The 144,179-nt window shown below is 36.2% G+C and overlaps 2 protein-coding genes and 1 pseudogene across 7 annotated transcripts; 1 reads left to right on the forward strand and 2 right to left on the reverse strand.

Annotated features, from left to right (window-relative positions):
- Positions 1–11,014: 11,014 nt before the first annotated feature.
- LOC146148579 (guanine nucleotide-binding protein-like 3 homolog) lies at positions 11,015–40,386 on the reverse strand. 3 transcript variants are annotated; one of them, XM_083387110.1, is made up of 18 exons: positions 40,147–40,386; positions 38,622–38,714; positions 37,895–37,953; positions 30,919–31,068; positions 26,210–26,326; positions 19,968–20,060; positions 17,098–17,233; positions 15,321–15,424; positions 14,992–15,139; positions 14,456–14,543; positions 13,968–14,079; positions 13,809–13,874; positions 12,920–13,062; positions 12,604–12,700; positions 12,389–12,476; positions 12,133–12,245; positions 11,606–11,804; positions 11,015–11,502 (listed from the first exon to the last, which is right to left on the reverse strand). In XM_083387110.1, exons 2-18 carry the CDS (start codon positions 38,632–38,634, stop codon positions 11,384–11,386), a joined length of 1,845 nt encoding a protein of 614 aa, XP_083243236.1. In that variant the 5' UTR covers positions 38,635–38,714; positions 40,147–40,386; the 3' UTR covers positions 11,015–11,383. The 3 variants fall into 3 exon arrangements, with proteins under 3 accessions (XP_083243236.1, XP_083243235.1, XP_083243237.1); XM_083387109.1 differs by having other exon boundaries at positions 38,622–38,717; XM_083387111.1 differs by lacking the exon at positions 30,919–31,068 and having other exon boundaries at positions 38,622–38,717; positions 40,147–40,385.
- Positions 40,387–59,467: 19,081 nt separating this feature from the next.
- Positions 59,468–87,992, reverse strand: LOC146148580 (thrombospondin type-1 domain-containing protein 7A-like). Of its 4 annotated transcripts, none has more exons than XM_083388553.1 (31): positions 86,753–87,992; positions 86,528–86,676; positions 86,178–86,365; positions 85,985–86,108; positions 85,342–85,509; positions 84,052–84,185; positions 82,290–82,508; positions 78,111–78,219; positions 77,951–78,037; positions 76,248–76,504; positions 75,908–76,186; positions 75,687–75,849; positions 74,960–75,127; positions 74,218–74,386; positions 73,875–74,004; positions 73,122–73,281; positions 72,803–73,054; positions 70,671–70,886; positions 69,671–69,886; positions 69,288–69,402; positions 68,874–69,158; positions 66,155–66,248; positions 65,906–66,025; positions 65,516–65,666; positions 65,168–65,345; positions 64,696–64,943; positions 64,077–64,163; positions 63,796–63,897; positions 63,498–63,665; positions 63,039–63,200; positions 59,468–61,258 (listed from the first exon to the last, which is right to left on the reverse strand). In XM_083388553.1, exons 1-31 carry the CDS (start codon positions 86,859–86,861, stop codon positions 60,896–60,898), a joined length of 5,370 nt encoding a protein of 1,789 aa, XP_083244679.1. In that variant the 5' UTR covers positions 86,862–87,992; the 3' UTR covers positions 59,468–60,895. The 4 variants fall into 4 exon arrangements, with proteins under 4 accessions (XP_083244679.1, XP_083244678.1, XP_083244680.1 ...); XM_083388552.1 differs by having other exon boundaries at positions 65,516–65,735; XM_083388554.1 differs by lacking the exons at positions 84,052–84,185; positions 85,342–85,509; positions 85,985–86,108; ... (1 more) ...; positions 86,528–86,676; positions 86,753–87,992 and having other exon boundaries at positions 65,516–65,735; positions 77,951–78,032; positions 82,290–82,430.
- Positions 87,993–100,276: 12,284 nt separating this feature from the next.
- Positions 100,277–101,654, forward strand: LOC146148581 (uncharacterized; annotated as a pseudogene).
- Positions 101,655–144,179: the final 42,525 nt, after the last annotated feature.

The following is a 144,179-nucleotide window of genomic DNA, read 5'->3' on the forward strand; positions in this document are numbered from 1 at the left end:
ACCGGATCGCGATCCGCCATTTGAACATGACCGTGTTAAACTATTAAAATTGGGAAACTCGTCCGATTATTAGCAACAATTTAACTAAAAAAATAAATCAAACGCAATATACAGCACTAAAATGGTTTAATGTGAAAAACTTGAGGTAAATTTTAATGAAAAGCACCTAATGTAATCCCAAGTTATTTGACAAAATGACTTAATTCCAAGTCAAGTCATTTGTTCAAAAGACTTAAGTTAAGTCAAGTCATTTTGCTCAAAAGACTTTCGTAGAAGCGTGCTTATTTTTTGGTCTTAGCAGATGATACCCTGGCTATATATCCCTAAACAATTATGAGGCTAAAAAATACTGCCGTAACGATTTACATTACAGGTTGACAACACATCAACACTAAAAGGTGGCTGAATTGCAGGTTTGATCGCAGTGAAAAAAAGGTATTGATTAAAATCCGCCACGTCACAATCAGACGAAATTCAGACGTATCCTGCGCGAACTATGCGAGCGGTCGCAATCGGTTTTAACAAAAATCAAGCCCTGGCTGGAACGTCTTAGGACAGGGGCGGACAACTTCTCCAGTCGGCGGGCCTGATATGGGAAAATGAAGTACTTGGCGGGCCGGAAGCCTGATTCATATATTAATTGTACTGCCATAGCCTGCATGTTTTGTCTCATAATGTTGTATTCTTTAAACACGGCAACACTTTCATTGCACAGCAAACATACTGCTTTCTTTCCAACTTAAGTGAAAAAATACTTGGGCATCCAATCCTTGGTAAATAACTCCTTGTCAACTTTACGTTTCTTGACAAAATCCAAAGGAAAAAATTTATTGTAAATTCTAAATCTAATTTGGAAACAGAACAAGACCTAAAAAGCCACAAAACCTAAAGCAGAAAAAACAATAATACCATGGTATTAACACCAACGACATAATAAAACGAAATACGCAGTAATACCCACGACAGAATAAGAACTTAATTGTCTGTATAAGACAGTGGCGGGCAACATACGGGCCGCGGGCCGGGTCCGGCCCGCCATTGGATTTTTAGCGGCCCGCAGACATGTGTTACATGATAAATGTCCGGTGTTACATAATAATGTGGCCCGCGGCAACAGTCTGCCGTAATCCCCCACTACTTGCTTATTACAATTAGAGGACTCCAGCCATAAGATCGAAATAAGAACAACATCAACGTCGAAATAAGACCAACCTATAGGACTAGTAGCCTACCTAATAGTCGTACCGTCTAAATCGGAATAAGGTATAAACCGGTCGGAATAAGTCCTAAATGACCAGAAACAGGCCTATAAAACATTTTACTTAACCCGAAACCCCACCCCTAAGTACATCACAAACTCCCCTAATAATTTAAACCCTAACCTATTTTCTAACCCCACCTATTACCCACCAATAAACCCCAAACAGGGCCAGAAAATCAAGGCGAAAAACAGCGGCACCATAATGGCGCCCTTCAAACTAGGGCGCCCAAAATTAGACACCAAAACAAGGTGTTATTGATTTTCTGCTTTAGGTATTGTTGCTTTTTAGGTCTTATTGTGTGTTCCCAAATTAGATTAAGAATTTACAATCAATATTTTCCCTTGGATTTTGTTAAGAAAAGTAATTGCAAATTTAACAAGGATTGGATGCCCAAGTAGCCTACTTTTTCACTTAAGTCGGCAAGAAAGCAGTATGTTTGCTGTGCAATGAAAGTGTTGCCGTGTTTAAAGAGTACAACATTAGCCATTATGCGACAAAACATATAGGCTATGGCAGTAGGCCTACAATTAATATATCGATCAGTGATCCGGCCCGCCTAGTACTTCATCAGGCCCGCCGACTGGAGAAGTTGCCCGCCCCTGGTATAAGACATAAATCGAAATAAGTCCTAAATTCATCGGAATAATGCCCAAATGGCCAAAATAACGACTGAAGCTATATGGCGAGGGTATGGGCAATTCGGGGGCCACGGGTTTGGCATCGAAAGTTTTGTTGTCGACGTTTTGGCACTAGTTTGAAGGGTGCCGCTTTTTTGTAATCTGATTTTTTTGGCGCTTTTTGGGAGTTTTTGGTGGGTAATGGGTGGGTTTAGAATTTGGTTAGGGTTCAAATTTTTAGGAGACTTAATGATGTGTGAGGGATGGCGTTAAAGGTTCGGTAAAGTGTTGTTTAGGCCTGATTCTGGTCATTTAGGTCTTATTCCGAACTAGGTTTTATTCTAATGTTGATGTTGTTCTTATTTCGATCGTTTTTTTTTTTTTTTTTTGATGGCTGTAGTCTTCTAATTTTACCCAAAACAAAGAAATAAAGAAAGCTAACAATCACTATTATTTGACGTAGTAAGTAATAACTAACAATCACTATTATTTGACGTTGTAAAAGTAAGTAGTTAATTATGGCAGAATGTGGCCGCGGGCCACATTAATATGTAAGACCGGAAACTGTCTGCGGGCCGCTCAAAATCCCGTCGCGGGCCGGGTATGTTGCCAGCCCCTGTCTTAGGACATACAGCTTTTTTCTTAGTGGGCCTATCGTCTAGCCAAGAGTCTACTAAACTTTTAACAAATAGTTCGTTCATCACTCGACTATACTTTTGCGTGGTTGCGGGCTGAAAGTTCTTTGATAAGCCGAATTTCTTGAAACTGGTCTGACCGAGCAGGGCGGCCAAAAAAAAACACACCGCGTGTATAGGAAATTAGGCTGTGCTCTATTATGGGAACCGGTAGGGTTTATACGCTTGCGATTACACAAAAAAGTCTCCTTTTGCTAAAAGTCGAATCATTTGTATTTCGCTCGTAAATCAAGAGATTATAATCTTCCGTAATGCGTAATTATACTGTACGTAGGCCTATACTTGACACTATTCAATAGTTAATCTTACAAGCTAATTTTTATTTTAAAACGAAGCCCTGGATTAATTGTAGCAATTATAGGGCGTTGGGGTAACGTTGCGGTATTTTAAGCCTCTGCAAAGTGTATACATTTCCGGCTTCCCATGACCCAAGTCGCGTTTCCACCTTTAGGGCAATGTTTTACGTTATTTTGCTGGCATTGTGAATTTAACAAACTTTTAACTTGTCTTGCTAAAAGCCGTTCGTATTCTGCAATCTGTTCGCTACAACGATTCGGTTAATTTACGCGAGGTATGTTTTTTCGGCCGCCCTGCACTGCCAGGTCAGTCTCAAGAAATTACAGCAAACTAAAAAACACTCAGCCCGCAACTCCAAAATTACGGTGATACAAACCCATGAGACATTATCATTAGTGGCATTAAGTATTTCCCAAACTCTTTCCTTTCGCGTCTTATCAAAACTATTAATCAAGGCTAAGCACTAATAAATAGCAAATTGTTTTAAATTAGCCTATTGGGTGGTGGTTTAAAATTGTTCTTAATAAACTGTTTACGTTTGTTTGGCACTAGGATAGCTTGAGGTCAGCAGCTGAAGTCATGCGGCTCAGATTTAATTATGTAAATGCAAAACGTTAACTTTGTAACGTGTTTTAATCAATTTAGTGAATAAGTTATTAAATTATTGTTTTGTAGGAAGAAGGGCTGCGGGACGCGAGTAAGACCGCGTAAAACTACCCGAGTCCGACATGAGCAGTCCCAAATTTTAAAATTGATATGGCCGCCAACCGGAAATTGTAAAGTGGAATAGCATATGGTGAAATATTTTCCAACCATGTATTGTGAGTGAATGAATTATATGACACCCCAATAAGTGGATTGTTAAATATCCACGTTATTTAAGTTACGTAAATTGGCGGAATACCGGCTGTAGAGTAGAGGCCAGACTCGGGACTCGACGAAATCGCACATTTGACCGGGGTCGGACTCGGGTTATTTTCAACCGACTCCCCAGCCCTAGTAGGAAGTGTGTCGGGGATATTTTTTAATATTCTAGTGCAGTGTTTTCAACCTGGGGGTCGATCGCGACCCCCGGGTGGGTCGTTTGCCTTTTCTCTGGGGGTCGCGAAGACGACAATCAAAAATACAAATCACTATTGCTAGAATGCGAATTAATTTGCTTAAAAAATTAACTTGTAATGATAGTGAATTTTCAAACAGTGAGCTGCCAGGAAGAAAGATGCGAGATAGAATATAATTTTAACAATGTAGGCTTGCTATTGAGTTCCCGGTATCAATCATAGGTAGCCAAGGGCAGTGCTTGTCAACCTTTTTTGGAACAGTACTCACTTAAGTTTACTGAAGAACTTTGAGTGAAAACTTAAACCGATAATTCAAGTTGCAATTGTTTATATTGCACGATGTTTATCTTCAGACTCATTAAAGATAGAAATCAAGCAAAAAACTATTAACCGTTGTGACAAGAACCATATTTATTACATCACAATAACGATTATTACATCACATTAACGATTAAACTAAAGTTTAGTCAAATAGTGTTATCGAATAAAAATCGTAATGCGGCGATTAGAGGCTTAAACCGTAACTTTATAAGCTAGTACATACAAAATAGTTTAACCAAAATTACAACAATCGGTCGAGAAATGTGATCGTTTTACCAATTAAAAAGGTGACTCTAATTTACTTAGGTCAATGTATCATCAATTAAAAATTGAGGGGTCGCGTAAGTTTCGAAAATTGGAAAAGGGGTCGCGACAACAAAAAGGTTGGGAACCACTGTTCTAGTGTGACAATTTGAGAACCAATGGTTTAGATCAGGGGTGTGCAACCTTTTCCGGGCCAAATATGTGTATTCGGATTAGACCACGGGCCACTTGCTTATATCTCGTCGACTACCTGTCAGTGACTACCACGAAAAGAAAACAGTTTCGTTTATTGAGATTCAACGGAAAAGCTTTAAAATGTAGCGTTATAAGTAATAATTAGTGGATAATTTGGAATTTATTTTATTGTGTATTTATAAAATATGTTACGATTTATGATTTGTCACTTTTTCACGCCTTTTACCAAACACTCGCTGTCATTCTGAGAACAGAGCATTCGGCTGTTTCACACATGATAAATGTTATATCGTGACACATATTTCCGTAATAGATAAAAGTATTTCACCTGTGTGAACGCGTTATTGTTAAAGTTCCCGGCTGCCAAAAGGGCTCCGGGTTATAAATCATTTCCGCTTTTTGGTGTTGCCTTTCCTCTTTTATGCAAACTTTCAACTTATATATGCGAAAGCTTTTATCAATATATCCAGTCTTGTCTAGTTAATACAGTAAGCGGTTGTGTTGCTTGCCGGCTTCTGGCTGGCCAGCTCAACACCAGCCAACAAAAACTGTGTGGATTTGTAATCAGACTACAACAATACCTTGAAGTAATAGTGAGGTTGATTGGTCGAGGCAAATTAGTTTAATGAGACTTGCAATTAACACACCGCTTCAAATTGTTGCCACGCGAGTGAGGAAGAAAGAACTATTTCTTATGGCCAAGAAAAGTCGTCGAACGTTAATCTGTACGGACCACCTACAAGCGACCGCCTAAAAACTATTATGTTTGAAACCTGCAAGAAGCTAGCTGTTGGAAGAATTGATCTCGTCGAAAGACGCTCCATATCGTCAGCAAAGCATTTGCTTGGATTACGGAACACTAAAGAAAACCGCAATTGCACATGGATTTCACAATAACTGATTCTGCCTAGTTTATCAGGTGAAAAATCTATTAAACTTTTAAAATATTAAAAAAAAGTATATATATAATAAGTAAAATACCGGCTGAAAGGTCTGTAAATTATTTATGCGCCATTTTTCTTAAGCCATTTAAATGTGTCGAATTTTGCAAATCATGCATATATCAAAAAGATTTATTTTGTTGTGCGTGAAACAATTTTGTGTAATGTCCAAATTGTTTCAACAATTCGCGCGTTTGAGTTTCAGCTCAGGAAACTGTGAGTCACATACGCGGCACGGCAGCCGGAAATACTTCGAAAAGTATAGTGATTCATTCACGCGCAAACTATATGCTTCTATTCGAGTAAGTCTTTAAACACGACTTTAGGAATAAACTCTTCCCACGTTTTTAACGTGTTAAATATTATATGTAAATAATTTCAATGCATCGCTCACAAGTGCTCCCCGAATGCAACCCCAAACAAAAGTCGTAAGTCGTAAATGAAACGATTTCCTTAACGGCACTCTACATGGAAACTTAACTCGTTTCCAACCGCATTTTCCCTTCCTAAAACTAACAGCGTTTCTATAAACGGATCCGCAGATACTTATAAAACGCAAGCCAGTCAAAATGACTAATTTCAAGTGTACACTTCTATACGTCTGATATATTAGATCTCATGAACCATTTTGTGAAACTCACTCGCAAAAGCTTACTATTTTAACAAGGATAAAACGTACGCGTAAGACCAGGGGTCGGCAACCTACGGCCCGCGGGCCGGATCCGGCCCGCCGATGAAATTCATCCGGTCCGCCGATGAAATTCATCCGGCCCGCCACCTCTTTGATAAATTAGAAACGAGTCTATTTCACATACTTTTTGACTATTTTAACTACGTAAAAGCGAAAAATTTTATTACCTCTTTATTACCGTTGCGCCGTGGAAGGTTGCCAAGTGCGTCGCGGAAAAACGGAAAACATACTTATTCTAAAATACTGGACATATATTTTTTAATATTTTATTTATTTTTCATCTTCGGCAATGTATGAAAACTTGCAAGAAATTTAAAAGAAATGCCCGTATGCAACAAAAAAAATCGCAAAATCGCGCTCGCTTCGCTCGCCAGGTCTACTCTGAAAGTGCAAAAACGATCCGAGGCCAGCCTGATTAACATTTCTAACATGTTAATAAAACAATTATCAGTTAACATTCTGTGCGGCCCGCAGAACCTTTCTGAGTTTGGTTTTGGCCCGCGACTAGAAAAAGGTTGCCGACCCCTGCGTAAGACACTTGACCCTACCTAAAAAATAGCTTGTTCGTCTGTAAACTTACGCCCAAGGCGTGCCTGGCTTACAAGGCTCATTCGCCACTCGATCGTTTTTGACAAAGTCGGAAAGTCGACATCCGGCCAACCCCATTAGCGGTGTTTCAGTAAACCAGTGCTTTTCGACGCCAGTACAAAATCCCACCCGCGAAACGTAAAGCAGAATTCTACGTTTCAAGATAAATTTTACTTATCTTTTCAAAAGAATGCATAGCACACGCATTAGTTCTCACCGAGTGCTATTAATGTATTCCGCAAGTTACCAATGATTTTCGATAACGTCAAATATCCTATCGCTTGCAGGTCAGGAGTTTTCATCGCTAACGTGTTGTTGCTACGTTGACCCTAAATATATCATGGTGGTTAATTCTACCATTTCCACGATAAGAAAATCCTATTATCCGCCTACACCTATATGCGGTTGAAATTACGAAATAGTTGGATAAACTCTTCCAACGACGCCTGCCCTCTTAACAGAAACCAAAAACCGTAGAGTTGCCACGCCAAAATCAAGTCATGATAAACCTCACGAGCCAGTCGAATGAAAATAAACATTGCTCGAGCACTGTCCCACAAATGTTCACTTGCTGTTAATTGTTATAACATTGAATCATTGTATGTATCGTCAATACAGTAAAATGTGTAACCGCTATGAATATATCGCTATATATGTAATTGTATTGAATCGCAAAAGATATGTAACGTGAGTAAATATATATTGCAATAATTAATTGTCTCAAACTTTAAATATAACCTAAATTGCCTATATGTATAAATATATAAATATATGTATCTATAACCAAAATTAAATAACCTGAATTTGAAGTGCCGCACAGATTTCCTGAAAAGCTCAATCCATGGCAAAGCTATGGCGTGTCAAGCACACAACAATTTCAAGCAAATCGGCGAACGCTGACATAAAGATCCTCGGTTGCCAGTTCAGGCACCTAAGAGAAAATTTTCTCCAGGAATCAGGAATCGAATTAAAAAACAATTGCGCAAATGCGTTAAGTGATCAAACAATTTCGCGTCTTACGTGTCCACATGCATTTACACAACAACAAAAACATAACAACACAAACAATAAAACAAATCGCCAGCTTTTTATATGCAACCTGGCCCAAAAATTTAGCGGCGGAGTAATTTGTAGTAACACTTCGTCACATTGTTATTTATCACAGATAATTTTTGTTTTATCGCTGTAATGTTTCGTCATGGAAAGTTTTCTGTAAAAAAACATCAATTGCCGATCTAGCAAGATTTTGCAAAGACACCATTTTTCACTGAGTCAGGCTTCGCTGGCTCATACGTACATCCGTTTTAATGTTAACGCATGTTTTGAAATTCGCAATATTGTCAACAATTCGGTATTTTTAGAACCGAATATGTGTTTGGCGTCACGTGGCTTTGTCGATCGAAGGGCTTTTGTTTTAGCCATATTGGGACAAAAATATTATTTCCGTGTATAAGAGAGTCGAGAGAAGAAAGCTTAGCTGGAACCGCCCTTTGTCACCTTGAATTTAAGTGCTGGCAACCCGAGGTCTATTCTCCAGGTGTACTTTACTCAATTCTGAGCGATGAGGGGATTTCATGAACCCCAGTTTAGAAAAAAATTGTTCACACACGTACGTTGAAGCGAACAATGCAATCTTTGAAGTAACAAATTTTTTCAGCTGTGGAAACTTTTTTAGATCCAGATGATTGCTGGAAAAAAACTACTTTTTAGCTGTGCGCAGAGAGAAATTTGTTTCTTTTTTTTACAACTCACATGAACATTGGAATTGATTGAAAAACAATTACATTTCAAATGAGTGAAAACGATCAAGTTGCCATTCTTCATTATGCTTTATAATGCTATATGGACCACAATATTAAAATCATTTCAAGAACAAAAAAATTTGCAGCGCTCAGGGCAATCCATACATTCAACTTTCACACAACTCAACAGCATTCAAAACCCATTTTTGTAGTTTTATCTTGTTAACAGGCCACATTACTTTGGAATTACTTTCGTTTTTTGCTTCCGTCAACCAAGGAATTTTGCTATAAAGTTTGACTGAAAATTATAAACAAAATAACTGTTAACAGCTACTGCAGCGATAATTCCATGGTTGTTTTAAAACAATGGCACTACAAAAGGCCTGCCTAAAAAACAGTTGCCTAAATGTTTCGTGGTGCGGGCCAAAAATCAAAGCACTCCGCGGGCCACATATTTTTGGTTGCACGCCCCTGGTTTAGATCCTAAGTCTAAGTCAGACTATTTGCAAAAGAAGTCTGAGTAAAACGCAAAAAAAATTGTTTAACTAAAAAGTAAGCTTACAGTGATCCGTAAAGGTTTCTTGGCATTTTAAGTCAATGCAGGCGTTTCAGTCAGCGCTGCGGAGTCGAACTTTACACTTGACGGAGTCGGTTTGTTTTGCAGGAAGCTCGAGTAAGACTACGTAAACTACCGGGTCCCGAATCCGATGTGCGCATTATCAAATTTTGAAACTAGTAGGGCCGCAATCTGTAAAGATGGAATAGCAAACGGTGGCACATTTCCCGACCGTGTAATGCGTGTGAATAAACTGTATGGCGCCATCATGTGTGAATTGATTAATATCCACCTTACAAAAACCACAGGTATCAAACAAATTGCGCACAATTTGCAGGTTATCAAAAAAATTGGTGAATCGAACACACACGGAGTTCAATCCTTGAAAAACTCTCAGTGCATTATAATAAAAGATAGACCGATATATCGGTTTACCGATAATATCGGCTGATGTTTTGCTTCTACCGATATATCGGTATGGGTAAGTTGGGTGTCCGGACCATACCCCCCCCCCCTTTTTTTTTGTAAGTAAGAATATGTTTTTTTGTTCGTGTTTCTCAGGGTTTGAATCACTGTATGAAGCGGCAACGTTTTTAATGTAATTGGGTCACGCGTCTTAAGCTAATACGAAACTAAAATCAACGCAAAACGCCGTTGTTCGTATTTTGTTTGGTCGACCGTAAAACGCAAGATAGTTTTTCTCTTTGTCATTTCGTTATTCGTCCAGGTTGGTTGATTAACAAGTTTGTATTCGACATTTGACAACGCTAAGTCAAGTCTTCTTCCTTTCTTTCCATAAAAACTTAAGAGTTATTAGGCGCATTTAATGTTCCTCACTGTTCGCTGTCTACGCTAATATCTGATGTTCGTGTAACAACGGCATTTTTTACCGGAAGCAAATTATCTTAAAAGGTGGTCTACATGCGACTTTCGTGCGCGTTTAAAGGCGTCATTTTTATGTAATGATAGTTCATATTCTAAGACCATGTGTTTAGTGTGCAATTGACGCAACTTATTTTCTCTAAACCGGACTTGTATTTTAGCTGATTTGGCACACAGTCCGCGCAGATATTGCGCTAATCGTGGCATATTAACACCCGGGATGAACGATTTTCGTTCAGTATTGCAGCGCTATTAGTTCCGTATATGGAACTTGGATAACTACGCTGTTGATAGTAAAAACATGATTCTACCAAAATCAATCACACATATTTCACTTTAGCGGTTTCTAGACGACGCACGTGTTCGCTTTGCGTCTAAAGGTCGCTTTTTTAGACGTTTATTGGCGATTTCTATTGATGACGTCATTACAAATCACTATTTTATGACGTCATTAATAATTAACGTCAGACGAAAAATAGGGGAATTGCATAAGTTGAAAATTCGGAACTCCCCTTTATAGATTTCTGGTTACGTCCCTGACAATGAGTCTTTATTTCGAGCTTCGAACGTGACCTCGATTGACCTTATTATTTGTGTAATGTTGAATGTTTTTTGCGCTTCAGTGTTTAAGGAAATAACTGGCGCAAATAACTGGCGCTAAGTAATATTTTGCTTAAATGGTGCTTATCACAAGTTGTTTTACACTAACTAATCAATTTTCTCGAAAAAAGCCACTAGCCAATTTTAAAGAAAATAACTACTTGCCCGTATTGCTCAGTTTCACATACATCCATAAATTATTGTACATTGATTTTGGTTCAAGTTGTATTATTCAATTTAATTGCAAAAAAGTTATGCAAATTAAGTTTAAATTTAAAGCTTAAGATCGACCGATATATTGATACCGTATCAGTATCGGTCCAAAAAAAGGGTATCGGTCGATCTCTAATTACAATGATTACAAAACTGTTTTAAAAGAACCATTACAAAATAAAGATACTAAACACTCCCAACAAACAACAACAATATTTCCTTTAACATTTCGATTCTATTGTAAGGCAGAAATCAAATCGCAACAAACAACTACGACTTTTGTATTGGATTAAAATATAACACACGCACCAAGAAACTGGACAATATTTTTGTTCTTGCTACAATGTTAAATACAACAATTGCAGTTAAAGGGTTGCATTTTGAATGTTGTAAATCTAATTGTATATCTTGCGTGGGCTTTTTTTTCTGAGGATTAAGGCGTGGTTTTTTAATATAATTTATTGGATAACTGGTTTCATATCGCAGTCAAAGTTGTTATTTTGATTATAGTTTGTGCTTGCGGTGTTCCAATTCATAGCGTTTTCTAATGTTTTTCCGAGTTTTGCAGATATTTTATCTGAAAGTAAACAAACACATAAGATAAAAAAAAATAAATAATAAAAAAATCATAAGCTCTGTTTTTAATAAGATACATTGCAAATGAGGTTTAGGCCTTTTACCTGCGCGCTTTTGGCGACGTTTCTTCTGTTTCATTAACTCTTTTACTTTCTGGTTAGCTTGAATATTTCTGCCGGTGGCAATAACATCATCTAGCGTTTCATGCAGCCGTCGCTGAGTGGCGCCAGGATTCGAAAATTTATCCTTATTTGGGACTGACTTTTTCGTTTGGAATGAAGTGTTGATTTCAATATTTCCTAACTGCAAATAACGGGAACACACAATAAGACCTAAAAAGCAAAAATATCCTAAATATCTATAAAACCATATTGTTAAAACCGACGACATAATACAGCCAAATACGCAGTAATCTGCGGTACAGAATGAAAACTGCCTGAAACTGTAGGTAGAGGGTATGGGACGATCGGGGGCCGTCGGTCTGGCATCGGCCGTTTGGTGTCGACGTTTGGACCCCCTAGTTTGAACGGCGCCGTGAGGGCGCCGCTGTTTTGGCACCGGATTTTTGGTCCTGTTTGGGGTTATTGGTGGGTAATGGGTGGCATTAGAAAATTGGTTAGGTAAGGTTTACCTCAAAGTTATCTGGTTGGCTATCGTCAATGTGGCTGTATTCATCGCAAGTATATTCTTCAACATTTTTATCCAGATCCTCAAGCCCATTATCAATTAAAGCTTTTGTGGGACCTAAAGTTTAGTAAAACACAATTTAATATATAGTTTCACGCCTCTCCGTCGGTTATAGTAAACATAAAAAATGATGGAGATTCAAATATTTGAACACAATTTGTTTATCATTGCCCACAATATTTTTGGCAGAGTATTTTTACCAGCTGACTTAAAGACGACGGAATGAGAGGCGGAAGGAGCTCCGCAAACCGCATCCATTGCTTCCTGATTGTCCTTTTCCAAAGACTTCTAAAAAAGTAAACAGCCACTTCAGTATTAACCTAAAATTTCGAGGAATACTATTTAAAAAATGCTATCAAGTAAGAAAACTAGTATTAATTCCGCAACCACTTTTGGTCCTCATGTATTACCTTACCCAATCAAATTCTGAAGCCATATTGGTGACGATTTGTGCATCAATTGTTGTGTTAACGTTTTCATCTGGTGGGTGAGTGTAGTAAGACAAACGACCGCTGTCGAAATGACGCATTTTTAATGGTGCAAATATTTATGAATATACAATATATATGAAACCAGGAACTGAACATATCGCACCCTATTTTGGAAAGCACGGCCTTTCTAACACAACACAGTGATAGGTCTATTTAAAATAGCAACATGCCAGGTCAATCGTTTGCAAAGTGGGGCAAGGCAGTTAGCAATTTTTATCGTGGCAAAAATGTGTAGAAAACCTGTTCCAATCCTGCAAGACGCCTTTTGCCACACTATCCGTATTGAGCTGGCCTCCTTTAAGTAGCTTTCCTTTTCTTTTAGCGAGCAATTCTAGAAATTCAGTGACATCATCATAAGCAGTAATGTTGTACCACATCATCATCTTCACAAAATTTTGCATAACGGTTATTAACATATACAATACATGAATATTGCTAAGCAAGGTTGAAGTTATACTTGACCAATGACCATGGATTATTATCGATGTCCGATAACATTGGACGGGAGCAGATACCCGATACCAAGTGTTATTACGGGTGCATGTCCGATACTAGTTTGGTATCAGTGTCGATCCGATATCAAATTAATACACGTGTTTCCGCCATGATTTGCGATCCAACGAAGAAATTATTATCGGGAATGTAAATTTAATATTAAAATAGTAGGTGAACTACTTGAGGTAACTGTACTTCTTAACAAAAGGCGAATTTTGCGTAATAAACAAAAAAATCGTTTTAACGTTCCAATTTTATTTAATTTGCTTGTTCGAGTATATGAAGGACGTCTTTCGGTATCGGATCGCGCTACTTTTTGTCAAACATATCGGGTATCAGTAAAGGAATGAAATGTCATGTATCGGACATATCAAACCATATTTATTTTCCGAGCTCAAACACCAACCAGACACCAATTACCTTGTTTTGGAATTACATGTTGTTATTATTGAACAGTACAGATAAGTTTACGTTAATTAACTTGTTCTTAACCGTAAACAACAAGTTATATTATAACAGTTAAACGTTAAGGCATGTGCACATTTTAAACAATTTAAACTAAAAAAATAAACATAAAACGCAATTCATACGATTTTCGGTATGACCGCCGACAGTTAATACTTAAAGGTTATACCTGCTTTTTATTACAGCGGCTTAATATAGCTGCTACTGGTGTTATCGGATCATCTAATGTTTCAATCTAAAAAGGACAAGATATTATTAAACAACAAATAACATACAACTCTAACAAGTTAAATATATTGCATTTACAAAACAACAATTTATATGACACCTTAACACAATTTCGTAGGATGACAGCTGCAGGACTTAAACCAGAGGCCATGACAATTCCAGGACAATCAAGAATCTTTATGTTTTTGCTTAAAGTCACTTCCTGCATAGATCTAAAACATAGTACGTAGATTAGTAACATTTTATACGTAGATTAGTAACATTTTATGTACAAAGTTTAATGTTATGTAGTTTACAAAGCTTCTGCCAGTCAAAAAACCTAACAAATAATTTAAAACAAAGAATTGTCATAAAATAAAAGCATCCAGAAAGACAAACCTAAACTTTAAGATCACTTCAGGTAAATAGAACACTTACTTAAATTATTATGACATTTCTTAAACAAACATTTGACTGTCAGAAGTGCATCAGTCAGACAAAAACATAAAAACAATGTCAATACATAAAAAATGATTTTGTCTTAATTTTAACAAATTTTAAGTTTCTTTTAATTATAGTGAACAAACCAATTATTATCACTTAACATACTTTGTTATTCCTGGCATTGAACCAACATTGCAAGCTTTGGATCTTTTCAAACTGTTTATTACACTGCTTTTCCCCACATTAGGAAACCCTAAACAAAACATTGTGCAGACAGTTAAGTGAAATTCTGATAAAAAAATTCTTTCGATTATTCTAACAATGTAAAAAAGCACATTATATTTTAAAGCACAATGCAAAAGACAACTAAGTTATATGAGCAGGTGCATATTTTGTATGTGCTAAGATGTAGCTGGTATAAACAAAAACAAGAGTTGCACTTGTATAAAGGAAGCTTACTACTTTACTAACATGCAGCTTTAGCTAGTGAGAGAATATATTTTTTCCAGTTGCTTTTAGTTATGATGCTGACTGCAATAATGAGTCAATAAATTAATAAATTAAATTGTAATGCTGTAACCCAAGATAGTGATATATAAAACTGTTGGTTTAAGTGTTTAAATTTTAGATTGTTGTAATGTGTTGACTAAAATAATGCAAGATGATGTATGTATATTAAAGAGGATACAAAATTCCCTTACCCACAACACCAACAGTTATTGACGTTTTAAGGGTATTTTGTCGACAGTAGTTTGACAGAAGTTTCAGCAAACTAGATGAACCCACACATTGGCTAGTCGTTGACAGTAGTTCCGAGTTCAACTGTTTCAGTGGCACTTTAAATTCAGTCTAAGGAAACCTCATTGTTAAATTTAAGAAACAAATAATACTGAAAATTTCAACTATTTATCAGATTAGTAAAGTGAATGTATACATATCAACAAAATCTTAAGATTTTATTATTTTCAATATCAAATTTTATATAAAATCTTATAGTTTAAAATAATCTAATAGTATGAAATTCCTGTACCAAATTGCTTTTCTGTAGTTGGGTTGATGCTTTAAAAGCTACGGTCGGAAATTCATTTCTTAAATATTTTAACCACTCTTGTACATTTTTCTTTGGGACCAAATCTAAACATAATACAAGAAAGGTAGCACAAAATTTGTGTATTTAATGCAGGGACTTCAAATACTCAATAAACCATTATAAAATTAGTTTATTAACATTTTAAAATAAATAACCACAATCATTGATTTTGTTGACTTTATTATTATTACAAAGGTCCACATATGTTTTGACACAAAGTGTTAAGAGTTGTTTTAGGATATTTCAGGGTGCCGGAGCCTGAAATTTACTTCAGTTTTCTTTGAATTGGCTCTAGTTTTAAAAATATCTGACATAGCAAATATTTTAGATTTTGTTATCTAAAGGCTTTTTGACTCCATTTAACAAATGTTAAAATAATGCATTTTTTTTATCTTGAATGTCATGCATATGTGTAAGCAGGTTTGGGCTAAAATATTGTGAAATTGTCACATAGTCTTCCAGGGTAAATAAATTAAAAGACCTATCACTCAGATATATGTGAATTTTGTAAGTAGATTTTTTTATATCTAACATCACGCTGTGCCTATGCAATTTATAAGACATATTTTTATTTATTTATGTCTTCGGAGGCACGAAAATGCGAACAATGGGCATGTAAAGCCATTTAGTATGGAATTGTAATGCATAACTACATAAGAAAAAATGAAAAAATATAATACAAATACCAAGTTGTTGACCAAAATATATTTTTTATAGGTGTTTAGTGTGTAATTTACACAACTTATTTTTTATCAACCGCAGCTTGTATTTTAGCTAACCTGACAAACTGCACGGCGCAGATGTTAGGCTGATCGTCGCTGAATAACACCCGGGAAAAACGATCTTAGTTTAGTATTGCAGGTGGCGAAACATATGTTTGAAATTTACACATATTTCACGCTCTTATCGTTTAGTTTTTCTAGTGAAGTTAGAGATTGCACATTAAGCGGTTTGGACGCACATGTTCGCTTTGTGTCTTAAAGGTTTGCTTTTGCTGGACAATTGGCTGTGTCTGATTATTTTTATGACGTCATTACAATCACTATTTTATGACGTCATACACATTACTATTTTATGATGTCATTATTGATTAACGTCAGACGGAAAATAGGGAAATTCCCCAAGTCGAAAATTTTTACCCCCCCTTTTTTTTCATTTTTTAGATACGCCCCTGAATTATACTGTAAAAATATACCTATTCACCACAATATTAAGGACTTTAAGTAACCAGCCACTCACAATATTAGGGTAGTTAAAATTTTTTAAAGTTAAAAATTTTTTAAAAAGTTTTAGAGCTTTTTCAGGGCTTTATATGGACAAAATGAACACTTTCTGGCAAAAAAATCTTGCTCATGCACACTATCAGACAAAAACACATTAATTCAATATTCCCCACTGTAAAACACATAATCGCACACATTTTAAAATTTATAGATAAAAAAATGCCAATAACAAAGACTCAAAACAAATTGCATGAGCCTTTTTCACGCCCAATACAAGAAAATCATTCTAAATACTTCAGAGAAAGTCTTATGTTTTGTTTCTTTTTATTGCCCAATAAAGCGATTTATACACCTATTCTAAAACTGTATGTATGCAAAGGTTAGCGGAGTAGCTATTTACAAACCCAGTTAAGTTAAAACTAGAAATACATCAATTTCAGCTGGTGTGTATAACCATAAAAATCAGACGTAAAAAATAACAGGTGCTAGTATACCTATTTTGTTTAATAACAACACAATGCGCTTGTTTGATCCTGAATGTAAAACAGATCTTTCAACATCTATACATCGACATCCTAGAGGATCTCTTGAATCAAGGACTTCAATAATGACATCAGATGCTTCAACCACCTACAATCATGAAACATCTCTAAAAAATGGGTTCTGTAGAGGGAATATGTTTGTTGATAAATTATTCCAAAACCTATCCAGGGGGGGGATTACCTATTAGATGTCAAACCCATCACAATTTCATTAACCATTGACAGCAAACAGAAAATGGGGGAATTCTATGAGTTGAACTCCGGAACCACCGAACCTCTTGGATTTCTGAATACGCCCCTTAAAAGCAATGCCAGTTTAACTTCTTTAGGTGCCCTAAGTACTTATTGTAACCCTCTCTAACAAAGTCGATGTCCCCATAATCCAAATCTATTTCTTGTTATAAATGATGGTATATACATATATTACGAAACGATATAAATTATTCGTTTTCACGCGGATAGTTTGGATTCACACCGCATATCGCAGTGGCGTATCAATTACTGCGCTGCTTTAAATGTAGCCATATATGCGGTGTTAGCATTTTTCTGGTGGCCAATTACTTGCGAACAACCTTCATCGAATCATTAAGCGTACGTCAAATGCTGTTGGGTTAACAACTAACCTGTAATGCCGCCAGGTACAGAGATTTGCTTAAAGGGTGTTAAGTATGGGGTTATTTCCTACGGTGTTACTCAAGGTCACCTTTAGGCCAATATTCAGCGAGGATATACACAGCGTAATTGACAAGTAATAGTAATGCATCAATGGTAGTAATTACTCTGTATTCTTTGCAGCATGTTATTTAACTGCCTAATTAAAATACCGCATTTCTAATTAAGTATATCTAAAACACAACATTGTTTTCATTGCATTTACTATATGGGCAAAAAATAAGTTTTGGCAACAACCTGGTGTTTCTATTATGTTTTATGTTCTTGTTAAGTTAATTTAAAAACCTTTTCTAAGTGGTAGTTGTATAAAATGTTAATCATTTGTAATTATTTATAATTACAATAAACATGTGTGAGCAATTAGATTAGCAATTAATTGCGGTTTTGTCAATCTCCCAAAAATAAAAGTTAACTAATTATTTCAAAACTTAAAAAGGATTTGATGTTCTGGAATTATTACTGTAGATTCAAAACCTTATTGTAGAAATGCCTTTGGATTCTACTTTGCAGATCCCTACTAGCCAGTTAAATTTTGTAGAATTATTGCTAGTAGCATTATGGGTACCATTAGGCTACAAACCTTCAATCAGCGTGGTAACGTCAGCATTATAAAACCCAGGTTTTCATTTTTACAGCTGCAATCAAGCTGCCAAACAAAAAGTGATGGCTCCAGTTTTTTATGTCTATTCATGAGTTGTACTCACTACTAAACCAGAAGGCTGTCGAAATGTGTGTTTAATTCGCAACTATAACTATCTTTGCAAAGTTAGATTTTTTGATCTTGCGTGCACAAAAGGAATCCACAAATCGTCTTGACGTATGTAATGACATTCGGTTGAATCAATACAAAACAGAGCCGAAAAAAGTATCTTGGCGGAGTATAAGAATGAGCTTTGCAATGACTACTAACCAAGTTAATTCAAAGCAAAATAAAAGATTTGTTAATTTATTAGAAAGTAAGTAAGTACATTATGTTGTTGGACTTTGTACCATGGAGAAGTAAAACAAGCGAAAACACATAAATACAATGCTAGGTATTTTTTTAGAAGCAGGGCGGGTTGAGCCTATCAAAGGGGGCACGAAGCATAAAAGGTTGAGAACCACTGAACTAGGGAATGTTACTTTTGCAACTTAACCCAGTTAGGAAATTGTGAACTTTTTTAAGTTTACAAAGTCGATCTGTCGCATCGCTTCAGGTGTTGCGCTGATATAAACAGACTAAAAAAGTGAAAACCAAAAAAAATGTCTTCCGCGAAGCCTATATGGACACTTTTATGTATAATAATTTGGGCACTTTGCGCACTGATTATCGGCTCTAGCGCAAAACTTTGGGCAGCTGCGCACGTGGTAAAGAACTAGATGGAACACTGATTAAATCTAATATTAATCCAATAATACATTTTTGTGGTGCACCTTTCCCTTTATGCCTGTAGCATATTTTACAACACGTTTTAACGCTACATAGTACAATGAAAATCTGATAAAATATAGTCCATTCTTGTGCTAAATGTTTGCCATTTTAAAAGTTGTCAAACATCCTTAACATCTTTTCATCTTCGCCAGCCACGTTCCTATACATATCGCGCGACTCCGCGACTAGCGTGTCCCAAAGGCAAATCACGCTTTAGAAAAACCTATAAAATGTACTTTACTGTAATTACTTCGATGAATTGCACTGTATTCTACATCCAAGGCTTCATCTTAGTGTAGTTGCTTTATGCAAATGGAATTATGATTGAAGCCTGTTTTAGTCTACATGTTGTCTGCAAGTTCATTTGCTAGCCTGTTTTGTGCCCGTAAAATATACAAATTAATAGTACAGTTTATCATTATGTTATAGATTAGACAGAATATTAGCTGAGCAAAACATTAAACACCAGAAGTCATGTTCATCTAAATAAATATTGTTATCATAAAAGAAGCAATATTGAAATGTTATATCATAAGTTTTTCCCCTTACATGCTGCTTACATACATAGTTTAATCAAAATAAAACCATCCCAGTTTGTTTTGTTGTAACTAATTATGATATGCTTGTTAGCACATTGTTTTGAAATAATAAACAAACAATTGCACTTCTACAAAAGAAAGGGGCAAAATTATTTAACACACATTTAAATTACACAAAATAACATTTTAACAAACCTAACCTTTTTAAACTCTTTATAATATGATTTTCTTGAGGTTTCATTCAAATTCTTTCCAATCATGGCGTCCTTAACACATTTTTCCATGTTTTTTCTCTAAAACATAAAATATTATTAAAAAGCAATTGTAACATAAATTTAAATGAAATTAATCCTCATACTTTCGTAAAAAAAGGTTGTACAAATCTGTGAAAAAACATTCAAATATGAGAAAAATCTGACTTATAAGTGAATTTTTGTAGTTCATTCAATCCCCACATATACTGGTTTATTGCATCTTACGCATTTATCGCTTTACATATAAAAAACTGAATGATTTGCAGTTTTAGCATACAATTCAAGTGACTTCTTTCAATCAATCACATGTTAGTTCACAAGTCAAGATTAGTGGACTACAGAACTACATAACAAAATAGATAGCTGTGAGCATGTGCACTAGGCCAGTAGTCTCCAACCTGTGGGTCGCGACCCGAAGTGGGGTCGCCACAACTCTTTTTTTTCTGCTGTTTTAGTATGATATATTTGTATTTCGCAAAAATTAGGTTTCTGTAATTTAGCCCAGCAAATGCCAAACTTTCGCAAATAGTTTTATTGGGACAACGTTTTAATAAGTCATAAAGGGCTAGTTTTTTTTAAGTTTTTTTTTTTGCTTTATATTCCTAATTATGACAGCAAATGCAGCAAAACGTATTTTGTATAACTCGTTTAAAGTAAAATACTCAAAGGTTTCAGCAAATATTTAATTTTGGACTTCGAAGCAATCAACATACCCGACTTTGTCTAATTATGTTATTGAACCACTCATTCGAATTTCAACCACATGGCTTTGTGAAGCGGGATTCAGCGCAATGAGCATATTAAAAACAGAATATTGTAATCGATTAGAAGTAGGGCATGACAAGCGGTTATGCTTATGCAATGTGGAGCCGCGTTTGCAAAAACTAGTGGACATTATCAGTGTTTTTTTTAAGGTGTTTTGGGGGACTGAAACGGTCCCCCAAATTTCTCCATTGGTTTCCCAAAATTCGGACTTGCAACTACAGTAGAAAAGTAATGGTTGTTTTTCGCTATGTCATGTCGATAATACGAATATAGCCTACGATCAATAGTTCATGTCCGGAACCGCTAATCAGCTGAATCAAAGAGTTATTCACAAAAAAAATGCACCTCGTCAATGTTTATTTCTGATTTATGGCGCATAATGATCAGTTTTTACGTGTGGAAACATAACAAGCGAAAGCCAACAAGCACACTTTGTTTGATTGTGCAGCAAAGTTGTTTGGCGGCCATGTTGGGCAGGCCGTTTGGTCGCTGTCACAATCATTTAAGCCGTGCCTTGTCGAATAATTCATTTTATGTTGCGCTGATTGTATGTAGTTTAAATGCCTAGGTTTGTATCGCATCTTTAGAGATTAATGTTTGTCCTAAAGTAACCTTTGAAATCAGAAATAACGTAATAATTGCTTTTCTTGCGAAACCTAGATTCGAGTTAATTCCATTCCTTCTGGACTCTTCTCTGACTTAAACTGAATATTATGAAGCTTATGATGTCATAAACGTATTTACTCAACCTGGCGTTTAGTTTTAACAATTGTTTGTGACGTAACTTAACCGAAGCTTCTCGTAGGTGGGAGAATATTTTTGGCGTTATATAAGGCGGCATATTTTGAGTGTAAAAGAGAGGAAGGACAAAATTAAGAAATACGTTGAAGTGCTGACAGTTGCTATCAAGTTTTAATGCGTTATTTGCAAGTGCTATTGTAGATTACATCGCCCTTTTTGCCAGTTCTCTGAAGATTTTGATCAGCGATCTTAGAAGTAGAACTATTCAGTCGTTAATTGATCAGCGATCTCTTTCCTGGTAAAAGAAAAGGAAGACGTGACAGTCGCTATCTTGAGCATTTTTGAGATAGAAAGATTGTTTTTGCGATAAAATTTAGAATAGGCTATTTGTTAAATACTCTTTCTATTTTTTAACTTAAAAATTTTAAGTTTTCGTGAGTTATTTCAGGTGAAAATGTCGCAGCGTAAATGCTCTGATAAACCTAACAATCAAAGTATAAAGCAGTTCTTTTCTGGTAAACCGAAAACACGTACTGCTGCTCTAACCCCCGAAACCGCATCTGCCAACAGCACCACAAGTTCTGATTGTGTTTTACTGAATGACCGCAATTCTGCTGAAAATGTTTAAGAGCAGTCGACTCTTCCTGTTGCATCGTTGACGACTGTTCCAGCTGCACCATCCAACAAGATATTTCAATAGTGGATTAAACTGAAAGGTTTTGATGATGCTCTACGAATGAACGTGTTCACCCTCCATGCTGACGGAGGCATAATATGTTTGCTTTGCTCTAAGCATCCAGTAGCTATCACTGGCCGAGGCATGTTTGCTGATGTTTACACCAGCGTACCCGCTAGATCTCAGCGGCCCTCTCGTCTGAATATGCATCTGAGCTCGGAGCAACACCAGCAAGCAGTAAAACTGGAACAGAACCAACGTGTCTCGCTATTTCACACAAAGTATCAAGATCGTGTATTAAATAAAACCAAAACAGTGGCTGAGAGAGTACACCTAATTTACTGGGTTCTGAAAGAGGAAGTAGCGAATCGAAAAGTTGCTTCCTTGCAAACACTGGTTGACCGCATTGGTCACAATGACCGACTTCGTGACCTGCAACATACCAGTTCAACAGCAGTGACGGAGTTTATTTTGCTCATCTCCGACCATCTGACTGATCGCATCGTTGCTGATGTCAAGCGAAGCACATTTGTTCAGTACGTCAATAAAAAGGGACGCCAGGCAACTGCATTTTTGGATATCCGTCGGATAGACGCTCGCGGGGCAACTGCTGCCAACCTATTCCGACTCTGGAAAGAGGTCGCTGCTGACTACAGTCTTGATGTGGGTAAACATGTCGCTATTGCATGTGATGGAGCTGCTGCAATGATAGGCCGCCGAAATTCCCTCTCACAGAAATTGACTGCACAAAATCCGATTACCTACACAGTGCACTGCCATGCGCATCGCTTAGCCTTGGCATGTACGGACACGGTAAAGGAGCTACAACACATCCAGGATTGCGAACGTGGCTTAGTCCAGACGTGGACGTACTTTTCAATTTCGCCGCTCAAGATCGCAAAACTACAAGAAATGCAAACTATTGATGTTGATTCGTCTGCGCGAAAATTAGGTAAAGCCTGCCGTACTCGCTGGCTATCTCATGGTCAGGCTGTAATCGCAATGAAAGCACAACTGCGTGCTGTACACGCTAAGCTCCAATATTTTGCTACGAGAAGAAAGATTGCACAGCAGTTGGCATTCTTCATTAAATTTGCTCCAAACGCTTTCTTTTCTTCTTTTACTTGCTGAATGCTGCTTTGGTCCATCTCAACAAGTTGTCATTGTTGTTTCAAAAAGGTAGTTTTCACTTTTCTCACATGCAGTCGGCACTTTCAATATGCAAAAAAGAGATTAGGAGCATTGCCAATTCAAATCACGTTTTAAACAGCCTAAAACTTGACTGGGAGAAGATTTCAAAAATTTTACCAAGAACTCAAAATACACTTCTTGAAGATGATTTTAAACTGCTGCGATTCACCACAGAAACATACTGTGAGGCACTGCTCTGTAATCTCGAAGAACGTTTCCCTGAGCCTGAGGTACTCTCTGCTTTTCAAATCTTTGATGCTAATGAGATTCCTCTTGATACCCCTCAGCGCCAGCTTTATGGGAATGATGATCTCTTGCTGCTTATCAGAAGATTTGACATTGTTCCTGCTGAACAAATCTTGAAAGTACTAAATGACTATCAAATGTTGAAAGATAGAATAACAATGCCAGAATTTGAGTTCTGCCAAGATCCCGGTGATGTCTGCAGCAAAATTGCTCGAGACAACGTATTCCAGCAAATGTTTCCAGAGCTGCATCGACTTTGCTGCATTGCATTGTCAATTCCTCTAGCAACCGCCTGGCCAGAGCGAGGATTTTCGACTCTATGTCGTGTTAAAACCAAGCAACGAAATAGGCTACTAGAGATCACCCTGAATGCTCTAATCAACATTCGATGAACGGTCTGGAGCACCTCACTGACGAGGATGCACGAAAGATAGCTGAGAAGTGGCAAAAAACAAAAGACCGACAAACAGTGACAGCATTGAAGGCGTTGGAATCTGCAAACAACGAAAAAATGGAAGCTGGCGGATGGGAACGGGATTGCGAATCTGTTTTGTTGCATGAGATAGAACCTGAAAAATTTGTTCTGTGATGTGCACTGCCAGTAGCCTAATAAATAATTCGTTTAAGCAAATATGGCTATCTTTTGGTATTTAAATGAAACATTTGCGGTCTCTTAGAACTACTTACTGTCACCCAAACCAAACCTTAAAAAAAAAACCTGGACACTATACAGGTGCAAAGGTCCAACTGAATGTAATTTATTGTTGAAAAATGTTTATTTTTGAGTTCGTTTGTGTGATAAATTCAAATCCATGTGTTAACTAAAATGTCCTAAAGGCAATCATTTTGTTGCACATGTGTAGCCACAGTTTTCTTGAATTGTGTATAATTTATGCATATTCACTTGTGTTACTTTGTTTCAGTATTATTTAAATATTTTTATTCATATCTGAAAAAAATGGGGTCGCAATGTAAATTCTCATTCCATTTTATTTAAATTGGGGTCGTTTATTAAAAACGTTGGAGACCACAGCACTAGGCCATGTCCCCCCAAACTATATTTTTTACTAACTTTATTGAAATTAAAAAATTAACATACTCTATGCCAATATTTTACAATTAATGTTTTGTCTAAGCTTACAAAATCTTTGCAGCTTAAATGTGCCACATATGTTTTAGCATTTTTTTGTGTCCATAACTCCATAATCAAATCTCACTTACTTTTATTAAATTATTCAACTGATAACAGTACACTATAATCTAACTTGTGACAGCATAACTAACACTGTTTTATGTCCCCCCACCCCCCTTCAAATAAAAATCCTAGTCGATCCCTGGCTGTGACAAGTGTGACAAATGGTCACAAAAGTCAGACTTTGGTCGCACTTAAAAAAGTTTGTTAACCACTTTCTTAACTTAGTTGTCATAATAAACTAAGATAAAGGTGTAAAATTTAAACGGTTAGATAATTTTGGCTCTTCCAAACTGGTAAAATAATCTGTAATAAGTAGTATATATAGTATAGAAGGTTTTGACTGCATGTGGTTTCACAAGAGTTAGCAAAGCTTTCATTATAATTTTTACATGCTTCATAGGGATGTTCAAAGTAGAATCCCAAGGTATTCTAGAATAATAGGTTTCGAATCTAGAATAACAAATCCAGAATAGCGAATCCTAGTATATTTTTATCAAATTATTTAACCTCGAATTTGTTTGGGAAAGAGATCAATCTTAATCTACACTACAGGGCCCACAATCATAGCATTAAATCGCCCAAACAATTTGCTAACATGTGTACATTATAATAAAAAAAATCTCCCATATGTTTAACATTCTTAACAACTGTCATTTGAAGCAGTTGTGTAAACTGTAATATGTTAACTGTACAAGTTGTTGATAAAACTTATATTTTTGCCAATAGTAAGTACAATGCAACACTGCACATAGAACTAGCAATTCGGTCCTGTTATTTAAAGCATTGTTGGGTCTTATTTGCTTCTTTTTTGACTAACATGATCTGTTAAGCAGTCAAATAATGTACTGCAAAGAATACAAAGTTACTATTGACATAACGAATACTTGACAGTTACGCTGTGCATAACTGCATAACCTCGCTGAATATTGGCCTAAAGTTGACCTTAAGTAACACTATAGCGCCTTTTGTCGACGGCCAGCACGTTTTACAATGTAATGTTACTTTTGCAACTTAACGCATTTAGGGATATTGCGAACTCCGCAATTGACATTACACGTTAGTCCTCGCCCAATAACGCTTGATTGACACTTAATTATTAGACGACTGTTATCGCGAGATGCGAAGTAATCCCGGAAAAACGCTGACAATGCACTACCAGGTTACATTTAAATCAGGCAATATAAACCTGTCGCCATAGCGACAAACCTTATCTAAACTTGCCACTCGCGTTTGTACAATTAGGCACAACAATCGGCGGTAAAACATTAAATTATATCGGTTCCAATTACCCAGAACAAACGGCAGAATTGGATTTGGAATCCAAGGATTCAATATTCTACTTTGAACATCCCTAATGCTTCAACATATTCATACCTTATGTTCAAAAACATCTTGCCGCTGTAAAGCATCTTTTTGCAAAGCCTCAATACTTCTTTTCCGATTAATCTGCTTCTGTCGTTCTTCTTTTTGTCTTTGTTTAACTGCTTCAGCCTTTTGTACAAAACAAAACTTTATATGTCTGATCAAAACCATAAAAAATCATTAATTTAGAAACTACGGAAAACTCGTGTGTACTTTGCTTTTGTTAATACCAGAATGATTTTTTCAAAAATCAAATTTAGTGCAGAATGTGTAATCTACCTTACAAAATTTAATGTTGTTTCTTTATTTTGTTTTAGTATTAGAGATGTTTATGTATCTATTCTAGCATTTCAGTATCTTTTTAACAGCCATTAAAAACCTTTTATATTTAAGATATCAGCTTTAACTTAGAAATAATAAGCTATTTCAATGCATCTGAATTATTCTCTAATTATTTAGCAAGATGTTAGAGAAATCTTACTTTATATGCAACAGTGACAATAAATTTTGCTGGGGTAAACTATCAATTGACAAACCCCATTAAAAGTCTGTTTATCTTGGCGAAATTTGTCTATGAAAATATGCAGTAGTGTTCCGCTAAGCGCATTATTTGCACAAAATTTTGGACACAATGTTGTACCAACGAAGAGCGTGTTAATTCTGGCCAAGAGCTACGTATAACCAAAAGTGCCCGAATTAGCTTTAATGGAGCGAAGTACGAACAACAAAGTGTCCAAATTAGTTTTATTGGATCTACATATGGACAAAAAAGTGCCCAAATTAGTTTTATTGGAGCTACGTTCAGACAGAGAAGTGCCCACATTAGTTTTATTTGAGCAAAGTACAAAAAAAAAGTGCCCAAATTAGTTTTATTGGAGCTACTTACGGACAAAAAAATGCCCTAAATACTTTTATCCTAAATACGTAAGGGACAAAAAAGTGGCCAAATTAGTTTTATTTAAGCTACATACGACTAAAAAGTGCCAAACTTAGTTTTATCCGAGATATGCAAGTACAAAAAAAATTGGCAAACCCATACAGTATACAACCAAAAAATAGTTTAAGTGGCAAGATCCTATTTAGCTCTTATTTTTTACAATTTGACTCCTTAGCAGCAAAATACCTGTCTAGAAAATCAAATAGCAGTTTTATGTAATTCAGGTTATTTATTACCAAAGTTTCAGTCATATCATAAAAAATGTGACTTGTCAAATGAAACAGAATATTAGACCATAATGGGCATTTCCTCATATTTCACATTTTTCAGTTGGTAGAGTGACCTTTATTTTTCAACAAGAATTTTAACTCCAAATGCAGAATCTTCGCCTAACCCCAAAACCACCCCTAAGTCCCCTTGCTAATTTAAACCACAACCAAATTCAAACCTCAATCAAGACCAACTTCTGGTGAGGGACGCCCATTACTGGGCATTTATTCCAATGAAGATATACTATACTCAAAGAACAAAAATAGATTAAATGAAAATGTTTAAAGGTGTGTTTTTAGGTTATTAAGCAACAATATGCTTTTAGTTACGTCTAGTCATTAACTTAAATTTTTTTTGACAAATTCATCTTTTGTGGTAGAAATTGTTGAGCTGAATTGCAGAAAAATTCTGTCTAAAAAATCCTATATATTAAATTGGTATCAGATTGGCACATGGTCCACCCTTCGCCCAAAAACACCTACCGGCATTTTTTATGTATTTTTTTACAACATTGTTTGGGCCATAAAGTTTTAATTTCAAGGAATTTTAGACTTAAGACTATAAGATTAAGTCTGATTAAGTCTGATTAAGACTATTTTAGGTTTTATTCCATCGATAACACTGGTCAACAAATTTTCACTTTTTTATATAAACGAGTATGTGAGTATTTCATCTTAGATGTATTTTTCACGCTGATTCCAAATATACCTTTAGTTTTTCTCTAGCACATCACATTTTTAAGATATTCGCTTTATACAGATAACTCGATTCACCACAGTTGTACTTCTATGATAGAATTTTTAATTTTCCCCTTTATAAAATCTTTGCTGACGGGTTTTATAGCTTAAAATGTTGTTTTTGTTTGTCACTAACTGAAGCCAGGTTTTCTGGAAATAAGTTCAACTAAGTGTGCAAAAAATGCATTTGGAGTGGCATGCATAACCCATCTAAATGCTAAGCTAAGCAGATCATCTAACCGACCGGAAAATAATGCTATTTACATTTTCTAAAAAGTTAGCACACAGTCACTAAATGCCAGCCAAGCGCGTAATTCCACCTTTTAACATTGTACATCCTTTGGAAGAATTATAATAATATTTTGTTCCATTAAGATTCCTATCGTTTTGCTTAGCTTAGTAGTGAAAACGTTTTGTAGAGGAATGCTAAACATAGAACCCCATTTTTCTATTCCTATAGCAAAAAGATTTACTACGGGGTGTAACGTTTGTGATATTAGCCACTTACAGATCCTTCTAGGCTTATAGACTCTTAGTGATGCAGTTGGCAGCACGGCTGTTGTACCAAAAAGGACCATCTACTGTCGGTTGTCTAACTTTCATTTCCGTTGTCTTATTACTACATCCATCTCAAGCAAGTTGTGTTTTAATCCTAATACAAGCAGTTATGACTTTTATTTTGAAAAACATGCATCTATAGTAAGGCTGTTTAAATCTGTCTGGAAAACATTATTGGTTTTGAACTTATGTTTTGTTCACTTTATCAGGGACAATTCAAGACTTCCATGAGAAGGGAGTGAAACTCGCATTGGGGTGTTGTGTGGTACAGATCTTCTTGCTAAATGCTTGAGTACAAATGTTAAACTTATATCTGAAGTGATATATTGCTTGTCTTTGGTCACACAAATTTAAAAAGGATAAGTAACAACATTACTGATTAAAATCTGGCATTACCGACCATTTATTTTGTTTTTGTTCTGCTGTAGTGCTATGAGAACTTGTTTAAACAATATTTATACTCAGCTCAGGAAGTTATTTTATATCTGGAAATTAACTACTTAATTACAAAAAATGTTAATAAAAGATCTTTCCTATACTGTTTTTTAGAAATACCAGTAAATAAACAGATAGAATGGTGCGTGAGTCACATTACAGTTGGATAAGGTGGCAGTGCGCAATGTGCCTACACTAATAATACAGCAAAACATCGAAAAAAATAAAATGCGAATATTTCAAAAACCTAATGTACTAGAAAAAAAAGAAGGGCATTTTCAGAATCAGCGCCAAAAAAAAAATTAGGAATCAATCTATTACATATCCGTTTAAAATTTGCTGTTGATCAGTGTAATAATACCTCATATTTGGCTTAATTACGTCATTGGCCTCAATACTATCGTGTTACACACAAGGGCGAATCCAGAAAACCAAAAAGGGGGGTCCCGAATTTTTTCCTTAGGGAATTACCCTATTTATCGATCGTAATGACGCCATAAACTAGTGAAGACTATGACGTCATAAAATAGTGATTTGTAATGACGTCATAAAAAATAATCAGACACAACCAATTAACGTCCAGCAAAAGCAAACTTTTACAACACAAAGCGAACACGTGGGTCGAAAGCGCTTAGTGTGCAATCGTTAACTTTAGGCGTAAAACTAAACCAAGACGGTGAAGTATATGATTGATTTTGGTAGAATCATGTTTAGACTATCTGCAGCAAAGTTTTCTAAGTTCCATGTACAGGCCACCCTAAATTGCAAGCACGTCTCTTGCCATCTGCAATACTAAACGAAGATCGTTTTCCCCGGTTAGCTATTATGCCATGATTAGCGCTATATCGGCGCCGAGCAGTGTGCCTAGTCAGCTAAAATACAAGCTGCGGTTGAGGAAAAATAAGTTGTGTTGTCAATTACACTCCAAACACGTGTTTTCCTAATTATTAAAAACATTGCCGCTTAGGAAAGTGAGTAAAACCCTGACAAAAACAAACAAAATGGCGTGGGGGTAATGTAGGGACTACAGCCACAGAACAGAAATAAATCGCAAAACAACTTTGCTAACATATGTATATTGTAATAAAAAATATATCTCCTAAATGTTTAACATTCTTAAAACAATTGCTATTTGAAGCAGTTGTGTAAACTGTAATACATGTCCAGGTTGTTGCCCAAAACAATATTATGCCAATATAGTGAGTACAATGCAACACTAAACAATGGACTCTTCATAAATTCGGTCCTGTTTTTAATTAATTGCATTTTCATTTCAGTTATACTTTTGCACGTAACCTTTAATCCACCTTAATTGGTCTCCTAAACCAAATAATATTAAGTGTTTTTGGTTTATTTCTACTGTAATATATCTCTCCTCGAAAAATATAAAAATAATAAGCAAATCGTTCCATGTTTCCTAAATTATTGAGTGCATAGTGACTTTAAATATATATGATGTACAATAAGTCTGGGTTAATTAGAAAAATCCTTTAAAGAACTTTATATAATACTGCTTAAAAGGGCAATTTAATTTTTTTAATTTCTCTAAGCGAGTAGCGTTTTCAAATTATGTTATGATAGGTCGTAAGTCGTAAGCTGTCAAAGATCAATAAATCGAGTTTGCAAGTCGGTGGGATAACAACATGGAGCAAATCACAAACTCACAATGTCAAACAGTCGAGTCAAAAAACCTTAGTACCCTAATTTATTGTTTGTGTTAATAACTGCCTGTAATATAGGAAAAACTTTTATATAAAATCAAATCAAATTAGTTTATGAGTTACCCGGTGTTTTCTTAATTCGGCCTCCCTAAGAATACTTTCTTTAAATGGGGCTGAATTCGGAACACCAGGATCTTTTTGCTTTTGTTGTACTTTTCCCATAGCAGTGTGCTTTTTCAGATTCTTTTTCAGCTTTTTGTTGTGTGCCTTTACCTGAAGCATGACATATCATTAAGTATACCTTTTGCACCAATGAAAACTATTTCGACCAGAGCCAAGGAGCTTGACCTGGTTAACATAATAACAGAAATTAAATTTATTTATACATGGTGAACATAGAATTTTTTTTAAATTTACGTAATTATAATGTTGAATGCAAGTTACGCTATGTTTATTGTTTTTTTTTTGAATGATAAGTTATTGACCTAAAAACGAAAATTTGACTAAGTGAACCCTCATTTTTTGTGTTCAAGAAGGTTCTTTTGTTATCAATGAAAAATATTAGAATTCTTAACAGAACATATTAGGTTTATTTGAAGGCTCTGCAAGTGGACAACTTCACATAAATCATAATGTTCGCTTAAAAAGAGAAAAGTGTAGCATATTCTAAGAGAAAAGTGTAGCATATTGTATTGTTTCAATTTGTTGTCATTAAAGTTTCTTTACTTTGACATAAGTTTGCAAAACATAAAAAATTCTTCTCAGAAGCAAACATTGCTGAAAGTTTGAATGAACTGTACAGTGTACACAGACAATGAAATAGATATGTGGTCTTTCCATGGTATTAAAAAATGTCAATGTTTGTAGTATTTTTTGGAAATAGTGGTTAAGTAGCTCTTATGGTTCTTTTTTAGTGTAGTTTGGAACAGGCTGGCTGGGGTGGGTATCCAATATCAAAAATTTTGCCAGTCAATTTTTTTGCAACGCAAAAGCATGCGGTTTATTCTTATTATTGGGTCAATTTGGTGAGCAATATAAAGTGAAGCTCAAACTGGATGCAAAACAGTAAGTCCTCGCAGAGTTAATAATCTTATTAAGGATGTATTGGAAGATGAAATGCGGGAAATGCTCAAGACAAGATTTATTTCAAATCAAAGTTGTATGGGAAAAAAAAAACTGGAAATGTACATAAAAATTGGCTGACGCTGGCATATTTAATAAAGTGACTGCTAATTCTGGATTTTTGCCAATTCTCCTTTTCAAATGGTCTAGATTCGGGGTCTATAAAAAAAAAAGAGTGGTCAAAATTACTAGACCCAAAGTATCATGACACAAATACTCTGCGAGTTTGTCCTAACGGAATAGCTTTAAAACCACAGTAATTATTGTGTCTCCATTTATTCTAAAAATCTCCATTAAGCGTTTAAATTGTAAAATACACAATTACCTACCTCATCTGGATATAACTGAATACTCTTTAATTAGCTGGTATGTTTTGAAACTGGCCTGACCACACACGACATCCAGAACAACACACATAGCGCGAGTAAATCCGATCGTTTATTAAACAAATTGACATAAATACAGGAGCGCCTCTTAGCATGACAAGGACTTATCCAAATAGAATTCACAATGCCAGAAAATAGAGAAAACATATGAATTATATAGCTCGGAAGCCAGACTTTACCATTCAGTACTTTCCAGGATAAAACGCCAGTCCCCAAAAATGCAGGTACACCCTCTGCCAATTGTTTTTCACCAGCTTTCATTTCAGAGGGTTTACTTAGATCCCAAATAGCTGCAATTAATTACCTAACTTTCAAAGTCTAGTAGTATTGGCCATAAATAATGCAACTGTTAATTTGTTTTTGTATTGGCCCAAATTGTTAACCATTTACGCAATAATTTTGTCATGCTAAATCATGATAAGAAATGATAGCATAGACTTATCTGCAAACAAGATTCTTTCATTAAAAGAGCCATATGGCGTCACAAAAAGAGCCATAGGTTCCCGACCCCTAGCCTATTCACTTCTGAACAGTTGTAACAATAACGTTAGAAATTGCACCAGTCAGGTGTTAATGGAATTGGTCATAATGTTCAAATTGATTGTCGAGGTGTAGGCTAGCCTAGTATTGAATAAATTGCTATAGTTTAAAAAGCTAAATTACACATGTCTTCTGCTTCGAAAAAAATAAAAATCACAGATGAAAGGAGATTTTTCAAGATAAGTGGGAGGAGTTATATTTTGTAAGCATGGTCAGAGATACTAGTAATTGCCTTATTTTAACAGCAAAAGATAGCTGTTATGAAGGAGTATAACATGCGTCGGCACTTTGAAACAATGCACCACGATAAATATGATGTTTAACTGAAATCAGCATTTTGCAAACAAAGAAGTTTCCTTGTTCAAAGAAGTTTCTCTCAAATATTTATAAGTCCAACGAAGATACTGTAAAAGCGAGTTTTGTTAGCCCGTTAACGAGGGTTTGTTCATAAAAAAATACCTTGTGACATTTTATGTCCAGATAAAAAAAAAACTGTTTAAAGGCATAAGCTTATCCCCAAATACAGTTGCAAGTGGGTTCACAGATTTCAATGCAAATGTGGAGAAACAATTAGTTGCAACCACAAAGGAACTCAAAGCATTTTCGATTGCCCTGGATGAGAGCACAGATGTGTTAGACACCGCACAATGTACTGTGTATATCAGGGGTGTAGACTGCATTCTAAATCTGACAGAAGAGTTTCTGGAATTAATACCATTGAAGGGTATTACAAATGGAAAAAGTGCTTCGAGAAACATGGCTTGTATGTTTGGCCACAGACGGTGCACCGGCAATGCATTCTAGCAATGTGGATGTAGTTGGACTTGTAAAAAACAAACTCAACAGTCTTTAAACCGAAAGAATTACCTTCGCTAGTGTACACTGCATTTTACACCAAGAAGCCCTTTGTATTTGTACAACCAAAAAATCAGATTAGCATTTAAAAAATGTTTTTTGACATACATTGTATTTATACGAGCCATGTCATATTACACTCCATACTTTTTGCCAGAAACAATCTGCTCCAGCAAGTCCTTGTTATTAGCAATTGCTTCCTGGATTTCACGACAGCTCAGGTCTAGGTTTACTTTTACTTGTAGCTGGGATTTGACAGTGATTTCACTCAGTCTGTTCCATTACTTGGTCCACTGGGCCGAAACAAGAGAGAACACTCTTTCCAGAAACGCATTGCTGACCGGAAGGGAGAAAATGATGCTAACCAGCTTGTAGAGCAGCGGAAAAGAGTTGTTTCCGGTAAATAAATTCATCCACTTGCCCTCAGGGTCATCCTTGCGGAACACATCATCTGGAATCTTCTTGAGCAGAGCGTTCATTGCCATTAGTGGATGAACTTGCTTCGCCAAAGCCTTGACTTCCTCATACTTGACTGCTTGATCTTTCAGCAGGGTCCAGTTGATGAGCATTGGATGCTTATCAAATCGATACCACTTGTTGACATATTCCAAGGTAATGATGTAGAATTCCCAGAAGCTCGCTTTAAGAACCTTAGCACGCTCTTCCTCGACTGTTTTTAGTAGCTCGCCTGTTGTTGCTCCGAAAAACCCTGAACTCTGGCGTAGTAATATTTTGATCTTGAAAGATTCAATAATCTCTGCCAGTTCGGGAAACAATCCAGTTGACTTTTGCAAAAGTAACAGTGGTTTATTGAAAAGCAAGAGAGCGCTGTGGAGGAATGATATGATGATCAGTGACTCTTCTGATTGAAAGAAATCCTCCAATATTCTTGGTGGATATTTCAGCGAAAGAAAATGCGCTTTGAGTGCTTCCCAGAGATCAACCATTCGCTCAAGTATAGCATCAAGTGTGGTCCATCGAGTCAGTGTGTGAGTTGGTAGAGTCGAGTAGTTGCTATCAAGTTCCTCACAGAAATACTGGAGCCTCATCGCCCTATTGAAGTGGCTACCAATCTTCAGTACGATTATTTCACTGTCAAGTTTCTCTGCTTCCTTCTCTGCTGCGTTATGCAAAATATGAGCAGGGCATGCGATGTTGGCTCATTTAAGATGAGCGAAGGCGTTGTTTTTTCCACTATGCTGTGATCCTTCAAAATTCACTGGCGCATTATCGGCACAAAAGGATGACAGCTGTTTCATGTCTAGGCCATTCTCTTGGATAGAGCAGAGAATAAAATTTGTGATCTGTGCCGAGGTCTCGTCTGGCATCGATCGAAGGTCAAGAAGACGCACTCGTACTCTAACTTTGGCGTTGAAGAATCTGATGACTAGAGGAAATAGTTTCACTTTGTTTTGATTAGAGGCGTCAACCGAGATGGAGAAGGGCTGTACACCAAGTTCAGACAAAATCATTTTTTGAGCAAATGGAGCAAGCACTCCAGTAACGATGCTTGTAGTCTTGGTCCTGGCGGAAGCAAACTTTTTTGCGATGTTGGAATCGGGAAATATTGCTTTGAGCAATTGCGATGTGCAATCGTTGTTGAGGAATGATTGCTGGTGTTTGACGGTATGAAATGCCCAGGTACCCTCAGCAGAAGCTGCCCTGTAGTCTGTGGTCGTTGGCTAGGGTTGCAAAATTCCAGGGAATTTTCAGAGACGAAACTTTGCTTGGGAATTAACAGGAATTTTGGGGAATTTTAGGAAACTTTTAAAACAATCTTAGTTTGATATTGAAACAGGAAAATAATTGCCTTATACTGATTAAAAGTACTATGTATAACTACAATACTTAAGAACCTACAAACACATGGTTTAGTTTATATATTAACTCCAAAAATGAATCATCACTAGGGCCCGCAAAATTTTTTAAGGACCTCATCTGTCCGCGAATCAAAGAATAAAGTTGTTTTCAACACCTTGGACTGTTTACAATAAGTTTATAGGTCAAAATAAAGTCAAAATTTGTCACATTATGGCTTTTAAAAAAGATTTTGTGTTTCTTGAGAGTAATTTTTGTAAAAAATTTTGTGAAGGCATTGTAAATCAGGAACTGTGACACAATTAAACCATATTAACCCATAAAAGCAAGAAATATGTCACAATGCCCACTTGGAACAGCACTAACTTTTATCACAAATTGTCCATTTTTTTATTTATTGTTACATATTTATATGATTCTTACAAAACATTTCCTATTCATAAACGTGGTCTTTTCGAAGATCAACAGTTTGGATTTTACGAATAGCCTACTGATATTCTGTAATACAAAAATGCCTAAGCAAGCTAAATCTATCGCCAAAAACCCGACGCACTCTTATAATCCATAAAACGACGACTTTTTCGACAAAATATTACGTTTGGGTCTGAAATCGACAAAATATTATGTTTGGATAACTGGCATCAATTCAAGGAAGAACTGTAGCCTCTACCAATCAGCAATTTTGTTAAGTCAAAATAAAGTTGAAAAAAATTTTTTTAAGTCAAAATAAAAATGGCCCTAATCATCACCAACCTGTTTTTTTACAAACAAAAACAACACCGACCGGTCTGGGCCAAAATATCCCCAGCTTACGGTAGCAAAATCTTTAACATTTGTTGTTTTGTAAGTTACTAAGTCGTTGTACTAGTTGCTGCCGTTTAGCATCTCCACCTGCTCGTCTAGAAATGCTCAAGAGGTTTTTAATATTTTTTTTTGGTTGATGAAATATTAAACAAAGGTTTTAAACATAATAAATGCCAAATTTAAAAATTCCCAATATTCCCATTATTCCCGGGTCCCTTAAAATTCCCGGAAAGTTTCCAGGAAAGTTTCCAAAATTCCCGGAAACTTTCCACCCCTTTACAACCCTATCGTTGGCGCTGATTGACTTGTGAAAAAATTATTCATCGACTGGACACACTTCTTGTGTTTTGGGTATCAATGTGAAAAAGCGTTCTTTCCTATGGCCTCCAGATTATTGTCGCATTTGCAGATATTACAGTGTGCAAAACACTCTCCCTTCAAGCTTTGTTTGATACGTTTGAATTCCCTCTCATAATCGTCACGAAAAACGTTTTTACGCTTGCTCATTTTAACTTATCAGATTTACAGATTTAACCTTATCAGAAGCTAAAAAAACGAGCCACCGTAAAATAGCATTAGCTCCGGCTCCAGCTCCGGAGCCATCAGGCAATTATTCAATGGCTCCGGCTTCAGCTCCAGAGTCGTAAAACTCAATCCTTTGGCTACGGATCCAGCTCCGGAGTAGTAAAACTCATATCCTTTGGCTCAGGCTCCAGCTCCGGAACCATCAAACACACACCCAATGACTCCGGCTCCAGCTCCGGTGCCACCAGTCACTTATTCAATGGCAAGTTTTAAAAATTGCTTTTGGCTAACTAACGTTGGAGATGGAACAAAATATAATTTCTTAGCTTTAGCACCACAAATTGAAAAATGGCTCCAGCTCCACAAAAATAATAAACAGGGCTCCGGCTCCAGCTCCACAAAAATAATAACAATGGCTCCGGCTCTGGCTCCATAGAAAATGCTTAGCTCCAGCTTCCCAGCCCTGGGTATAAGTGGAAACCATTGCGGACGCCCTTGGAAAATTGAAACGACCCACTATACGGCATAGCGCAGCACATAACCTCTGGTGCATGTTTTTCGAATGAATGGTCTAGGTAAATACTAATTACTCAGAATACATCACTGATGATGCATAGCAGCGCGCTAGCAGCCTCCTGCAAGTTGTAGAAGAACATCGGCGATTGTATCTCAACTTTGCAATGCTTGAACTTTGTGTTGTATGTGCGAATATGTTGTTAATATAATATATACATATAACATTTTACAATACAATTTGCCATCGTTTCGTTGCAATTGAGCCAATTTAGCAAGTTTTACATATTTTTGGGAATTCCCATATTTTGATGAGTTAACTTTAAGCGTTGAGCGATACGAAATCATGACCCCATAATTTTTTTCTCAATCCTAATTTTAAGGGACCATGGGAAAAAAGTTCAATTAGCTAAAAAAGGGAAATTTTTTTAAATATGAACAATCCTACTACACTTACATGGCAGGCAAGTGCAAAATCCTAACCTTGTAAAAGATGTCTAATGTTTGTTTATTGATTAACTAAAATAAGATCTTACATTTTTCTCAATTCTGTATTTCTTGCTACATGACATCCGCTTGCTTGATTTGCGTAACTCTATAAAAAAACAAGTGAAAGTTAAAAAAATTGAAATTTATTAATTTTCACAATTTTCAGGTTAAAATACAAAACAGAGATTTATTGAAACAGTGACTTAATATTATGATCGCTTAATGTAAGTTGTGGTTGCGCGAAAAAGAATTGGTAAGAATTTTTATGGTAACTATCATTTCTTAAAATGATAAACTCAAATGCATACAACATCACAGTTTGACCACTTTTTGGAGAAACTCGTCGAGTTAGAGAAGCTGTTGCTACACAAACCAGGATATAAGCTCAGTCAAAAAACAGCTACCAACTGCACCTACTCAAAGTTGTTAGTGAGAAAAAGGAAAACCTTGGTTTAGTGTTGTGAATTGTGTACTGTCCTTATTTTTTTATCTGAGCACATTAACTCCTGTTTCATTAAAAAAAATTTTCTATGTATATATGGAATAAACTAGTCTATTCACTTATGTGTCAAATGCGCATTTGTCGATCAGCCATTAACGAATAGGGAAATGCGTTATAAGAAATAATGTCCAGCATTTTCGATTGGTCCAGGAGCAAACAAGGTGAAAGGTTGAGAACCACTTTGCTAGTGCACATAAAAATAAGTTTGAATAAACGCAGCACAGGTTTTATCTATGGTTTAAAGCAAAAATGGAATTAAAAATAAAACTCACTTGGTCTTTTCATAATTAAATGGTAGTATTCCAAATTTAGGTAAAAAGCTGACCAAAGTAGAAAAATGTATGTGCTGTGTTATGATTGAAACACTTCTACAAAATTTGAAACAATTAAAATTGACAAAAAGTATGTAGATTTTAAATAAGATACACAAAATGTATGCAGACAAAATAAAAGTTAACAACAAATTAATAAATAATATTTATACAAAAACTGCTTAAGTTTAACTTAGGCATGTGGTCTGATATATACATACACAATGGACAGAAAACTGCCTACACATTTTTAACTCAATTTTACATAGTTAAAATAATTTGTGCTTTTAACTTTACTACACAGCATACCAGTGTCTAGTACGTAGGAAAGCAATTATATATAGCTTAAAAATGGGTTTCAAAGCAAAAAAAAAAAGTTTTTTTTGGTATATCAGCTTTTTTTAAATTTCTTTTTTATTTCTAAAAAAATAAATAAAAAAATTTTAAAAACGACTCATGTCTAATTTGTCAAAGAGGCAGGATGCCAGATAAATTACACCGGCAGACCGGATCTGCACTAGCGCCAGGTTGGAAAGTTAGACCGATTTCCCACTGGACCGCGCGCTGGCCGCTGGTCTAGAATCCTACCACACCATATTTATTATTTGGGTTAGCGTTTGGGTAGGTCAAGTAATATTATTAAATTAAAATACTTGAGCCATCCTCGCTCACCCAAACACGACACCCTAACCCAGGCATGTCCAACTCAAACATGCCGGCGTGCCAGTTTTTATCTTATAACTTCTTCCCGTGCAAAAGTTTCGTAACCGAACCAATTTTTTTAAATCTTAAAAGCGCTTTTTTTACCAAAAAAAAATAAGAAACGTTTATTTAAACTTGTAAAAAATACTGTCTAGCAGAAATGCGAGCTGACTTCTTGTTTCCCAACACCAAGCAATATAATATTATATGAATGCTAGCCTCCACACAGTAAAATGTTACTATATCAAAAGTAATTGTTGGTTGTTGTGATTGCCGCGATTGTTTTATATTGTGAACAATCAATAGGGGTAATACTAATTTACGGAATACTCACTAATTTAAGTGTTACCCCGTTAAAACTACTATTAAACCCACGCACAATATTTGAGTTAGGGTGGGGGTTAGCGTCCGGGTGTGGGTGCGTCAAGTGTTATTATATTTAATAATAATACTGTGTTCGTTCCGACCATTCATCATTCCGTAAATTAGTGTTACCCAACAATGGCAATTGGATGTATAACAAACTTAGTATTTTCTGACAATTGGCTGAATAACAAATTGAGCTTTTTTGGCAATTGGCTAAATAACAATTTCAGTATTTTTTTGGGAGGGCTTGCGTGCCATTTTTTATTAGGTCGCGTGCCACATTTGGCACGCGTGCCGCTTGTTGGACACCCCTGCCCTAACCCAAATATTGTGCGTTGCTTTAAAAATTGTTTGGGATTCTAGAATAGCGCCGAATAAAATCCTACGAGAAAAGTATAACAACGCTAACTTCAAGTACCTGTTACTGTTAGCTTAAACTTCTGACAATAGCCATGGGTGTACTTTTTTGATGAAGAGACTTTCTAATGGAGGGCTAAAATAGTAAGGCATAACAATTTTGCAAAGTTATTTGACATCGTGGCCCACACGGAATCTACCCCTGGTCTTAAATAACCCAATTTTCTGAATAAATTTGTCTTCTAAAAACCAATAAATTGTTTGCAGTACACACATGGACACATTTGTTTTTATTTCTATTAAACACGTGCACATAGCAGAGATCTCTATGAAACCTGGATAAAGCGAAAAGTACTTTTGACCTAATGTTGAATCCAAAGCAGGATAAGATGGTGCACATGCCTAGTGCAGCTACTAACAACGATAAAAAATAATTTAAATAATATTATGTAGTTTTTATTCAAACATTGACCTGAATAAATATATCAATATTTGACCCAACCAAACCGAAACCAGCAGCCTAGTCCAAATAAATAGCTGCAGTAAGTATACGTCATACCTTATCCTGCGTTGGAGTCAACATTAGGTCAAATTATTTTCTGCTTTATCCAGGTCACAAAGTTACGTCGCGAAACAATGGGATGGTTTCCACCACTAGAGGCGTTGCGTAAGTCAGATGAACAGTTGCGAACGCCTTCTTTACAATGGTTATTCGTTGTTTTCAATCACGTGTTTTCGCGCTTTGTTTTTGTAAAATCTATTGTGAAGCTAATTATTCGTTTTAAGTGAACTTTAATTAATATCTATTTTCACTTTTTATTCGCAATTTCGTCAAATACTGGTAGCGAGAAGTCGTTAAACATGTACTGTTACAACTTTAATTTTGTACTTAAAATAGGGTTTCAGTTAAAACCAGGAAGCATTTGCGTCAACTTCAAATTATAAATAAAATGTAATTAGAATGTTTAAGGCCAGCTAGTTGCGAACAAAGCTAAAATAAGCATTTTTATGAGGGAATATTGTAGTTTTTTGTGGTACTGCTGTTTTTTAACCTATAACTTTGCATTTTTGCAAACTTTGCAAGTTGTTTCATTCACACTTTTTAACAGTCATATTTAATTCGAAAATATATCTTCTGTATAGTATTCTAAACGACATTGTATTGCTTGTGCATTAACTTAAAATTTTCACCAAATATTTCTTTTGTACTCAACATTAATTTAACATCTTTTGATACAAGATATCTCACATCTTAGGAAAATATTCGAGTTATACACTTATTTTAAAACAACTAACCATTTGTACTGTTATACTGTTTTGAAATAGGTGTAATTTTGTAAATGTTATCTTATTATAACCTTTCTTACAAGTGACCCCATGTGGTTTTACAAAAGTTGAATAAATATAGCCTGAAGCCCTAGTGCAGACACTATCATGCAAGCTTGTGCATTTGGCTGAAAAATCAGGCACTTGCAGAATTCCAAACAATATTTTAGCTACAGAACTGAAATCTTACATCTTGACGAAGAAACCGTATATTTGTGGAACAGCGCCAGGACAATGAAAGAAGTTTGTCAGTTTCCAGTGTTACAAACAAGTCACAACTACAATGAATCTTATCATTCTTCAAATATTAGTCAAATCTCTAGAATGATATTGTACTGATTTTAATATGAAATTTAGTTGAATGTTTTTTACTTGTGGTTTTGCGTACTTCAGGTTTGCAAAGCATCAATTCAATTCGCAGCGTTTAGATCAACTGTATAGTTTTGTTTCATTTTATATCATACAAAAAATAAATGCATATTATGAAGTTTAATAAAACAAGCAAAACTGTTGACTTTTTGTTAGGTGTGAACTGTAGTATGTGGCATCAAGAACATGATTAAAAGTGTTTATTTAATGCAGGCTTGTTTGAATCTTCCCTCGTATAAATTGTATTTCCAGATTTGTCTGTTTTGATTCCAAACCTATAAAAAAGGTATAAATAATTTTTATAAGATTGTAGGAGCCAGAGCAGTGCACACGTCAGCTTGTATTTTCGAATGACCGAGCGAGTGACCGCTCGGAAAGAGCACGATAGAAAAACGTGTCGCGTAACACATATAATAAAAGGATACGCTACAAAACCCCCCACCAGTGCGTTAGTCACGTTCGGTAACGAGCAGGCACAGTAATAACACGACCACGTCGAGTTAACCTCGGTCGAATGGGAAAAGAGGGTTGCGGTGGTATGCATGGAATATCGGGACGTTGCGGTAAACATTGGGTAAAAGTGGGGCGAGTATTTTCCATGTTCAATAAATCATTATCAGTGTAAGCCGGTTTAAGTCGGTCAATCGAAACAGTATCTACACGGCCATTAGCATTAATTTTGAAAAATTTACTGTTTCTTTCTATAACGTTAAACGGGCCGTCGTAAGGACACTGTAAGGGCGATCTATGACAGTCACGACGCACGAAAACAAATTTACACGTTTGAAGTATACGCGGTACACTGCTATGCGATTGTCTGTGTCGTGATGTCGCAATGGCGCGAACGTTCTCCATTGATTTCCGGAAGTTGGACAGTAATGTTGTTACCTCCGCTGTGGTTGTAGTGGTGCCGTGTGACGGTGGTGAGAAAAACTCCCCTGGTAACCGCAGTGTCGTGCCGTACACCAGCTCTGCGGCAGAACAACCGATGTCTTCCTTCGGGGCCGTGCGAATGCCGAGCATGACTGCAGGAAGTTGGTCCACCCAGTGGTTGTTGTCCAATCGGGCTTTGAGTGCTGCTTTCATTTGCCGGTGGAGTCTTTCCACTATTCCATTGGATTGCGGGTGGTAAGCGGTGGTTCTTTGGCGATGGGAACCTAAGAGGGAGTTTAGGTTTGCCCATAGGTTAGACTCGAATTGACGGCCTCTGTCGGAAGTTATGGACTGTGGTGTACCGAAACGAGATACCCACGACAGCAAAGCCCTGGCACACGACTCCGATCGCCTCCGGCCACCTAGTGAAACGATCTATAGAAGTAAATATGTAAGAGTAACCCTGCGACATCGGAAGCGGTCCGATGATGTCCACATGAAATTCTGCAAACCTTTTGTCGGGAAGCGTAAATGAACCAAGCTGTGACAATGTATGGCGGTGAATTTTCGCCCGCTGGCATTGTAAACACGTGCGAGCCCACAGCCCAACATCTTTGTTTAAGCTATGCCAAATGAAACGATCGGAAACTAGTTTACGAGACGCGCGAATACCTGGATGTGAAAGGTTGTGTAGTACATCAAAGACAATGCGCCTAAATGCTAGTGGCACAACGGGTCTGGGATAACCTTTGGAAACGTCGCATAAAATAGTATCGCTAGATCCAAGGAGCGGAAGGTCCTGAAATTTAAGTGACGTTACAGCTGTTCGGTATGCACGAATGTCACGATTACCTTTTTGTGCTGTAGCCAAAGCGGCAAAATCTATCGCAGGAGACATCGTTGAATTTATAGCAACGCGAGATAATGCATCTGCGGCAGAATTGTGAGTGCCCTTAATATGTCGAATATCCGTTGTAAACTCTGAAATGAAAGACAAGTGACGAACCTGGCGTGGAGAAAGTTCGTTGGAGTTTCTGTCGAACGCATGACTTAATGGCTTTTGGTCAGTGAGCACTGAAAATTGTCGTCCTTCTACAAAGTATCTAAAATGCCGAATGGCCAAATATACTGCGAGAAGTTCGCGGTCGAACGCACTGCACCTGGTTTCGGCGGGTTTTAGTTTTCTGGAAAATAATGCAATCGGTTGCCACTTGCCATCGAGGTATTGTTCGAGAGATGCGCCCACAGCAACTGCAGAAGCATCTGTTGTTATTCGTGTTGCCGCATCAGGTTTGGGATGTACCAGCATCGTTGCTTTGGCAAGTGAGTGTTTTGATGCTAGAAAAGAAGTTGTACAGTCGTTGTTCCATACGAAATCGTTGGTTTGCCCACCCAGGGCAAGGTGGAATGGGTGGAGAATTGTTGCTGCTCCTGGGATGAACCTATGGTAAAAGTTTAAGAGTCCCAAATACTCACGAAGGCCTTTCTTGGATGTCGGTTGCGGGAAATTCTTAACAGCTTCAACTCTTCCGGCAAGTGGCGCGATTCCTTCAGTTGAAATGCGGTGTCCTAGAAATTCAAGCTCTGTAGTACCGAACTCGCACTTGTCTGGATTCACGACAATGCCGAATTTCGCAAGCCTTTGAAACAATTGACGCAAGTGCCGTCGGTGTGCACTTTTGGTCGGACTGAATACAAGAATGTCATCTAGATATACAAAGATAAAATCCAGCCCTCTACATACCTCATCCATGAAACGTTGAAATGTCTGGGCTGCATTGCACAACCCGAATGGCATACGTGTGTACTCAAAAAGGCCGAACGGCGTAATAATGGCGGTCTTTGGTACATCTTCTCCTGCTACTGGAATGTGGTGATAGGCACGGATGGGGTCTATTTTGCTAAAGATTTTCGCTTCGTTTAAGTTAGCAGATGAGTCCTGTATAAGAGGAATCGGATATCGATCAGGAATAGTTCGACTGTTTAGATTCCTATAATCGCCACATGGCCTCCATTTGCCGGACTTTTTGCAAACCATGTGCAAAGGCGAAGCCCATGTACTAGACGAACGGCGCACGATTCCTAAGTCTAGAAGGTTTTGGAATTCCGCTTTAGCGATTTTCATCTTTTCAGGAGAGAGTCGACGTGCCTTTGTATGTACTGGGGGACCATTAGTTACGATGTGATGCTTAATATTGTGTTTCAAAGAAACGTCATTGTAAACCGCGCTTTGAATAGAAGGAAACTCTTTAAACAGTGTTCCAAATTCATTTGTGGCATGGGTTAATGCTACCAAACCAAAAGAAGATGAGCGGGAAACACCAGCGGAAACACAGTTAAATGTTTTAGCATCAATAAGTCGATTTTTACCAAGGTCGATTAGTATTCCGTTATGTCGAAAAAAATCTGCGCCGAGAATCGGTTGCGTGACTTCGGCTATAATAAAAGACCATACATACTTTTTGCTGAGCCGGATGTACAGGTTGATCGACCGCGTACCAAATGTTGCGATGGTGCTTCCGTTTGCTGCAACGAGTTCCAGCTTTCTTTTACAACTGTTGCGATCCATTCTTGTGGCAGGAACAACACTAATCGCAGCACCGGAGTCCACGAGGTACCTTTGTCCAGTGGTGCGGTCATTAACGTGAAGAAGGCGGCGAGAACAACCAGCGGCACTAGCCGCCATTAGTGGCTGGTTGAGGCGTTTCCCTTGTACTCGCAGGGAGAAACGCACTTTTGTGCTTTAGGACCGAATCGCCTGTGGTACCAGCACTGTCGAGCGTCGTGCAGGTTTCTTGTTTGCGGCGTATTGCGCTTCAGAATTGCAATTTCTTTTTGCAGTTGATTGACTTGGGCCAAAATGGGTGACGTGTCCATCAGGTCAATCATGTTGTCAGCTTTCTGCGCCAAAGCTGATAATTCCAGATCAAGTGTGGCCAAAACTACTCGCAAATTGCCTGGTAATCGATGAAGAAAAAGTTCGCGAAGCAAATTTTTCGAATCTTCTTCGCCCATAAGATGTTGCATTTCTCGCAACATTTCTGAAGGCTTGCGATCGCCCAGGTCTTCATGTCGAAGAAGTTTCTGTAAGCGTTGGTGCACTAACTTCAGAAATTTATAAACAACATTATTAGTAAAAATTGACCAATATATCTAACTTGATTATGGTAAACCCTTTCACTTGGTAAATGCATGTTAGTTTAATGCACTTTCTGGATCAATAACTAGAAGCTTACCCCAAAACATACCACAGCCACCTTGCCAACCAAACTTCTCGTGAAAGATTTTCTGAGTGAGAAAACAAGCTAAAATTGTAAACTAACTTAATTAACAATCCAGTCTTTGATTCGGGGAATGGAAAAGGCGTAAATAACAACAATTTATGGCGCTCTTTCACTATTGTACTTGAAAAGTTATGCAAAAAAGAAAAAATATTAATACCACATACCACAACGCATATTGTTTGAGTTAGGGTGCGGGTTAGCGTTTGGGTGAGGGTGGGTCAAGTAATATTATGTTTATTATTAATAATAACTTGACCCACCCTCAACCAAACGCTAACCCGAACCCTAACCCAAACAACATGCGTTGTGGTATGCGGCATTTGAAGAAAAATTTTTTCTTTTATTAATTTTTACGTACAATAGTGAAAGAGCGCCCAATTTATTGCCAGGATAGTTTGATGACTGGAAAAAGCAATATTCACATACTTGTCTTTGCGATTAACATTAAAAAATGGTCTGACTACAGGGATAAACTTACCAGTTAAATCGGTCAAAATGTCGCAAACGGCCCTAATAACTGAATTATCGAACAAATAGTGCCAGTCTGGCAGTCTCAGACCTATCGCCATTGTAAAAAAATGCGACTTCATCTGAGTCGGTCCGCGCTACCCCTAGTCGTGGAAACCATCCCATTAATGTCAAAAATCCCTGTCATTCTCTCATGCAATATTTAAAAACACTCGCTAAAGGCTAATGTTTAAAAACTTGAAGATTATATTTTCATTGCGGACCCTCTGAAAATGCTGTACGGACCCTAGTTGGTCCGCGGATCTCAGTTTAGAAAGCGCGGTGATGTGTTGGCGAGAACCGTTCGACGTTCGTCTTACCAAATGCGTGTGCGAGATTCTCGCTCCTTTACCCCTTGCTAAAACGAGCGAGCGAGGAACTGTTGAACTTGTGAGTACGAGATCACGTATAAGATGGGACGGGACTCCTAAGTACAACTCAAGGTGATATATTCTTCAACGTGGTTCTTGTCTCCGAGCATAGACGGAAGGTGCGACGTCTGTCTTGCAAAAATGTCTCCTTCAGAGTTGTTGAGCCTCAAAGCGTGGAGAGTTGATATACACAAATTGTCTATTGAACTGATATGACGAAATTCTTCTGCTCTTGCGGTCTCGAAGTAATCGAAAGTTGTTCTTACAACGCGTGCTTCAAACGATCTGTTTTGCAGTCGTATTTGTTGAATGCTTGGTGCACGGTTTCGTGCATAGAGATCAATGAATGGATGAATTTGCCTGGAATCAGTTTGTCGGTTGTAAAATGTTCTTTGTCTTGAAGTTTCTCTGGTTCTTCTTCTTTGGCGTCGACTATAAGATTCTAGACTATCAGGATAATAATCTGAATCTGATTGGGTTCTTCTGTCTTCTGGTGAACTTTCCTTAGACTTAGCTTGAGCACTTGGTATGTGCGTTGGTCTTTTCTCTCGTCCGAATGTCGAGCTTGATGGCCAATCACTACCCAAATCTACAAATGGGTTGAGATTCCTTTTTGCTGAATGCGCTGATGAATCTTCTGACGAAGGGCTAACAGCGTCCCATTCGTCTAACTGTTTGTTTTCTACTGAACTTTGTGGACTGTAACCTGAACTAGATTTAACAGCCGAACAACTTGTAAATTGATCCTGATTACTGGACATTTTATTTTTGTAAGCAATCCTTTTTATACACAAAACTTAGAAGAGAAATTTTCTGTGCGAGAAAAAGATTATGACGCAGCAATGACACGGCAAATGTTACATTATCTAATAGTAATTTCGTCACACGGGTGTTGGCTTATCGCCTTTCTTTCTCAACTTATCTCCTACAAGGAAGTTAGAATCTGTCCATATTAGTACACGAAAAGCGGCTTCTCTAACTGTGAACACAATTTCAATCATTGTTTTGAGATGCGGCTAATGTGCCAATTCTCAAAGCGGCGATTTTTAAGGTCGCACATTTTAGTACAATATAAGGAAGGATATGCGTCAATTTTTGCTATTTGTCATCTGTGAACAAGTGGCCGAACTGTTTCGCAAGGCACTGGCAATTTACCGGAAGTTTTCACTAAAAACGCACACAGTAGCAATTGTCAACATTACATTTTCGAGTTTAGACACATAAAGCTCTTTGATAAATAGATATATTATTACAATTTTGATAAATATACAACAGGATGTTTTTGGTAAGGATGCGTTATGACAATTTTGATAATTAGACAAGAAATAATAAAGGGGCGCATGTTTTTGTTGTTCGTTAATTACTTAAAACGATTAATTAAACATGTAAAAATGGCCACTGCCACCACAAACTGTTCATAATGTCGCCCTAGCAGGGACGTACAGTCAGGGGAGGCAGGCCTCGCCTGCCAACATCTGGCAAAGCAAAATATATATCAAGCAAAAGTTATATCAGTTAATGTCTACCGCAAATTTTACGTTTCTATACCTAAAGCGTGATTTTTTTTCTTCTATTTCTGTTACGTTATTCATATCAAGCGTTCACGCGGTCAAAATCATTGAATACGGCGCCAAGCCGTGCCTCTCTTCGGATCACAAAAGTGCCATACACTGCATTATGCGTGCCCTTTTCTTTCGCAAATTCTCTCGCAAAACATGATGAACGATTTAGCTATGATTTGAGGCATGCCTCAATTGTGACGTCCACGCTATGAAACCTTTCTTTGTCCAGCTTAAATGCCCGCATAATGCGTGTGCCGTGTAGGCCTACTGTACATTGACTTCTTGCAGTCTAAAGCTTTAAAGTTGAAGTCACAAATAAAGGCAGACCTTTTGCAAATTTATAAGTTTTGCATCAGACGACTGGATAACAAAAATAACACGCAACTTTCAAAGAGATTGGTAAAAAAGGAGTGGATGTGTGGCTGTCACAGGCGTAGCCATGGTGGCCATGGCCACCCCAAAAATTATAAATATCGTACTCTTAATAATAATTTGTTTTGTAGCTTTTGTGAGCAGTAGACTACCTCAACAGCAGGGTTGCCAGATGAAAAAAATAAAAAAAGCCAAACTTACTCTAAAAAAAGGCCCAAAAAAGCCAAATCTACTACAAACTCTAACAAGCCTATGTTTTTCCTTAAATAAATAAAAAATGCAATAAATGGTCATGCTGGTACATTGAATTTCTCTCTTTGTGGCAAATTTTTCTTGGCAATTTTTCTCTTTTTGTCATATTTTTTGGAAATTTTTTCTCTTTTTGTGTTAGTTTGATCTCTTCTTAACATAACACTCATGACATTTTGGAATAAAACGAAAAAAGCCAAATTTCATTTGGATTTTTTTTTTGTTAAATAAAATCCAAAGAGGTTAAAAAAAAGCCTTAATTTTCAAATTTGGCTTTAAAAAATCCTAACTGGCAACCATGCTCAACAGTCGATAACAGGCATGCGACACCTTCAATTGTTATGCACTGTTACGTCATAAACGATGTAGTTAATATTACGTTTGCTACATTAATGTAGTTTTACTACTTTTTAGTGATTTTGTTTTTGCTCTCTGAATGGTTTTTGAGTATTCCGCTAAAACTCAGTCAGTTGCTGCTCGAAAACGTTTGCTAGCATATTTATTTTTGTTCGATTCACAGTTCATACAATGGCAAAAGCTAAACAAAAAGAGTTCAAACTTTTTTTTTATTTATATTATTACGATACCGTTTTTGTGTTTTTTAAAGAAAAACCTGACTCGAAAAAATTGTGCCTCACCATCTAGGAACCTCACCGCACGTCACTGCGCCGTTTTGTGATGTTTATGAAAATATTGCAACTACCGTACATCTAACGTTTGAAACTAGCTTTATTGTATCTTTGGAAAGTTTGCTTATCTGGGATATTGACAATGGATATATCGGCATAAAGTGTCACTAAATAGAGACTATTCTGTGGAATTTGAAGACTAGTTACATGTTCTTAATTAAGTCGGCTGCTAATCAAGGTAACGTTGTATTTTTCTTAATTTACTTAAATAGCATACTAATAAATTTATTACATAACCTGAATGATTTTCGTTCATTTTATATGGGCAACAGAGTTTTTTTTAAGACTTTTAAGACTTTATTTCTTATATTAACACAACACGCATTTTTTTTAACACACATTTTCATTGTTCATTGCCCCTTTCAGAATTTTGCACCTCCAAAATTTTTACCCACACAGTATCCTTACTGTATGTACTTTTCTTTATTTGGCGGATCCAAGCTTCCATTTAACAACAGGCATAAAATGTCAGTAACAGACATAAAAAAATGTTAGTAACAGGCATAAAATGTCACCATGATAGAAATCATGGGATGCCTTCACAGACTATGACAAATTATATACTTCCTTTAAAATATTTTTTAATGTAAGCGTGAAGGATGCCACATTTGTTTAACTTTTATCCAGAAGTAAACATTAGGATTTTTGAATATTATATTTACATGCAGTTTAAATATTGAAAAATTCCCATCAAAAGCAATTTTGTATTGCACTATATATTACAGATTTTAACTAAAATTTAAGGCAGATTTACGGGACTGCTTAACAGATTACGTTTGTAACAAAGTAGGCTACATCACAGATTACGTTTCTTACCAAGCAACTTAAAAGGCTTAAACATGAAAAAAATATGTTAATTGTGTTGTGTGGCACTTTCTTCGTAGGACAAAATATATTCGTTCGACAACACCTGGTTATTTTTTGGGTATTTATCACATGTAATGGCTTTAAAATTATCTTTCTGCGAAACCAGAAAAAATCAACTATTTGCGATTGAAAAAGAGAACATTCAACCCAAATATATTCCTTAAGTTAAACTGTGCATAGTTGTCAATGTTTCTGTGCGAAATGTTGTATGCAATTCCAACGGAATCAAATAGTTGCAAGCTTTTAGTATTGCGTTTATTATTTAAACAATTTATTACTTAAGCCAGGGGTGCACAACCTGCGGCCGTTGACTATTACATGTTTAGAAAATGTGTTGGCTCCCGTTCGTTGATACCAGCAAAAAAAAAGTGTTAGCACCCGTTCGTTGATACCAGCTCGTATTTACTTAATGCCAAAATAGGAATTTTAAAAGTGGTATAACTTTTTTTTTTCATTTTCGTCTGTCTTTATTGTGTTTTATAGTCCATTTGCACTATTTGTTCAGCATGAAATTGTAATATTGTGCGCCCCTTTACTAAAATAATATAAATCTATTTTCTGTTAAATTAAGACGTGAATGCTGGTATTTTTTAACAATATGGGATTATTTTTATGTGCCTTAGTCCATTTCATTTGAATTGAAAGTTTTGACAACTTAAACCCAATAAACGAATTTTTTGCGCTTTACGCGATTAGACCTTTTTCAGTTGTATGGTTTCGCACGAGTTCGTTAGAGAACTTCATGTATTTTTAGAATTAATTGGTTTATGACGCCACATTATGACGTCAAAAATATTCTATTGGTGGCCGTGAGAAAAATATAGACTATCAATAGGGTCGATACAGCTAAAAGGTTATGCACCCCTGACTTAAGCAAATAAATTGTAATCATATAGAAATGTATATCTAACAGGTATATATTTCTGAATTTCGTTATTTTATTTCCATTATATCACAAAGTTATTTTTAGGAGCATCGAATTGCCAGTATGCAGCAGCGACATGTCCTCATCCTGCACAGCAGTACCCCCTACATTGGATGAATTCGATTGAACAAGCCATTGATGAAGATTCGTCGGGCGAGACTGTTTTTTTTTAGTTTTTGTCGGATGTCACCTAATATGCCATCCAAACACGAATAATACCTTGGGTTCTACTGTTTCGTTTCTTTTCTCAACTTTGATTTTTAATAAAATTTTAAAGCAAGCACAACGTTGTGAGTACGTTTCTGGTAGTCTACACATTTAAGTCCATACAACACTTCCGTACAACGTTATAGGAAAGTCAGTAATAAATGTTTGTGTTTTACGTTTTTAAAAAGTTAGAATTGACGTAATGTTTATCGTTTTACAAACGATAATTAGAGTCTACACAATTACGTCCGTACGACATTTCTGTGCAACGTTGTAGTAAAGTCAGAATTGACGTAAGTTATGTCGTTTCAAAAACGATGCTGGGAGTCTACACTTTACGACAAAAAAACGGTGCAGGAAAACGTTATTGGTAGTTTAAATAGTCCAATAAAAAACGTTTTGGCAACGGTAAATTGTTTGCTGGGAAGCTGCTGTTTATTAGCCGAATTGCTATAATAAACATTATCTCTTTTAAAGATTTGAGCTGAGTTTGTTAAGATCTTAGATATACTTCTAAGAGAAAATGTAACTTCACGAGTGAATTACAAGTAAAATATCCATGCTTCAGAAATGGTAGAATTCGAATGGGAAGCAGATGTTTAGTTTGCAACCCACCCAGGTACGTGTATCACAGTTCCATACAAAAGTAGCGCGGATTTATGATCGCACACAAGTTTTAATTAACCTAATAAAAAAACGTAATTGAAAAAGCGCAAATCTATGTCTATAGCTAGCCTGTTTTGTTGAATTCGAATTAGCCAGAGCGCGTTTGGGCAACTTATACTATATACAAAATCATTTTTCACGCAGCACGCCATTGTTTTAGATCTTTTAAAATAAAAAATAGGACACCTTTTGACATAACTTTGTGACGTCATTCCTGTTTTTTAAGGTCCCTGATTTGTAGTTGGTCAATGTAACCGCGGTAAATTTGTCAGGGATTTCGCCTTTCAAAATATGGCAACCCTACCTCAGGTGCGCAAATATGCAGCAAATCCAGTCTAAACGAGCGTAGCGCGAGCAAAAATTGGGTTTATCAAAACTTTAATTAAGAGGATACGTATACGTGACGCACGACGCACATGAAAAACATTCGAATATTGCTCGAAATTACAGCATTAATAGTCTAATTTAAAATAAATTAAACTATGTAGGGTTTATGAATCACGGCTCGACATGCCATACTATGGGTGAATAAATTTAATTAAAACAAAAAAAAGCTTGCGCGAAGAGAAAAAACTGTTTTTACATATGTCAGCTAGAAGTATATTTTGGGGGCGGCGACATGGCCTAGTCCAGGGTGGTCCAAACCCAGGCTTGCGAGCCACATGTAGCCCGCGACATCATTTTTTGTGGCCCGCGAAGCACTGTTGAATTATTATAATATGTAAAGTTGAGGGTTTATTCAAAGAAATATAACTGACCAACGATCATCAACAAGCATATTGCAATTGTTTGATTATAGACCTAGTTACATTATTAAATAAATTAACCGGTGTTTTAATCCAGGGGTTGCAAGAAAGCCCAATTTTTATGTGTTAGACCGGTTTGAAAGTCGCAGTACGTCCTATATGGAACTTTCCAAAATGGCTGTTTTGCAAACTTGTAGGTTACATTTGCCTTTTTTTACGTCTTTTTAATGGACCAGTAAACATAACATAAAAAGTACGACCCTAGGCCTATATAAATTACTATTTTTGCCACTTTAAGGTAAATGAACGATGAAATATATAGCGCTTCGGGAAAGTATTGTTTTACAGGATTTCACTGTGACTAAAGGTTAACGCCCTGGACCTTTCCATCGTGCCATTCTAGCCAAATATATCTAGTTAACAACACTCTACGCTTATAAATGCAGTATTCTGTTTTGTCAAATGCGCAATTTTTTCGTGCTTCGCGCGCACAATTTTGCCAGCCGTCTCATTATCGCATTACTTTTTGACGATGCTTTTTGTCGTCATCTTTAAACATTTCATGCCCCGACCTTACGAAAATCGTTGATCGCTCCTAGCACGCAGGTCGCATATATAGCCACTTTATGTGGCCCGCCAAGTATATCAAAGAAATACTGTGGCCCGCGATGCTGTCAACCTTGGACCACCCTGGCCTAGTCTGTGATGCGGCAATAATCTAAAATAAAAACTCTTATCCTCACAAAATTTTGAAATACTGTGTACAATGAATGTGCGATTAATTATTACGCGGCCCACAGCTACATGATAAAAACACTGAAAATAATGATGTCCACTAAAAAAATTAAAGAAAATGCGGCAGGGTGTTTTACGAAGCGCGAAGGAATTGCGGCTAAATTGGTTTAAAATGCAAACTTTAATTTAGATTTAGAGTGACGCATTTAGCACAAATAAAATATACCGGTATGCGTATAGCTCGATGTATCGGCGTTCAGTAGGCCGTTGACCCAACATCTGCAAACTTGCAAAGCGTTAAACCAACGATACTGTAAAGTTTAGGCCAGTGGTTCTCAACCGCAAGTCCGCGGACCGGTACCGGTCCGCGTGAACTTTCCAGCCGGTCCACCAAATATATTACAATTTTAAATATAATTGCAAATCCAAGATGTTGAAGGCTTGTTCATCAACTTTAGAACTTCACCAGTTGCGTAATTTGCAGCATTGTGACGTAACATGAAGTAAATGGTATACTTTGGACTTTATCGAACGTCACAATCTGCAAGTGTTGTGCCCAATTGTTTAAAAGTAGGCTACAACTCGTTTAAATCTTAAACTGTAAGAACAGTTGTATGTGAAAACTTCAGTATAACAACGTATAACACGTATGATATAAAAAGAAAGCAGCAAATCGCTCATTAAATTGAATTTTCCATTGTTTGTTTTAAGTTGCATACTGTCGTAATTACATTTCGGGTTGATTTTAATTTTTGAAAGTTCACCGGTCCGCAAAGTTTGTTTCGAAATTTTACCGGTCCGTAAGCTAAAAAAGTTGAGAACCACTGGTTTAGGGCATACATACACACATATATATATATGTATATATACAGTATATATAAATATGTGTTTTAAACTGACGTTTCGGCAGCAGATACAAGTTGACCTCTTCAGGGATAATAATTGAAACTAGAATACGTCAGCCAACCTATATCCCGAAAAAAATACAGTAAAATGAAAATACTATAGATTAGCAATGAATCTAGACGTCGCTGATATCTACGATAAGCTTTGGCGCGTCGAGGTCATCTGGTGAAAAACTGTGAGATTTGTTTTTGCTTCATTATCCTGATTACTGTTGCAGTATAGGTTGATCAGAGTGATCCAAATCCAAGCCCGCGGGACACATGTGGCCCGCGATATCATTGTTCGTGGCCCGCCAAGCTTTGTTGAATTATTGCAATGCGTACCTTAGTTGAGGGTTCAATACTATCACTTGTCAAGTTCGGTTCCAGGGGATGGCAAAAAAGCCTAACTTTTTATATGTGCTAGACCGGTTTGAAAGTTGCAGTACTTCCTATATGAAACTTTCTAAAATAGCCGTTTTGCGAACTTATAAGCTTTCATTTGCACACAAGTTTGACGATAGCAGCAAGTTTTTGGATCTAATATGTCTTACTAGACCAGTGATTCTTAACCTTTTTTGAGCCGCGTCCCCCCTTTGGTAATTTTCCTATGCCTCACGCCCCCCTACGAAAAGCAGTTCGACATTTTCAATGAAATATCACTGAGCAAACTTGAAAATAGTGAAGTTAGCTGTCGGTCGCGCGAAGCGCGAAAAAAATTGGGTTTGATTGGTTGAATTGGCGCTAAACTGTAAATTCAGAAGGCTTTTCGCATTGGGCTCACAACAAATTGCTCGTGCTCGACACATTGATTTTTATCGAGCTGATATTGACAAACGTGTTGTGAGGGTATTTACTGGACCACAGTTGTAGGGCGGTGATGTCGAGCGCAAATTAAAATGTCAAGCGCAAAAATTAAACATTAAGTTATCGTGTTTCAATAGATGTGACGGCACACAATACAACGGCAATATTGCAAAAACGTTATAGTTTTGCGCAAAAAAGTTCAAGTCCCCCTGTTGCTAGCCTCTTAGGGGAAGGTTGCCCATGATGGGACACGTTTTTTCAAATGATTTTAGTTCTCAGTTATACCAACAATTTTGAATAATATCACGCCTGTTTGATACCTCTGTCCTTAACGCTTAAAAAACACCTATAACTTTGCCTCTAGCGTTTCAACTTTTTTATTAAATCATCTTAGAAAAAACGTTGCTGTGTCCCGTCTTAGGAAACCAGAGTTTCATTTGATGGGACAGTGTGATTCGCAAGATGGGACAGGAATAATCCGTTGTTTTAAATTGATCATTTTGTACCACAAGCATTAAAAACAACTTTAACTCCACCTGCTACACTTACATAAGTTTCAAACTAGCCTGTTTAGAACAATTTCACAGAATCTTAGAACGAATTTGCTTTGGTAAGCGAAAATTGATATTTTTAAATTAACAGGACAAGTGCGTGGCAAAAAGTCACTGTCTTGGAACTTTAGTTCTGTTGTGTCTATATTTTTACATTGAATACATTATACAAATATTCTGCTTGCGTTGATAGCTCTCAACACACACGACCAAGGCCAAATCTTGTCTGTTTGCTCGTTTGTTTTTTTAGTGGACTTTTAAACAATAATTTTGTTTCAATTCGAATAGGTATGCGTTTTGTTAAGTGAAGTTTTACCTGCATTTGCAATATTTCTTACAAACATGTTGATACGGTAATCCATTTTAACCAGGTGCATTTCTTAACGTATTTTATGGATAGGGAAACCGTATAAAATGTTTTACGTCATACATCAAAAATTTAAAACTAACCATATTAAAAAAACTTTTGAAGTATAACAAAATATCAGCTTCCTAAAAGAGATAATGGCAAGTCCATTTTTTTGTCACAATAACCCAAAATGTAGGTTGCAACAAATAGTTCCTCACTTGGGAACGGCCTGTCCCATCTTACGCACCCCACATCACCATATACAGAAGATATATTGGCTGCTTATAGGTACAAGATAATATGAAAAACTTACCTGTATAAGTAAGCCTGGTAAATTACCCATACAATAGTAAAAAATGAATTTTATACAACTTCAACAAATATGAAATAACTCAGATATAAAAATAATAAAACTAGCAAAAAAACACCCCTATTTTCTTTAGATTGATATATTGCAAAAACGCCGTCAGCCTACTGAAATGTTTTTGTGTTAAAATGATGGCTACCATTGGGTGCTTTAAAAAATAATTAAGAATTGGCGCTACCTAATGGTACGTTGATGTAATCCCCAAGTCCTGGCTCAGGCAACGTCCCATCTAGGGCAACCTTCCCCTACCATATATAAAATATTGATAAAAAATAGTTCGAATAGGGGAGGACTTCTAACGTTTATCAATAAGTTAGCAAAATTGTTATTAAATATGGGGGCCGTTATACCTTCGATGATATGTAAACATGCAATGGCACTTTGGGATAGAACGTAGGAAATAAAAGGATAACAGACGCAATTTTTTGCAGTTTCAATCGTAAAGTTGGCAAAACAGAGCTTGTACAGCGCTGTAGGAGTGGTGTACAAGCCTAACGAAACCATTAGAATCATTGCAAAAAAATTAAATATTGGCTTAGAGCTCGCGCCCCCCTAGAAATTGCTTGACGCCCCCCTGGGGGGGCGTGGTAATCAGCATATACCCAAAAAGTAATGTTACGGATAGCGTGAGATCTTCGTAAGAGGCATACATAATACAAACATATTTTTTTTAACGGCATAACATTTTGCTTATGCCTAAACGTTTGCACTGCGTGTCACTAAATTGAAATTTCAAATCATGTGATGATTGTGATGTGTTTCAAATCATGTCATATCGTATGTCTAAAATCGGTTAACCTAATGACACCCTACACTACAGCCTGTGTGAAAGCGGCATTAATGGAATGGCCTGTTTAATTATGTGACTTATCTGCGTGGCTCTAAAGTTCTAATTCTTGGTCACAGTGTAAAAATGAAAAATTAACGTATAACCTAAAAAACAGTTTTGAGTCTGAAATAGGTCACCAAAGGAAAAGCGCGAACGCGCTGTGATCATTTAATTACTAATCACGTGTTCCCAGCATTGTATAACCTTCCTGAAGCCGCATGTTAACTTATAGCCAATGATTTAAAAAAAATTGGGGTATTTAATATCAAACCAAATTTCAATGTTGTGTGTTTTTTCAAAATGGAAGTACTAAACACACAGCCTTGGCTAACAGTTAACACGTCTCGCATTTTTTACGTAACAAAAACCCGTGACGAAAATCACTAACAAACGTAAAAAAGTCGTAGCAGCAATTGTTCAAATTCGTGAAATTCAAGTAAATACGTAATCCCAGTAGGTACAATACAGAATGCTACCGCATCCTTTTATACTTATTTGCTCGGCTTAAGTAGCAATGTAGCATACATGCCAGATGGCGGTACCGTAATTAATAATTTCGTAGAAAACACGAAAATTACACAGAAAATTACTGAGACTCGGACAATTGACAAAGCGACCCATTTGTGAACAAGTTGGTGCTAATGCAGATACTCTCAGAATTACCGCTTTAATAGCCTACTGTGCTACTGATTAGCGAAGGATGGCATCGCAGTATGAGGACGTTTTCCTCATGCAAAGCATCTCGACGCATCCTAAAAAGCCTGCCGTCAAATCACAGGCTGTTTTCACCCTACACCGGTAAACAAAAATGTTAGCCGGCATTGCTCATCAGGCGTAGGACTGTGTCAACATGTCAAAAATAGAAACAACAGCCAAATCACCGACATCCCCTGTTCAACAGAAACAATGCAAGCAGTCGCCAAAATCCAGACAGTTTTCTCGCCACTATCCAAGCTTTGCATGATACTGTTATGTGTGTAGGCCTACCATATGTCCTTTATGTGTAGGCCTACGATATGTCCTTTAATTATGTGCCATATGCGTCACGTATCATTTGAATAAAAGTTTTATTTATTTTTTTCTTTTCATACGCTTGGTTAAACTGTATTTTAGCTTCATATTTGCGCGCGAGTTAGTTCGACAAAAACAAGTGTTTCGAACTTTGTGACGTCATTATAATGCCTCCAACTTAAAACATATACCGTGACACTGTTTTCGCAGTGGTTTTATGTAGTGGGCTTTCAATAGCTCCAAAAAGGGTTCTTTGGGCTGCGACGAAAAAAGTTTACCGACCGCTGTTCTACAGTGATCAGTGGCGGGTCATACAAGTGTGCACGAACTCATGGTTTTCAGCAAGCAAGCAAAACGTTAAGTGGTAACATTAAAAAATCACTCCTCGGTTAAGGTGAACTCGTTAATATTACGCAACAACAAAAAGTCGTTAAATAACATTTTCTTAATTTGATTGTAGTGAGTCATTTTGTTGTGTATTAGAATCTTTTCGAGGGGATTTTCATATCGCTTTTCACCTAGTTTACTTCAAAATTAAATAAGACACACGAAATTAAATTAGTTATGCCATAACATTTAATACTGCTGATCTCGACTTTGCCATTACTTACAAATCCTTGAAACCATACACAACATGCAGAAAAAAATTTAATACATGCGATTACAATATAAATACTTGACAGTAACTCGAAGAAAACTTATGGTGAGGACATAATATATGATTAATAGAAGACACGAATACCATGCATACGAGGTTAAGTAGAGTTTTAGCGACAAAAACATCATAATTAACGTTTTAGTACATATATATCGCAATTGATTCTACCAGGTATCGCAATTGATTCTACCAGGTATTTTACTATTTGATTTTGAACCAATGGTATCATCCATCATAGTGCAGTAATACAAAACCACTCAAACAAGCAAAAATCACCTTCCCTAAAATAAATTTGGTCAAATAAAAATATTTGCATTTAAAAGAATTAGTATAGGCCTACCTAGGTAAAACTTTATTTTTAGTTTAACACAAAAAAAACGAGGTAGAGTTTGGCAATGGCAAGGGAAGCACTGAAGGTATTATCATCAAAGAAAAACTGTAAATTGTTCTTAGCAAGCGATTACGAAAGGTGATAGCCCAGGCATCCAACAAATATATTAGATTGTAATATCAAACCAAAATAATGTTGCCAAAAGACCGAAATAAGAACAACATTAACGTCAGAATAAAATAGAGTTTGGAATAAGGCCAATATAGAACTTAAACCTAATACCCTAACCCAATTTCTAGTCAAACTAGGGCGTCCAAACGTCGACACCCAAACGGCCGATGCCAGACCGACGACTCCCGATCGTGCTATACCCTCTCCCTACAGTTTCAGGCGTTATTTTGGTCATTTAGGTCTTATTCCGATGAATTTAGGACCTATTCCGACAGATTGAGGTTTAGAACTTATTCGGTCGTGGATAGTACTGTGTATTAGGCTTTATTACGTCGTTGGGTCTTAATACTACGATATTATAGATTATTCTGCTTTAGATATATTGTTGCCTTGTAGGTCTATTGTGTGTTCCCGTTTTAAAGACATCGATATTTATTTTAATTTTCGTGTCAACGTAATTCCATGTCATTAAAGGTGAAAAAGGGGATGAAAGCACAGAAGTATAGATATTGTGTGAACAAACAAAAGTATGAGCCACAGACAAGTTAAGAAGAAAACATTTGAGTGTTACCTAATTCTGCGAGTTGGAGGAGCATGTATACACTTAATAAAACGCTTACGGCATACACGAAAAACAACAAGTAATTGTACCATAAAGCTGTATGGAATCGCTAGAAATGTAACGACGAACACGATTAAAATCGGTAAAAAAAGTTTCAAACAGGGTAGAATAAGCTAGTGTATATGACGATAGCGAGATTTGCTTCATTTGTGTGGTAGGTTCACAGTGAAGAAAATGTTATTGTTTATATCATTAGGTATTTTGATAGGCACGAGTGAAATAGGAATCTCGATGAATACAATTTGCCAGTAATGAAGTAATAAAATAATAAAACACGACAGTAAAAAATACGGATAAAACAATCGGTTTTCAGCAAACATTTGACAACAAGAGAAAGGGGTAACCAAAACGGCTAAAATGAAAATATGAAACAGCTAAAGTGTGATGCATAATGTGATACAATGTAAAATGACAGGTTAAAAAAAATTTTTTTTTTAACAAAATATTAAGTGATGCTAGGTGAAGGTCTGGATGGAACACATTTAGTCCAACACTCCGTCGTATTGATCAGGAAAATTAAAGCCACTTCTTGCTGAAGGCGTCCTGCTTAAGGCACGCATACTAGGATATTTCTGAGCCGAGATGAGCGCAGATGTGTAGTAGGGCGGCAACCCTGTGCCACCCGTCCCATAAATGGCAGAACCATTTATTCCACTGCTTACAACAAGTCCAACGCCTACGTTGCTGCCGCTGCTGCTGGCACGCCGACGTCGTATCTCTTGTTTGCTTGCTTTGGGCTTGTTAGCGGGTCCTACCCGATGACATGCTGAATAGAGGAGGTATGAGGTAGCAATAACGAACACCAGAAACACTGCAAGTGCCGCGATAGCACCATAAGCCCATATCTAAAGATAAAATACAACATATTGGTAAAAAAACATAGGGGGGGGGGGGGGGTTAGGGGTTAAATATAGTAGGATGCCTCTAAAAGTTGACAGTAAAAAAATAATCACATCCGGCGATAAAACACATGTTCAAACTTAAAATTAAGACACAATGTTAAAAATGTCAAAGATGTTTAAATCAGTTTTAAAGAATAGTTTATAAAAAAGGCAGTGAAACTCAGAATCTAGAATTTTGCAAAGGATCATGAAAACTATTTTGTAAAACATATAAAGAAGCAAGAGTGAGGAAAGCTATAGGAGAATATTATGGTTAATACAGTAGGCAATTAAATTATATGCAACAAATTTATCGACAAAATTTGCACTTTTTAATTAATTCATTTGCGAAAAATAGCAAATATAAAAATGTATTCGAAAAGTCGAGTAGATCGACAATCGACATCATCTTAATCTAAGAAGTTTCGATACGACCTTGTATCATCTTCAGTTAATGTGACTGAAAAATAAATCTTAGCACCATTTCAGGGAGTCTTGACTTTTTAGGCTTAGGTTCGGTTCGGGTTTAAAGATTTTTTCGGAATCCGGCTCAGTTCCGGTTTCGGTTCGAAGCAATTTAAAAGTTCCGGTTCAGCTAGGGTTCGACTAAATTCATTTTCATAACCGGTTTATAAAGTTCCGGTTCGGATAAAATATGACACGCGTTACACGTATTTTATCTAAGTTTTGCGACAGATTAAAAAAAAAGCAGTTCATTATTAAAACATCTTAAAAATAAAAAATCAACGTTTTTATTTAATGAAAATTCATTTAAATAAAATCGAACAGGGCATAACTTGACTCTGTAAAATATAAGTTGTGACGTCATGGCGGAGTGAACCGCTTTTGGTGACAGGTTCGGTTCGGTTAAGGTTGAGGTACTTTAAAAATATTCGGTTCAGTTCCGGTTCGGTTCTTAAAGCCTTACAAAAAACGGTTCAGATTCGCTTACGGTTCGCAAAAGGTTATTTTTTCGATTTAGTTAAAAATTTTCCAATTTGAAATTCTTAACGTATGGTCGCATAATGCTTCCCCATTTTTTATATTGTAATATTTTTCAAATACTTAGCTTATCTTATATATATTTGTCTGGATCTATTCGCCAGTTGGTTAGTCAGTCGTGATGTTTGCTCGCAATAGAAATAGACTAATAGGAGATGGGGGAAAACATTATTGCGAGCTATTCATTTTTCATTTCATGCTGTTTAAACAAAATAGTAAGCTAAAAAGACTTCTTTTCAAGATAGCGTCAAACATCTAAGCAAGCCTTTTTTCACAAACAATACCTACAGTCACAAATTTGCCTTAATGTTAAGATATTTGCCTTAATTTTATTTGAAAAAGATTTACGTGTTGCACCAAGAAATGTTCTACATATTAAAAAAAACATTAAAGTTGATCGAATAAGCTTAGTATGTGTATGCACAACAGAATCTTGCCCTTCAACAGAACACATAATGCCGACGATAAAAGTTCTAAAATTTTATAACAGCTTGAGGAGCGCACCGCTTCGAACAAAGTTCAGTCACCAAGGTCTAAATCGTTTAATATAAACATGCATTTCTCCATATAAATGACTGGCATCATCAGTTTATCTTATTTAAATAGAATCTATTGGGCTATTTTTAGTTGGAATATTAGGCTATAACAGGAGGCTTCAGGAAACTTTCAATGACATGGTACAACATGATATATAATAGCTAGGGCGAAAAAAGTCAAAATTTTGTAATCATCATTTAATAACCTTAAGTGAGCCATCATCGGATATAGGATTTAAACTATCCCAAAAGTCACGCGAAGTTCGGTTGAAAGCTGGAAAAACGACAGGCGGGATAATCGAGGTGGTATGGTATTTTGAAACATCAACATCGGCTACCCCTTCTGCAGCACCACGGACGATAAAAACCTAAAAAATTAACGGGCAGCAATTGGTGGTTAAGGCAGACAAAAATATCCATTTAGAAAAAGTTTTAAAAGATGCTATATTTAAACGGAGACATTCACCGAGGACGATTAACCCAGGGTATTACTCGATAAAAAAACTTCCACTGTCACTCTTAACATTTTGATGCGGGTAGTTAATTTTAAAAACAGCGTCCAATAAAGCTATATTTTTAACAAATTTTACTTTTATTAGGAAACATACAAGTATAGAAAATCGCTTTGTGCATAAACCGACACCTTTAATTTTTCAGTAACGTACTTCCTTAGTTCCTTGGTCCTGCTGTTTGTCAGGATCCACACAAGCTAGTAAAACGTCATCTTGCATGACTGCGTGGTATGGTTGAACACAACCACACACACCAATAGAGAGACAAAAACTGTTCTCGAAATGATCACATGGCTGCTTGCAATAGGGCGATGTGAGCACCTGCAAACAAAGTATCACATAACGAAAGACAGTTACATCTGAAAACTTGTTATTAAAAAAAAGTTGGTGGCGTTAATTATGTTTTGAGCAGCGGGATGTTTGCGGTAAAAGCATCAGAAACTAATCTTACTTCAAGAGGTCGTTCATCTTTCAAGCAACCGAACGAAACCGGCAAAGCGTCCTGAACTCGCTCACACCAAACAGGTCTCTTGTTACCAGCAAAGGCACCGGTCTAGAAATGTTTACCCAACAATTAACTGACCAATATTTACGTAGGCTACAGAACATTTTATCACGTTATTTAGGTTTACCATTACTATAGTTTTCAAACTGGTTTGAAGTAGTATTATTAAATACCAATCGACAGCGAGGTAGAATATTTTGTAACGTTCAAAATGAAGCCTCACTAACCTTCCAAACGTATGTGAAACAGTGGGCCTCGTTTATTGGACATTCCTTTTCTTCGATTTCACTTTTATTACAAATTTTCCCCCAAACCTATAAAATATTAAATATGATATGAGCAAGCTGAACGTCTACAGCAAGGTGGTCGAAGAAGCCAGAAAACAGACAAATAAATAGACTTAAACGCGAGAAAGATACAGTAAATTTAGACTTGAACTTCCGTGCTAAAATTTGTTTTTATAACCGTTTATTTCGTTGACCTTTATTAGCTAGTTTGTGGTAATTTTTTTTAAGATATAGGTGTGACGCAAACAATGTCCGAAACGTACGAACGACGGTACGCAAATAGAAAAAGTTTAGTTTCTAAATTACCCAGTGATTGGTAGACTAAGAAATAAACGCTTAAGCCTAAAGTAGTGCATATCTCTGCCAGCAAGTCCCATCCCCAATTACATGGTAAAGGTATTATTACATGGCCATTGAAAGAACCCATCACATCTTTTTATTTTATAGTAGATTTGGTGCACTGAACAAAACTATTTATTGCAAATCCAATACAAGTTCGTATTACAGATTAAGACACAATGCACTAACAAACATAGGAGTACATAGGTATTCCACTTACATCACCAACAATTAAACCAACACGGGATCTTGTTTTAACCGTAGGTAAGTTAAGTCGTTTAGTTCCATTCTGGTAACAGCTTGCATGACAATTACTCCATAAAGACCATTTTGCAAGTTGACAGTCTCCCTGACAGGGGATCTTACAAGAACGGACAAGAACATTTTCGGGAAATAAATCGTGCAATTGGTCGTTGATGTCATAGTCCCGATTTTTCGTGCAATGTAGGTGATCTACTTCACTTCCGTCTAGAAACAAGTATCGCCTAGTTTTCTCTAAAAAACACAAACCTTTTTTTTCAGAAAAAAGGACTTATAACAAGTTATATGCATTACGTGATAAAATAAAAAGTTACACACATTTTATTGAATTAAATAAAAAACAAGCAAGCAGTAAAGCTGTTCATGTTTAAATTGTTATTGATGTGCTGTTCAACAACCAAGTTCATAAGAAAATAAGACAACCAATTTACCATGCTGCAAACACACAGCACTTCTTCGTTGCTCGCCCACCCCGCAAGTACCAGTTGGTAACCAACAATCTTGCCAAGCAGTAAGATTCCAGGAGTAGCAAGGTTTGGAACAACACGGACGATATTGCTCCAGTTGAGAAGGGCACAAACGACCGGAATTGGAGGGTTTCCGCAATATCTAACAAAATCAGGAAAAACGTGAATTACAACATTATGCATTGTTGCGCAAAATACATTTTTCTTGGTTTTAAACAGAAAGCAATGTAAATAAGTTTTAACAATAGGTATTATATTGCATGGTCAAAAATCAACTTGTCCCTTATTAAAATAGTTAAAGTTTAAGCAGACCTTCCTGGACCGCGTCCGAAGCACAGATGGTGCACAAGAATCCGGGCAAGCGCCCCATAAAGACCAATCAGCAACCAGGCAATCGATAGGACAGGGTAAACGGCATTCGCGAGACTGTGGTTGTGGTACACTGACGTTATGCTGCTCACAACTGCTCAATAGAAATGACTTTTTTTTCAAACATGCCACAAGTCCAGTAGTCCTTTCATCGATCGTAAGTCTTGCCCAATAAATAAATCATGCTTTGAGCGAAATTTCGCTACGCGTGTGATGGAACGACAGAAAAACACATTTAAAGTAGGTTACGGTTTCTACAGACTGAAGATAGCAGTATGATACCAAAAGTGATAAACTTTCCAAAACAAACAAACATATTAGCCGTACACATACTTGGACACGTGAACTGGCAGCCCCGTGCTTTTGACACAATTTGCGCTCCTGTACATGCGCCCAGCACCACATTGTGCGTCTTCATTCAGTAGACAACTACTCCAATGTGTCCAAGAAGCACTTAACATAAAATAAAGCATTTAGGAAATATACAGGTGAATAACTGAATGCATCAAAAGTATAATAACTATCCCTTATGGCTACAAAAAAAATACAAGAGGCATAAAAAAGCATGCTGACATCATCAACCTGTAGGTGAAGCAATTCTTGTTTAATTCGCAGTCTTCAGTTTCACTGAGATGTTTGGCTTCCGGACAAAGCATTTTGACAACAGATGCTGACACTGCGACGCGCGGAAAAAAGGGGTATTATCAGGGTATAAAGGTTCGGTAAAAACATTACGATACACATACAGTGAATTGAAACATATTTCGGACCAAGGATAAATATAGTTTGTATGGCAAGCAGAGCCTGTTAATTTGCCAATAAACTATGCGAGCGACTGTTAAGTTAAACGATCTGCTGGTAGAATTGATATCAGTTGGGTAATTATTTTTTTACCTAAAAAATGAAAACTGATAATAAATTTTGACCTGGAAATAATTTTTTTGACAAAATTTGGACCTTTTTAGGATTACTTAATTTATACAAAGCATTGTTGTACGACGTACTGCTAAAGTGTCTTGGCGTTGTTTTTGGTGTTTTACTGACGACCGGTGGAACGCAAATCAGGTATTTTTTCGGGTTAATGTAAAACTCTTGAAAATACTTAGTTTGTACTTTTGGCATGTCAAACTGGCAAACAGTCACGACAAATGTCAAAGAAAAATAAGACGAGTGGTAATTTTAGAAATTTTTTGTGTAAATAGTTTACCCTATAGTTGACACACTCAACGTAAAAACATTTGCCCAAATAACAGACCTAGTATATTATCGAAATTGAAATTGTAAATCAACCCGAAAAAAGACACGACAAATACTGCTCAATACATTTGTCTGAAACCGAGATACACAACTGTCTGAAGCAAAAACGAAATTGAGCTGAACTTAATGCAATAAATCTGGCAAGCGTGGTTAATTCTGCCAGCTCGTGTATACTTTACATTGCTCTAATGAAGACATAATACTTTAATATTTTGTTGGATGTAATTCAAAACTAAGTTTTTATAATCCCGTCACAGTTTTGTTAATTTTGTAAACGATTTGACTTGAAATAGTTCTGACAAACTTTGATCTAACGTGTAATTATCTGATAGTTTAACAGCTACAGGTGAAACAAGACTTTGGCCAATCGTGAAAACCTGCCAATTTGACTATAAAAACAATGGCTTCAAAAGACGTAGTATTTCTTATTCTTGGAGATTTCTACGAATTCTGCACCCCTTTAAAAGATTCAAGAGAGGAATTTGGAATTTTTGTACGAAATCAATTTTCCAATATATCAGTTTGCCGAATGTGCCAAAACCATACAGTGTAACCGGAAAATGCTTTTTTACTTGTGCTTTCTAACAGAATTATTATTAAAATATCAATGTATGTGTTAAGATTAACAGTGAGTTTGCTAAAGCTCATTTTGATGTAGTGCTTTATGACCTATTTAATTGTGTAAGCATTTTATTACTTCCGGGCAAACGGTCAAAGGTCACTGAGTACATGGTGCCTTGACATTGTAGTTGTCCTAACGGCAGTTGGTGTTACTACCTTGTCGCGGTAGGAGCTCACCTTGTAAGTTACTTATAAGTGTTTGGCGATAAAGTTTAACTTACACTGATGGTGTTTCTGTTTTAATAACATTGTTTTTGCTGATGGTGTTTCTGTTTTAATAACATTGTTTTTGATTCTATGTGAATAAGATATTAATTGACTTGTGTAAGCCTTTGTGTGATTAATAAATTCCTGTACACTGATAAAGACTCAAGTATTGGATCAGATCCATTAGTTTCAGTATGTATAGGAATAGCTAGATCGTATGCAATAATACTAATTTAAATAAAGCACATTTTATTTGACTTTGATGACCAATTTCGCAAACGCATAATTTACATATTCCTGCAATTTATGTGTCGAGCCCAATGAAAAATGTAAGTTAGCGTGATCCAATTACAGGCCCGCGGCCTTTTTTCCCAGCATTTGCTACATTTTTATTCGGCTGCTATGAGTGCCTCAATTGTGAATAAGTGCAGTAATTCAGGTGTAGAGATTATATAGTGCTAATCTCTTAATGCGCTCAATGCGTATAATTTTTAATGGCTTAGCTATTGTCCGAGAATAACACGTTTCTAAAGATTACCTGACCTATAACGCACTTGTGACGTCATATGTAAGACTTTTTATGCCCCAAGACTAAAATTATGAATCCACCCTTGCACTATATGCTGTATGTAATTATGTACGACAGAATTCAATATTTTTTAAACTCATTTCATGTTTAATATTTTATAAACCCATTGTTTGAAATGTTTTGTGAAATGGCCCGCGGGCCACATTTAACGGTGAAACGGGCACATTTAACGGTGAAAGTCAGGTTCGCGGGCCGTAGTTCGCCCATGCATAGCATAGAGAAACCCCCAAGAGTTTATTCTCCACGTGTTTATTAGGTAGTACTCCTCGTGAATCCTACTGTAAAACTGCTAAACCACTTAATATAAACAAAAAAGTAGAGATACAATGGGAGTTACACGGCTAAATAATATACACTAAATCAGTTTCAAAGTGACTCGTCAAGCAGAAATAGTGTTCGTATGCCCAGGAAATTTGCAAAAAAAAGCTGTAAACTATTCTTGAAAATATATTTGTGTCGCGGGAAGGACTAAAACTTAAACTAAAGTAGGCCGTTAACTCAGTTTATACACCTCTGATCTAAGCACTTATGACTATGCTTGGTTTAGTTTATTTCACAATTTCATTATCTTGCACAGTTACTTGGGCTACTATGGATAGTATTCCGATTACATATACAATGACTCACGCGCTGCATTTCCTGGCTGACGCAAAATATATCTCCGCCGTCTTTTTGTGCTATTTTGGCAGGAACCCTCTTGGCCCGGCCCCTCGCCGTGGCCTAGTTGACATTGACTCCACGCTGACCAAGCTGATACCACACAACGTTGCGGACAAGGCGCCTCGCAGGGTCGTGATCCGACAGGCATTGCTTCCCAGTCACACAGCTTTGGGTCGGAAAGGATACGAGCAAAATTTGCTCGACCCTTTTCAAAACTGGTCTGGTAGCACTGAACTGCCTGTGTTTGAAAACCTGTGATACGAATAAAAGGCCTAACTAGTTATGAGTTTAAATCATTATTGACAAACGTTACTAACAGCTGCATTTTGCAGTTCTAATCATTAAATTGGTTTTAGTAGTTCAGCATTATACCAATCTTACCGGAACCACATCGGTGACGTTCAGATGTTTGGTTGGTAATAAGGCAGGTGTCCCAGGAGGTGGTAACCCAAAACGTGTGATCGCATTCTGTTCTGCACGGTTTCCACTGGCGTAACTATAGAAACATATAAATGCAAAAAACGTAATGTTGCATGAAAAACCTTGTATTAAATTTTAACGAATTGACATATTAGTGTGTCGTTTTAAACGTCGGTTACATTCAATAAAGTAATATTATTTGTGTAGAATTATGTAAAAAGAAATAATTGAAGATCGCAGTAGCGCCCAGGCTTATCAAAATTCCGTCTAACATGCCAAATAGTTAAAATCACTAACATAACGCAATGTATAGTTCGCGATGTTATTTCATAGGGATTTTTTACCTGCGAGTGCCGATCGAGCAACGGACAGGCCCGACCTCCGTGACGTGAATCATCCAGGCGAAACTTTACCCGCACTTTCACATGGTTTCCACATGCTAAAAAGTTCGGCGTTTCGGTTGTCGGCGTGCCCCCCGTTATAGTTCTTTCCGGTACGAGTTTGCCACACTGTCCCCACTTTGCCCACTCAGTCATGACGCAGTCTTCAGGACAGGGTACCTGGCGTATTTTCGTTTAGTTGAAATCCATTCAGCATAGCAATTGACCGTACGACACAGTTACACAGGACAACAAACTAAGAGATGCCAAATCACTTTGTTTAGCTATTTAAACGAACAAATGGTTAATAGGGTAAATTTTACAGTAAAACAATATTTAGATTGTTTAAACTAACAACGACATCTCGAGCTTATAAAAATTTTTGCTACTAATTGAATCTAATTCAAGATAGGCGAGGCATTTACTTGAACTTTGTACATTTTATATTCCCCCTATTTTTATTTTTATTTATATCGCCCAATTTAATTTGCATTTGTAGAGCAGGATATCAACAAAATATAAGTTACCAAAACTACCAAACGCGCATATATATATTTTTGGGGCAGGTTTGGGGGAAGTGCTGCAGATTTGTTTCAAAAATTGTGTAGCCAAGTAGCTTTTGTTTTGCCAGATCAGTGTTTAACAATATACATGTTGGGATTTTTTCGACAAAAGGCTTACGTTTGTAGGTCACTTTGGCTTCCAATGGGGACGCACAACATGCAAGACGCCTATTTGCTTATTTTTGACAGATTACCAAGCCTTTGTTATGGCAAACAATATTATATGATATTATGATAACATCATGTTTGCATATCTGTGGCACAGGCCGGAAGACAGCGGCAATGCATTTTACGTATGGGTTTCTAAAAAAATAACTAAACCTAATGGTATAATGTTTTTTACTACTTCTAGAACAATTATTATTCAGCCTGAAAAAATTAAAATACTAAATATAAATTACCTGGCATTCTTCTTCTGTAAACGATTGATATAGACAGTGAGAAATGTCAACCAGGACGGCAGACCCCTTTTCAAAACAACCTAAAGCACGCTTACGTCTTCCGTTGCCACATTGTTTCACCGGATCGTCTGCAGAGTATTTCGGCTTGAAAACTGTTTGAGTGCTTCTTGGTTGGCCAATATTAATCGGACAGTCGTCTTCATCACCAGAGTTTAACTATAACAAAATTTCATTAAAAGCGGCTTTAAATGCGCAATTTCAAAATAAAACGCCGGCCTGTTTTTGTTGCATATTTGTGATGTTAGTTTGGGGACCGCTGCGGCTTCAGCAAACTTACACAGAGATGGCACTACGCGTATTAGTGATTAAGAGACACAGACTTGATATTTGAAATTAGACCCTGTGCGCTCGCGTATTCCCAGTTTAAAACGACATAAATTCAGGCTGCTAATTGAGTGGATCCATTTTAGAAATAAGTCACATCATTACTTTTTAATTATACATAAATTTTGCGTTGTACACTGTTTTAATAAAACAGTAAGCTTGAAAGTTTTAACTTCGCTAGATCATATCTTTTTACGCTTAAAAAAACAGCGTCAAAAATCCCTTTTTTACAAATATTAGCCATTGTGACTTATGGGAAAAAGTGTGCAAGTGCCCCAAAACGCAAAAATAATGACCTAGCCGGAACACTGCACCTCAACATTATCTTTAAACTCATCGCCGAAGATTTGTCATTGGCCTAAAGAACTGAAAACACTGAAGACAAAGAGTTGAATTTATTTTATACTTTAAAATCCGAAAAAACAATGAATGCACTAAAAATGTATATACCAGGTACCAGGGGTGGCCAACACGCGGCTCGCGAGCCGCATGCGGCTCTTCACCCAGTTCAATGCGGCTCTTACGTTCTTGTTGCACTTATGATTTTTTAGAATGTTTCGATTTTGTTTGGTTAATGTATGGATTATTGCCGGTTCCGACTCCGACTGTTTGCCTTAAGGCCAATGTATTTTTAGTAATACTTTTGAAATAAGATAAACGCAAAATATATGCCTAAATGATATTGATAAATGACATTATATCGAGAAATGTGTATTTTTTCATCCAACGCGTCGCGTCTCCATCTAAATTAAAATTTTGTCTATATTTAACGAAATAAAGGCATTTTTTTCATGCTTCGTGCGATCGCTTTGATGGAGTGAGTAAGAAATGGAGTAATAGGCTATTTATTTCGTTCCATGTGTGTAAGGTGTGGCTCTCAGCGGTTAACCAAGTAAAAAATGTGGCTCTTGATATCCCATTGGTTGGCCACCCCTGGTATATACAATACAATATTTCCAGGGAACATACAATACCCTTTTCCAAAAACAAAACCAAACCAAAATATTCCAAAATATATGCCAATTAAACACAGTAAGTTTTACCGAAACATATTACATGTCGTTTACATCAGTGATTTTCAACCTTTGTTGGACCATCTTTTAAAAAAATATCAGACAGACCATTTTGCTATGCTGACCCCTTATAAACGCCACGGGTCAAAATTGTATTACAGATAGGTCAGTAAACTCAATGAGATGTTCAATCCTAGTCCTCAATAAAATAATACTTAAAAGACTAATTAGGCAAACCCTCTTATGGAAAACTCGTTCTTAACTATATAATTGTTCAACTTAACAACGAAAAGCAACAGGAGCTTCTGACATTTATTGGAAAGGCACTGCAAAAAGATCGATTTGGCGTCTGGAAAATAATATGTGAATAATGATACGGTAAAAAAACTATAGTAACTCAGACAACTTGGAATTTTTTTCTTGCTAAACCGGTAGCAAAAAGCCTTTAAAACTTATTCAGAAAATCCTCTGGAACATAATTCGCCTCCCCTATAAAATATTTTGGCCTTCATGTAAAAACCATGAAGAAAACAGGATTGTTACGAAAAGCTGAAATAAAATCGGACAAGCATTACCGAAGTTAAGTTTCTTATTTACATCTTTTAATGTAGCGAAAGGAAGTATTGGTCACCTGGATCACTACTGAGAATCAGTAGTTTACATATCCTGATAACGATAAATAGGGAACTAAACTTGGGGGTAAGAAACAAACAAAACGTTTTACCGGAGACTAACCTCGACCTGATCCAGAAGGCATGAAGACCAGGGTCCAATAGGTCGTGCTTCGGTCTCTTTGGGGACGTACGTGATAGCGTCATCAATGTTTCCTGTTGTGCTGCCTGTTGGCCTCTTGGTAACACTGCTACCGAAGCCTTGTGGCGCCAGAGTTGCCTTGCAACCAACACGTCGCAGCCATCGCTGCAGTTTGCTGCTTTGGCGACATTCGGTGTAACAAGATCGGGTAGTATGTGGCATTTTATCCACTATCTGCGAGATGAAACATGGCGATGTTCAATTATCTGCAGCATATCAGCCCCAAATTTCGTTCAATTACCTGGAAACAGTGACTTGCGTTTGCTGAAGAAAAACCATTGAATAAAGTTTGAACGCGACATTTTACAGAACGAGTCTGTATACCACGGCACGTGTCGCCGCCATCAAGATTGACTGTTCTCTTCGCCAGAACACAGGGACTCCATATGCCTGTATGCCACCTGCGAGAAAAATACTGCGCACCTGACAAGCCGCCAATTGTTGTGATGATAACTGTTTAGGGAAGGACGTAAAAGGTGCCTAATCATGTCGTGCCACTTAAAAGTGCGGTAAAGCCGTCTCTAAAAACTGTCAAATACCTGGTCAATTATCTGGTTATTCAGACCTTGAATGTTTGTTTGTAAGCTACATACACTCAAAAAGTATTTTATATAATTAAACAGACCTCATTAATTTTTGTAAAAAAACATATGATACGTGTAAAAATAAAGGTATAGCTAAAACGGTAAAGTGTGTCGCAAAACTTTAATCTTTTAGGAAAATAACCTATTTGTCTTACAAACACGCATGTAAGCAAAAGCATAGGAGACTTGAATGAACACTATTCCTTTAGCAAATAATTTTAAGACATTCACCTATTGCCTTGCCGTGTGTTACGGGCGATTGTGTGTTATTTTTTGTTAATTAAAAAAAAGTGTGACGCGAACAGTTTTTACCACAGATTTACCCATGTGAATTTATAAATAGTAGTAGTCTGCTAGCTACTGTAGCAATAAATAATATAAGTAGGGTCAATCGTTAAACCCAAACCTACTTAAAAACAGAGCACTGTTCAGCTTCTGAACAATCTCGTTCCTGCACCTTTTGTAATCGACATGGTTCGCCGCTTCCCAGCCTGTGTTGTACAACAAAACGACGACGCACTTGCTTCACTCTTACCAATCCTACAAACACACAAATTGCTAACGTAAGGAAAATGAGACAAAAATTAAAAAGACAAACATGGCAACACTTTTGTGAAGTCATGGAGTTTGTTAACGACAGGTACGACCAAATAAGAACTCATACCGATACTAGATAGTTTAATAAGAATGATCCTGTTGATTTGTTTCTGTAAATATTAGTGTAAGTGGCAATGGAGAGATTGTAGTGATCACCTCCTGTGTTTTGACCTCGCGTCTGTGCCCAATAAACAGAACTAGGCGCCAGTTTCCGGCACTGATCGCTGCAGCTGCTCCATTGAGACCAATGAGATAAGACACAATCTTGTCGACATCCCACCACACACGACCGAGCGATCGTTGGCTTGTCCCACTTTATGCAGTTCTGACAAAAATATTTCCTGCTAATTTTAGATTTCACGCGAGTCTAAGTTACAACTCTACTTTACGTAGTTAGGTATAAATTAAATAACTAATAAAGAATTGAAACAAAAATTTCGCACTTAAACAACATTTTTTAAGAGTAGTGCTTTTATATTGCGAAATCTTGAAACTTCACTAGTCGCTTAAACGATTTTATTTCCCCCTAGAATAGGCTTATCGATAGTGCCCCATTGTGCGAATTAAAACATGGGTAACAAATCACTTGTGATTCACACTTTAAACCCCTAAACAACTATATACCACTAAGGTTAAAAAATCATTAAATAAAATATTAACTTTTATAGATCGTAAAATTGTGCATTCTGTAAACAAGAAACTTTGAACAAATGTAAACCAATTGAAGAGCCTTTTTTAATTGTGCTTATGTAATAAAGACCACTATAGAACTATAGAACAAGTTTGAAAATCGCTGAATTTGGACGAATCATGGGTATTTTCGAAAATATATTTTAAACCATTCCAAGGATAATTAAAGTAATATAGAAAGTTTGGCATGTATTAGAAAGAGAAATACCTTGTTTCGTACAGATACGCTGTCTTTCTTGCTACATCTGACACTTCTTGTTTGGTAGCCAACCACACATATGTCCAGCAAATTCCTTCCGGGATAAACAAGACCTTGTTGTGATGTTCCATTATTCTCATCCGCTTGCGGAAACCGAACGCCTTCCAATCCGGTCGGCTGCCACAGATAATTGTAATTGAATTAATAGTAAAGTAATCCATATAAAATTAATGTTAAATAAGAAATAAACGATATGGTGCGCGGTAATCAATGATACTTTTTCAAGAACGGATCACCAGGTGTTTCAGTATGTTTTCCTTATAATTTAAAGTTTGTTGTAAGTGCACTACTAATGATAACTTTGTTCATTGACCCTTTTCGTAGCACGTCAAACGGCAAAATGATCAAATCTTATAGTCCCAATAACAACGTATTTGATATAAGTTACAAACTGGGCAAATCTAGTTACATAGAAAAACAACTAACCAAAAAAAGTCCCGTGCAACTACTATACTATATATAGGTTTTGTTTAGGTAAAATTGTTAAAAGTGTGGAAGCAACTGAAAGTTATAAAATAACAATTTGAACAAAAAAATACGAAACACAGGAAAAATATAAAAAAATGGCCAATTTTACTAAAACATTAAAACAATTAAACACGAACATTTTCCTTTGTTGACAGTACTTCTTAGCAACTACAGGTATTTTTAATCGCATTATTTAAAAATATCTTACAATTGGTATGAGGCTGTCTTCTAACTGACAACTTTGCCATTTCGACTTTTCCCAGAAGTAAACGGAACATTTGTTCTGATTGCAGCGCCTACTTTCACTTAAGGCTTGGCGTCGGGGACAAGGTGTTTTCCCTGGGCCAGCGAGTGCAAGTATTGAACGTTTTCTAAAAAATTGAAGATGTTTAAGTACAAAAATAAATGTGGAGGGAAGTATAAATTTACCTGATTTGCTCATGTGAACGACTTTTATCGCCCTTACATGTGTGTGGACAGGGAGTCCATGAGCTCCACATTGACAACACACAATCACCTGGACAGGGCACATGGCAGTCCACTAATCGAGCGACAGGATTTGGTAAGGGTTCAGTTAGGCATTGTTGCTCGGCAACTTTTTTCCCCCACATATCACGGCACTCAACCTGCTGGTCCATTATACCGTTTCCACACAAACCAATATGTGGTTTGCATGCTGATAGGCCGACAACTTTCCAATGAAAGCACCTACAAGATAAAAAATAAGGAAAAACGTACTACTACTTCATCCTAAGTTTTACTAACGAACCTTGAATTATCGCATGGTATCACTTCAATCGTGTGTGGACAATCTTCCGGAGATCCTTGATCATCATAGATCGGCCTCACTCGACGCTGAAAACCTTTCCACCTCTTACTACGTCTGCGTTTAGTGGTTGTGTTTGTGTAGTTTAAGTCACCAGGGCATTTAGGAAGAGCACAGAGTGACCAGTCCGACCAGTCACCCATCACACATGGTTCATGGCATGTTATATTACATTCGCGCCATGTGTGGAGCCTTTCATCCTGCATTGAGGTAGATAATTAAAGTCCAAAACCACAAACACAACTGTGAGAAACTATTAAAAGATTTAATGTGTTTATTTTTCCAATGGTGGCAACTGATAGAAACAATGTGAAGGAACAGATAGAATGCTATCGCAATTACCTAAACAACAATGGGTATCCCAAGGGTTCATCAAGAGTAGTGCCTAGTTGTGCAAAATGTGATATATGAGATAGCGTGCCTGAAAGTTATGTACCCTAAATTAAAAACAACTAAGTTGTGACAATATTCAAACTTGGTTGTGACAGAATTTAGCTTACAGAAAAGTCAAATGGCCATTTGTCAAGCAATTACAAGATTAAAAAGTATGTATTAATAAAAAACAAGCCTAATATTAATATGGAATATGGTACCTGGTATATGAAAAAAAATATTTATACTTTCACAAAATATCATACTGGTTTACACTTTTACGAGTTCCCTATAGTGCATATATATTCTACCTCTTAGTTCAATAACATAACGAAATGCTGTTGATGACAAAAGTTAAAAATTAACACAAGTTAAGTTGACAGAATGAAAGATAAATTGACAGTTGTGTTACTTTATTTAAAATAGACCACACCAACAAATAATAAATCAACATAGCCACTGCATGTTGCTTTTAACTGGCCAAAGCAAAATAAAAGTTACACAATTAAACGCTATTTTGCTCATAAATTATTAACATGGGCTAAAATCATTTTGAACTGCCGATCCTAAACTAAGGTAAATCTGTGGAAGCGCATTTAAATTAGAAAATTATTTGCGATTCGGTTTAATATCAAAATATTGTTAGGTTAACAGTCCTTACTTGTAAAATTAATACCACAGCCTAAAATTAATCAACTTTAGCAAAGTCAAATTGGAGTCTACCAAATTTTAAGTTCTAAAGAGGATGTGGACTAAAAGGTACCTAATTACAATCTATGAGATTGAAAACTGCAGACAAAAATACACAAATGCTACTGAAGTAATAAAACACTTTAGTAACATCAATTCCCTAGGTCTAAAAGATAATTATAGGACCCCTGAGAGAACCAATCCTCGGGAATTGGGATTAAACCAATATCCTTTTAATTGGCATCATTGTTCTGTATCGCCATTGTGTCACCCAGTATTTACCAGATGTTTATAAATGAGAGACAACAAACAACCACATACTAAACAATCATTTAAATCAATCATGAGATGACATTGTAAACTGTAGAAATTAAACAGTTTAACCCATATTTAAAACAGAGACATTTGTTAGTTTGTAAGTAACATGGTGCCAAACATGCTAGTTTATTTAAATATATAGCAAAAATATTTATTTGAATTTTATTTTGTATGCAATATTAACCACCACCAATATTAAATGAAATAAATAAATCCCGATTAAGCTTTGAAATATAGAATGCAACTGTAAAAGATAAATTTCCTACCGCATTACAAAATAGTTCTTCAACAGGTTGCATCTGTACCCATGCGCTGGTACGATCTGTGCTGTCATTTTGAAGTTCAGCACTATTCTAAGAACACAACAAACAAAATCATGAAGGGACACAACTAAAATAAGATAATGTTACAAAAGTGTACTCTCACAATTCTACTGAATTGAACACAGTAGACATCTCTCCACTGCAGACCACCTCCACAGCTGGCATTGTGAATCAATTCACAAGAACTCCAATCTCCAGATGCCCAACCATAACTAAATGAAAAATTGCTTTTAAATTAAAATAGACCTCTGTATTTTTGTAATGTAAACAGGGGGGCTGAAAAACAGAAAAAATGGTAAATCTGCGTAACTACAATTTTTGCCAATCCATAATACACAACTGAGGGAAATCAGTAGTTTAATACCGTACATTATTATTTAGCCTTAAGAAATGATATATAGAATACGATCACCTTACTGGCATTTTGTGAAGTGGTGTAATGTTACAATAAACACTTTATATGAAGGCCAAGTTATTATTAGCTTTGTATACATTACAAATAGGGGGGAGCAGAAAAAATGCTAAATACATTGCAAATTATTTTAGTTGGAGAAGACACAATTTATGGATCATATAAGAAAAATATTTGGGATAAAAAGTTGTGAATGATTTATCCAACAGCTGTATGATTCCACAAAAAACACCATAGAAGTTTGCTTCTAAGGGTAGAGAATCATTTAAACTCTTTATCTTGTAGTAGCAGCGTAAATTACAATACAAAAGTCAGATTCTTGAAAAAGAGCCAATAAGATTGCATTGATATTGCATTTTTGATCACATATAAAATGTGCAGAAAACAATTTTTTTAGAATAGCGATAACTTTTATTGTTTATATCATGAATTCTCAACTGTGGGTCTCGAGAGATTCGCAATTATTTTCATAATTTTTAAAATAAATTTTTGTATTACAAACTGGCATATAGGTAAGCATGCAAAACTGAACACAGATTATTCTTTATCTAACTGATAAAAATATGATATTTAGCCCTGTATGTGGGGAGATTGTCAAGGTATGATATTAATGTTTTGTAGAAAGTGGGCATCGAATGTATATTTTTATTTTCTTTGCGGAGCAACCCAAGATTAAGTTGATACTCAAAAGACGTAAAACATATACATAACTCAAAAAAAGTGCATTTATCAAGTTGCAAAAAAAAAAAAAAAAGAAATTACTTGTTGAGTAAAGTAATTATGTTTATTTGGCGATAAAGATGTAATGATTTCATGTAGTTGCTTTCAGATAGATTAAAAATAAACACATAAATCAAGATGGATCAAAAAAATATTTTGTTATGGTTGAGACATGCACTTATACTGATTTAATCTGTAGACTTTTTGTATACATTTTGTTAGTTGTATGCCCTCGATTTGATCCTGTATAATATTTGTATCTAAATTGGATTAGGAGTCCAATTATGCTGTTTATTTTAAGTATTTGGAACTGTTATAATTTATTTGTTTATCGTGAAAGGATGCGCCTAAGGCCGGAGGCGGTGGCGTAACAATTACTATGTTGCTTTTATTGCAGCCTTTTAGTGTGTCATCATTTTTTTCGGCCGACCAATTACTTGCCGATAACCTCGCCTAATCTGTAAGTGCCAAATCAAACGTTATTGTGTGAGCAAAATTAATTTGCAAATTAACATTCTGGGTTAACAAGGTCAACTTTTGTGCCAATATTGGAGAGGTTGTGGCACAGACTAATAATAGTTCACATTACTGGTAGTAGCAACTTTGCATTCTTTGCAGCGTTTTATTTGACTGCCTAAATAACAGATCATGTTTGTTTGAAAATAAAAAACGATGTATTATAAAACATATTGAATTGGTGAAAAATAATTAATTATAAATATACTGGGATTCAATATTCTGGATTCGTTTCTAGATTTTAACCTCATATTCTAGAAAACTTTGGGACTTTACTTTAAACATTATTAGTACAGTATATCCCAGGGGTGGGCAACTTTTTCTAGTCGCGGGCCAAAACCAAACTAAAAAAGGTCTCCGCGGGCCGTTAATGTTAAATGTGTAGACTTTACGCATCTTATTATAACTGCAACGGCAGTTAATCAAGGATAAACTAGGGCGTTTTGCGATTTACACTCGATGGAGGAACAAGATTAACGCAAAGCGCAAAAAAATATTTTCTTTTTCGTAGTTAAATCAGCCAGAAATATGGAGAATGACTTCATGCCCAGTTTGTAAAATAGGTCGCGGGCCGGATTATTGGTGTTGGCGGGCCGGATCTGGCCCGCGGGCCGTAAGTGGCCCACCCCTGGTATATACAATTGAAATGTTTGAAAACATTATTGTCATGTTCAGATCTACATTATTTGTTAATTTATTGTTTCTGCTTTTTTTTCCAGTCTGACGACCCAAAATCTCCAGAACAAGACCTAACCTTGTCAGAAGAAGCCCTAAACTTAACAGAATAACACCCAAATGGCCTAACCAACATCTAAAGTTGTAGAAAAAGGGTATGGGATGACTAAAGACAATCAGTCTGGTATCAGTCATTTTGGTATTGCTGTTTGCATGCCCCAAAATAAACGGTGCTGTTGGGGCACCACCTGGCTGTTCGATTTATTTGGGTTTATGGTGGGTAATGGGTGCTAAAATTTGAGTTGGGGTTGAAATTATTAGGGAAGTTGGTGATGAAGTAATGGGTGGGGTTTGATCTAGTTAAGAATTGGATTCTTTGGCAAGTCTTTCTAAAACCGGTTTCCTCTGCAAAATTATTGTACAATCTTGTTCTACATAACCATAAAGAACATTGCCATTTCCACTCTTAGTTGAGCATCCTTTAGTTGTTTGTTCTGACAAAAGGCAATGTCATCTTCTTTTTTCTTAGTTGACAAAAAATTCTCATCTTGAATCAAAGCAATTGCCTTTCTGTTTACCAATATCAAACAATATATCCAAGATGATATTAAATTTCCTACCTTGGTCACTTTCTTTTTATTAGTTATCTTTCAATGAAAATCAAGCATCCCAAGATTTTTCTGGCTTTATATGTGCATTGTGCTTTGTTATTGTTTGATACCTGCTATGTTCCAAACACATTACCTAATCAACAGCTTGTAATATGCTGTTTGTTTTAAATGGGAAATTTTCTTTTAAATGCAGAATATGCTGCAAAACTTGTCAAAGAGTTGGCAACTTACTTTCACTAATAGGTGGCTTGGAAAAACCTATTTAAATATGGCTAGCTAGTTTGAGTATTTTTTGTGAATTTATAGAAAAATACACATAAAACTTTGGAAGAACAGCCATTGATGTGAACACAATTCTGAATTCCAACACAAGTTCATAATACGATAGTGATTCACAGGTACCAGTTTCCCCTACAATTGGAGAGCAACAAATCAAGAATGTTTTTCTACAGTGTGCAGTTGATGTGCACTGTTCCAATTTCGTTAATTGCGACATCACAGTAAACCACTTAGCGAAAATACTGTTAAAAAAGTTCGGTGCCTTTGGATCTAAGCATATTATACAATGAAGTGTCATATTTTCTCAAAACACTTAGACAGCAATGTTGGTCATTTATTTTTCCAAGATAAACTACTAACTTGTAGAAAAATACCTATTTGCTGCAGCTAAATCAACGCTACTCTTTTGACACCATTTTCTACTTGATGAAAGTTGGGTGTACTGGTAACATTTATTGACTGTTGACCTTCATAGTTATTCACTTGAAATATTCAAGGTTTACATTTCACTGGTTATGCTGATAATGAAGTGTAAAGCCTAATTAATGCTTTATTTACCATTAATTGTAGACCAGAAATAATTTAACTTTAAAAGGCCAAGCACTTTCTCAATTAGAAAATTTTCTAGTTTATACTTAAAAGGGCCAACCAACCATCAAAATTTGTACACATAGCACATTCTAAATGCAGAATTTATCTTAACTGCAGTCTGCAACACTTTGTAAACAACACAGGAAAAAAAGCTTGGGATCACTACTAGCATTTTTTGTGCAGATGGAAATAGTAGACAAGTAATTTGCAAAATATCTTAATTTTAGTTAAAATAGTAGCATTTTGCCATTTACTTAACATACTTTTAAACAACTATAATGTAGCTACTGTATAATATTATACAAACAACTTGACATGTAAATTCGCCCATAAGTTTTAATGGTCAGAGCATATTTTGTTTTCTTTTAGTTTAGACTTAAAAACATATATTACATGTGTCTCGGCTAAATATGTGTGTTATTTTATTTTCCCAAATATGTAAAGTAACATTTTATATGTAAACAACAGAACTAATTACCTTTTACAAAAAGTGACATCAACTGGTGGTGTGACACAATAGCGAGTTTCGTTTAAAACTGGACATGAGGACAAATTAGTACTGAATGGAAGACGCTTAATTTTCCGGGTGCGTATTTGAGTTCCATTATTGCCACAGTTTGATTTACATGTAGTCCACTCAGTCCACAGAGAGACTGTACATCTTTGAGAAACAGCACATGTTTGCTCAATAATGAAACTGAAATGAAAAATATATTAAAAACATTAAAATAGCAAAACCTTCCATTTATGGAGAGTAAGAATAGTTGTATGAATTGTCATTTTAAAAACCTAAACACCAGTCAACCGTTTAGAAATTACAGCTCATGGTTATACTGCATACTGTGGTAGAAAAAAATATGCAGATATGTCTAAAAGAACTGTTATACAATTTAATTAGAAATGCACAGCATAAAACATTTAGAATTTCGACATGTGAAGTATATATTCAGACAATCAAGTGTTTTAACCGGTTGGTCGTCAACCAATTACCAGAAAGGCATAAGCTCAACCACAATATTTTATTTTTTGTAATGACTTTAACATACACATGATCATATATGGTGTGCTTGCTTTTAAGTCATCCTATACCTTGCACAAAATTGCAATTTGTGTATTTCATTTATTTAACCTCTCTACATATTTTTTTCATCAGGCAGTTGAGTTGGGTTTTAAATGTTTGCTTATGGTTGGTTGAAGTAAAAACAGGATACGGACCATCAAAATAAGGGTAAAATGTAAACTTTAAAGTATCCTTGCTGTAAAATAGCTACAAGGACATTTGCTGTAAATATGTTAGTTAAATTTCTGTAAAAACAATGCCAAGGTTTTCTATTGGATACCTCAAAAAGCTTGCTATAGAGCAGGGGTCGGCAACTTTTTCTAGTCGCGGGCCAAAACCAACCCCAGAAAGGTCTTTGCGGGCCGCACAAAAAATGGCGCAACGGTAAAGAAGCGCTGATCTAGTTCAAAACTTCAAAAGACAGCAGCAAAACGTAAACAAACTGGATGTAGAAGGTCTATTAGCGCGAAGCGCGGAAGTTTTTCGCACTTACGTAGTTAAAATAGTCAAAAAGTATTTTAAATAGACTCAGGCTTAGTTTGTCAAAGAGGCGGCGGGCCGGATGAATTACATTGGCGGGCCGGATCCGTCCGCGGGCCGTAGGTTGCCGACCCCTGCTATAGAGTATCTAACATTGCTGCTAAAAACCGAAATTGTATAGGTTCAGCTCTACAAATTCTAAAAGCTACCGGTTAAAATACTAATAAACATGGCCCAAGCTCCGGATACACTAAAATAATAAAAAAGGCCACAGCTCCGACACAACAAAAATAATAGAAATAGCTCCAGCTCAACAAACTTTTTAAAACTAGCTAAAGCTCAAGACATAAATAGTTGGCCCCAGCACTCTAACCCTTAATTATAGCTGGATAATTTACCTGAAAAGAGGTTTTAACAATAATGTTGAACCATGCAAAAAAGATACAAAAGCCCAAACCGGCATGCATTATAGTTAACAACTGGCAAACCTGGGAAAAAAATTACTAGAATGGCAGATTCTTTTCATGTTGTAACTGTAATTCAACCTTCTTAAAAACACAAAAAATATGCAATAAAAGCAAGTGAAACATTGGATCATTTATGTCAGTATAAAAAAAATCAAGATGTTGCACCCCTAAGAATAGCTTGATTCAGGGGATGTCCCGGTTAATAAGTACTGCATTTAAGTATATATTCAAACCTGGTTCCTATTAAGTATCCATCACTGTTTAAGCATTGTACCAGGCGTCTTCTTAAACCAATCAAGTGATGATTTATGTTTAATCGATCATGCCGACTCCATTTATTATTCCTATTTTTTGAAAATGGCTTCAGCTACAGAAAATAGTAAAAAAATAGTTACATAAAACAGTGCCTTTTCTCTGGGGGTCGCGAAGACAACAATTAAATACCAATCACTATTAAAAGAATGCCAATTAATTACCAAAAAAATAACTGTATTGATATATTAGTAAATGTTAAACATTTGTATAAAAGTTGAATTTTCCAACGGTGAGCAGCCGGGAAGCAAGTTGCGAGATAGACTATTATTATGTTTATTCTCAGACTCATTAAATACCGAAATCACAATCTAAACATTTGTTTACTGTACTGCAAAAAAAAAATAAGGTTGTGACAAAGAACTAATTAATACATCACAATAACGATTATTATGACGAGAAATATTTGGGCATGATGTCACAAATAAACTATAGTATCTTACAAGTTATAAACACTTAAATACATGTTGTGCCATGTATTGCACACTCCAATCAGCCTGGTCATAATAAACCTGTTTATTTTTGTAATATCAGATCATAGGCTTATTACATTGTGGTATCTTTACACCCCAGTACGCTTTTATAAAGTGGTACACCCTGGGGTGTACAATACACCTGGTTGAGAAGCACTGCTACGGTAGCCTAGCCTAAGGAAATTTCAAAAACGACTGTTAAGAGCAAGATAACATTTGCTTGACAAAAATAATAAAATATGATTTTTTTATTGCTATTTCACATGAAATAAGAACATTTAAATATCTTATTTCATACAGAATCATGTTTACCGAGGGATAATGAGTACTATTTTTTGCTTGTTTTTAACAAATTTTTTGTAAGGGGGTCATTAGTTACGTTGGGTTGTCAAAATGGGTCACGGTATAAAAAAGGTTGAAAACCACTGTTATAAAAACATTGCAATTAATTGCTGTTTTGTCACTAAAGTATACATATTATGAATAATCCACAAAAAAAGAAAATAAGAAATATTAAAAAATATACTAAGATTCAGCATTCTAGGTTTGAAACCTATTATTCTAGAATATTGAGGGATTCTAAGTTTGATCACCCCTAGTGACGTCATTCTAAAAAATCTCTATTTGCCCAAATAAAAATCCTGGATGCGACCCTATTGTCAGAGTAGTTTACTTAGTGGGCCATAGATTTACTATTTTCATGCAATAATTATAAAATAAATTATTAAAATTAAATACTTTTGCTTTAGCTTTTTTGCAAACCGACCACTCTGTAAATTTCAGTTGGTGAGTCAGTTTAGCAGAAAGAGTTGACTGACATCTTGGCAAATCTATACAGGGTTTGGATTCCACCAATGAAGGGCATATATCTCCACCAAACTGTGGCTTCCGAAGAACATGTCTAATCTGAAAACCACAATGAAATATAAATATTTTTAATGATTGTATAAATTTATCTTGCTTAATATTCAAGATAAGTAGATCATGGTTGCCACTTGCCAAACAGTTTTGTGTAAAAATCCAATGACATTAAGACTACTTCTTAAAGAAAATTCATAGCATTTCAAAGATCTAAAATTAGATAGCTCAACACTTTTTTAATATATTTTAAAAACAAAACATAAAAATATTATATAAAAAGTTTTTTTAAACACACATACTTCAAGCTACATATAAAATAAATTTGAAGACTATTTAAAGATTTAAAACAGGGTTTTTGAAACACATTTCAATACCGAAATTAACTCAAAGATTGTAAAGATTTGAAGACTTTTGAGGCAACTCTGTAGATACAAGCCAAACGGAAATTGTTGCTATAACAATTAATTTTCAAGCAGGAAGTTATTAAAAGAAAATTACATTCTGACGAGGTTCGAATTACCCTTGTTTGTGATCCATTCCCACATGTCTTACTGCATTTTGACCAATTTGAAAATTCTCCAGTGACACAGTTTAAAGGACAAGGCATCGTACAAGATATCTGTACAAGTGGCTTGGAATGAAATCTACAGAAAATATTTTAATACTCGAATAAAGGTATTTTATATAAATAGTTTTCTTGAGAAACTGCATACCGAGCACATATATATTCTTCAACAGGAGCTGTGGGATTTGTTTTATTGGCACAAAAAACAAAGCGTGTCTTGACTCCATATTTTTCGTCAGATTCTCCACAGGGCACAAGCATAACTGAATTAGGTATGTTACAATCCTGCCATGAGCTTGCCACCCAGTTGAAAGTATTTTGATGCTCATCACACACCTGTAGCAAATATATACAAGTAACTAAAAGGTAATTATTCAATATTCATTTAAGAAAAGTAAGTTTATTTAAGAAAGTAAGTTTGTTTTTCCTAGGTGTAAATCAAACTAAGGGTAAATGCAGAGTAATTACATTTTTTTATACATAAGTGAATCCACTAACCTTAAAACACTCTCTTTTGTCATGAGGTTTCTTTGTATTACAGTTGTATTGTCTTGTTTTGTAATATAATGCTTGATTTTCACAAAACACTGATCTTAGCTGAGATCCCCCAGGTCCACAACGAGTATCCATACATTCACCCCAAGGGCCTGCAAATGTGGCAATCGAAATAAATAATGCGAAAAGGCATGGGAAACATACAATATTGCTATATAAAATACCCACCAGTTTTCCATTTAAAAAGTGTAGATGTTAGTCCAGTTTTGACTAAACTTTGTAACAATAGTAGTGTCAAAATACAACCCAGAAATGTATTTGACTGACAATATTGCATGAAGATAGATTTCCTATTTTGCTGTGTTTTATAGGTTTACTTGGAAGATTTGCCTACATATATAAGGCTTTATTTTAGGAATGGGTCTTTTATGCATTTTTTCTTTAATTATAGAACACCATGGAAAATTGATTGTTGCAAAGTTCATCAAAAATAACACTGTTTTATTTATAAACAATGCTTCTTTTCGAGGTATATTTCATTCATTTCAGGGCTGGTCTACTACTGTTTTTACAGTAACGAAACAAGTTGTCAAAAATGTTACTGTAAGGAAGAAATAAATATGGGAGAATAAATATAAAATAATACTGGCCCTTGTCTTGAATCCTTTAATATATATTTTTTTAAATTACAATTGCAAGTAAGAAATAAATATGAAAGAATGAATATAAAAATAATACTTGATCCACCCAAAATCAAACTCGCACCCTAGCCTAAATGAAGTTAGCAATACAAACCCCTGGTCGAAAATGTTGTCCGATTATTTTTAAAATAAACATTTGACACTGCGCGCCTCGTACAATTTCCTGGTATACGCTGTATTGGTTCTGGAACTGTTAATCAGCCAAAGTGCAAAATATATCAGTTTTAAATTTCAGCTACATGTTTTTTTTAAATTCGGGATTTCAATCATATAAAATAAAAACAGTACCATAAAACAAAACAAAAAATTATTTATTCGAAGTCTGCAATCATGATATCATCTATATATATATATATATATACATTACTTTGTAGTCTGACTTTGACTTTAATACTCGTTTTGGCCCTGGCACAGAATCCTACCACATCAGTGTGGGTGAGTGTGGGTTATGCGATATTATTAAATAATGAATATAATAATACTTCCACCCCACACCCAAACTCAAATAGTATGCGTTGATTTAACAACTGTGGTGGGATTCTAGACTAGCGCCCTCGTTTTAAGCTGGGTTACCATAATTTTCGGCTTAAAATCGGGACGCTTCCAAACAGTTACCTGAACCTGCACTTTTGTAGTCATACTTACAGTTACACTGAACAACTAGGTCAATAAGGTAATGCACAAGCGATCAACTCGGTAGCTGAACCAACTAGTCAACTACACGCTGTAGTGATGTAACAATTACATTCACATTTAACCAAAGAGATATAATCGCTTTGCATTTAACGGGTAATACTAATTTACGGAATGATGAATGGTCGGAATGGTGGGAACGCTCACTAATTTAAGTGTTACCTCGTTAAAACAATTATTAAACCAACGCACAATATTTGGCGCTCTTTCACTATTGTACGTGAAAAGTTATGCAAAAAAAAAATAATAATAATGCGCATACCACAACGCATATTGTTTGGGTTAGGGTTAGCGTTTCGGTGAGGGTGGGTCAAGTAATATTATGTTTATTATTAATAATAACTTGACCCACCCTCAACCAAACGCTAACCCGCACCCTAACCCAAACAATATGTGTTGTGGTATGCGGCATTTCAAGAAATTTTTTCTTTTATTAATTTCTACGTACAATAGTGAAAGAGCGCCCAATATTTGAGTTAGGGTGGGGGTTAGCGTTTGGGTCAAGTGTTATTATATTTAATAATAATACTGTGAGCGTTCCGACCATTCATCATTCCGTAAATTAGTGTTACCCCATTTAACGCAAGGAAATATCAGTTAACACTACGGTTCTCCCATGAGATCATCGGTGGGTATGCAACATTCTTCATTAAGTTGGCAAAACTGACCAATCACAACAAACTTATATCCGTCACTCCGTGTAATTAATGGAAAATGCTGGCTGACTAAAAAGCGGGACATTTTGGTTGGACGACAAAACCCTAAAGTTCGGGACTGTCCCGCCTTAAACAGGCAAGCTTGGTTTTAGCAACGAGATTAACCATGAGTGAGGACAAACTCCTACTTTTGCCTGGCTCTTTTTGCCTTTGAGCAATGCATTCCACTTTCGGCAGTCGTCACGGTCTGATGCATAATAGGAAAAACATCATATTTTCCGTTAAACCTGTTGTGGAAGATGTAGCCTACGCTTTGGAGTAATTGTTGTTTAATGACCTACTAGTCCTAATTCATACCGTTTTTCTTTTACAAAGTTGACTTGACAGGACAGATAAGGTTATTACAAGTAGCGTGACACTTTTTTAGGACCCTACTGCGTATTTTTGAAAGGCGTATTACCGGTACCGGTACTGTTAAAATGTAGCCTACAAACGTCGTGCGGATAAATGTGCGGTTGAAAATAGTGCATATTATTCATTTTCATTATGTGTTATACAGTAATCAAATAAGCTGGTGCGCTTACTTATGCATTACAGGTAGGCCTACAGTATAGTCTCTCAGCGGTTCATTGCAAGTTCTTAAGTTATCTATTTTATATCGGTTAAGGCTCACGGTTTTAATACACAAACCCTTTCATTGCTATTTCACAAATAAGGAAAACTACATATTGCAAACTTAACTGTGCTTCGTGCAGAGAAAAAAATTTCGAAATAAAAAAGTGCGAACATTTCTTTTATAGTAAGTTACACGGCGGGAGAAAAAGACGCACGAGAGATAAAAGATGGATAGCACTTAAGAAGAAGCGACAGGTATACGTTTAAAGACTGGCCCATTTAACTCGAAAAGCACCAAGATTTTTATTTCCTAGCGCAATGTGGTATTCTGATTTTTTCACTGTTTTTACCATGTTCTTAAACATCATCAAAGAAGGCAAAGTTTTGGCGTATTTACAACGATAAATCACAAAGCGAGCGCAAATCAGTAAACAGTTTAGCAAGTCATTCTCATTTACAGTACCAAACAGAACAGTTACTGGAATGGTTTGAAGGGATATTTAAAGTTTTGATGAAATCCAAGCAGTGACATCTTCCCAAAACTTTGCAACATGTTCGCAATAGAAAAACACATGAGAAATTGTTTCAATTGGTTTCAGTTATATCAAACGAGAATAGCGCATCATTGGTCACAATCGCACGAAGATTAAGTTTAATTTGAAAGGATCGCAATTTAGTTTCAATTGTGGCTTTACAAGTGTTTTTATATAACCTGTCCCAAGGAGTTGTGTTCGGTACGGTACAAGATTTAAATCCCGTTCCCACTTGCTATTTGTTCTTTATGCGGACGATCAGTAGTGTATGTTTTTATCTCATTGTATAAATCTTTTGATGAGTTATGTACCTGAAATATTTCCCTTAAAGTAGTGATTAGCTTAGTATCGGCTGGGGAGCCTACCGTGGAGTGGTCCCACTCGGTTGGGAGAGCAGCAATCATTTTAATAAAGGTTTTAAAATCTATATTGTTTGGGTGGAATTTGTACTTAACTGCCAGTTGATCATAGGTCATATAGTGTCCCGAGTCGTTTAGAAGATCATTGTGGTCAATAACTCCCGCATTGATAAGTGGCTTTAAATAAAACGTTTCTGTCTTGAGTCGAACGTTTTTGTTTACCCATAGTGGACGGACCTCAAGTGTTTGCAATTGTCTTATGGTCATATACTTCCTACAGTCTGATATTGCTTTTCTAATAGTGCGTAAAGGTATTAGTTTAGAACATTGCCTCGATGTGGCAGATAAGTCTCCTCGCAGCCAGCATTCGAACTCTTTGTCTGTTAGAACAGTGCTTCTTAAACTTTTTTAGTTTCGTTCACACTTGCATCTATCTCCAGATTTCATTCACCCTTGTCTCATGATATGATAATACTATCTCGTCTATATATAACAGCACGAAATGACTTAAATTGTTTCGATTTTTGTTAAGATCAGCTCAAGCTAAGTTTTACCATTGCAAATCTACAATTTCTCGAGTTCAGAAATATAAAGCAACAAAAGCACAAAACAAAGTCTCAGTGTGTAGATGTAGATTTGTTGTAATTATACTAGGCCAAATTGTTGTAATTATACTAGGGCTACCATATTTTTAGCACCCAAAAAGAGGACACTTTTTTGCCTGCAAGTAAAACGAAAATAGAATTGTTACGTTTGAGAAATACGTGCCATATCCACAACTTTTTTCAGCAGCGGCACCCGTTGTAATATACCACTGAGACAACTTGAAAATAGTGAAGTTTGTTGTCGGTCGCGCGAAGCGAGAAAAAAAAGGATTTAATTGGTTGAATTGGCGCTAAACTGTAAAATCAGGAGGCTTTTTGCAAAACATTTGGTCCCCCTGTTGCTAGCCTGTTATCCAATTATACAAAATAGGGATAAAAAATAGTTCAAACGGGGGATGATTTTTATCGTTTACCGTATCTATAAGTTAGAAAAATTATAATTAAATAGGGCCGTTATACCTTCGATGATATGAAAACATGCAATGACACTCAAAGAGACTAAAGTGCTCAACAAAGTAAACAAAATTAGATAACAGAAGATTCGCAAATTTGTCTTAGCAGTTTTAATGTTAAAGTTGGCAAAAAAAGAGTTTGTACAGCGCTGTGGGAGTGGTGTGCAACCAAAACGAAAACGATACCATTAGAATCATAGCAAAAAATTTAAATATTAACTTAGAGCTCAATCCAACATATTTGCTCCTCCGTGTTCAGTATTTGCGCATATTTTCGTACGCTTAACTCTCTCCCATCTAGATCCCCATATAAACTGAATTAATTTCGTTTTAACTTTACGCAAACATGATTCGGGCAAGTTGACCGGAAGAACACTAAATTAGTGTGGGAATTACTAAGCTTTTTTGTATACAAATTCGTCCCAGAAGAGTTAGCCCCCGAAAGAACCAAGTATTTAAAACTGCATTAATTTTATTTATAACTTCACCAAAGTTAAGCGTAAACACTAAACAGTTCCTTTGTTTTTTTAGAGGAATTTTTATACTGTAGCGTCATAATTAATAATTAGTGGATAATTTGGAATTTATTGTATTGTGTATTTATCAAATATTTTATGATTTGCCACTTTTCACGCCTTTTACCAAACACTCGCTGTCACACTGAGAACAAAGCATTCGGCTGTTTCACACATGAATAATGTTATATCGTGACACATATTTCCGTTATAGATAAAAGTATTTCACCTGTGTGAACGCGTTATTGTTGCAGTTCCCGGCTGCCAAAAATGCTTCGGGTTATAAATCATTTCCGCTTTCTCGTGTCGCCTTCTCTCTTTCATGCAAACTTTCAACTTGTATATGCGAAACTTATATCAATATATATATCCAGTCTTGTCTAGTCAATACAGTGAGTGGTTGTGCTTGCCAGCATTTGCCGGTTTGCCCATAATAGCCAACACAAACTGTGTGGATTTGTAATCAGACAACAGCAATGCTTATTGAAGCAATAGCGAGGTTGATTGATTGAGGCACATTAGTTTAATGAGACTTGTAATCAACACGCATGGTTCAATACCTAAGTACTTGGCCACTCGAGGCCTTTGTTCGCGTAAGGTTTTCTGTCGAACAACCATTGGCTCCTACGTGGAATGCAAGCGATTTTTGCATATTAATTTTACATCCGGACATGTCTCCAAATTTATCTAGCACAACAAATATTCGTTCAAAATCAGTTTGTTCGCCTCTTAAAAAGATTAACGTATCATCAGCGGGTAGAGATACTTTAAATTCGTCGTCATTCAGTTTTAGTCCTACAAATTCGTCTTTTCGCAACGCCGTTGCTAGACATTCGATACATAGCAAAAAAAGCGTCGGAGATAATGGGTCGCCTTGCCTGACACCTCTTTCGATTTTAAACTCACGCGACATAAAGTTGTTGTTGGTTATTTTACAGGTGTCAAACGCTTTGTAAATGTCCAAAGAAAGTATGGAACCCGGAATTTTATAAAAATCGGAGGAATCGATAATATCAAAGAGCAGGCGGAGATTATCCCCAATATATCTACCCTTCATAAACCCATTTTGGTCTCGACTGATTAGGAACTCGATATTGGCTTTAATTCTGTTGTTTATAACTTTTGACATAATTTTATAGTCCACATTAAGTAAAGAGATAGGGCGGTGATTAATTGTCAGCGAAGGGTCTTTATGTGGCTTGGGATCAACGTTACCACACCTTGCGCTTGGCTTTGACTAAATTTACCGGTTTCTTCCAGTATACATCCAAACATAGTAAATCAAGGTTTTTATCTCATGCCAAAAAGTCTGATAAAATTCTACAGGCAATCCATCAAGGCCCGGGGACTTATTTCTCGGCATAGTGGTAATTGCCGCTAGAATTTCCTCAAGGGTGATTGGGCGATCGGACGATTCTTTCTGTATTGCGTCTAGCCGCGGCAGATTTAGTGTCCATAAGTGTACGTTAATTTGTGTCTTAGTATATTTACAATCGCATCGTTTGTATAGACTTTCCGAAAAATTGGCCAGTTCTTTCAGAATATTCTTTGGATCTGTTTGGATTAGATCACCCACTTTTAGGCGGTTGATTGATTTTTTTTGGATGTGGCGTTTCTCTAGGTTTAGAAAGTACTTTGTGGTTTGTTCAACCTTCTCTGCCCAGCGCGCTCTGCTTCCAATAATTGCACCTTGTGTACGCGTTTCAATCAAGTTATCTAACTCCAGTTTGAAATTGGCCAGTTTATCGCTTTGAGCCGTGCTGGCTTGATTTGTCAGCGTTAATTTCCGTTCAATGCCTTCTTTCGCCCGTTCTAGATATTGCTGTTGACTGCGGCCTGCTCGTTTTACTTTGGCGCTGTGTTTAATGGACTCCCCACGTATTACTGCTTTAACAGCATCCCACCGAATGTGTGGATTCACATCATGTTTAGGATTGCTGGCCACATAATCACGTATTGTGCGCCTCGTGTTTTTTATGTATTCGTTGTTAAGCAATAGATTCGTATTTAGCTTCGAGTATCCTTTGCCACGAGGAGAACTCGAGACTGTCATCGAAAGGGTTACTATTTTATGATCTGATTGAATGCCTGGTGTGATGTCTGCGGAACTTAGGCAATTTAATAATGACTCCGATATTAAAAAGAAATCAATGCGCGTGGCGGTCATGGGGTTGACCTGAAACCTTGAGTATTGGCGGGCCGTAGGGTGCAAATAACGAAACGCATCGCATAACTTGTAGGATTGCATGTGCGATAGAACTCTGGCACGAGAGTTTCGGTTAGAATGAGAGGGACCCTGGTTTTCATCTAAGTTACCCTGCAAAATTGTATTAAAATCACACCCCAAAATTAACTCCGAGTTGTCAATAGATGCTAGTTTCGCAAATAGTCGATCAAAAAACATAGGATCGTCGTTGTTCGGGGCGTACACGTTGCACAATTTAAACTCTTTGCCTTCAACCGTTAACGAGGCAACCAGATACCGCCCTTCGGGGTCTATTTATAGCTCCTTAATCGACATCGAGGTATTTTTTGTCAATAGAATGGCAACCCCTTTACTGCGAGTAGAGCCATGTGCCCATAATATTTTAAATCCCCACTCCATTTCCCATAATTTTTCTTCCCTCAATGAGGAGTGCGTTTCCTGCAAAAGGACAATATTAAAGTTTTTTTCTCTAAGAAAGTTAAAGATTGGCTTTCGTTTGCGGGGATTTCGAATACCCTCCACATGACGGTGTCATCACAGCATGCGTTGGTAACCCTGTATTCTTGTTTGCATTTGCAGCAGTAAAAATGTCGGCGTTGGGGATCCAGAAGACTGTCCGTGTGACAATTTGGACAATCCAGTGAGACGGTAACTTCATTCATGCTTCTTGATTTACTGTCAGGGAGAAAAGGTGGACTGTTGCGGAGTCGCTTTCGTGATGTTTTTAGTTATCAGCAGATATTGCATCAACCCCGGGCAGTGAGTCGTTTCTATTCTCAAGCGTTTGCGCTGCAGTTTTGTCACCAGCTTTTGAGCGCAGAGGCGTTGATGAGCTGGTAATCTGGCCTGGCGCAATTATCGGCGGTTGAGTTGCTGATTGGTTTGCCTTACTGAGAAGCTGTGGGTAATCTGCTTTTCGCTTTGCGCAATCAGCTTGTTTGTGGCCAGTTTCGCCACAATACTTGCAGGTAATCTTTTGTCCGTGGTAGGTAACATAAAATTCATAACCGTTCATTGGTATATAACTTGGTATTGGATTCGTTTCTAAATCCGCTTTGTTCATTGTTGCAATCCGCATTCCCGTTAACAAAGCTTCTTTGTCTTTTCTGTGTGTCATTTTTTTGACTTCTCCAAACTGTTCTTCAATCCGGCTTTCAATAGCTTCATTTGGGAGTGGAATTGGTACCCAAGCAATTCCCACATTTATAATATCGGACTCGTAAAGACGAACATTCCGAATGTATGACACATTCAGTAGTCTTCTATGACGTCTACTAGAGTCCCTTTCATTTCCGCAATTCCTATTATTTTTTTCAGAGGAAAATCAACCTCTTCCATTAAATTCCATAAGTCTTCTCCTTTAAGCTGATTAACTCCTCTTAAGCTTAAACAGTTAGGCCTTCTCAATGCACTCACTGCACTTTCGCCTGCCGCTTGTGCATAACTAACTTTTTAGCTCATTTTGGTCCGTGCTCTAGGAGCGTCAGTCTCTGTGCGAACATTTCTTTTAAAGCAGAGGTTCCCAACGTGGGTGGTACCGCCCCTTGTGGGCGTTTGCGAGTTGCAAGGGGGCTTTGGGTCTTTGTCTCATTTGGAGGGCGTTACGTAAAAGTATTTTCCGTAAAATTTTATAAACAGTTTACATATAAATAGTGAAAAACAGCACTGTAATACTGTATGTAACATTTAAGCCTAAAGGGGAAGTTTCGTACTGCAAACTGTAGAAGTTTCCCGCCCATTGTTAACTTCTAACATAATAATTGGCTGTTTTATTCAAGGTTGTTGTCACGTTTCAACATTTTATATGCGGCAAAATGTTTCTGTATTTAAAGCAGAGAGTCGAAACGTTTGACTTTTCCGGTTCAGGTTCGGATCGGGTTTAAGGATTTTTTCGGAATCCAGTTCAGTTCCGGTTTTGGTTTTTCGGTTCAGCTCTGGTTCAACTAAACTTATTTTCAAAACCGGTTTATAAAGTTCCGGTTCGGATGCAATATGAGACGCAAAACAAGCAGCTCGTTATTAAAATATCTCAAAAATAAAAAAATAAAATCTGTGAAATAAAGGTGACGTCATGCTGGAGTGAACCGCTTTTGTTCACAGGTTCGGGTTTGGTAAGGTTCATGTTCTTTCAAAATATTCGGTTCAGTTCCGGTTCAGCTCCAATCTTACAAAAAACGGTTCAGGTTTGGTTACGGTTCGGAAAAATTTGGACCAAAACCGGTTCATAAAATTCCGGTTTGGTTCCGGTTCGACTCCCTGATTGTTGCAGAAAGTTGATTTTTTCCTGGTAATAATATAACCTTGTGAAATAATGCATGTATATTAGGAAGTAATTTGGCCCTGGTCTAGAATACTACCACAACAAACGTTATTTGGGTTTTGGTGCGGATTAGCGTTTGGGTTTGGGTAGATAGATAGATAGATAGGTTTATTGTTTGGGAATCAGGTTCCTAGAGCAATATTATTAAATAATAAAACTTAATTGATCCACCCTCACCCAAACACTAACCGACACCCTAACCAAAATATTGTGCCTTGCTTTATAATTGTTTCAACGCTGCGGTAGAATTCTAGACTAGTGCTTCGCAACCGGTGTGCCGCGTAACCATGCCAGGTATGCCACGACGTTCCCGGAGTCTTAATATGTTACTTGCGTCTTTAAGGGTACTGTTCAATAATTCAGTCGAATTAACGTATATCATATCAAGGCAGGTATTTTAATCGTATTCGATAATCCCCAGGTATAATTTTATTAACTTTCCATAATATTTAAAGCTTTTTTAAAACCTATGTTATCTTCTATCACCGGAAATCAAACACCAAAATATATTTGTTAACTGACAACAAATATTTCCAAACTTTATACCAAAGTCGAGACTGTAAATATATTATTGGCATTATGTGACTGTGCAATTAGTCTTAATTGGCAGCTGTTTCGAAAATGAATTATGCGAAAACAGTAAAAAGCACCAATGCCAGGTTTCATTTTTCGAATGCTATTAATAGCCTTATGTTATCTAATCAGTAGGGCGAATATTTTTTGATCTAAAAAATGAGAAATGTTGACCTAAAAATATATTTGTAATACATTGATTTAAACAACATATTGTTGTTTGAAGTACTGTACTGGTGTCTTAGCTTCGTCAACCACAAGTTTGAGATGTTTTACTGACTACGGGCCGAACCCAAATCAGTTTTGTTTTTCAGGTTTATGCAAAACTCATAAAAATGCTTTGATATTTTTGTCATTTGAACAAGCAAACAAACAAATCTTCAAGACGGTGGTTATTTTAAAATACAACGTAAAAATTATTTCAAAAATTAACAAGACCTAGCTATCGAAATAGGAAATGAGACCATTGCAAATCACAAGCGTAATAAGACAGCAAATACTGTTCAATACATTTGTCCAAATAAGAGATAAACAACTACCGTTATATAATGCAAAAACAAAGTTCGAGCTGAGCCTTAATGCGATAAACTAGACCTGGTTGGTTATCTGCAAGCTCGTGTATACCATATATTGCTTTAATGAATACATAAAACAAGTTTTAACTGAACGACACTATAGCTTTTTTGAATTTTATAAACACGATTTATGTGCATTTTAATCGACTTTGACTTGAAAAAATTTTGACGAATTTTGACCTAACGTGTAAATTTTGACAATATTTTGACTTTTTTTGACAAGTCAAAAAATAATCGCCCTACTAATCATCTATTGCGAGGGGTTAGGCTACAATTTTCAGGACTTTGACCGGCTTCAGAAATTTTAGGCAGTCTGCAAAACCGCAAAAAATAATAAAAATTGGCGCCTCCGGCGCGTTTAATCGTTATTCACTTTTTTTCTATTGGCTCCAATTTTGCTGAGGTTGTCTATTGTCGATCGACATACATTTCGTAGGTGTGCCACCAAATTGTTTTAGCTCTGTTGGTGTACCGCAGTAGAAAACCGGAGCACTGTTCTAGACCCGCGCAAGTAATCTTTTATGTTGAGCAAACGACAAAACTGGTTGCATTATCAAGTTAAATATTCGCTAAAAATGCAGTGTAGTGTTATGTTTTAGTATGCATGAAACTATAAAGCCCAATGCACACCGCCGTCGTTATAACTCTAACTCTAACTTCAAAAACTCTTACTCTAACTCTTACTTAAAAATGTCCGCACATTTTTAAGCCATTTTGAAATGTGCGCACATTGTGAAAAAAAGTACGCACATTTTTAAGACATTTTAAAATGTGCGCACATTGTGAAAAAAAGTGCGCACATTTCTGAAGGCAGTTCAAAATGTGAGCACATTGTGAAAAAAAGTGGCGCTCATTTTTGAAGGCAGTTTAAAATGTGCGCACATCTTTAGCATATTTTGGCGTGCACATTTTTGCGCTCATTGTGCAAAATAACGCCACGTCCCCAGTTGCCGAACTAGTAGGATTCAATCCTACTTCGTCGGGCGTCGTTAGCACGTCGGGAAGCTCTTTGTGGGAAAAAAAATTGACTCAATAGTTTGGGCTAATGTCACGGTATTATTTTTACCAGTTGAAGCCTTTGCAACTGTAAACACTAAATGTCGTTATGATATAAGTAAAAGTAGTGATGGTATTATGATTTATGCAACATATAAACACAAAGTAAACAGGATGAAATGCAAACTTTAGACAAAGCAATATTATGCAATTCTGACATTTTTTAGATGTGTATGGGTTGATGATATGTTTTAAAAAATAGACCTAGTTCAAAATAGTTTTATGATATACTACAGTAAGTAACTCATCTCAAACAAAAAACAACACACCATATTTGAAAGATATTGAGTCCAAATCCAAAGCGAAAATTCATTTTGACACATTGGTGTGAGTTTGCTTTTTAGTGACTAAATCATCCCAATCATGTTTTTAGGTTTATTTAGCACCATTTTACCACAAAAAAACTTTCCTAGTCACTTTGTGTCAAATATATAACTGATGTGCTACATTTTGCAAGGAACACATGAGCACTTTAGACTGTTCTTGACTCGAAAGGTTTTTAACGTCTATTTACTCGTGGAGTAAATTTTTAGCATGGCTTGGTCCAAGCAATCACTTAAAACAGACTTTAAATCTGTTGTTTCGGACAATATGCAAAAGTGTGCCTACGCCACCTTTTAAATCGAAAATTTTAGCAATTCAAACCAAATAAACGCAGTGTTCTTTTGAATGACGCCATGTTATGACGTAGCTTTGTAACGTCGCCGCTAAAAATGCATTAAACTTTAGCATTTTGATTGCTGCGACCCTTGTACAATTTTAATTTGTTTAGGCTCGGTGTTGATATGTTTGGTTTTAGTAACATGCACAACAGGTTCTAACAGAGAGGTGTACACTGCCTCCCGATTTCGCATTGAAATTTGCGGCGATAAAATATGTTGTGTTGTAAGAGCAATATTTGTTTTACTTAGAGAAGCATCTTTTTAAAAGGCAAGTCGCACGCGCGGCTTATTTTCCCCGTGACAATAAAACACGCAGCATGATTCCAAGTGGCTTCGTCGCTTCGCGAGTTTAACAAAGCAATCGAATATGGAATCTTTTTAACCGCTAGATAGGAGTAGATAGCCACAGCAAACTAAAACGATTGTGTCACATTGTCCCCCAATCAAAGGCCCATAGGGGCGTAGACTCATAAACCTCTTAAGCAAACTTACATACCAATCTATGTCTGAATTTTCGAAAGTTCTACGATGTATACTTTTTCTATAAAGCTTCGGACAAATACCGGTCTAAAACATACCAAGCAAACCATAACAACCAAAAAGAATGAGAGCAAAAACAACATATGTCCCGAAAATAAATTTTTGGCCCATATAATTAAATCACACTTCGGGTATAGAAACGTAAAATTGGCGCGAAAGGGGTCAAGACTACAGCAATTACACAAAATTAAAGCACCTAAAACTTGTTTAGGGGAGACCGGGGCGTAAAGTAACACGGGTCGATTGTAACACTCTAAATTGCGCCACCAATGGACACGCTGAAATCACGTGATTAACAATGCGCATGCGCCTTTCGGTTCATTCCCGCCATTAAAAGTTTGAGCAGACTACGTGCAGTACAAACAAAGTTGTGGACAAAAACATATATTTCAGTATTTCAGGTAAGAAAGTATTTTTTTTCTTTTTTTAGTTTTTGTTAGTGTTGTTTAACCCTTTAACTTTAAAAATTGAAAAGCATGCAATCGGATTTAGCAATTATTATAGTTTATTGTTGCATACTTTATGAACTAGCCAGTTGACTGGGCAAGTGGTGAACGAAGGTAATTAATGGCTGACAGGGGCTTGGGTCGGTTGTAACAAAATTGATGGGGCTGGTTGTAACATTTGAAAGCTGTTACAACTGACCCCGGCGAAACAGTATAATGTACAAAATCTTTAAATATTTTCAGCTATGGTGAGAAACTTTAAACGAAAAACTGACAGAGGTACTAGACCTGTGCAAGAACTTGCAAGAGCTGCGAACGATGTGAAAAACCAAGGAAAATCTATTCGATCAGTAGCAAACGAATATTCTATTTGCCATGTCACGTTGTCTCGATTTTGTAAAGCAAAACAGAAGTTAGAAGATAAAGGTTCAAATGAACTGCCTCCTGTTGGTTACCGCAGTGCTACTCAAGTATTCACGGAGTCGCAAGAAAAGGAGTTGACGAAGTATCTCTTGATGTCAGCGGATGCTTCTTACGGATTGTCTCCAAAAAATGTAAGATATTATACTTACTACATTGCTTTTTGGTTTTGTAGAATCGATGATATCATTTCTAAATCACATAAATTATAAGTAGACTGTACCTAAAATTTTGGAAATAAAGTTTAATTTTTTTAGTTTCGAGAATTCGCTGACGAACTTGCAGTGAAATACAAGTGCAGTCATCCCAAGAGTTGGGAAGAGAATGGTAAAGCCGGAGCGGATTGGTTTACTGGCTACATCAAAAGAAACCTAACGCTATCAATACGAAGTGCAGAGGCAACGAGTCTGTCAAGGGCTACGAGTTTTAACAAACACAATGTCGGTGTGTTTTTCTCAAAACTAGATGGCGTGCTTTCAAAGCATGAGTTAAATGGTAACGATATTTCGAATGTCGACGAAACAGGTATTACCACTGTTCAAGTGCCTAACCGTATTATCGCAAAACGAGGGTCAAAACAGGTCGGTGCTTTCACCTCAGGTGAGAGGGGCACGTTAGTCACCCTTGCCTGTGCAATAAACGCAAAATTTGCCTCCAGCTCTCATTGGAACATCTTTGTTGTCTCAACATGGTCTACAACCAGCTCTTCTGTCTTCGCATTCCACAGGATCGGGCTTCTTACGTCAAACTCCATCAACTTCTTCTGCATGCGAGCCTCATTCTAAATTTAGTCCTGAAGAACTTCGTCCATTGCCAAAAGCACCACCAAGACAAATAGTTGGATCCAAACGAAAAAAGATGTAAGCAGAAATTTTAACGGATACGCCAGTCAAGAAAGTAATGGAACAGACGGAGAGACAGAAGCCTGCTAAAGCTAAAAGAAAAATAATTCTGCCCAAAAAGTCAACACAAAACAAACAAAATAAATTTAAACAACCCAAGAAAAAGCGAGCCACGCTAACTGATTCTTCGGACGACGAAGAAAATTTATGTTTGGTATGTATGGAACATTTCACAAATTCTAAAACAAAATAGGTTTGGATTCAATGTGTCAGATGTCACTTGTGGGCCCACAAAGCGTGCACCCCCGACATGAATTATTCGTATTTATGTCACAACTGCGACTCGGATGATGAAAACTAATTTTTTGGATAACTATGGTAACCGTACTATACGATGTTGTCTCATGTGCATGCACAATTGCACATATGCTACGCACAATGTACAGTAGTTTACGATATGTTTAGGGAACGTATTATTTTTGCTAACTTTTTTTTTGAGTTGCCAATTTGTTGTCAGCACCAAAAACAACCAATTTTGTATAAGCTATAGTTTAGTAATCATGCCCATCCAAGACTGCAGTTTTAGCTGTAGGCTTGTTGAACTTAACAGTAATCTAAATTTGTTTGAGTAGTAATCCTGTCCTTTTGCAACTCATCACCCAACCTGAGACCTACAGCTTGATAGTAGCCCTTTTGCTCTATCGTAGGCTAACTCTTTCTGTTACATATGTACCTTTTGAGTTTGACATTTCGTTGAAATATAACAATAAAAATACATTTCCAATGTGTTTATGCGGTTGTTTTTATTTGTTACAATTTGCCCCATCATGTGTTACAACCGACCCGCGTGCACGGAGCACGTTGTACCACATTTTTTGTCTTTTTTAAAAGGTCACAACTTTTGCCGTGAACAAGATATTTTTATAGAACCTGCGGCAACTTATTGCTAAACAATTGTATTTTTGTATGGCGAAGGTTTTATTTTATTTATTCAAAAGATAAACAAGTTATAAGACAATATGTCAAAATTGTATCAACACGCCCCGGTCTCCCCTACCTACCTACTTTAGCAAATAATATTTATTTTGTGATTACCATATCTTTGATATAACATTTGCCTTCCAGGATGTTGGCAGGCGAGGCACTGCCTCCCCTGACTGCAAGTCCCTGATTTTACACAGTTGCAGCCATTTAATAAATATAAATTAATGTAGGCATTTTTACATGTATAAAATTATTACCTACGTCATACGTTCAAACACAAACTTTCGTACGATTAGCATCCAAATGTTTTAAGTTTTGGCTTTTGGTGCAGATGTGTCTATTGCAGTTTTACATATTTTGGCGGCACCCCTACTTTGGTTAGTTTGTCGACTCGTTTTTTAGGTTTGTTTATTTTCGGCGGGATACGTCGAAGTATTAAATAAATAAAAGGTAGAATACTTTGTGTTTTTGCTAGGAGGAATTGACAGTATCTGTGCTTGTAAAGGAGAAATATGAAAAAAACTTTGAGAACCACTGTGTTAACCCATAAAGAACATAAAAGGCGTCATTATAACGTTATAGGCACTACACTTTTTCCTGGATATTTTAGGGGGAACTACCTGGAACCTTTTCGTGTGGACCTAACAAAAAAACCTTCTGTTGCAATTACTTTAAAGCAGTGTTTCTTAACCTTTTTAGCGCTCGTACCCTTTGAGCTTTCATGAATTTTTTTCGTACCCCTCTATCTACAATGGCCGACGAAAGTAAATAAAATTGTAATAATATGAATTAAACACAATGCATTTATAACTTACGCGTTGAATGCATGCATTAACTACAGTCTTGTAAGTTCAACAATATTTACAACACACAAACAATCAGTCAATTTACTAATGGCTTATTTAAAATAGGTTCTTCTGGCATATATTTCTTCAACCAACGTTTCGGCTTACTATACGGCAAGCCTTCGTCAGGGACTGACATACATAGCCAACAGGACGCAAAATAAAATGACACAAAGAAAAAAGAAGATAAAAATGTGCGAGACGCGTTTAAAATACACAGCGATAAATATTTTGAACTTTGTTTTATCGCTGTGTATTTTGAAAGCGTCTCGCACATTTTTATCTCCTTTTTTCTTTGTGTCATTTTATTTTCCGTTGTTGCTTTTTGTAAATTGCGCATTCTTCACAAATAGGCCTAAACAGCACATAATTTCACACTGCATGCCGTACCCCTTGCTTTGGTGCTTCGTATCACTAAGGGGTACACGTACACCTGGTTAAGAACCCCCGCTTTAAAGGTTAGGCCTTTTTTCACTTAGATTTACTGGCTTAAAAAAATAAACAATTAAAAAAGCGTTACGTTCGTTTAACAAAAAGTATAATGATTAATTGTTATTTATCGACATTTTCCGGATTCTGGAAAACTTATTCAAGAGACAAGACTCGAGAGGTCAGAAGTATGTGTAAATTTTGTAATGGAATAGTTTATTACATTGATTTCGACATAAATAGCAGTAAAACATTTTATCATCAATAATATTTTTCCCAAATTGCGATAAAAATAAAAATAAAACAAAAATGATATAAGGATATTTAAATTGCAATTAAGGTCTTTGAACAAGTACTAAAAATCTAAAAGAGATGTATGACAGCTAGGGATGTTCAAAGTAGAATCCCAAGGTATTCTAGAATAATAGGTTTCGAATCTAGAATAACGAATCCAGAATAGCGAATCCTAGTATATTTTTATTACATTATCTAACCTTGGTTTTGTTTGGGGAAGGGATTCATCTTAATCTACCCCACAGGGCCTACAATCACAGCAATAAATCGCCCAAACAATTTGCTAACATGTGTACATTATATTAAAAAAATCTCCCATATCTTTAACATTCTTAACAACTGTCATTTGAAGCAGTTCTGTAAACTGTATTATGTCAACTGTCCAGGTTGTTCCCAAAACTTATATTTTTGCCAATAGTGAGTACAATGAAACACTGCACACAGAAGTCTTAAGCAATTCGGTCCTGTTTTTTAAAGCATTGTTGGGTTTTAGTGCTTCTTTTTTGACTAACATGATCTGTTATGCAGTCAAATAATGTACTGCAAAGAATACAAAGTTACTATTGACATAACGAATTCTTGACAATTACACTGTGCATAACTGCATAACCTCGCTGAATATTGGCCTAAAGTTGACTTTAAGTAACCCTATAGCACATTTTGTAGACGGCCAGCACGTTTTACAACGTAATATTACTTTTGCAACTTAACGCATTTAGGGAAATTGCGAACTCCACACCAGCCATTACACGTTAGTCGCTCGCCCAATAATGCTTGATCGCAAGACGCGGTAACTGGTCGCCCGAAAAAAACGCTGACACTGCACTACGAGGCTACGTTTAAAGCAAGCACTATAAATTGGTCACCGCAGCGACAGGCCAACTTACCACACGCGTTTGTGCAATTAGGCGCAACAATCGGCGGTAAAACATTAAATTATATCGGTTCCAATTACCCGAAATAAACGGCAGAAAGGATTCGATATTCTACTTTGAACATCCCTAATGACAGCCCATGCTTCGGACTAAAGACTCATTGTGTTGCTTGATAACAAGTTTACGTATAAACGACAAAAATATTTTTCCAAACGGTATTTACGACAGACAGCCACATACATCCAACCAAGATCTTTGCTTGTAACGTTTCCGTAAGTAATAACGGGCTACTGGGTCGTTGTTTTTTCTGGAAAGCAATATCTTCTTGAGAAACTGAGGCTTCAAATGATTACCATGTGGGTCGTTGAAGTAGAAAAGCTAAAAACAATGCGTAAATGAAAATAAGAAATATTTCTTACCCTATTTTCGGATGTGGATTTATCTTCAAAATGTCTAAGTTTATTAAAATCGCTGTTTCCCAAACAAATTTTAAAACACCCCGCTTTGGCGCCAATAATTTGCTTTTAAAAAAGAAAAATTACATACTAAAAGGCTTTTAAAGACTTTGGCAAAGTCAGGAACTTTCAATATTAACAGTTACCTAAGCGAAGATATAAACGATTGAAAATAAAAACGGTCAAAATGACCGCACCGATAATTGTAGTGTTAATTAGGTGTGCTACTTGTTTTATTGCGTCACGCTATGACGCATTTTTGTAAGGTCATGTATATAGTTTCCACTTTCCACCCAACAAAGTGTCCGCTGACATTTGGGTAACGTCTAGATTTAAATTTCTGTCACTATGGTATACCTGTTTAAGGTTTATCATACACATAAATATAACTTCTTACCGGAAGATAATCGCTGGAAAGAGTATAGTAGTGACTAGAGTCTGCAACAAAAGTATTGGTGTCACTTTCGCAGTCCGACTCCGGTAAAGATGACATAGCGCTGGAGTTCGCAGAATTACTAGGGGTGTTGTTAGTTGAACAATAAGTTGTGCTTTCTGTCAATATGAAAGTCAAGGTGGATGTAAAACAAGTTTCGTTAAACACAATACAAACAAAAACACCATACCTCCACTTGAAGTGGAAATTTCATGCCACGTCACCAATTCGGGAAGGGGACTCAATTTGTTTCTTACAATGATCGGCTTTATTAATCCCTTCACCATCATGTCATTGCAAAACGCGTTGCCATCAGGAACTGCAAATCGCATCGGCATTTTGATGCAAAATGACTTACGTATCAACAGCTTTTTAAAAAAATGCTTTATTCATGTTTTGTTTTATGAACTTTAATTGAACTAAAACAAATGACAGGTTGATATAATTCACCCTCAGCGCAAATTGTAAAAAAAGAAACTCGATCTTAATTCAAAGCTCCCCGAATCCAAGAATTCCATAGCCAGCTGACCTTAAATTTACACTCAGTTCATACACATCTAAAAATGAACTAAAGGACAGCGCAAATTGTAAAAAAAGAAACTCGATCTTAATTTAAAGCTCCCCGAATCCAAGAATTCCATAGCCAGCTGACCTTAAATTTACACTCAGTTCATACAACTCTAAAAATGAACTAAAGGACAAATTAAAAGACGTTGAGCTATTAAATAAGTAAAATATAATATTGTCAGATTTCCGATTTCTCCTTCCTAAAAGTTCTGCAAGAAAGTTGGATAAAGAAAAAAACAAAAAATATACGGGGTGCGGTTGTTGAGCAATTTGCCAGTGGGGTATTGTGTAGAAACATTTTATATTTTTCCAGGTGTTTTCAGGGGTGGCCAACGAGTTAGCGACGAAGAGCCACATTTTTGCTGTATTAACCGTAAAGAGCCATACCTTACACAGTGGGTAGAAATGACTAAAAAAACGCCGTTTCACATTAACAGATACTGTATGTTGCTCAACCTAATTTATTTTAAATGTTACCCGCCAACATAGAAATGAAACATTTACACTGCCATGTGTGTTACGGTACTTTGCTGGACTCGACTATCTTTGTCTTGAGCAATCCCCTTCAAATCTGGTTGGTATTCCGTTGCTGCCATTTGAAGCAATTCGTTTACATGTAGCCTATGTCAGTCATCACTGATCGGTGGTTTGATTTACCTTTTTCGGGGTGGGAATCACAGTCTCACAAACGTATGTGGAGCCAAACATGAAAAGTATTTTAGGTGCAGCCCGTTTGATATTCGGGTATTTTTTAATAGGCACATGTTTTCAAAACACTACTACCCCTTCTTTTGAAATAGGCTTCAGATGTTCCTTCTCACGAAAATCGATTATTTTTTAACTGTGCCGTAGCCTCACCTGATACCAGCGGGGTTGCACTTTAAAAACCGATTAACTTGTTGCCTATTGAAGCAGACTGTGGTATAGTGATTGAAAGTTTGAAGCGGGCCTAAATAAACTAAAGGGGAACGAAAATATTTGACGATAAATAATTATTAGACAAAGGTCAATTGTTATATACAATGGGGAATTTCTCATACAAAATCCAATGCAATCACGCTGTTGAGCTTCTTATATCTAATTAGTAATGATATTATTCCAAGTCAGGCTTGCGAAAGTCTGTGACAAAGTAAATTGGCGACAAATTAACCGAAGTTAACTTACAAACTAGAAGCAATATGAACGAAAGAGCCGCATAAAACCGGCCAAAGCGCATGTGGCTCGCAAGCCGCCTGTTGGCCACCCCCAAACTAGGAGGGTATACGTAGGTGGCATTTTTTCACCCTCCACTGCCTGGGACACACGGCATTCTGACCATTGGCGGATACAGGGCGCCCAAAAGTATTTTTCTTTTAACTATACATAAATACCTAAATACGTCTAGTTATTATCATTTTAGTTCAAAGGAAAGTTTTGCCAACTTGTCTATTTTAACGCATTTATATATGTTATTTTGATATAATCATGACAGCGAGAATACAACGTCGGTATAAAAAAGGATAACGAGAATTACGTAGAATTTTGGCCATTAATACACCGGTACAAATGACAACAAAACATTTTGGTCAGCTTTCACACAACTCGCACAAAAAACGAAACTTACTCTCAATAGTGTCATTATATTGGCTTCTTAGCAACTTGTTGACTTTGTTTAAAAGTTGTTGGCCGGTGAATGACTTTTGCTCACAACAGAGATTTCTAATAATGGTTAATTCTAATCCGTTTTGTTTTTCAAGAACCTGAAAAATAGAAAGCACCATTTCGATAGTTGGTTCTTCAACTTGTATATACTTATAGACATGGTTTGGAAGTTATATTTCGGACTAAATAAAATGTCACGTAACTATAAAACTTTAGAATTCAGTTATTTTTGCTTTTAATAATGGGTTGTACTTATAATCAGTTCCTAGAATGGTGAGGCACTAATTAAGTCACGTTTACAATAATTTCTCTTTTAACAACCACAAAACAGTATCGTACTGATGAAAAAAAATTAGCAGCATGTTTTCACTTCTATTTAAAAATTGAAAACAAGAGACAGGGATAGTAAAAAAGGCGATTTTTTGCACCTTCACACAGCCACTCCTTATTGAGTACCAATCTCTTTGAAAGTTGCGAGTTATTTTTTTTGTTCAGTCGTCCAATGCAAACCTTTTGAATCTGGAAAAGGTGTTTCTTTATTTATAACTTCAACTTTGGAAGTTTTATTTTGAAAAATCTCTCAGCTTAGATACTAAATCTTCCGGTGCTGGTCTAGAATCCTACCACATTTATTTGAACACTAACGAAACGAGTTGTCAAAGTTGAAATTGCATGGAAGGCATAAATATGTAAGACTAAATATATTAATAATACTTGACCCACCCAAACCCAACGCTAACTCTCACACTAACCTAAATATTGTTAGCAATATAAACCCCCAGGCAAAAATATGGTAGGATTGTAGACCAGCGCCAATCTTCCACCATTTTAGTTTAATTTTATACAAAAAAAAAAACAATCTTTCACACTGCATGAACCAAGAAGTCACTGTACGGTGTACTGTAGGGTAGACCCGTACTATGCGGACATTCAAGCTGGACGAAGAAAGGTTTCATCTGTGACATCACAATTCAGCTGTGACGTCACAATTGAGGCATGCCTCAAATCATAGCCCATATTTTATGGGCGATTTTGCGAAAGAAAAAGGCATGCATTATACAGCGTATGAAACTTTTGTGATCTGAAGAGAGGCACAGCTTGTCGCTGCCTCCAATCCCGTATTTCAACGATTCTGACCACGTAAACGCTTGATATGAATATCGCCACAAAAATAGAAAAAAATTAAAGCACACTTCGGGTATAGAAACGTAAAATTTGGGACTCCAGCAATTCACACAAATTAAAGTACCTAAAAACGTGCAATGTTTACTACTTTAGCAAATAATATTTTTCCGGGATAACCATCTCTTTGATATACTTTTGCTTTCCCAGATGTTGGCAGGTGAGGTACTGCCTTACCTGCCTCCCCTGACTGCACGTCCCTGGTTATAATAAGTAGTGCACAATTCTTACATAATATACTAAGACTTGTAAGTTTGAGGCGATGTAAACAAGCCATTGTGATGATTATTTTTAGGTCACGCCATGTCAAAGATTCTTTTGCAGCAAATAGAAAACCAAAAACACACACACAATTAGCGTTGTCGTTTACTTAAATGTCCTCGTTACAAATATTATAAAATGTGTTTAGTAAAGCAGACTCTTTAAACTATCTTGCTCTGCGACACCATTTTTGAAAATATTTTTCTACCTTTAACCCCTTTGATGTGTATTTCGCAGCGGTAGCCAACACGTCGATTGCCACATTTCACCTGGTCGATCGTGTCGAAAATTTGTTACGTCATTACAGTGGCTGACATTAAAATGATCAAATTGTTGTCTGGACCAGCCTAACATAATGCACATAATAAAAAATCAAGACTATTCAATGACTTAAAAAACATAGGATATTTCAAGGCTTTTCAATACGCAAATCAATTCAACCACATTCAAAGAGTCCGACATTGTGGCGACCCTGACTTATATGCACGATTTCAAACCTGTTACGTTGGTAACATAATATTGTTCACATTTTACGTGCGCTTAATTTCATTCGATGGTATTCTTACTACTACGTAATGAATCAAGATTGTTCGAATGCCTCCAACTTTAACAGTACATTTATTTTTTTAGCAGTGTTGCCTATTTTACAGTTTTTTGTTTTTAATTGAAACCGCTTACCTCAAAGTATTGATGCATGTCAATCACCTTGCTAGATGGCGCCATGAATAACTCTAACACTGACAAGATAGATGGAACGTCATGCGAAATTATGTTTAAGTCGAGGATGCCATCTACCGAGAAACTCTTAAGCAGATTTTGGAAGATAGTGATTAAAAGAAAAGAACGTGATCGAAATGAGTGGGTGTCTTCTTGGAGGCGTTTCACCGCTTCACGGAAACCCTTAACGACGACAAATCGTTATACTCTATTGGTGAAACCCTCATTTGAGTCGCAACTTTCGTATTTTACAATTTTTTTTATTTAGGCTATAAACGTAGCTAACATTATACGTATACTAAAAGGAAAATTTGCAAAATAGGCTATTTCATAAAATATTTTTTTACACCTTCACAAATGAGAAATGCTATAAATAAAGTCTTACCATAATAAGTTCACTCCACATTGCTTCCTGTGCGATAACGATCGAATCCTCTAGCAACCATGAACTCGATATAATTAGAGCACATTCAACAGCATTCAGAAGTGGCTTACAATGTAGTTTACAGATATCGATGTCCTTTAACATGCTGGTTCGTGTCAGTTTGAAGTCAAAGTTGAAGTTTTCATATGTCCTTGTAAGAATATCGCACAAGTGCTGCGCAATCCGATAGCCCCAGATACCACACAAGGAACGCCGCGAATCCTCGCAAGATTCAAGTGTCCTGGACTGCGCAACATATTAGGAACGTAATTTTAACGGTTTTGGCGTGAGAATAATTTTAAGCGAATAAAACCTACGGAAATTAATACCGAATTAAACCTTGTTTAAATTAGAATTTCGAGTTAGGCTCGAGGTAGCGTGATGACCTATTCGATTGCATTTAACAACAAAAAATATTTAATTAATCAGACTGTAAATACCACGGTACAAAATGTTGCCAGTAAATGTAAATATTTACAGAGCACGAAATGCTTGCGCAAAGGCAACACATGCCCGTTAGCAGTTATCGACATATTTCAGTTTTTGATACGTTTGCTGTTGGCAATAAGTCAGTTATTCCTACCCTTCTCTAAATTTGCCATTGTGTGCCCTGTTCTTTTAATATATAAATCCATTTAGTTAAATGCGCTATGCGTTAATTCATTACTCACCCTAGCATCAACTAAAATGCGTGTGATGTATGATAACTTTTCATTTGTCAGATTTGATTTTTTTTCAAAATCTTCACCCCTAAATTTATGTGGGCTTGTTTTCCTCATCTTCTTGGACAACTGGTCGCGAGTTAAAGAGGTGTTTAAGTTCGACAACGGTGGAATCATGGTCTCGTCATTGCCGATAGTCGATAAACTTTTGTTTATGATATTGTCCTTTTGGCATTCTTTGATGAAATACTTGTTATGAAGTTCATCAGGATCACTGGATACATCGATGTCGGTGCCTCCTGGGTTGACTTCACCGGTGTCCATCATAGCCACGTTGAAAGAAGTGCTATGGCGTTTCCCCGTGTCCTAAAAATATTAAATAGACAACTAGCAAACCATACGCAAAATTAAGCACAAGTGTGGTTCATGACTCTAAATTTTTAAGAGCACAACCAGATAAACAAATACACAAATGTACACTACTTATGATTTGTAACTTTTTATTCGTTGTGCCGATCACAAAGTAGTCTGTTGGGAAGGCTAGATGGATCAGATAACTTGTTATGGTCTAGTCTTGAATGATGACGCAACACATTAAAAACGTCGAAAGCAGTAATCTTAAGGCTTGGTAATGTTTTAGCTGTATGGCACATTGGGAACCACTGTTATAGAGCACTATTATAAACTTTCGCCCGTTTATCAAAATGATTATAATGCATAAAGTTCCCTGTGTCGAAACGGTGGAAAACACTGGTGTTAGCGGTCTGCTCCTTTGGACCCAGGTATACGGTATATACAAGAAGCTTGTTCCTGACATCGATGTTTAGCTGTAAACTGCTCCTGACAAGTTTAGCGAGGCATAAAATATAATAAAACTTGTCAATCCTTTAGATAGCATACACTAACAGGATAGGAGCTATTTCTTTAAAAAAGGCATAATAAACATAAAAATAAATGCATATATATTAAATAACCGTTTACAGTCCGCTCTAAACTATGTCGTTTAATTTAGCAACATACCGTATGGCTACATTGCGTAATAGAATGAAATGATTCCGGAGAGAAATTCGGCAAAAAATTGTCCAATCCAGAAATATCAAGAGATGCGGCAAGACGATCCCAGATAGCATATACGCTGCCACAAATCAAACTAGCATCGTTGATTCTCCGAGCCATCTTAAAATATTGATGAAATTATACCTTGCAGGAAATATGATTGAAATGCAGATACTCTTAAGACCGCGACGCCACGCAGCTACCAAATAACTAATTCGTTACATTTTATCAATGAAAATGCATCAAAATGTTTTTTGAGTACATGCTCAGGCCTTCTTTTAAAGCTATTTGCCGTCCGAAGCCGTGTATACCATGTCATGTTTTATCTTTTGCTATAAACATAACTTAAATTTACGACTCTTTTAAAAATACAAGTTTGGCAAACTTAACCTGAAGTACAAAAGGTACATTATGTGATTAAAACAAGGGAGTGCGCAATTTTTGCGTACATAAAGACTATTAGTTTGATATATGTAACCAAATAAACTGTCTCTGTTTTGCAAACAAATATGGTCATTACGTGAAATATAAAAAGTGGAACAAAAAAAAACTGATCTTTGAATTTAAATGCCATTTAACAACAAAACAATCATGCTAAGCCAACGTTTCGGTAGACGTTTTTCGTTTAGCCTTTTTACAACTGGGGTGAAAAACCTATACTTAACCCTGCGGGTCGCTTGAAGTCTAGAACATTTTAGGCTCTAAAAAAATACATATTTGTTAAAAGAAGTTTGCCGTCATTAAACGTTCAATTGGAATTGGTAAAAACAAACAGCCTAAAATGCCAAAGTTAACTTGAAAGGAGTATTTGTAAATAAACATATAATATTTTTAATGCTGTGTTAAACTACTTAACAATTTTTTGACACTTTTAACAATGTTCTTATGCAGGACACATTAAATTGGAAGATTGAACATACAATAACTTAAGCGACATCTGCTATTAGAATTGCTTTTTCCAGCAAAAATACTTACAGTATGTCGTAAAGTAAATGAACACAATGTTAACTTGAACTGTAAGATTATGAATTTTTTGTAAAACTTATGCTAAGAACCAGCCTTGTAAATTAACCGAACAAACGCATAAATATAAAACCCATTTTGTCCACCTTTGCGGCTTACTATAGACCCAATGACTACGTTTAACACTTTGATAAAACTATTTACTGTTTCAAATTGACCATTAAACTAACCCTATTTAAGTTGGGATGCATAACATGACGACCGTTTCGTTTCATTGGTGCCTTTGCATTTTTTTATGTTTTACCCGACAACATAGTTATTTACTTTTCATTTTGCAACAAAACAGGATGAATTGAATATCAGATAAAAGTTTTTAATATTTAAGAGAATTCATAAAAAAAAACTTCTGGGTTATTGTACAAGGGGCGCTCCGACACTCCTCAAATTTTTCTTTTTAACGAAGAAAGATTGAAATTACAATAGAAAAATAAATAATTCCTCGATTTGCGAGTTGTCGGTTAATAACATCCAACAACAAAAAAGTCAATAAATAATATTTCTTAATTTTGTTTATGTTCAGAAAAAAACCAGACCTGTGAGCCACTTTTTAACCCTTATGGCTAATAAATTGGACAAATAATGCTTACGAGCTTTAGGTTTGTGTTGAAGTTTCAAATGGTTCGAATTCAAACCCATTAACTGATAACCTGAAATGTCGGGGTCGTTAAAATAGCTTAAGGGACCCTTATTGCCAGGTCAGTTGATCCACGATAAAGGGACCCTTGAGACACGTTATTTAAACGTTCATTTTTTCTTAATAAATAGCAAATTGCTTAAAAAATAGTATATTTAATAGGCGAAAAACAACATTTCAAATAACAACACAAGCTTTTGTTTGGAAGCAGCATTGACACTACTACTTAAGAACTATGTACAGAATATCCTGATTAAAGACTCAACAATTCCACTTTTATTGATCTTACCTAAAATATAGGCTACTTCAAAATCACCATCTTTATCGTTAACAATTTTACCTACATCATAATGCACACTTCTATTATATTTATACTTATATACAACAAACATACCTATTATTTTTTTGCATTTAGAGAAACTTGTATTATCCTTAATTTTGCTTTTTTGCTGTAATCTTTTTTGTGTCAGACTTGTCGTTCTAAAAGGCATTGTAACTTTGTGGTTCTAAAAGGCATTTGTAGGGAAATAAAATCTTTCAGCACATCTTTTTCATCCAGGGAGGGAGCATTTTAACCAGAAGCCAGCCAGCACACAAAATTGAAGCGAAGCAATTTGAACGGAAAATTAAACATATATGTCTTGAATTTTTTAGAAAAAAATCACCACAACGATAAAAATGGTCTATATTTATTATTATCAAATATTAATATTTGCCATAATTTTTAACAAAAATCATTTACAGATCGCGAAACCGGAAAATTCGTATAGCGCTTGATCATACCTTTTCAACGATGCCACACATGACCTGGTGAAATTTGAGGATATCGGCTTTTATCATCGATAACCGATATTATTATTCATGATCGATCGCGGTAATTTTTAAACGCTGTCACTTGCCAAGTTCAAATTGCAATCGAGCGAACTTTTACCAAGACTCTACTATAAACCTTATAATGCCATAGAAAGAAAAACTAATAAAAATGTTAATTTTGAAAATATTTCATATTCAACATTGAACATGCGTATTATCGCGAATTTTCATACCACAGACATCCAACCAAAATAGATCCAAATATCAATTTAAACACCGAGAGACTTTCGTGTAGATGTTGATCATACATTTTCAACGATGCCACACATGACCTGATGAAATTTAAGGATATCGGCTTCGTCGATAACCGATATTAATATTCATGAGCCATCGCCGTAATTTTTTAATGCTTGTCACTTGCCAAATTCAAATTGCAACTGAATGAAATTATACCAAGACACTTCTACAAACCTTACAATGTCATAGAGCCATTGATCATACCTTTCGAGCGATACCACACATGACCTGGTGAAATTTGAGGATATATTTAGGCTTGCTTGAAACAGCAAACGATAAAGCAGGGAACATGTTATTATGTTGTACGAGATTGCTAAATGCCTTTAAAATTTATTCAATAAAATTATTGGGGATGAAAGCAGGTATTGCTAAATGCCTTTAAAATTTATTCAATAAAATTATTGGGGATGAAAGCAGGTACCTTCACGTGGTCGTCCCCGTAAGTACCAGAGCCTATCAGAGAAAAGCAAGTTTAATCTGAGAAACAGTCCTGAGAAATAAAACTTGCTACTTATGCGAAGATATGAAAACGTCAAGTGCTTCAACGTCCAACCACATCCACGAGTCCCACATTGCGCCCTTTTCAGGGCGGCAATTGTCAAAGATGAGATTATGTCGGTTCTCCAGTTGAATGTGGGCCTCACCAACGCTAAGCTGGAAGTAATCGCAAGACTGGCCGAAGAACACGATGCAGCCTTGATTCTACTCCCAAGAAACCCAATGCGACACAGATGCTAGGCTAAAAATCCAACAATATCGCCTCGTGGCCCATACCACTAGCCGGAAACATGGAATTGCCACATTTGTTAAAAATTTCTTTAACTACACCATCAAAGCAAGATGCCCTAAAGAAGGCGACATTGAATGGCAAGCTGTTGAAGTATAAGGGACCACTTACGTTAACGTCTACAAGCCGCCACCTGTAGCACTCGAGATAAATTCGCTGCCCATACTCCCCGCCCCTTGCCTGTATGTAGGTGACTTCAATTGTCACCACACGGACTGGGGGTACCAGACCAGCAATCTCGATGGAGAAACCCTTTCCGATTGGGCATCAACTAACAACCTGTCGCTCTTGTATGACCCAAAAGACCCCGACAGTTTTACTTCGGGACGCTGGAGCACTGGAAGCAATCCAGACCTCGAGTGTGCCTTCTGGACAAGCGCCCATCCTAAACGACACGTCATCAGTCAGTTCCCTCGATCACAGCACAGAGTTTCAATAACATCAATGGCCGGTCCTTTAAAACCCACCCCAAGCAAACCTGTGAGACGGTGGAATTTCCGAAAGGCACGTTGGCTGCTGTACAAAGGCAACACACCACATGGCACAAACTTTGCCAAGCTCAGACTCGCAAGACCAAAATAAGGCCTATCACGCTTTCGCAGGAATGCTGACACGCGCGGCAAAACAGGCAATTCCGCGGGGATTCCGCAATAACTACGTCCCATGCTGGGACTAGGACTGACAGGACATGTATAGACAGTTTAAACGCTCCAGCAATATTGAAGAAACCAAATCAGCAACCGATGAACGGGTAAACCACCTAAACCGAAAGCGCCAAGCTTGCTCGATCGAGACAGTGTTGACTTCAGGCACTCTAGTCTAGCCGAAAGGCGTGGCTTATCATCAATCGACTCACGGGCCGTGGCAAGGCTGCTCCGGGCAAGTGTCCTCTTACAGCAAACGCTATAGCTTCGCGTCTGGTGAAAAATGGTGGCAATGCCAAAATCCGCCGGCAATCCAAGGCAAGTCTGGTAGAAACTATCAGAGCTTTGGAAATCACCGACTGCAGATGCAAACCTCTCTAGCGAGTTCACACCCCAAAAAGTCCGCAACGCCCTTCGGAAGCTAAAGTCCAGTAAAGCACCAGGCCCCGATCGCCATGGGGGACTCTGCAATCCATTGGCTTGCAAAGTTCCTCTCGTCGTGCATGAACCGGCTAAAAATCCCAAGGATATGGAGACTGCCGCCCAAATATCCCTGAGCTGCCGCCTAATATCCCTGCTAAGCATTCCTTTCAAGATCCTTGAGAGAATCATACACTCACGATTAGAACCTGTCGTTCATCCCCAATTACCACCAGAGCAAGCAGGCTTCAGGCGTGGTAGGTGCACATCAGACCAAGTCACCCTCCTGACGCAGGTATTGAAGATGGTTACCAAGCCAACACCAAAACAGGCGCTGTATTCTTAGACCTGACAGCTGCCTATGACACCTGGACCTGGGCCTAACATACATGTATTCTTAGACCTGACAGCTGCCTATGACACCATATGGCACCAGGGCCTAACATACAAGCTTCTGAAAACCGTCCCTGACATACGCATGGTACACTTTGTCATGGAACTGATATCCAACAGAAGGTTCATTCTCCGTACCAGCGACGACTAACAAAGTCGATTAAGGCGGCTAAGAAATGGGGTCCCACAGAGTTCTGTGCTTGCACCGATGCTCTTCAACATATACATGTATGACCTTCCCCAAACCACTGCCCGCAAATACTCATACGCCGATGACATCGCCATACTAACGTCATGCCAGAGTTGGGAAACTGTCGAAAGTACCCTCAACAAGGACGTCGGTACACTCTCAACATACCTTAAAAATTGGAGACTGGTGCTGAGCGAAACAAAGTCTTCTGTCGCCTCCGCCTTCCACTTAAACAACAGGGAAGCCTCCAGAGAGTTACGCATCCTATGTAACGGTTTCAACCTTCCCTTTGACCCGTGCCCCACCTACCTTGAAGTGATACTGGACTGTTCCCTCATGTTTCGAAAACACCTAGAGGGTTTAAGGAACAAGGTATCATCCCTGGCTGCTCAAATTAGAAGACTCGCTGGCACAACGTGGGGTTCCAACACCAAATTTTGCGATCTACTGCACTTGCGATTGTATACGCGTCAGCAGAATACTGCACGGTTGCATGGTCCAGGAGTGCACACACCAAACTACTGGATGTGCCAATAAATAACTGCTTGTGGACCATCACAGGCTGTCTAAGAGCGACCCTAGTAAATAACCTCCCAGTGCTAGCAGGGATAGAGCCAACTAACATAAGGCGGGAGGGGGCAACCTTTGCTCAATCGTGCAAGGCACTCTTGTGCCCTGACTATCTACTGCACACCAAAATTTCAGGCTGTGTGCAGGCAACACTACTTCACGACACTCCCGTCTAACCGCAGCACAGTCATTCAAGAAAGCAATCCTTGATGACAAAACCGCCTCAGAATGAAAGGAGGAAACCTGGGAAGAAGAATGGTCAACAAACAAGACAAAGCTACATGCATCTATCTCCGAGGCTCGCTACCACGCCCCAGAGCTGTCGAGAACAGCGAATGTGAGACGCAACCGATTATTAACAGGAGTCGGCCGTTTTGCCTCCTCTATGTTTCAATCAATGGCGCCTTGCTTTATTCCTACTATGTGAGTGCGGAGCCACACAAACGACAAACCACGTCGTGGAAAAAGAATGTCCAAAGTTTTCCTGTCCCGGTTGTTGGGCAGCAATATTGGCCGCCAAATCCTTTACCATGCAGTGGCAGGATATCTAAGCAACACGAAAGAAGAAGAATAAAATTATTTAACAAAACAAAAATATTAATAGCTCAAAAAAAGGGTACAATCTTAATGATTAGACTAATAAACAAACTAAACAGCTAAACTTATTCCAACATAGCCATTTAGAACAAAATTCTATTAAACTTTCTAAGTACCTACTGTGGCAGTTTTTTACATTTGCTTACCTGTATTGAGACATTTAAAAGAACCTTGATCTTATACCTTTAAGCTTGTGTCTTATACATATTGACAGGGTACTTTGGCAAACAGAGTGAGTTTCTGACAACAATCTTATTGATTTATATTTATCATTCGCATAATTGGCAGCAAGCTTCATAAAACCTGTTGCAAAGGTGCCGTATAATATTTCTGTGATATTTTATTCTATAGACATTTTGTTTTATTTTAGCTACAAAATATTAATAATATATATAAAATTAGCCCAGTTACCAATAAACCAGTGTCTCAAATATCCCTGTTTTTCATTGTCTCATCGGTCCCGCATCACAAATGTTGACTGGCTTAGCAAAAAACAAAACTTTTATAAAAACTTTCAAGTTTGTAAAATACTGGCTAATATGTCTGCCCCTACTTTGTATACTAAGTAAAGCTAATTTTAATAAAACTCTTTGAAACACAGAAAACAAAAATAGTAAACACCAAAAATTAAGTTTCAACCTGACAAAATGTATTTTTCTACCTTAAATTTACAACATGCAATCAATCAGGCTGATTTCATTGTTAGGAAGCCATCTTACCATGCTTGAAATAGATGGTTATGTTGGTGGCGCTTGTTACGCCCCGCCGCGACTTGTGTACTGGGGGTGACGCCTAACCCCAAACAGCTGTCCGGCAGGACGCAACCGCGTGAGTTCTTATTGGTTGGCGAAGGTTTCTGGTCAGATATGCTACCTGTCAAAACCACAACTAGAATACCAATCAAAAGTATATTATTACAAAGTGAATCAAAACGTAATCCAAAAAGCATTAATGAACGCATATTGTTTCAAAGTTAATGTGCGACAGACAGCCACCGCCTATTACGGCGACTGTCGGCTTAAGACTGCGCGGACTGCTCGAAAAGACTGCGCGAAGAGTGCGCGAAAATACTGCTAAGACACGGCATAAAAAGCGAGAAAGTTACACGTCATATTTGGCCTTGGCGCCAATTAGCGGCGACCGTAAGGCGTGTTTATCACCGCCCGCACGACGGACTGTTTATAGATTTGAGAGATTAAAGGTTAAATGACGTGGCGAACGGACACACGAAAAACTCAGGAATTTGTAATTAAGTCGACAGATTGCTTTAACCGCACAACAATAAGAAAATGTTTGGCAAACGAAAGCTGTAACACGTATTCTAAAACCTTATTTATCAAATCGTAATATAACTTAATATTAATATGAACTCTAAGATTTGGCTTATGACAATTAATTAATTTAGGTGTTTAATGTGTAAGTGAACACGTAACAACGCTAAAGTGTTAAAGTTATGAGGGGTGGCTCATCGGTCCGGCCTGATCACAGGTCCTGGTTTTTGATGTTTAAACATCAGCAGCCAGGAAGAAAGTTTCGAGACTATTGTTTTAACAGTGTAGGCTTACTATTGAGTTGCCGGTATCAATCATAGGTAGCCTACAGTTCTTTTCAACCTTTTCTGGAACAGTACTTTACGTTTACTGAAGAACTTGTACACACACCAGCCCTTGCAATTGGTCCAACAACTAAGTGAAAACTCTAACCTGTAATCCAAGTTGCAATTACTTATATTGCGCTATGTTTATTCTAAAATTCAATAAAGACAGAAATCAGAAGCTAAACAAGTGGTTACTGTACTGCAAAAAACTGCTATCCATTGTCGCAACAACTGCGTTGTGACAATAACTAGTTATTACGTCACAATAACCATTTTATCACGAAAAATATTTGGGTATGATGCCACAAGTAGAGCCAGATCTCAGGTGTGCTCTGGCAACAACAGCGCCACGCTAGCACGCATAGACAAGCTTGTCGCCAAGATGCAACACTATGGCCATCTCACTGATGCTGCCTTTGTGCATGAAAACTTTTTGTCTTTCTAAACATTAACAGGGCTTTGAGTACAACGACCCATTTAAATTTTTGCCTTGTATAACAATAATCTGCATCAGTAGCTTCCACAGAATAATTTTTCTTAAATGTCAGATTAGGACTTTTTCTGACGTCATCTCTAAAAAAATTGTTTTTGCAGCCGTGAGATAAATAAAGACTGTCAATGCGGCCGCCAACAGCTAAAAGGTTAGGCTCCCCTGACTTAGTTAAACCAAGATTCTTGACCGGAAAGTACCTCATTAGGGTTTTGAACACATTTTTTATTCCTTTTATAATAAAATATAATTTACCAAAGGTAATTATACTACAATTCAGCCTTAGGTACTAATATAGAGCTTATCATAAGTTTAAGTTTTTTAGATTTCTGTTTGCTGACTAATATAAAAGTGCTCTTTACAAACTTATTTTTTGAGGAGATTCTAGTTAGAAATTGCACAGTTCAAAGGGTGTACAAGATAAAATTTTGACTGACAACAATTTCTATCTAGAAATTAATTTGAATTTTGTTGATACCAAACTAAAAAATTATAATACCTCATGATAAACAGAATTTGCTTCGAACCATTTGGTTTTCTTAATTTCATCGTAGCACGGGTTGATACCGTTGGCCAATTGGTGACGGCAACAGTTTACTGTTCCATTCCTTGCTCTGCAAATAACTTGAAAATAAGAGGTGTTTTGGGATACCTTCTATCGTGCCCATTCCCCCCCAAAAAACGACCAAGAGCTACCCAACCTACAAAATCTCGCCCTATCTCATCCTACAATTTCAAAGGCAAAATAAACATATTTATTCAGCACCTAGAAAAAAAATATTTTACAACCACACTAATACAGGTCTATATTTTAGGAATATCAAAAAAAAATTAAAAATTAAAAAAAATATTAATATTGAATATTAATATTCGCCGAATATTAAAATATAAAAACATTTGCCAACCGTTTAACCAACAAATTGGGGTAGACCTTGAACACACCTTTCCAACGATACTACACATGATGCCACTGATATGGGGGATAAGGGTTTAAATCGACGATAACCGATATTTATATTCATAAATAACCATGCGATATAATCGCCATTTTTGCTCCCAGTAGCATCCCCTCAAAATAAAGAAAAATTTTCACTTGCCAACCGTTTAACCAACAAATTGGGGTAGACCTTGATCACACCTTTCCAACGACGCTACACACGATGCCACTGATATGGGGGATAAGGGTTTAAATCGACGATAACCGATATTCGTATTCATAACCGATCGCGATAATCGTAAAACGCCTGTAGCTCACACAGTTCGCATTGGAACTGGGCGAAATTTCAGCACGGCGTTTTAGTCTAGCGTACCTGACCAATGAAAAAAGAAAATTCGAAAAATTTTAAAGTTTAGAAAGTTTCATTTTTACAATTGAATATGAGCAATATCGCGATTTTTGCTACCAGTAGCATTCCCTTAAAATGAAGTGAAATTTTCACTTGCCAACCGTTTAACCAACAAATTGGGGTAGACCTTGATCACACCTTTCCAACGACGCTACACACGATGCCACTGATATGGGGGATAAGGGTTTAAATCGACGATAACCGATATTCGTATTCATAACCGATCGCGATAATCGTAAAACGCCTGTAGCTCACACAGTTCGCATTGGAACTGGGCGAAATTTCAGCACGGAGTTTTAGTCTAGCGTACCTGACCAATGAAAAAAGAAAATTCGAAAAATTTTAAAGTTTAGAAAGTTTCATTTTTACAATTGAATATGAGCAATATCGCGATTTTTGCTACCAGTAGCATCCCCTTAAAATGAAGTGAAATTTTCACTTGCCAACCGTTTAACCAACAAATTGGGGTAGACCTTGATCACACCTTTCCAACGACGTTACACACGATGCCACTGATATGGGGGATAAGGGTTTAAATCGACGATAACCGATATTCGTATTCATAACCGATCGCGATAATCGTAAAACGCCTGTAGCTCACACAGTTCGCATTGGAACTGGGCGAAATTTCAGCACGGCGTTTAAGTCTAGCGTACCTGACCAATGAAAAAAGAAAATTCGAAAAATTTTATAGTTTAGAAAGTTTCATTTTTACAATTGAATATGAGCAATATCACGATTTTTGCTACCAGTAGCATCCCCTTAAAATGAAGTGAAATTTTCACTTGCCAACCGTTTAACCAACAAATTGGGGTAGACCTTGATCACACCTTTCCAACGATGCTACACACGATGCCACTGATATGGGGGATAAGGGTTTAAATCGACGATAACCGATATTCGTATTCATAACCGATCGCGATAATCGTAAAACGCCTGTAGCTCACACAGTTCGCATTGGAACTGGGCGAAATTTCAGCACGGCGTTTAAGTCTAGCGTACCTGACCAATGAAAAAAGAAAATTCGAAAAATTTTAAAGTTTAGAAAATTTCATTTTTACAATTGAATATGAGCAATATCACGATTTTTGCTCCCAGTAGCATCCCCTTAAAATGAAGTGAAATTTTCACTTGCCAACCGTTTAACCAACAAATCGGGGTAGACCTTGATCACACCTTTCCAACGATGCTAATGCTAAATCTGTATTAAATTTACCTTTGTTGAAAATATGTTTGAGGCTGTAACCCAATGATTTGAATGAACATTTAATATTTGAATGAACTTTCCGGATGGTGAGTGAATTGCTGGTGAGTTGAACGGAGTTTCAAAAGCATGAACGCTTTGCAAACCACCAATTTGGGAAATTCTTTTGCGATAATATTCATTACTGTATCAATATGTTTGTCACTAAGCCAGGTGTCTTTTGACAATAATTCCGTATAATCATTTTGGTCCATGTTAAAACTGGGTTGATATTTCACACCACAACAACGGCGTCCCCAGGAACTAACAGGCAAATTGGAATTACAATCGTGGTCCTTAGTTTTGTTGCTCGGCACTTTTCCGCGCTTTTTAACGTATGCTATTATACCAACAACTTTTTTGTCTAGTCTAAGTTGAACAGGACAAGATTTAAATATCAGAGTTAACCTAATTTAGAAAACATTACGTTCCTATTTAGGCTGGATCATACAACATCTATATTGCAAAGTAAAATTGTCTGATTAATATTAAATCAAAATATAATGTAGACCCTCCACAACGAAATCAAATAGTTTACTTGTCAAATTTAAAGTTTGTCTGCTGTAAATTAAATCTGAAAGAACTACATTCTGATATAACTTTAAAGCCAGTGGTTTACATGGTGTAAACAAATTTGTTAAATTGCTATTGTGTTTAGTCAAACCTGACAGTACTTAATTTTGAGTTGGCTTCAATAAAATAAATTAAGCTGCTTTTATTATTAATTACTCAAATACTGCTAGCGAGATATTTAAAATAAATACTGGTTTCAACTTTCAATTTGCACCAAATTTAATGTTTGGGTTGAAAACATAAACCATTTGCTTACCTTTAAATCATAAATAAAATATAACTACAATATTAAAGTGAAGCTGGTTCTATACAAGCCTGAAACAATAAAAAGTAACCTTGTTACGTCATGTCAAGGTTTCGTCCAAAAATGTGACTATACTTGGTATTTACATATGCAACTTTTAGTCACCCACCACAACACCACAAACAGAACAACACTTCATAAAGAGAACAAATTACAAAGCAACTAATGAGATCCTGTATTTGCCTGCAAACTTAAACAGAATTATGGAGAAAGCAACATAAGCTATCATTCCAAAACAAACATTTATTACCCAATTTATTGCAATTTTTAATGCACATCATTTAGTCATAAATACCTTTCTTTCAATTCTTGATGTTTTACGTTTTTAACAAATTGATTTAATGAAGCCTTAGGAAATAGGCACAAATCCATATTTAGAATGGCGTCGCAATATTGGATCATAACTGACGATAGGACCTAAAAAGAAATAAACAAGCACATGTACACACTGACACTAAACCCGTTGCCTGTTTGTCGGTGTGAAATTAAACACAGTTCATTTTCAATTTTTACAAAATGTATACTGTCCCACAAAGTTTTTAGCCTGGCTCAAAACAACTTGTGTTTTTTTTTATCACATGAGAAGTGTTTTATCGATAACTTGTTCATAAGGCACAATCCTTTTTGTCGCCTTTCAAGTGCATAGCCACTTAATAGCCAAAAGAATACGTTTATATGGGAAGACATACAGCATTGAACAGCTGACTACCTCTGTATATCTAAGCCAAGGTGGTCCAAGTCTGACAGTCTTCTGGGTCAAAAATACTGGGCTACATGAGTCCCGAGGGCAGATCAAGTATTTTTGTATGATCAGGGTATGAAAATTTTCAAAGATGACGTTACTCAAAATGTAACGTCATAAAACATAAAAGCTCGAGAAAAATGATGATATCATCGATATCCTGCGTAAATGTACAAATGAAATAGAGCAAAAGGGAGACTGTGGCAAAGCAAAACAAAGCGAAAAAAGTTTGCAAAAAATTTTTTTTAGAAAGTAAAATTGTACAGATATTTCTCTTATTTGATTGAATCCTTTAACTATAGGGTTTGGACCACCTTGGTTAAAAGAACATATTTTATAATATGGCCCAGTAAGTCATAAATATCTTTACACTTGGAAAACCCTGTACAAGAAAAATTGTGTTTACCAGTGTTACGTTACACTAGTCCAGTGGTTCTAAAAACTTTTTTTTAAACATTACTGAAATAGTCCCATAGCATTTTTTTTAAATTGCTTACGGTCCCCTTAAAAATATACACAAATAAACACAAAATAACATGTTGTTTTTAATGGTATCAATCAGAACGGCTGCACTTGCTTCTTTGCTATTAGCTGAGCTGTGTTCAGTTCCGTTTTGGACAATGCAACCCTCATATTGTGAATCGCATCCAGCTGGTTTCTAGCTTTTGACTTGATGGAAAGTAGTGCCGAAAATGCAGATTAACACTCATATGTTGTTGTGAATGGAATTACTACTTTTAAGGCCAGTATAACACTATGACATCACAATGCACAATTCAACTCAAAGCAGGCAATCATGTTGGAATTATGCAAATATCACTTGAGTTTTTTCTCTTTCTTTTGTCCCATAATTAGGCCTATGTACAGCATAGTTCTTATTATTGTGTTTTAAAAAAAAAAAAAAGTAAGTTGCCTGAAAATCTTATTGCACAAAAAATTTCTGCTTTAGGAGCATCGTGTTGATTTTTTGTTAAGTGCTTCGCGGTCCCAGAAAATTGTCTTGCGGACCCCAGTTTGAGAACCACTGCACTAGTCAAACAGATCTATTTTTAATACAGTATCACACCTTTGAAACATCATTTGAAAACCTTTCTTTGTGAACATCCCTCGACTTGTTTTTTAGTGGTTTAGGAAGAAGGTAAACGTTGCCTATGATTTCTTCTATAAACTTTAGAAACCTGAACAATATTACAAACAGAAAGGTAAATATACCGGGTGCTAAGGGAAGAAATAATAAATACGTTTTTAGTAAAATAATATTTCTGAGTTTTTTTAGTAAAAAAATAGTTTTGATCACTTTCAGAGATAAAGTATACAAGCTACATATTAATTAATGAATGGTTTCATTCGTAAAAACCCCAAAGAATCAGAAAAGTTTAAAGAAAAAAAAAGAAATTAAAATATGTTTTTATTGTTTTACTCACCCATAGCGAAATACCACAAAAAGTTAGGGTTGAAATAAAATAAATATTGTCGGTCGCAACATATCTTAATGTCCAACCAATATATTCAATCTACAGTTTTTGCATCGTCTGAATCTAGTAGCTAAGTAAGGTAAGCATCAAAAGTGTACCTATTAAGCATAATAATAACAAGTAAAGCAGAATGTGAACATTCCGGGTAGTTCGAATTGTACTTCAGGTTTCCTTCCAAATTCCGGAATATAAGTGTGGTTTCGGTCACACTTTCGCTTGTTTGTTCGGCATCATCATTAGTGTGTGAAACAAATGTGTTAAGTCGCATTCTACCTAACAACAAATATTTCGAATCCTGCAATCAAATTGAAGTTTGTCATACATCTAGGCGGCAATCGTGTTCACAACATAATTTTACAAACACGTATGAGAAAAATGCCTAGATATAGAACATATAGCTGCATCAGTGTTTTATTGAAAGAGGCAGTAAAGCAATAATACTTCGAAGAAAATGTGTTGCGTTATTTTTTTACCTTTAAATCTTGTCAATAAATAAACAGAAATTGTAGTAAATTATTTAAGCACACAGTATTTATGAAACAAAAAAATGGAGATAATGGAGATACACAGGAATCCGTTGGTAAACTAACATAGGCCTATCTTAACAAGACACTGTTAAACGTTAAGTGCAAGAGGCAAAAAGCTCTGTTTTGTAATATATTAATTTTTGCTGAATTACATTGCATATCTACTATTACATTAAGGCAAAACTGCGCCTATATATATATATAATCAAATTATAAATGTTGCACATAAGTAAAGCCCTACAAAAATCTGTATTTGACAATCCTTAGCTTTTTATGCAATTAAAAACGTGCCAATCAATATGTCAAAAAGTTGCCTGCAAGATTGATAATAATGTAGGCAAACTCAATATATAACTACAACACCCACATTAGCAGTTTTTGTTTTATCTTGAGTCACGAAAGAAGCTGCCTCTCCCAACAGTTCGGTATCATCTACACATGAGATGATGCAATCGTTACTATTCCCACTGCTTCTTTCAGCTTCAGTGTCATTGTCCAATAGAAGTTGTTGCAACCAAGGCTCAAACGGCCTGTTGCAATGCACACACATCAGTACACATTGCGATAAACGGCTTGAAAATATCTCTACCCAGGTTAAAGACTGCTTGTAGAACACATCCCGCCATGAAAGTTTATGAGAGGAGTTATCCAAAATAACACCAAGATTCAAAACAATTTTTTCAAATTCTAAAAGTCTAAAAAAATGTAAACAAATTAAACCAAAAAACATTGTAATATACGAATAGGATCATATATTATTTAAGTGTCTTGTTAGGAGACATTTACTTAGTGAAATGCCAATTTTTGTGTGTAGAAATAAACGAAACAATGTGAACATGAAAGTTGATAGCAATCATTAAAAAAACAAAAACTACAGCACCACTAAGAACAACATCAGTGATTTGAGTAAAGGTTAAAAATGATCCATGAGTAATCAGGTGAAGATCCTGTTTTCTTGATAAGTGGGTTTATGAATATTTTTTCAGTGATGACGTCACAAAGTTACGTCAAGATATGACAATATAGAGTACCGTTTAGAATTAAAGGGTTCTTTTATTTCTATTTTTTATTTTGAATACCAATTTTTTTCAAAATGTTTTCTATCACACAAAAAAGAATTAAATTTTGACCTGTAAGTGAGATCAATAGATGCTTGGAATTCCTTTTCGCCCAACTGATATCTAGTTAGTAGGGAAACGTCATTAATGACGCAATCATAAAGCACAGAAGCAATTGCAAGTTTACAGTTCGGCAAACTATCAAAAAGTGCCTGATATCCCTTTTTGCTACCATCAGACAAAATATGAATGCAAGATCTGACAGCCTTCAACAAAAACAAAACTTGTGATGCAGATTCACATTTGTCAAACGGATGTGTACGAGCATTGTAGCAATCCTTAATGGCAAGTCTATAAAAAACACATATCATTCTTATTTGTTCTATAATTGAATACAGGCTTGTAGGCTGCCACAATTAAGGCAAACACTAAAATGTTATATATATATTAATTTGTGTTTACTTTATGGAAATATCTGCAAAGACATGATTCATTTAAATGTTCCACCATCAGCCTCTCATTAATTTAAATATTCAACAGTATTTACCATTAAATTTGTGCTAAAATAACATGGAATTGTCATACCAGTGTTAACACTGGCACATGTTTATCAACAGAGCAAAATTGGCATACAATAGTTAAAGAGTTAAGTCAAAGCTACAAGATGGAACTAATCTAGGGGCAATTAAAAAAACTCACTTAAGCCAGTTTACCACACAAGAATCATTATCTTCAGTAAAGTCTTCATCAAAATGTACTCGGAAGTCATGACAAGACTTTAGCAATGTAAGGCAGGCAGCAAGGAGATCAGGGCCAGCAGGGTCACCAGCAGAGATGAAAGAGCAAAGAAGTTGTTTGATATATCCGATGATACGACCTAGTTACAATAAACCAAGCTTACTTTTGGTAAGGTAGTTTTGTTTTTTATTCCATTGATGAAACACAATGCCACACACATTAACAAAACAAAGGATATAAGGGAACCACAAGTTACACCCTTTAACGTGCAACATTAGATGATTGTAAGTACTAAATGAAACCTTTATTTTTAGTTCTAGAGATCTAATCAGTATGGCAGAATGTTGGCGACTTGGCGGCCGAAGAATTAGCCAGAAAACCGAAGAAATTGGTGCATTTTTTTTTTATTTTTTTTTCATTTTACAAATACCTTGTGGTTGTTTCCACACATATTTATTCACATCTATTTTTGAAATGCGGAAATATGTTATTACACACTAGAATTGGCGAAAATTAATTTTTTTGTGCCATTTTGAAAAAAGTTACGGTAGTGTGAAGCACGTTGTTTAGTGAGAAAAAGCCAGTGTAAGGCATATAGTTTATTATTTTAAAAAGTACACAATTTCGATCATAGATTTATTATGTGTTTGCAGTTTTACTTTGATTTGGCAAGTACTCCTATAATATTAAGTTGAATTTCTGTATATCGAGTTGAATTCCCCATTCCTGTTTAATGTACAGGTATAACATTCACATCAGCATATTAAGGATGTACCAGGCTATGCTTCTCCATCTAAGGACTAAAGTATACTTTTGGTCCTTTTAATTACGCAAATGCAAAAATAATATGTCCAAAGAATACTTTTTTCTCTTCAATCTGGTTTTGAGCTGCATGTTTTCACACAAGTTTGACTGAAAACAGCTTATCTATGTAACAGTTGTCAGAAGAGCAGACATGTGCACCCCCAGACCCCAGGTTGTACTTTCACATGCCCCTTATATATTTGTTAATGACTTTATGTCACAAAAAATTTTGCGCCTTCGCCGCAACTTTTTTGGTCTGATTTACTTATCAATAGCCTTGTTTATCGCCAAAACATGGCAAGCTTCATACATTTCTTAGGCGAACACATCATTGAAGTTTCGGGGCGCGACCAAAAACCAAAGAATTTAGGCCGAAAATGCTTGTCACCAGACAAGATTCTGCCAAAAATGCTTGTCACCAGACAAGATTCTGCCAAAAATGCTTGTCACCAGACAAGATTCTGCCAAAAATGCTTGTCACCAGACAAGATTCTGCCAGCCTGGATCTAATAATATTACTTTTTGAAAGAACATGTTTTTTAAACCCATTAAAAATAATAATTAATAAACAAATTAATAAAGCATAATATTTGGACTGTTTATAAAAACAGATTCCAAAGCAATAATCTTTTATTTCACTGTCTGCGGGAGATTGCTTATATGTGAAAGTGTTATCACATAACGTTAGATAAATATAACTATTTAATTAAAACCAGGTCTGCACAACTCAAAATGGCACAAAGCCGCATCGAGTAAAGTTTTTTTCTTGCAGGCCACATATTAACGTTGATGCAACTGTTGTATTGTATACTATTTAGGTTTGCAAAAATTGTGATTTGAATAGGGTCATTATATACTCCCGAAGATTTGTATATATTTAAGAGACATAAAAAAAAAGTTGGCAGGGTTTTACTATAGTGGTAAGATATGAACAAGACAAGTCTTTAGGCTATATTATTCATTGTAAAGGCTACGAAAAACTGTTTCTATAGTTCAAATAGGCAAAAAAAATAGTTTGGTGTGAAGGAATATCCAAGCGCATTTGATTTCACAATATTGATTCTAGAATTTTTTATAAAAACAACTTTTTTTACAGAAAATACACCTGATCAAGCAACTGAAATAATGCATGGCAGGTTAAGTACGCTTCTTATGAATGAATCATATGTTATAGCAGTGTTTCTCAGCCTTGTATAGCTAGAAGCACTCCTCAGAAATATTAACTAGAATGTGGCACCCCTATAAGATTTTTCCATAGGTAATTCACTAGTACAATGTCACAATAACTGGAACAACACACACCAACTCTACACAACTCGGGAAGTTGAGTTGAGCAAAAATCAGATTCGTAAAGATTCTCAAATATCTCTCGAGACCTTAGAGCATTAGAAATGGCACACTGGTTGAAAACTACTACGTTATAGAATAATACAGACAAAGTTTTATTTGTAACAATCTTGCTAATAAATAAAAGCTTACATTTATCTGCAAGCCAGATGCTGTCATTAAACAAGGAAAATCTGACTCATGGCAATAGGTTTCGAACCCCTGTTATTTAACAAGAAATATTGAGCCGTATGTTGTGCAGACCTAATAAAAGTATTAATCTGCATATTTTCAATGAACACCATAAACCAGAGGTGTGCAACCTGCTTCCCAGCAGAGCAGAAATACGTGACTCTGGCCTATTAAATTCTTAGCCAACAATACATGAACTTTACGAGTAGTTTTATGGCTCATTTAAAAACATGGTAATCGCACATTTAATTTGATAAAACCATTTCTTCTGCTTAATGGATCACTATAATTGTTTTCTCTAATAATTATAATTGTCAAGTTCCATTGTCTTTGTATATTGTCCACTTTTCGTAGCTTGCTCACTTTGTGATGTAAACTGAACTAGGTAATTTTTGCCTCACCATATTGTTTGAGGAACAATCATACTTTGTTCTCAGTCAATTTTTGTTTGAGGAACAATCATACTTTGTTCTCAGTAATTTTTGCGTGTTTAAATCTAAGAGAGTAAAATTTAAACAACATGTTGTTTTTAGTGCTTAATTTTTTGACCAAAATAAGCTTCCAAATCTAAGAAAACTTTAAAATTGGCATTTATTCAACATAAGTGGGTGACCGTTTTGTTTTCTACTAAGTTCGTTTTTTGTTCAGGTAAACCAACTAATTAAGACCTGGGAATAAATTTTGGGGAAACTATTTTGGGAGCTTTTTAACTATATTTTCATGTGATAGCAAAACATGTTATATTAATTGTATCATGTAAAAGTTCATTTGTGCATTTTGGCCTACTTTCTTTCTAATATGATCATGAATAACACCTCTCCAACTTTTTAACAAATAAACATAGCCTATGATTTTTTTGCGCATTGCACAAATTTCAAATGGATTCCTGGAAGCATGAAGCTGTTGTGCAACCGACCTCACAATGTGTTTGGCCAATTCATCTTGATAAATGCCAATAAACCGAGCATATATCTTTTATGTGATTACATGTTCAGTAAAATATTGTTTTCCTGCATTTAAACCGATAACGAATTCCTTTAGACTTAATGCATATTAGACTAAACTTCAATTGCATATATGCGCACTAGTTGGCTCAAGAACTACTGTCAGTTTCTCATAATTACTTGTTTTATGATATAACCATACAACATAACATCACAACGTCATCTGGGAAAATTTTCACAAAACACAACAGAATTCTAGTTGGACAATAATTTATCCAGAATATACATATAAGGCCTGTTAGTATAATAGGTAGCACACAGGGGCGTTGCGTGGGTGGTGTCTAGGACTAGGAGTCTTAACAGCCCTTTCAAATTTTACTAAATAATGATCACCAAAACTAAAAATGTGATTGCTGTGATGTTAAGCGGCAACATTGCACCTGGCAGTGAAAACACGTCAGGTCAACAACGCCTAATCACCACTCGTTACGGTTGTTGTCTTAAGATGTTCACTTGCCATCAAGCTAAGTAATATCAAACAGGCATGATAACAAAAAAATTAATAAGTGAAATGACCTGACAACAACAACAAAAAACAGGCATGTATTGTATACAAAATTATCGTTCTTAAATTTTGAAGTTTAATTTAATGTCAAGCCGGTCAAGCTCTCTTCACCGCAGGTTGCTTGGTTGAATGTTTTAATTTGCCCCAATCTCGAAAAGAAATGTAACACAGTCGCTGTGGTAACAGGCAGTATCTTCCATCTACAACCATAAACCATGAGGCAAGGGAAAAAAACTTTATCGGTGACTGGTCTGTCTTGGATTAACTTAAATTTTCAAGTTGGTTAAAATGTGAGAAATTTATGGTCATTTGTGTCGTCATGAAACGAGGCATAAACATTTTGGCATATTTTAATTTTTTGTGCGAGCAATAGTGGATGGAAAATTGCATGCCAACTGGCTAAAAGTTAATAAAGTTTAATCCATACCAATTTTGTTTTAATTTGTTAAGATATACTATTCATTTGAAGCAGTACATTTATTTTAGGTGTAACATCTCTAAGAATATCTCTATATAAATGGGCAATTTTGAAGCTACGCTTTCTAAAAATTGTTGATAACAGTTTAATAAACTTTAAATATGATTTAAACATCATATCAGCTATTGTGACACTGCAAATCATAGAGTATGCACAATTGAAATCATGTTACAATCTGAGCTCAGTTAGTCAACGAGGTGAAATTTTGCATATTTGTTGTGACAGGTAGACAATTTTGCGTCTCATGCACCTAATATTCAACGTTTTAAGCGTCTACAATTCCTGAATCATAAAAATAAGAGAGTGTTTAAACCCCACCCACAACCCCCTACTTGAATATGTTTGGTAATGGTGTGACAAACCCCTTTTAGGACATAACGTTATGCGCCTGGTTGCACACCTCTGACACTAACAAAACTCTTTAAATTAGACAGACATAAAACCAAATGACAAATTTGCAAATTTGCAAATCCAAAATGGGATTTTCTTTAGAGGTCAAAGATTTATAATATATCCTCTATACATGCATACAGACACGGTGGGATATGCCAATTTTAAGGTGACAACGCTTTTATTGCAGTACATTGCGAAAATTATGGTATAAAGATATATGGTTGCATATAAGAATGACTTTATAGAACTCCAAATTTACCTGTTGTATTTAGCAGAGTGTGTATTTCTGAGACTAAAATGACATGTTTATAGGTTGATTGAAAAACCAAACTGTTCAGATTCCTTAACTAAAATACAATTAAAGTATGTTAAAAAAGAATGAGCCATAATCTCATTATTCTTATTATCATAGTTTTTACTAATGAAAAAAACAAAACAGCATAATTATAAACAAAATAATTTACCAAAAAAACACAAAATTGTGTACATTCTGGTTATGGATAAAAACAAAAATATTTGATTTAATAAATAAAGCCTTATATTTATATATGTTATGTTTCCGTTTTGTTTGAAAGAGTAAAGTGTTAGGAATAAATTAGAAATATGCAAGATAAATGTCTCACCTGATGTTGGCATTGCTTTAATACAGCTAAGTCTCCAATTTTTAAAACTTCATCATCACAACATTTTATTATGCAGTTTAGAAAGATTACTTGTTGTGTTACTGGATTAACACGATAAAGAGTAGCAAACTCATTTAAGAGCCATTCAGCTTCAGGAGGATACATTTTTTGCAACCTCTTAATGTCTTGACTGCTGGTATCAGATATTTTTGTTTCACTTTGTGATAGTGCTGAATTTACACTGCTGCATTTTATGTGGTTGTATCCCGTATGATACCTAAGTATCTGAAAAAAAACCAAAAAGGTTTGTATTACAGTAGTTGTAGGTCTTTTCCAGATAAAATGCAGAAATTAAAAAAATATTTATATATGCAGAACAAATATCTTTTATACAATTATTAACAAGATATTTTTTTAAATAAATCTATTTCCAAACAATTAATGATGTCCTACAATGTGAGTGTGTCAAACGACTGAAATTTGAACGTGCAAAACTTAATTACAGCCTGGGAACGTACCATCTGCACACATGATGAACCTATGTGGTATAATGCAACTAAAGCTAAGATAGATAACCAAGCAAAACACAAAATATGCGTCTATTTAGTTTCAGGTGGCAAAACGTTTGCCTTAGACAGTAACTTGGCACATGAAAGGATTAGCACTCTACACAGCCGACTGGTGGCACCGAACACGCATAAACACATGAAGCGCAAAACAATACAATAATCTTGTTTTAAAAGATAAATGTTGCTCAAAATTAAGGATGTTTAAAGTGAAATATTGGATTCTTAAAGTAATTAAATCCAATTCTTCCATTTATTTATGGTAATTGGAACTGATATAATTTTTCCATTTTGGACAGATGGTTGCGCCTAATTGCAATTACGACAGTGACAAGTTCAGATAAAGGCCTGTAGTGGTGGCAACAAATTTATAGTGCATGCTTTAAAAGGAGCAATGTCATACACTGTCAATGTTTATCCCTGACCTCAAATTACTTTGCAATAACCTTCACCTCATCATTAATTGTCAATCAAACATTACTAAGCCAGCAGCTAGCAAGTAATGCCAGGTCAATTTCCTTAAATGTGTTAAGTTATAAAAGTAACATTCCATCATAAAACATGTGGGCCTTGGACAAAATGTGCTATGGGGTTATTTAAGGTCAACTTTAGGCCAATATTGAGCACGGTCATGCACAGCGTAATTGCCAAGTATTCGGTAAACACTACTGACAGTAGTAACTGTGTATTCCTTGCGGCACAATATTTGGATGCATAACATATCACGTTTTAGCAAAAAAAAGTAGGACTAAGACTAGGGATTTTTAAAGTATTGGATCCTTAGATTTGAATCCAATTTTGCCATTTATAATCGGGTAATTAAAACTGATACAGTTTATTTGTTTCACTCTGGATGGTTGGCGCCTAATCGTACATCATCATCATCATTCAGTGCCATGCCTGAACCAGGCTTCGGCTGCCATGAAACACTGTTTTCTCCATATGTTACTATTTCTTGCTAATTCAAAAATATTCTCTGCTTTGATGTTCAGAAAGTCCCTCAGTTGATTTATAAGCATTTTTCTTTGTCGTCCAGGTGCACGATTTCCACATATTTTGCCACACGAAATTATGAATTCTTGTTTTTGGTGTCTGGTTATATGGCCGAAAAACTTGAGTTGTCTAAGTTTTATAGTGCTTAACAGTGATCTCTGCTGATTGGTCTGAATCAGTACCTCTTGATTGGTTTTATGGGACGTAAAAGATATACGCTGCATTTTCCTCAGGAACCACATCTCAGCGGCACTCAGGTTGTCAATCAGTTCCTTTGTGAAAGTCCAACTTTCACACCCGTAGAGAAGAACAGGCCACACATAACTTTTAAGAACTCTCACACGGGTATTTACATTTAATTTTTTGTTTGTCAAAATTGACTTGAGATTTATAAAGCAATTTTTTGCCTGTGCAATTCTGGCTTTAATTTCAGATTTGGACCGACCATCATCTGTAAGTATACAACCAAGGTATCTAAATCTTCGGGTTTGTTTAATTGGTTTATCTGAAACTAGTATATTACATTTGTTCACACCTGCTACTTTGGCAATTACCATACATTCTGTTTTATCTTCATTTAAAGCCATTCCCATTTTCACACTTTCTTCTTCCACTGTTGTTACCATATTTTGAAGCTTCTTTTCGGATGTTGCAATAAGTACCGTATCATCAGCGTACCGAATATTGTTGATGTTTACACCACCAACTTTGATCCCTTCTAAGTCAGCTATGCTTCGTACATACCAAGTGGCAAGTTTGGATTAGGGTATGTAGCGATGGCGAAAGAACTACTGTGCTTGCTTTAATGTGTCCATGTAATGCGCATTGGCATTTTGCCGCGCATTGGCTTTTCATTTAGTGTCAATCAAATGTTATTAGGCGAGCGGCTTACGCGTAATGTCAGGTGCAGAGATTTCGCAATTTCCTTAAAGGCGTTAAGTTTCCAAATTAACATCCTATCGAAAAACGTACAAAATGCTCTTATAAAACCAAACTGAATTTGTAAGAAAAGTTTATTGTGTTGTATTTCACTTATTATATGAGCAAAAAATTAAGTTGGGGCAACTGTTGCACAGAAAACTTTACATTCAGTGTGTGTTGTTTTCGCCTTATTTTGACTATTGCATTCTTAATCACTTAACTTTTCTTGCCTCTTAATTTCTGCCCCACATCTTTAATCTGTTTCCACCTAATCTAATCATGTTCGCTGTTGACACCTTTTATCTTTGGTTACTGCAGCCCTTACACCTTTTTCTCATGGCCTGCAGTTTTTGAAGGCTTGATACAATCTTTGTGCATACCATTGCATGCTATCTGCCTATTAAAATACACATGTTATTAAAAGTTTTAATCCTTAATCAAAAATATTGGCTACATCTGATAAACAACAATAAAGGTTTATCTCAAAATACTTTCAGGCTACCCTAAAAATATACATTTTTTTATTTCTATGTGACAACAGAGTAGCTGGGGGACACAAGACATTTTAGCCATTTGTGAGTACATATAAAGTTTTTGCACCAAGGCCATTGTATTGTATGTAACACCTTTTACAACAATGCACAGCTTTTTACTTGGTTTCCATGTGCGGTCTTACAGTTGTGGAGTTAATGGCCCTCACTATAATTTTGTAAAAAGTCAGTTTGATAAGCACCAAAATATGTATCTAATTCGATGAAAAATAAGCGTCATATTCTAAATCTCAAGTGGCTTTTTGTAAACAGCGGATGTCTTGGAGAAGCCAATAACCAATTACAAAAAACAATTTGACTGAATAACATTTGTAAGGCAAGTCACTGGATGGATGCACTTGATGATTTTTTCGTCAGCCATTATATAACTTTAATCAAGACAAAGCTGAAAGAAGAACATCCTCAAGAGTTCACAAAAGAGAATCAGCATTTAGACTAAAAAAAACACTAATCTTGAGAATGGTGCTGCACACAAATATGTTGCACAATTTATCAGCAACAAGTGATAGTTTCAATGTCGCATGGTTTGCGTATCCAACTAAATTTATGAATCAAATTTCACAGGCAAGTTTGTTCAACTGTGTATGACAATTTAAATAAATATTTATAAACTTTACAATCAATTGTCTTGATACGCTGTGATTATTTAAAAAAATAATCTTCTGCAGTAAAAATTTCCTAATTAACATTTTCTGTTTTATTTTTCCTTTGTGTAAGCTTCTTAATAAATGAATTTTCCCTACTTAAGGCATGTCCAGATCATTTAATTTCCCCAAAATGTCAGCAATAGGATAACTGATAAATTAACAACCCAAGAATCATCACGAAAAAATCTGCAAGTGCAACTTCTGATATAGCTTTCATATATTGTAGACCAGTGATTCTCAACCTTTGGCTTACGCCACCCCTCAAAAATAAGAAATAGATTTTTGGCAACTCAACTAGAATTTTTGTTGAGTGTTTTACTATAATGTCACAATAAATGGAACTGGAACAACACAATCAACTTACAACATGTAGCAAAATGCCATTTGATATAATAGTCTCTAATTATACACAAATAGTTATATTAAAAAGCTTACCAATTCAGCAAAAATCAGATTCTTAAAAATTCTCAAATACCCATCGACACCCTAGAGCAGACCTTGGCAACATACGGCCCGCGGGCCATATCAGGCCCGCCAAGCGATTTAATCCGGCCTGCGGCTTATTTTTCTTAAAATATGTTAACTAGAGCAAAATAAAAGCGAGTTTCTACATGCTTGGTTGATCCGTAAACATTCTTCCTGGGGATAAATCTAGTCATGACGCCGCAAACTCTATTTTTAGCCTGTTTAAAATACTAAAATGAAAATTGTTTTCGCGTGGTCTTGTCAATATAATTTATTTGATGCCCTGTTGTGTGTTTCTCCCAATTTATATCGTCTTTGCAATAGGGCCATTGTATCGTGAGTAACATATGGGTAACTTAAAGCCTCAAAAGCAAAAAAATATTGAAGGTTTTTTTTGCGCTAAATTTTTAAGTATTTTAATCCTAATTTTTAGATCAACGCGCCCCACAACTTGATAAATACCAATATATCAAACAATGTACATCTTTTGTCTGTGCTCAATGCGTCAAGCCCCCTCTAAGTGTAAATTAAAATTTGCATTCTACAACAAATAGCCTATAGTCGCAGTTTTTTTGTTTCGTTTAAATTCAACCTAAATTGTACATTTGTGCACAACACACAACGTAATAACAAGTTCGTTAGCTTATTTGTTTTATAGCGTCGGAGTATGACGTCATATTGAGTGTATTTAGGATCCTATTTGTGACCCGGCACAACATTTTAAGATACATATGCGACCTGCGGTTAAAAATAATTGCCCACCCTTGCCCTAGAGCTTTGGAAATGGCACACCAGGGCGCCGCGGCACCCCATTTGAGAAACACTGATAATGCCTCATGATATATACAGTATTGGGCTTAAGCACTTGCCCGCTCGCCAATGCAAGTGCAAATCGCTCCGGGCGAGTGCTGATTGACACCCACTCGCCCGACTGGCGAGTGTGGCTTCGGCGAGAAATTTTTAACTTGTGTTAAGCAACACTACTAAGCGATATGTGACTTAGCGCCAGTTATTTCCTTAAACACCAAGGCGCAAATACATTGAAAACTACACTAATAAGGTTGAACACTACAATACATTGAACACTAATAAGGTTAATCGAAGTCACGTTTGAAGCTCGCAAAAAAAACTCTTTGTCCCGTTTTTAAAAAATCGTTTACCTGCAAACAATCAAAGATGTCATTGCTGCGGTGGTAAATAGTTATGAGATTTATTGTTTAACTTAAACGTTGTTAATTTTTAAATGTTTAACCTGGTCGTTGACGCCTTTGGAAGAGTTTACTAAACTTGCGATGCACCCAGCGATAAAATTTTACTTTTCTGTATTTATTGAATTGTTTGCATGAGAAAATTATAAGCAATTGTTGCAGTTTTTGGTAACAATAAGTTCAAATGCAAATGTCTTATATTATTTGTAAGCAATGTTTTTTAAGACGTTCGTTTTAAGAGACCGAAACGGCCCACTGAACACTACGGTATTTTGAAAACTACAGATGAGAATTAACAATTAGTCTACGTAAGTATGTTGTTGCGATATCTAAAGTTCATAGCGCAGCATAGAACCTACGGTGCATATGCTTCTGTGCGAAAAGAATGGTTTAGTTGTAAATTTACAATTATTTTGTGATTATTTGCTGTTCGGCCAGTAACTATAGTGTTAGGCAAAGTTTTACATTTGTTTTTAGCGCGAAGCAACCTGCGGTGTAACGTCCCTCAAGCACAGAAAAACCAAAACACGAAAAAAAACCGCGAGCATTTAAAAAAAAGGAAAACAGACAAGCCGTTGCTAAATTGTCAGGGTTATTTTTTCACTAAATACTGTATTTCGGCTAAAAACATTGTTTTAAGCGTAAACTGCTTTATGGGAACTTATTAATTTGTTCATCCATGCATGGAAATAAGCGACCGGACTTTTATAAAAACTAATGTTTACGTAAAGAAACCATAAGGCAGGTCAACGATAACCCAAGAAATAGGACGGAAATTGGCAGACGGCATACCAACAAATTTGGCGAGTGTTATTTCGGCTGGGCGAGTGCTGATTGATAGCCGCTCGCCAGGCTGGCGAGTGTAATTTTTTTCTTAGGAACAACCCTGTATATATTGATTTTTACAGGCTCTAGAAACATTGTATAGTTCAAAACATGGTCTTTGCAAAGATTTAAAAACAAACAGTGTGTTAAGAGCATTGCTTATTATAAAATTGATTATTTTGACAGCGTCACAAAGAAGAACATCAAGCTCAGGTGAAATTCATTTGGATGGAAGTTTCTCTATGTGAATCATGCAATGAGTAAAAGTGACTCATTCACATGAATGTCCTTTCACCTTTACAACAAAGCCAACACGATTGCCAATCATTGCCCTCGCACAATCCATACAACCACAATTTTCCAATTGTAAATCTACAGTTGTAAAACTTTAGCGCATGTATCTTCACATCTGGTGTTTAAGAACATACTGCACATACAATAACAGTTGTGTCATGTTTAAAACATTTGACTTTTGTTTAGATGAATTGCAAACTTTGGTTTATTCACCATAGCTTTTTCTGAGTATTATTTCCGACATTTAAAGTTTAAACAGTTGCAGGTAAAACAAGATTTTGGCCAACCATGAAACCTTTGTGGGATTTGGCTAACAAATAAATGGTCTTAAATGACACATGCAAGTATTTTGCTTATAGTGATTACAATGCAACACTGCACACAGAACTCTTTAGCAATTCCGTCCTGTTTTTTAAAGCATTGTTGGGTCTTAAGGCTTATTTTTTTACTAACGTGATATGTTATGCAGTCAAATAATGTACTGCAAAGAATATAAAGTTACTATTGAATTAACGAATTCTTGACAATTACACTGCGCAGAACTGCATAACCTCGCTGAATATTGGCCTAAAGTTGACCTTAAGTAACCCTACAGCGCATTTTGTGGACGGCCAGCACGTTTTACAACGTAATGTTACTTTTGCAACTTAACGCATTTAGGGAAATTGCGAACTCCACACCAGACATTACACCAGTGATTCCCAGGTGCCGCGAAACTTTTTGTAATTTCGGAAAAGAGAGTATTCGTATTACCAATAGGACCATAAAACGCACTGTTCATTACAAATTAATATTTTTAAGACATCTACATATGGTTTGTCGTGTGTTAAGGGCGATTGCAAAATTCTCTATTGTTATTCTGTTAAAAGTGTGTCACAAAATAGCTAAGATTTTGTTGGTGTGCCGCAAACCAAAAAAGTTTGGGAACCACTGCATTACACGTTGATCGCTCGCTTGATTGACATTTAATTATTAGACGAACGTTATCGCGACACATGGTAATTGGTCGCCCGAAAAAACGCTGACATTGCACTACCAGTTTACATTTAAAGCAAGCACTGTAAATTGGTCGCCGCAGCGACAGGCCAACTTACCACGCGCGTTTGTGCAATTAGGCGCAACAATCCGCGGTAAAACATTAAGTTATATCGGTTCCAATTACCCGAAATAAACGGCAGAATTGGATTCAAATCTCATCTGGATTCGCATCCAGGGTAAAAGCAGGGTTGGAAACTTGGGAGGCAAGGGCAAATGCTGATTGACAACCACACGCCCGATTGGAGAGCGCCCTCAGCACAAAATGGTTGATGTAATTAGTTTCAGGCCACGAACTTATATATGTACATTTTCCAACAAAAAAACTGTTTACTATGTTTGAACTAAGCCGCTGGTTACATTGGCTAACTTATATTTTGTGTAATTAGTTGCTTGACTAAGGCTAAGAAGGCAGGTTTGTGTGGTAATTATTAAAATCGTTTTTTTTTCAGTAAAATGATCTTATTGTCTTGTATGGGCCAGCTTGTCTTAAGAAGTCTACAGGCGACATTTGAAAAACCTCTCATTACTCTGTATTTGACGACCTGGTAAGTCTGTTTTAACAAACATGTTTTAACAAACAGACGATAAGTATAAAATATTACGGATAAATAAGAAACAGGTTTTACTTTCATAAGTAAACATTCATAGTCTTCAATACGATTTCTGGTGCAATCTTGTGGAATCATAGATGAAAAATCTTTCCCCAGCAGTCTGTGTAGAACAAGACTCTCCTCTCTTTTCCAGTATATGTATTCTTCATTTGTCTGTAGCAGAAAAATATTGTTTTGTAAATTCAGCAGAATAATTATGTTAATACAATTGATTTCAGACTTGAAAATCATCTTTTGTATAGTAGTAACATTCATTTTTTTCCAGTTGTTGCAATTGTGCAAATAGTTGGATATTGACCAGTTTCCGAATGTGCTGTTCCTTGTCAAAGGCATGATAAAGGCTTGCCTGAAATTCTCGGTGTTGACTTAAAGTCAATGGATAAAAAATATCTTGCAAACATTTGTTTAACTGATATGAATCCCTTAAAAAAGTTTTGTTGTAAATACTTTAGATTTATTTACTTATATGGAAAGTATACCTATCCTTCTCCGATACCACATGAGCTGTTGATTCTAGGAATACAAAATATATTTATATAATATATTTAGAGTTAATTCACTATTTATATAAAAATGATAGGCCTACCATGGCCGAAAATTGCTCTTTGTTTTGAAAAAAGTGGGTATTGTATGCAAAGTGAGGCAGATTTGTACAAGTCAATATCAGACGAACTACATTTTGCATTATTGTTGACCATTAAGGAATCTATAAAAAAGTTATGTTGAATTACCAGAAAAATTAGGTGAAGAAATTTTTTGAAAATAATTGAACACAACATAATATAATACCTGGAATGGTGTCACTTGAACGTTCAGTTTCATCAAATACATCATCACCTGAAATACCGCAACTAAATTCGACCCCACTACATGAGTTTGAGTTTGCACAATATGAATTGCTTTGAAATAATCTTTTAGTCGAAGGATTGTTACACTTTTTCAGCATTTGTTCATCCAGCAGTTTTGGTTTAGAATTACCAAGATGTCCTTTTCTGTTACAAAAATAATTTTTCATTAAGTTTTCTTTTCTTTTCTCTCTCAATGGTAATTTTCATTTTGTTTTTTATCCCATACCTTGATTAGACAACATTCACAAGACTTACAAAACATGTTTGAAAGCCTTAGAAAATAGAACTATATAAAAATTGTTCTAATCAGAATTTTTTCAAATAATAGAATCTGCCTGAATCCGAATGGTGAAAACAAACGATTCTGGATGCGCATCAATGATAAAGATTAAACTAAGTACAGAACTTAGTAACCCAAAATTCAGTTTGTTTAGATGTTATAATATGATAAATATATTTCGATATTAAAAGAATCATTAGTATCTAAAAAACATAACACAATATAAGTCAAGAAATATGCTAATAAAAACTTAAACCAACTGTTTTAGGCGAGTGGTGCGCTATGCAAGCCGCAACTGCTACAACTAAATGACGTAACAACTTATAACACAGATAAAAACCTGCCATGAGGTGGAAATAAAAAGGAGGGCAAACTAGAGAAAACTAAACAAAACAAAATAAAACAGCAAATAAAACACTACTTAATGCAAGGTAAAATCATTTTTTGGATGTTAATGCACTAGCATTTATTATGTTAAGCCATTTGTCCTCGCACAGGTCTAGGTGGTTTACATCGTGTTGCTCTACAAAACTCACTTTATAACAATTACTTATAGGTGACTTTAAAGGCAAAAATTTGGGCATGCTAGGACGCGTAATGCTTTAAAAGAACAGCTTTGTCCCCATCTTTCGACAAAGAAAATGTTTTCCACATCCCTCGGTGGCTATTCCATCGGGCGGAGAATTTTTAGTTTGGCCAACTTATTGCTCATTACATACAACGCAAGACGCCACGTTGTTACATAATTTTACTGACTGCATCGTTATTTAGTTGCAGCAGTTGTGGCTTGCATAATGCACCACTTGCCTGTAACAGTTGGTTTAAGTTTTTATTAGCATACTTCTTGACTTATAATTGTGTTATGTTTTTAGATACTGATGATGCTTTTAATAGCGAAATATATTTATCATTACCATCTAAACAAACTGATTTTCGGTTTACTATAAGTTCTGTACTTTAAAATTGTTCTACAGTAATGTTTGCATCTTTATCATTCAATAAACTAGTAAATAAAAATTACTTACCTC

Source organism: Ascidiella aspersa, chromosome 4 (genome assembly GCF_963924565.1).
Source record: "Ascidiella aspersa chromosome 4, kaAscAspe10.2, whole genome shotgun sequence".
Taxonomy (NCBI): Eukaryota; Metazoa; Chordata; class Ascidiacea; order Phlebobranchia; family Ascidiidae; genus Ascidiella; species Ascidiella aspersa.

Coding starts and splice junctions, on each gene's coding strand:
- LOC146148579 (XM_083387110.1), bottom strand. Junction 13,063..13,808: donor GCCGCTGTAATAAAAAGCAG/GTATAACCTTTA, acceptor AATTTTGTGAAG/ATGATGATGTGGTACAACAT. Junction 12,701..12,919: donor GTCTTGCAGGATTGGAACAG/GTTTTCTACACA, acceptor TCATTTCGACAG/CGGTCGTTTGTCTTACTACA.
- LOC146148580 (XM_083388552.1), bottom strand. CDS start 86,861: ATGCAATATTGTCAGTCAAATACATTTCTGGGTTGTATTTTGACACTA. Junction 78,038..78,110: donor GTGTTCAATTCAGTAGAATT/GTGAGAGTACAC, acceptor TTGTGTTCTTAG/AATAGTGCTGAACTTCAAAA. Junction 76,187..76,247: donor ATACCATGCGATAATTCAAG/GTTCGTTAGTAA, acceptor TTTATCTTGTAG/GTGCTTTCATTGGAAAGTTG.